Genomic DNA, 144179 nt, shown 5'->3' on the forward strand with positions numbered 1-144179 from the left:
GAGACTATTGGCTTTTGTTTGCTGGTTTATACTGTTGTTTATGATGCGTTTCTCTATTTGCTTGCCACTATTCAGTACACCTAGCAGTGAAGGGTGATTGAGCAGTTGTCAGAACAGAAAATGTGTACTCACTCCTGTGGAACAGGTGTTTTTATAAAACAATATGCCTAGTATCATTTCCACAGAGTGTTGGTACACCAGTCTTTAATCAAACTCCTGTCAAGACGTTATTTGTTTTGACAGCCATCGGTTTGGTCCAACTCTGGTTGTGTATACTTATACTACATTACTCTGGGGCCATATGTATCAAACTACGATCAGCTACACCTGTCCATGTAATCTGATTCATTGTGATCTAAAAAGGCAAAACTGATCCTAAATCAGAGCTCCTACTTCGAGATGCTTGATACATGCAGCCCCTGTCCTGTGCTGCCCCTCAGGGCCGCCTTGTCTAGCAGTCTTGGGTGATGCTGCATTTTTGCAGCCTTTGGCCTTTTCCTGGTGCACTGGATATGGCGGGTATGTAACCCTCTGTCTGAGGCAGCCAGGCCAGCGCTAGCAGGGCCAAAATAGAATGTCTCTTTCTTTACCTTTTCAGGCTTGTTACGGCTGCTTACAATGAAGTCATCTATTAAAGGAACATGTCTGTACCCAATCTATCTGATTGTCTATTTTTAGAGTTTCTTATATAATGACAAGTAGCACAAGTTGTCTCTTGTCTGTCAACCCCTATAGGGGCAGACAAGGGTGTCTGCGCTGGATCCTTAATGTCTTATAACTGGACCCTACTGGAGTGCAGTAACAGGAGCTCAAACTCTGTAACTGTGTTTGATATGCAGCTCGGTTGTGTCGTTGAAGGGACCTTGCCCGTGAGTCTTGGTTGGGTTGTGAATGGAGACAAGTCCTGTTGGTGGAAATTTATGGAGACGTCTCGTCTCGAGCCGCTGGGGAGATTGATGCATTAGAAGAGCGAGCAAAGAGCAGGCATGTTGATGCAGGAGAATGTTGGGAATGCTGATGTGCACCAGCAGCACAAGGCTGTGACAACCCAATGGGGGAGGAGGAGGGTAGGTATATGTGTCTCAACATTCATCCATCCTGTTCTGATACTGAGGGAAGGGGTTGGCCGGAGGGGGAGGGTCTGTCATAGCTACATTTAATGTGTATGTGTGTGTGTATGTGGAGTCATGTTACCCCCGCTGTGCGTTGCTTCACAGTCGTTCTTCACTGGCTAGCTTTATGTCTTCCTCCCCGCCGTAAAGCTGCCAGTTGAAGAGCTGTTGTGGGTAACTATGACTACAGAACTCTGCAGATGGGGATGTTAAGACATGATTCAATCTAATTCAGGGCCCCTGATACCCCTCAGGTCAAGGACAAATCTACAGTTTTATACAGAGCAATCACTGAATGGAATTCTTTACTAACTCACATTTTTCAGGCCAAAAGTAAATCCACCTTCAAGAAAACAATAAAAGTACATCTAATGTGATCGACCGTATTACTGGACAGAGACTAGAGAGCATCTACTGAATGTAAAATGTATTACCTGTCAGGTATTTTAATTGTATGTAATGTCTAATTGTTAAATGTTTATAAAGTCTTAATGACAATTGCAATTGTTTGTAATGTCTTTTTAGGTCTGTGTTGGACCCCAGGAAGATTAGCTGACGTTATGCCGTCAACTAATGGGGATCCCAGAGTCAAATTGAGGGTTGATCGATGAGGACATGTTTTTGCCTGAGGAGTGGGTCAAACAATGTGTACTACTAGCACCTGATCAAAACAGAGGGTTATTGAAGTAGTTTACAAACAATTAATCATAATTGTTACTGCAGGAGTATGCAAAATCATTTAGTTTAACGATTTTGTTTGGACAGTTCTTGCATTCTCGCAGACTAGGGCCACATCCTCGAGTTTCCAAGTATTGACCGCACTGCGGCTTTATGGGTAACAAATAAAACAGACATTGGAGCTGACAGCCTTCAGCGGGACTCCACTTCTTATTTATCACCTACACGTTCTCCAGAAGGGCCACACTTTAGTCCAGAATCCAGTTCTGTATGTATGCACACAGCCAGGCCCAATTCACCCCTTCCTCTTGGACTCTAACCCGCTAATGTTTGCAGATATGTAAGGTGGAAGCAATATGGTGGAAGCTCCACCACTACACTGCTTATACCTATCCATATACTACAGATCTGCTAACGTTAAAGGGTTAGGTCCAAGGGGGAGGGGTAGGGAGCGAATTGGGGCCAGCTGACCCAGTTGGCGTGTGTTGTCAATGTTACGGACTACCTGTCTGCTGAGATCTCCACCCTCAAACAGAAGAAGTTCAACATGGTGATGTTCGCGGACATCCCGGGCCTGTTGAACCGGGACAGGCCTCCCTTTGATGTCAACTGCGCTATCACCTCATTTGGTATGATTCCATGACTCGCCCCCTTCTCTGGTGTGGCCTCACATACAGTAAATGCACGCATGCACACACACACACACACCCTGATCACATCACATAGGTAGGACTACATCACCTTGTGTAATCATTCTGGTCTGTGGGTGGGTGGGGTGGGGTGGGGGGGTAACAAAGAGGATGCCTTTTGGAATAACTCTTCATCTTTTAGAAAATCACTCTACCTTGGGCTGCCTCTTATCTTTCCGTGTCTCTCCAGGGGAGCAGGCAGACCTGGTTTTGTGTTCTTTGACCCCATGGGCCAGGAGCTGTGCAAGCGCACAATCAACATCATGAAGAAACTTAGCGATAAGATTGCGGACAAGCTGCGATTCTACCTCAGCAAGGCAGTCGAAGCCGGGAGGGATCTGGACAGACAGGTCAGTTACTCTTTGATGTTCGTTAAACTTGTATCTATATCTCTAGATCCCTCTGCTGTCCATGCAGTGACTGGATCGATGTCTGTAAAAAAATGTGTTTATGCTACACTGCTCCAAAAAATAAAGGGAACACTTAAACAACACAATGTAACTCCAAGTTACATCACACTTCTGTGAAATCAGACTGTCCACTTAGGAAGCAACACTGATTGACAATAAATTTCACATGCTGTTGTGCAAATGGAATAGACAACAGGTGGAAATTATAGGCAATTAGCAAGACACCCCCAATAAAGGAGTGGTTCTGCAGGTGGTGACCACAGACCACTTCTCAGTTCCTATGCTTCCTGGCTGATGTTTTGGTCACTTTTGAATGCTGGCGGTGCTTTCACTCTAGTGGTAGACGGAGTCTACAACCCACACAAGTGGCTCAGGCAGTGCAGCTCATCCAGGATGCCACATCAATGCGAGCTGTGGCAAGAAGGTTTGCTGTGTCTGTCAGCGTAGTGTCCAGAGCATGGAGGCGCTACCAGGAGACAGGCCAGTACATCAGGAGACGTGGAGGAGGCCGTAGGAGGGCAACAACCCAGCAGCAGGACCGCTACCTCCGCCTTTGTGCAAGGAGGAGCAGGAGGAGCACTGCCAGAGCCCTGTAAAATGACCTCCAGCAGGCCACAAATGTGCATGTGTCTGCTCAAACGGTCAGAAACAGACTCCATGAGGGTGGTATGAGGGCCCGACGTCCGCAGGTGGGAGTTGTGCTTACAGCCCAACACCGTGCAGGACGTTTGACATTTGCCAGAGAACACAAAGATTGGCAAATTCGTCACTGGCGCCCTGTGCTCTTCACAGATGAAAGCAGGTTCACACTGAGCACATGTGACAGACATGACAGAGCCTGGGGACGCCGTGGAGAACGTTCTGCTGCCTGCAACATCCTCCAGCATGACCGGTTTGGCGGTGGGTCAGTCATGGTGTGGGGTGGCATTTCTTTGGGGGGCTGCACAGCCCTCCATGTGCTCGCCAGAGGTAGCCTGACTGCCATTAGGTACCGAGATGAGATCCTCAGACCCCTTGTGAGATAATATGCTGGTGCGGTTGGCCCTGGGTTCCTCCTAATGCAAGACAATGCTAAACCTCATATGGCTGGAGTGTGTCAGCAGTTCCTGCAAGAGGAAGGCATTGATGCTATGGACTGGCCCGCCCGTTCCCCAGACCTGAATCTAATTGAGCACATCTGGGACATCATGTCTCGCTCCATCCACCAACTCCTGGACAGTCTGTGGTGCAACGTGGCGTTGGTGGATGGATGCTTTAGTCCAGGTCTGGGAGGAGATCCCTCAGGAGACCATCCGCCACCTCATCAGGAGCATGCCCAGGCGTTGTAGGGAGGTCATACAGGCACGTGCAGGCCACACACACTACTGAGCCTTGTTTTAAGGACATTACATCAAAGTTGGATCAGCCTGTAGTGTGGTTTTCTACTTTAATTTTGAGTGTGACTCTAAATCCAGACCTCTATGGGTTGATAAATTTGATTTCCATTGATAATTTTTGGGTGATTTTATTTTTATTTTTTTGTCAGCACATTCAACTATGTAAAGAAAAAAGTATTTAATAAGAATATTTCATTCATTCAGATCTAGGATGTGTTATTTTGGTGTTCCCTTTATTTTTTTGAGCAGTGTAGTTGGTTCAGAACTGGGTGGTATTACATTTTAAGATATAATAAATATATTCTCCAAGCCAATATTTGGAGGATATATTTGCACGGGTGTTGTTATTATATTGGCCGGCAAACCATGCCAATATATCCTCCAAACACCTGCTTTGAGGTGTGGTGGAAATGTAATATTCATTACATACTATACTGTTTAATTAGACATACTATGCTCTTTTTACCTAGAGAATTGTCCATTGCTATATGTTTATATTTTTTTATATTTTTATTTCACCAGGTAGGCCAGTTGAGAACAAGTTCTCATTCACAACTGCAACCTGGCCAAGATAAAGCAAAGCAGTGCGACAACAACACAGAGTTACACATGGGATAAACAAACGTACAGTCAATAACACAATAGAAAAATCTGTATACAGTGTGTGCTAATTAAGTAAGGAGGTAAGGCAATAAATAGGCCAATAGTGGCAAAGTCATTACAGGCTTTCTTGTGTGGCTTAGTCATAAGACTGGGCTTACAGCTAAGAGCCATTTGGGTGTGACCGCAGCATGTGACATCCCGTGGGTTTACGATCTACAGGAAGTCACATGTATGGAAACCTGCAGAAAGGAGCACATGATAGTGCTTTCTGTTGTGGATACAGTTAGACGGTTGAGCCCTTTGGCTATCAACCTCATGCTATCTTAAATCTGCACAGACAACTAATTGCCTTTTACACACTATCTGCTGACTGGCACGTATACAAAAAGAGTGTACTTCTCTATAAAAGCTGAGAACCGACACTGTTCGTTGGGCCTTAACTGCCCAACTGTTGAAGTGCATAGTTAACTGCTCAATTTTTACAAATATTAGAATAATGTGTTGTTTGAAAGAATCTGCAACCTCTCTTCCTTTTGGTTAGAATTACCACAACAATTGGCGACGAGGATGGGACACTAACTCCGCTTACTGATCGTTCCTGAGGAGACTGAGGTTAACTGCGCACAGGGGCTACAGAAGATGCGGCTCAGGGTAACCACATTCAGATTAAGCGCAGCAGAAAGGGACCTGCCTCCGACTGGCAGGGAGCGTCAGTGAGTGGATACAGTGGTTCCTCCTTTAAAAGTTGCGAACTTATACCGTGGGACTTAGAGGTACCCATCATCATGGCGTCATTGCTCCAGACCACCACAAGGGGGAGTTACAGCAATCATTATGCATTTGGGTCCCAAGGTTTTTATATGACCAATCATATAGAGTGGTTTCAATGACGAATTTGACGCGAGCTACCCGTCCCTGATGACTTTCTTCAGCAAAGAAGGCTAACATAACATTACGGGGGAAGCAAATTTAAGTAATTGTAACATAATAACGAGTCAAGCAAAAAATGTACAATTGAGAGGAATATTTTAGTTAATGTAGAAACAAACGATTGTGCATATTTTTTTGTCATAAAGTTAATTTACAAAAATCGCTATTTAGAAAGTTAGCTGACTAGCTAATATTAGCCAGCTAGTTAGCTGGTGTTATGACATGAGTATGACATTCTAATTCATGTTGTTTAATGTTTTAGGGACTCCTGAGAAAACCTGCAAACCAGGCTGTCATCATGAGACACAGTGGAAAGAATCCAGCTAGCTAAAGCATTTACTGCAAATTGAATGTACAAATGTGTAAGCTTGCCTTGCCGTGCAATGCAGCGGAAGTAACATAGCTAGCTAACTATTTAACGGTAACTAACTCACTTTTGTACATCGCACTGGTCCGTGCAATTGTCCTTATTTTAGCGCCCAAAAAACGTAATACTTCCAGATCAACTGCAATATCAATACCATTGTAAAGCACAATTTCTCCCCTCTTTAACAAACCAATGATGAGACCATCATAATGCCCATCTCTGCATGATTCAAGAAGGCAATGAGCTCCGTCTGGTCTTTTTAAAAATGGCAGGTGGGGAAGCGAAACCTACTGCGTGATAGTGAAAGGGGAAACATATTTTTTCACCTGTCCAACTTATCACCTTATCACCTCTAAAATGAAAATAAAACACTGTGAAGAGTTTATATAACTTGTTATTCCATACCTATTTGTAGGTTTGTGTCGAATTTGAATTGGGTTTTTAGGGCGGCGCTAAAGTTAACAGCGGCTTTTGAGAGTCATGATGGCTTGCAGTTATGACGCAAAAAATGACTAGGTAATGCTATCCCCCTTACCCTGTCCCTTTCTTATTTTTAAGCGGTGAGATAAGCGCTACACCTGGTGGAGAGAGGCTGTAAGACACCGAATTAGTTGGTTTACGTGTGCTGTACGTCATGACATGACACAATTTAAAGTACAGCGTCGGAGTGGTCAGTTTTTTCAACTTTCACTCCAATACTATTGATCCATTACCATGTCAATCAACGCATGAATAGAAACGTAGTTCACATCCCAGATTTTGATGTCAACACAGTTTCTGCAGTCCCATTAGTTTTCATTGCAGCCTCGTTTGAATGTCGTGGTTGCTCAAATTTGTACGGATGGGGTTAGTCACCATTACTTGCTTATTGTGTAGTGGGGGATAAGAATAACTGTATGCCTATGGATGTGTAGCTAGCTACAGTATGTAGCCGATCTCTGTATGGACCCTAAAATGTTAGGTTCAGAACTAATATTCATACCAATCTATGAACCTCAGCTATCATAGTTGTTGCATCAACTTCAAGTCTGAATGGCATTAATGAAGCCTATGGATAGAGTAGAATATAATAACTTTATTGTGCCAAGGATGCAAGTCCTATATACATGTACTGTAGTTATTACCACGCATGAGATCCCAACATTGTAGCCTGTACATTGAATATATTCACTGATCATGTAGTCTTCCTTGGCAATTAAAGGTGCAGTTCAGGTATGATTATTTTTCAGTCATATCCAATACCAGGTGTATCAAACTCCATTCATTGAATGATGCTGTGTCTGCATGTATGTACTACAATTATACACTTCAACAGTGTTTACCACTCCTGCACCTGGGGCATCAATGATTACCCATTGTAGCTATGCAATAGAGAACAAACGTGATTTAAGTAAAGGCTGATTTGTAATTCATACATACAGAAATACACCTATTCATATCTAACTCCCTTCATCTGCATTAATCTGATGACACAGGATAGGTGTAGTATTGCAATGAGATACTTAATTTCAACCAGTGGAGAATGTGAAACGCTTTATTGAAATTTCATTATCTAGGTGTTATAAATACATAATACATGCATTATAAATATAATAATTGTAATATTCTAAATACAAGTTCAAGCTATACTTCAATGCACATATGGTGTGTATTGTAAAAAAAAAAGGGGAAGAAAGAGGTGGGGAGAGGTGTAGAAGACAGGAAACAAAAGAGGTAAAACAGAGGAGCAGGGAAGACAGCATATGATTAATGAATTACAGTGCTACCCTAATATTCTCTCAGTTCATCACAATTACATAGTGTCTCTTGCGGTGTCTCCTAACCAGCCTTGGGCTCCCAGTCGGCCCGAAGGTTATCTTAAGAGCGGGTGAGGTGGCATTGACAGGACTGGCTTCCTCTCTCACATCAAAACATACCTGCAGACGAGAGACAGATGGATAGAGAGAGAGAGCATGATTAAGCTTTTTTATTCTAACACGGTCAGTCATCATAATCATCAGGAGGTGAAATGCAAAACTGACCTTGGATCATTAACTCTGGGACTACTACATCTCTGTCTGTATTTCAATGTAAAGCATCTGTTTAATAATATAAGTATAATATCCCTTATAACAAATAGTGATAACATTGGATAGATGCATGTGACAATAGCAGGATCATAACAAGGATAGCGTCACAAATTAATATAAAAATATCACTTAAAGGTTGATTATGACTTGATCATTTGAATCCGCTATATACAAAAATGAATCAGCAAAAACAAAACTGTGCTCCCCTTTGAGTCCCCGGGACCAGGACTGAGAACCGCTGCTCTTCATTGGGACCTCTTCATCTGCAGACAGGCTTTCACAGCTTTCTGTATCTGAGGACAGAAAACCTCACAAGAACTAGACTACACAAAAGTACCTGCTTTCTCTAGAATAGCCTAGTCTCTCACTTTGACAGCTGGGCCTGCTATCCTTTCACCCTCCAAAAAATACAAATGTTTGCCATTATCAAGAGTTGCACTGGGGATAAAACAATACCCTACATAGTGTAGGAGGACAGCACCTAAAAAAGATGGAAACTCATTACTAATCGAAGAGCATGCATGTATATGTCCTGACCAAAAGATGTCAGTGGTACTGTAGGGTTCACTTGACGTTGCAGCACAGCAAGATTCTCAGTAGACAGGGGGCATGGGATGTCAGGAACAATGACCCCATTGTCAGTGTTTCCAGATTCCAGAATATCCTCCTGATAAAGCAGGTCCTCTACCTGCTGAATCTGTAATTCTCAAAAGATAAATCTGGCAGCAACAGGGGCTTGATAGTCCAGTGAAAATGGCTGAGTGTTTATGTGGTGTAAATCTTAAAATTAGCAGATGACATATTAAGGGTTTTTAAATTAATGCATGTGAGACAGGTTCCATGTACAACAAGACAGGCAGAGAGGAAGAGAGAAAAAGAACACAGAACAGTTTAATTACCTCTGGTTATGGACACTTTTGCCAGTGAACATACATCTGGCAATATCTACATTTTCGACCCCTTGATCAGCTCGCACTCTGAAAGTAAAGAAAATATATGAAAACAATAACTGAGAAATGACCGTCCAATTTAAAGCAGCAGATGTCATTTTCAGGATACGTCAATACAGCACAGAAAGCGGTAGAGTAGAGAGAGGCGCAGAAATAACCATTGTAGAAGAGGTCAACTATAGCAAAGCCATAGAGTCACTTGAAGAAGCGCAAGAACATTCTACCAATTCGGCTCAAATATGGGGAAAAAATCTAATCATGGATCAAATTGAGCAGTATTTCCCTGTTGACAGAAAATTCCAATTTAATAAAGTATTCAGAGATGCTATTGTGAATTGGTATAATTTATATAAAAGAAAAATCCAAAGCTCAATACACCAGCGTTTTGATGTTAGCATTCTATCAACAAAAAATAAAAAGCAATAAAACCAAGAATAGTATATGTACTCAGTATAACTGCACTATTTGTGAATTCAATTGAGTATGTGTTGTGCTTATTGGTCTTAAGATACAAATTCAATGATTTCATTAATTATGACAGATGTTAAGAAAATGTTGAGCAATGTTTTAAAGGTATAACTTTTAAAATGAGTTACGTTATGTTGGCTGACAATTGGCTAGTTATGCTATCCTTATGAACAGCATAGCATATCATTACAGCAGTATGAACCAGTAATATATGTTCGCTAGCTACCTAACGTTAGTTGGCTACTAATACATCAAACTAGCTAGTATGTTAACTATATGCTATCTAACTACCCAACAGTTATTGACTTGATTGTTCACGTCATTCTTAACTTAGCTAAATGGTATAGTTGTAATTTGGGTGTCTCTAGTCTATTTTACCATTACCTTGTGTGATACAATTATTTCCTTATGGAGTTATGAAAAGTTGTAATTCTAATTAGATTTGTTTTTCTAATTCATTAAATTTTTATTTAACAGGCAGTGATGTTTTAATTACCGGCCTCCTGGGGCCTTTTGGTAAATATGCAAATAGATTTTATTCACACACCTGCCTGAAAAAGGGAAAAAGCTATGTTGGTAATGGTTGACAGTAATTTCAAATGGATTGAAGTTTTTCACATCTCGAGTGATATGTGTATTGTTTTCGCCCACCTCTAGTTTTATATGAAGAAGTGTATTGCTGTTTGTTTGTTGCTGTCTTGCTTCCATAACAAATCTCATCAAATTGGGTCTGCTGTATGGTCAGGATGCCTCCCTAAGGATAGGCCCCCTAACTCCCTGACTCTAACTTTGCAGTGAGATCGCCAAGATGATAGAGAAGTATAAGCCAATTTGGGGGGAAATGGTTTAAACTGTGTATTCTTATTCTCTTTGAGATTTGTTTTAGAAATCTGTATAAATAATATTGGTAGTAGTAATAATTTGTCATACAGTGAATGATTTGTCTGGATTTCCTGAATCAGAAATGCCCTTAACTAAACTGTTGTGCTGGTCTGTACTCTCTCGAGGTTATGGCGAAGGTGACCACAGATGGTATCTAGATTACCTTGACTAACCTGTAGCCCAGCACATTGACTCTGTACCGGTACCCCCTGTATATAGCCTCGTCATTGTGCTACTTTATGATTTTATTTTAATTGTCATTTTTTTTAACTTTAGTTTATTTAGTCAATATTTTATAAGCTCTATTTCTTTAACTGCATTGTTGGTTAAGGGCTTGTAAAATAAGCATTTCACCTGTTGTATTCGGCGCATGTGAAGAATAAAATTTGATTTGATTTGAAATAGGCATTTTAACGTCATAGATTTAGGCGATGGCAACTTGTGGAATAGACACCGGCTGGAATGCGGTTTTAATCCATCAGCATTCAGGATTAGATCCACCCGTTGTATAATTTTTTGATATACAGTGCATTCTGAAAGCATTCAGACCCCTTGACTTTTTCCACATTGTATTACATTAGACTTATTCTAAAAATGTTTTTTTTTAAATTCCTCATCAATCTACACACAATACATCATAACGACAAAGAAAAAACAGGTTTAGAATTTTTTGCAATTTTATACAAATTAAAAAACAGCACTAATGTCACGAACAGGCTCATAGCCCTTAACAAAGAGGGAGACAACCCGGAGATAATGAATAACAAAAATATATTTATTGAATAAAATAAACTATGTGTGTGTAGTCATTAATCAGTAGTGTAAGTAAGTAGTTGCTTTCATACATGGTGATAATTACAGGTGTTGAGAGGTGCCAAAACAAAGAACACAAAGAAACACAAAGAGCCAAAATCCAACGGCGTGTCTGCATTGAGAGAGTCTAGATTGAATGAATGGGGGAAGGTGTATTTATCCCCGGGACACACCTGAACCTAGGTGTGTCCTATTTTTGCTGATGACCCTTCCCGGCTCTGCCCACCAAAATCCTATTAAGGCAAAAAAGAGCAAAGAGAAAGAATTCAGCAGACAGAGTGGGAGGGTCATCTGTAGCATGGCAGAAATTTGACTTACTGACTTGTTGGAAAGGTAGCATCCTATGACGGTGCCACATTGAAAGCCCCTGTGCTCTTCAGTATGGGCCACTCTACTGCCAATGTTTGTCTATAGCAATTGCATGGCTATGTGCTTGAGTTTAAACACCTGCCAGCAACAGGTGTGGCTGAAGTAGCCGAAAGCACTTATTTTTGAAGGGGTGGCCACACCCTTTGTATGTGTAGTGTAATACTCAGGCATGAAATGTGCTACTGTGTACATGTTTAACTGTATACCATTCTCAACCTATTCCTACAGGGGAAACTATACAAGGAGTATCTCGCACTGTGTGCAGCTGAATTTGACTTCTGATATTGGGGGGGACTGCCCTCTTCAATTCAAACCACAATCCAATGGGATTCAAGTCAGAGGACTGAGATTGCCATTCAAATGTAGATTTTGTAGTCAATTATCATTTTTTTGTGGATTTTGATGTGTGCTTGCGGTTATTGTCTCGCTAGAAGATCCACTTGCAGCCAGTGTCAGCCTCCTGGCAGAGGCAACCAGGTAATTTGTTTAATGTATTTATATGAGATCACAGCACCGCCTGAATTTTGATGAATGGCATTGGCACTTGGATTGGAACTGGTGCTATGGTCAGATGACATGAAAATAGAGCTCTTTGGCCACGCACACCAGTGGTGGTTTTGGTGTTGAAAAACAAGCATCTGCAGAAAAGTACATCATACCCACAGTAACTGTTATGCCCTGGCCTTAGTTATCTTTGTTTTCTTTATTATTTTGTTTATTTCAGGGTGTGACATGGGGGATTTATGTGTTTTGTCTGGTCTAGGGGTTTTGTATGATTATGGGGCTGGCCCTTTCTAGGTAGTTTTGTATGTCTATGGTTGCCTAGATTGGTTCTCAATTAGAGGCAGCTGTCTGTCGTTGTCTCTGATTGGGAACCATATTTAGGCAGCCATGTTCTTTGGGTATTTTGTGGGTGATTGTCTTCTGTCTTTGTGTCGTTGCACCAGATAGGACTGTTTCGGTTTTCACTTTTGTTGTTTTGTATTTTGTAGTGTTCTCGTTTATCGTTGATATTAAAGATGTTGAACACTAACCACGCTGCATTTTGGTCCTCCTCTCCTTCAGCGGAATAAAACCGTTACAGAATCACCCACCAAAACAGGACCAAGCAGCGTGGTGACAGGCAGCGGCAGGAGGAGCAGCGCAATCAGGACTATTGGACTTGGGAGGAGATACTGGATGGAGATGGATCCTGGACGCAGCCGGGGGAATATCGCCGCCCCAAGGCAGAGCTGGAGGCAGCCAAAGCGGAGAGGCGGCGGTTTGAAGAGGCAGCACGGAAGCAGGGCTGGAAGCCCGAGAGACAGCCCCAAAAATGTATTGGGGGGAGGCACACAGGGAGTATGGTGAAGCCAGGTAGGAGATCTGCATCAACTTCTTGTGCTTACCGGAGAGCGAGGGGGACCGGGCAGGCACCGTGTTATGCTGTGGAGCGCACGGTGTCTCCAGTGCGGGTGCATAGCCCGGTGCGGTACATTCCAGCTCCTACTATCGGCCGGGCTAGAGTGGGCATCAAGCCAGGTAAAGTTGGGCAGGCTCAGTGCTCCAGTGCACCTGACCGGTCCGGTCTATCCAGTTCCACCTACACGCACCAGCCCTCCGGTGGCAGCCCCCCGCACCAGGCTTCCTGTGCGTGTCCAGAGCCCAGTACTACCTGTTCCTCCTCCCCGCACTCGCCCTGAGGTGCGTGTCCAGAGCCCAGTACTACCTGTTCCTCCTCCCCGCACTCGCCCTGAGGTGCGTGTCCTCGGCCCAGTACCACCAGTGCCGGCACCACGCACCAGGCCTACAGTGCGCCTCGCCTGTCCAGATCCGCCAGAGTCTCCCGCCTGTCCAGATCCGCCAGAGTCTCCCGCCTGTCCAGATCCGCCAGAGTCTCCCGCCTGTCCAGATCCGCCAGAGTCTCCCGCCTGTCCAGATCCGCCAGAGTCTCCCGCCTGTCCAGATCCGCCAGAGTCTCCCGCCTGTCCAGATCCGCCAGAGTCTCCCGCCTGTCCAGATCCGCCAGAGTCTCCCGCCTGTCCAGATCCGCCAGAGTCTCCCGCCTGTCCAGATCCGCCAGAGTCTCCCGCCTGTCCAGATCCGCCAGAGTCTCCCGCCTGTCCAGATCCGCAGAGTCTCCGCCCCGCCTGTCCAGATCCGCCAGAGTCTCCCGCCTGTCCAGATCCGCCAGAGTCTCCCGCCTGTCCAGATCCGCCAGAGTCTCCCGCCTGTCCTGGGCTGCCCCTCAGTCCGGAGGAGTTTGTTTAGTGGAGTGGGGCCCTTTAGTAGGGTTGCCAATCCTAGGTCGGCGGCGAGCGTCGCCGTTCCTAGGAAGAGACTAAAGCGGACAAAGACTATGGTGGAGTGGGGTCCACGTCCCGCGCCAGAGCCGCCACCGTGGACAGACGCCCACCCAGACCCTTCCCTATGGATTTAGGTGTGCGGACAGGAGTCCCCACCTTTGGGGGCGGGGGGGAGGGGTACTGTCACGCCCTGGCCTTAGTTATCTTTGTTTTCTTTATTATTTTGGTTAGGTCAGGGTGTGACATGGGGGATTTATGTGTTTTGTCTGGTCTAGGGGTTTTGTATGTTTATAGGGCTGTTTCCTTTCTAGGTAGTTTTGTATGTCTATGTTTGCCTAGATTGGTTCTCAATTAGAGGCAGCTGCCTGTCGTTGTCTCTGATTGGGAACCATATTTAGGCAGCCATGTTCTTTGGATATTTTGTGGGTGATTGTCTTCTGTCTTTGTGTCGTTGCACCAGATAGGACTGTTTCGGTTTTCACTTTTGTTGTTTTGTATTTTGTAGTGTTCTCGTTTATCGTCAATATTAAAGATGTTGAACACTAACCACGCTGCATTTTGGTCCTCCTCTCCTTCAGCGGAATAAAGCCGTTACAGTAACATATGGTGGTAGATCTTTGCTGTTATGGGGCTATTTTGCTTCAACTGGTCCTGGGGCCTTTGTTAAGGTCAACGGTAGTGATGGGAGAAAAAATTGATACAGTTACATATTATTGTTATTAATTTGACAATTTATTGTATCATATCGTTTTTTAAATATTGCAATATTTTTGCGCTTGTTGGTTGTACCTTTGCCAAAACTCCAGTATTTTTTCATCCATAGCTTGTCCTCCATCTTCTTTTAAATAGGGAGACAATTTGTTTTCAGCACTTTTATTTCTATGAATAATCAAAACTCAGCAGACAGATGGCGAGCAATATGATTGGAACATCGAATCGCAATAAAATCAGAGTATCTAATCGCAATACATATAGAATCATGAGAAGCGCAATACATATGTTATCGGCACCTAAGGAATGTTATAATATCGTATCACGAGGTCTCTGGAAATTCCCAGTTCTACTCAACGGCATCATGAACTACCAAGTACCAGGGCATTTTAGACTAAAACCTGGTTGCTTCTGCCAGGAGGCTGAAACTTGGCCCCAAGTGGATCTTCCAGTAAGACAATGACTCCAAGCACGAATCAAAATCCAGAAATAAATGGTTAATTGACCACAAAATAAACATTTTCCAATGGCTATCTCAGTCTCCAGACTTGAACCCCATTGAAAACCTGTGTTTTGAACAGTCCATAACCGCAGGCAAAGGATATCAAGGATCTGGAAAGATTATGTATGGAGGAAGGGTCTAAGCTCACTCCAAACATGTTCTCCAATCTCATAAAACATTTTAGAAAAAGGCTCAGTCATTATCCTCGCAAGGAGAGGGTGCTAGATTATTAAAAACTGGTGCCAATAATTATGGACCCCACTGCACATGTAGCTTTAATTCCAAAACATGCAGAGTAGTACAGAAAAAAATAGTTGAAGACTTTTATTTCAAAGTTTCTATTATAAAAAATACCATTCTAATCTTCCCTGTATGAAGAATATGTTTTTAAAAATGTCTTTCACCTCTGGGCTTAAATATTTTGGAATCTTCAACATGCCCAAATAGAGATGGAAATGTTTTCTCCCCTACACATCTAAGGGAATTATAAACAAGTTCTGAAAACAAGACCTCTTCAAATACAGAGAACTAACATATGGTAAGAAAATAAAAGAAACAAATGAATGTGTTTGCAATGGGACCAATCCCAATGTGACCAGGCCTCAAACCTCAGTTCCCTGAGTTAGTAACAAAGAGCATTCATAGGTGACAACTACCAAAAATAGCCTTCAGCAACGATGGCATGACCATATCTAAAAGAACAACAGTCATTTACCTTTTAGAAAGCACAGACATGTTATTCTATTGCGCAAGCATGAACATAGATTAAAGTACATTTCAATTTCTCATTTATGGAATCTATGAGCCACCAATAAATAGAGGCACATTGTTATCCTTAAAGGAGTGATTTGTGAGCAACTTGTGAGGATTTTGTGTGTGTGTGTGTGTGTGTCCATGCATTTATGCATCAGGTGGGGAAAGAGACAACTATGGATTATGTGTAGTTCATCTTGTTATGCTACGTTGCATCACACTGGACTCAGGGGTAGACGTAGCATAGTACATGTAAATTCGGGACACTCCAATTAGTATGATATGTTACGTTTCGTATGGTATGTATTAATTTGTGGATGTCAAATGACAATTTGTATGATATGTTATGAATTGCAATTCATGCAATATGGTACGAATTGCAGTTTGTACAATATGCTACAAATTTTTCAAAATGCATGATATGTTACGAATTCCAATTTGTTATTGTTAACATTAGCTAGGTAGCTAATGTTAATGTTAGCTGGGTGTCTAATGTTAGCTAGGGTTAAGGTTAGGGCTAGAGGAAGGGTTAGCTAACATGCAAAGTAGCTAAAAAGTAGTAAGTACTTGTAAAGTTGCTAAAATGCTAAACGCGTTATACTTAACATACATATCATATTAATTTGAATATCCCAGATTTACACGTACTATGTTATGTCTAGTCTATAAGACCAGGCTGTTTGCATGGCTTTGAGGCAAACATTGTGCAGTTAAGGGTCAAAATGCAAAGCTGACAAATCTAAGCATTGTTTTAAGTGGCTTTTATAGGTAACAATGTCTTTGCTTCGATGAGTTGGGGCTGAACAATCTATTAGAAATCCTATTATTTCAACTACCAGATATACTGTACATTGCCTGTTTTAGCCCACATGATCATACTTAACCAGATTAGTTTCATCTCAACCTTAGAAAACTACAGTTTAAAACTGTTTTGTTTACAGTGTATTGAGAATTATAACTATATACAAAGTTGCATGTACAAAAAAATTCAATACCCCTATCTGGCCCCTTATAAAAAAAAGTGTACAGGTAGATAATATAATGCAGAAGCACAGAGACTGCATCCATGTTTGCTTCACTGTGAAGTAGCATTAGGACACAGATCTTCCATTACGGTATTGGAGCATGTTAACACCATATATGGTTCATGCTTTTGGTAAGAATACTGTATGTACAGCCTATCACCGTGGAGGTTCAATGTAGAACCGTCTCAGCCTCGATTCCAGGGGAGCAACTCCAATAGTCCCAGACATGGGTCTTCTGCTGTATGTCTACAGTATGGCACAGCATCTCATCAACACCACAAGTGTCCATAGTTAGTGTCCAACCGACCCCAGATGCACGGAGAGCCTGAGATGTGGAGGCTCGCTCACTACGACCCTTTGTCTATCAACCAAGACATGTCCCCTGTCCTGCAATGCGGAGGAAACGAACCAACAAAAAACATCACTCAGAGTGCATATTATGCAGTTTAGACAATAATTATGTGGATAATGTAGTATAGGCTCTGAACAACAAAACAAAAGTGTAAAACTGGAAATGAACTAAACCGGGTGGTTCGAGACCTGAATGCTGATTGGCTGACAGCCGTAGTATATATTTATTTATTTATATATATATATTTTTTCCCCCCTTTATTTAACCAGGTAAGCTAGTTGAGAACAGGTTCTCATTTACAAAGCAGTGTGACACAAACAACAACACAGAGTTACACATGGAATAAACAAGCGTACAGTATAATTTTTTTTATATACAGTGTGTGCAAATGGCGTGAGGAGGTAAGGCAATAAATAGGCCATAATAGCGAAGTAGTTACAATTTAGAAAATTAACACTGGAGTGATAGATGAGCAGATGGTGATGTGCAAGTAGAAATACTGGTGTGCAAAAGAGCAGAAAAGTAAATAAAAACAATATAGGTATGAGGTAGGTAGATTGGGGGGGCTATTTACAGATGGGCTGTGTACAGCTGCAGTGATCGGTTAGCTGCTCAGATAGCTGATGTTTAAAGTTAGTGAGGGAAATATAAGTCTCCAGATTCAGCGATTTTTGCAATTTGTTCCAGTCATTGGCAGCAGAGAACTGGAAGGAAAGGCGGCCAAAGAACATGTTGGCTTTGGGGATGACCAGTGAGATTTACCTGCTGGAGCGCGTGCTACGGGTGGGTGTTGTTTATTGTGACCAGTGAGCTGAGATAAGGCTGAGCTTTTCCTAGTAAAGACTTATAGATGACCTGGAGCCAGTGGGTCTGGCTCCAGGTCATCTATCAGACTATACCACGGGTATGACAAAACATGTATTTTTACTGCTCTAATTACATTGGTAACCAGTTTATAATAGCAATAAGGCACCTCAGGGGTTTGTGGTATATGTGGTATATGTATATTTGTGGTATATATACCACGGCTAAGGGCTGTATCCAGGCACTCCATGTTGCGTAAGAACAGCCCTTAGCTGTGGTATATTGGCCATATACCATACCCCCTCATGCCTTATTGCTTAATTATAGCATAAGCATGCTGAGGCTGATTATTGTGTGTTCTGACAGAGCGTTTCACACACAGCCGTATCGTATAGCGTTTCATGAAGGGATTTATTTAGATTCATTTGTATATATGTTTTAGGAGCTATATCAGCTTTAATATTGCAGATACAGTATATTGTGGATTCTATCAATGTAATTGTCTGCACATGAAGGGATTGTTAGTTGAGACTGAGATTAAGAAACACATCTTAGTTTTCGTAGTTGCGTTGTCGGGTTAACAGCCTTCAACAGCCTTCATTCATGAATGGACAATTAAAAATGAAGGAACTACATTAGAGAAAGTAAGATATTGTTTACAGCACAGATGTCAAACTCATTCCACGGAGGGACGAGTGTCTACGGGTTTTCGCTCCTTCCTTGTACTTAATTGATGAATTAAGGTCACTAATTAGTAAGGTACTCCCCACACCTGGTTGTCTAGGGCTGCATTGAAAGCAAAAAACTAAAACCTGCAGAGACTAGGCCCTCCATGGAATTAGTTTGACACCCCTGGTTTAGAGTAAAGCATTACAGTACTGTATCTTCAAGGAAAAATCCACAAAAAAACGTATCATATCATCATGATGATGTGGCAAGTGACAATTTGCTTTTTGAAAGTCCTATATTTTGAAAACTTGATCGCTGACATGCGTTGTATCAACAGTGGACTAATGAAATTTAAAACATTTAAATACATATAACTTTCTTTCAAGCAAACTGACAGACACCCACTGGTAAATATGTGAACCCTCTTCTACTTATTAACATTGGAAAAGTGTATCACTGTTATCACTTATTATGGGTTAACATTTATAGAGGTCAGTGTTTGCTCATAGTGAGCCTCGGAAAATGTAAAGAACATAACCTCATTGTCACCCAGACCCAACTGAAGACCAATAGACATGCACTTACTCCACATCTCGCTTTCTAATCATCTTTCCAGACCTTAAGACCTCTGCCACACGGGATACAATGGGGTCATAGTTCATGCTGGCCACGGCAACCACCTCCTCACCCCTATAGGTAGGAGAGATTAACCAAATAACTTTTAGGGAAAACTCTAGGATTACTAGAGTTTAGTCTGTTGTAAGGATAAACACTCCTGGATTATATAAGAACAAACAAAACATGACAAAAACAGAGGATTTACTTTACAAAACAACATGAGCCGATGGCTGAATGCATCTTGGTAGATATCCACAATTGTTATTGGACACATACCTGGTATAAAATGCCACAAACTTCAGCTCATCCACGTCTCCTTGGATGATGACGTCATCAAAGCCATCCCCGTAACCTTGGTAATAGAATAAAAGCACTTTCTTAAGTAGGTCTGTAAAAAGAGTAAACACACCATCACAGCACCACCACAACACCCATTATGATGGCATACTTCTGAATCCTATGATGACTGAAAACCCTCAGTGTCTGACTTCACAGCTAGGTGGCAGTACTGGAAGTACAATCTCAACAGAGACATTTGGAGGAGAGCAATTTTGGTAGTAGTCTTACCAACTCACTATTTTAAGATTACTTCCCAAACAATTCACACAGTACATAAACAAAACTTGTATAACTTGTGTGTGAAAAAGTTTCCAATGTTTCAGTGGGCTAGACTGTGCATGGTGCTGGCAACCCCATGGTGGAGGTTTGGATACATGCACAGGCACATATAATGAATGGATGTGTCACAGTCCATTTTGACAGTTCTGCCATGTGCTTCGGATATAATCTGCTAAATTACCCTACCGGTATTAAATTATATTACTTGTGGAGTGAGGCTTTGTTTACCTGCATAGCGTAGGCTTTTCCCAAACATGGCCGACCAGAAATAGGGCACTGTTTTGATCTCAGTGGGTCTTCCCATCATGCCAAGTGCTGCTGCTCTCCCTGTCAATCCCAAACAAACAGAAAAGGTTCCATAAAAACCAATATACTGCAAATCCAGCCCCAGACATGCAGCTGAGTGTTTGACACCTTAGGGAAAAACCCACACTTTAACACATTACTCTGTAATACTTAGCCCTTAAAAAATGAACCCTTACCATGCACATGGGCCATTTGCCAGTGTGGGATGTTCACCTTCTTATTGCCCCGCCCCGGAAAAGGAAACGTCACAATGTCTCCTCCGGCAAAGACACCATCAACGTTGGTCTGCATTGTCTGAGGGATAGAGGGTCATCAAGAACAATACAGGAGCCAATGTGGAAATCAGGAGGATCTCTTACTTGTAGACAAGCCACCTGACAAATTAGAGGATAACTGCAATTTTCCCTGTCAGGAAAAACTCAGGTCTCTAGCTCTGCAAATAACACAGTAACACTTGTACATTGCAATAGAGTGGCACTGAAATTAATTGTTTCTATGAACTGATTGCATTTGAAATTAAATGAGTACATTCAAAGTATTTGTGTGTTTTTATAATTGTTGTGCATACAGTGCCGTGTGTTGTAGTTTCTACCTTGTTGACGGGGACAAAACCCTTGGAATCCATGTGAACTCCACTCTGTTTCAGGAAGCCAGTGGCTGGGCCTGACCCTGCAGGGGTCCCACATAGATAGAGTCCACCATTAATTCACCACCGGGAAGGAGAGTAACAATGGCTATTGTAAGCCAGAAGAGGACTGGCCACCCCTCAGAGCCTGGTTCCTCTCTAGGTTTCTTCCTGGGTTCCTGCCTTTCTAGAAAGGTTTTCCTAGCCATCGTGCTTCTACATCTGCATTGCTTGCTGTTTGGAGTTTTAGGCTGGGTTTCTGTATAGCACTTTGTGACATTGGCTGATGTAAAATGGGCTTTATAAATACATTTGATTGATTTGATTGACTGAATGTGAGTTGGATCAACTCTACTACACTCCTGCACCACCACTGATAGGAGTGAGTTTGCTAAAGTGGAGGCTATTGCTGAACGAGCATTTGTGTCTCTGAGCTGGCTGCCTCACCTGTGCCAATGACACACACGTCCGCCCTTAGTACTTTCCCACTCTTCAGAACCACCTCTTTCAACTGTGGAACATAAAAACAACATTGACAAAAACAGTGAGGCAACACACATTATATTACCAATAGATTACCCTCAGTTCTACTAGTTCCGTTCCTGACTACAAAGTTCAGATATTTTTTGCAAAACCAGTATTGTCAAGTCTTTTTTACTGAGCCACACTCCAAATGGAGGCTGTAATTGGTAGTAATCTTGGCTGCTTGTCCTTTCTTTTTGTTGGCACACTGTGGTGCATCGGGGTCAGTCACACCCATTCATCAGCATTCAATGGCTGCATCCCCATTCTCCACCCTTCTCCCCAATTGTATCGTTGCACACTTCCCATCATGGATTTGTGTAATCATTCGCAGAGGGAGTTTCCACCATGGTGAAATCAATAACGGAAGTGTGCATGGTAGAGAATCTGGGCGAAGCCTAAAAGTGGGCTTGACTGGCCAGCAGAGAGAAGGAAGGAGAGAGCCATCTGTGCATGTTATGCTGTTTCTCTCACTTTCGGAATACCTGTCCATCATGGCCAAGCATCTCCGATACCTCGTTCAACATGTAGAACTTCACCCTGTTCGTCTCAAACAGCTGAAAAGTCAGTCAGACAAACAGGCAGACAGACAGGCAGACACGGTGAGAGAGAGAGAGAGATAGCACTGGGTTAAGGTTCAAAGGTCAAAACTACTTCTCAAAAAGTTGAGCTTTTTGTTAAGTTTAGCCTAAATTGTGTTCAGCTACAAATATACTTTTTTTTTTTTTAAATCTCCCATATGCCTGTTATTAATGCCGATGGTTAATTGGCAGGTAGGCAGGAACGCTTCTTATGAATACTTTCTTAATAATGGATTATAAACACATTATGCATGACAAGGTATGACTGTATCGACAGTCTCCCTCTGCCTTATCTTAACAGCAGGGAACATGCAGTGTTACCATGCTGAGACCCTATCATGCTGAGACCCTACACACACACACACACACACACACACACACACACACACACACACACACACACACACACACACACACACACACACACACACACACACACACACACACACACACAGTATAATCTCCCTGAAAAAAACAGGACTCGTGGACAATATCTATCTGATTGTCTAAATAAGTCCATGAGCACCGTTAAGAATATACTCCAAATATTCCCTTGTGGCACCTGGTGAATTGAGCCCAATGAACATGATTCACATTTAAATTATACGTTTCTCTGAGTAGAAATGCAGATTAAGCTGTTCTAGAGGTAGTAGGGCTGACACAGAGCCTGATTTCTCAGGGGTGGGTCCCTACCTTCATTATGGCTTTCCCTACTTTCTCCCCCAGAGCTTTCCGGAAAGGGATTGCTTCTATCCCAATGATGGAGACAGAGTGGGCCTTGTCGGTGAGAGCAGCAGCCACCTCCATACCTAATGCAGAGAATACAGAAGATTACACATGCACACATTTACAGATAGATGTGCTACAATTACAGTAGTACTATCAAAACAAAGGTTCCAAACAACTGTTCAACAAAGTACAACTTAATGTAGTCTTCCCAAACCCTTTAAGGCTTATAGATCAACATTCCTTCGAAAAAGGAATATGTGACTGTTTTATCTACTGCATGCCTGTCATTTCTCTCACCAACAAATGATGTTCCCACAATTACAGCATTCTTGTTGTTGGCCAGCCTCGCTACGCTGTTAGCATCTTCAGGGGTTCGGAGGTGAAACACATTCCTAACGTCCTGGCCTTTGTAGTTCATCAGCTTGGGTCTTACAATAGACAAAATATGGGTATATCAGTGTCTACAGAACAATGAGTCACAACTGGTCATATCAACAAGAAGAGAATTGAATTCCATTTAATTGCATTCAACCAAAGACAAGTTACGGTTACTCCTCACTTGCTTCCTGTGGCAATGAAAAGCTTCCTGTATTCCATCCTAGAGTCGTCTTGAAAAGTCACAGCCCTCGTCTTGATGTCCACTGCCACAGCCTATTGACATCCAAACATCCCAGTTAGAAAGAGAACATAGGGCCAGGGTGTCACCAAGGGAATCCATACCACTTCATTGCCGCTCTGAGACCAGTGACGTGTTCAGTAGGGCACACTAACAAATGTTTGCAACGGAAAAAAATAAAATCTTCTTGGAAGAAGTTCGACCAGGTAGCAACTCCCTGTTTCAATCTGTTTGAAAACTGCCCACTGATCACAGCCCAGATGTGGATTCAAACTTAGCCAATATAATCAGTGTTTCAGGTCTTACCTCCTTCTCCGTGAGCAACTCGATGTCGTGGGCTTGGAGGAAGTCTATGGAGCGTAGCCGGAGCTGCTCTGCTGTGCTCTCTAAGGACTGAGGGGGAGATGGTTAGTTACACCGCACCACAGCACAGTACACCACAGGTTGGAGATTATGTGGTGAGGTTTGTTAAGTTGAAATGTTATTGGTGACATTCAGTGAAGAAATGCCACTTTTACGATGCTAATGCAACATACATTTTTTCGGTTTCATTTTTAACATGATCACAATTTGAAACTCAAGGTCAGCAAACCATTTTCTCATAGATATCATGGCCAAATTTCTACATTGGCTGGGACAAATATTATCCCAAGATTACAGACTAAAGATGGGTTCAAGATGGGTTAATAATACTAGCAATAACACAAGTGATGTCATACTTTCCAGGTCCATACCCAAACAGTTCGAACTACTAATTTTGAAAATTACTCTCTCCAGAAATAAGTCTCTCACTGTTGCCGCCTGCTACCGACCCCCCTCAGCTCCCAGCTGTGCCCTGGACACCATTTGTGAATTGATCGCCCCCCATCTAGCTTCAGAGTTTGTTCTGTTAGGTGACCTAAACTGGGATATGCTTAACACCCCGGCAGTCCTACAATCTAAGCTAGATGCCCTCAATCTCACACAAATCATCAAGAAACCCACCAGGTACAACCCTAACTCTGTAAACAAGGGCACCCTCATAGACGTCATCCTGACCAACTGGCCATCCAAATACACCTCCGCTGTCTTCAACCAGGATCTCAGCGATCACTGCCTCATTGCCTGTATCCGCTACGGAGCCGCAGTCAAACGACCACCCCTCATCACTGTCAAACGCTCCCTAAAACACTTCTGTGAGCAGGCCTTTCTAATCGACCTGGCCCGGGTATCCTGGAAGGACATTGACCTCATCCCGTCAGTTGAGGATGCCTGGTCATTCTTTAAAAGTAACTTCCTCACCATTTTAGATAAGCATGCTCAAAAAATGCAGAACTAAGAACAGATATAGCCCTTGGTTCACTCCAGACCTGACTGCCCTCGACCAGCACAAAAATATCCTGTGGCGGACTGCAATAGCATTGAATAGTCCCTGTGATATGCAACTGTTCAGGGAAGTCAGGAACCAATACACGCAGTCAGTCAGGAAAGCTAAGGCCAGCTTCTTCAGGCAGAAGTTTGCATCCTGTAGCTCCAACTCCAAAAAGTTCTGGGACACTGTGAAGTCCATGGAGAACAAGAGCACCGCCTCCCAGCTGCCCACTGCACTGAGGCTAGGTAACACGGTCACCACCGATAAATCCATGATTATCGAAAACTTCAACAAGCATTTCTCAACAGCTGGCCATGCCTTCCGCCTGGCTACTCCAACCTCGGCCAACAGCTCCGCCCCCCGCAGCTACTCGCCCAAGCCTCACCAGGTTCTCCTTTACCCAAATCCAGATAGCAGATGTTCTGAAAGAGCTGCAAAACCTGGACCCGTACAAATCAGCTGGGCTTGACAATCTGGACCCTCTATTTCTGAAACTATCCGCCGCCATTGTCGCAACCCCTATTACCAGCCTGTTCAACCTCTCTTTCATATCGTCTGAGATCCCCAAGGATTGGAAAGCTGCCGCAGTCATCCCCCTCTTCAAAGGGGAGACACCCTGGACACAAACTGTTACAGACCTATATCCATCCTGCCCTGCCTATCTAAGGTCTTCGAAAGCCAAGTCAACAAACAGGTCACTGACCATCTCGAATCCCACCGTACCTTCTCCGCTGTGCAATCTGGTTTCCGAGCCGGTCACGGGTGCACCTCAGCCACGCTCAAGGTACTAAACGATATCATAACCGCCATCGATAAAAGACAGTACTGTGCAGCCGTCTTCATCGACCTTGCCAAGGCTTTCGACTCTGTCAATCACCATATTCTTATCGGCAGACTCGGTAGCCTCGGTTTTTCGGATGACTGCCTTGCCTGGTTCACCAATTACTTTGCAGACAGAGTTCAGTGTGTCAAATCGGGGGGCATGCTGTCCGGTCCTCTGGCAGTCTCTATGGGGGTGCCACAGGGTTCAATCCTCGGGCCGACTCTTTTCTCTGTATATATCAATGATGTTGCTCTTGCTGCGGGCGATTCCCTGATCCACCTCTACGCAGACGACACCATTCTATATATTTCCGGCCCGTCCTTGGACACTGTGCTATCTAACTTCCAAACGAGCTTCAATGCCATACAACACTCCTTCCGTGGCCTCCAACTGCTCTTAAACGCTAGTAAAACCAAATGCATGCTTTTCAACCGTTCGCTGCCTGCACCCGCACGCCTGACCAGCATCACCACCCTGGATGGTTCCGACCTTGAATATGTGGACATCTATAAGTACCTAGGTGTCTGGCTAGACTGTAACTCTCCTTCCAGACTCATATCAAACATCTCCAATCGAAAATCAAATCAAGAGTCGGCTTTCTATTCCGCAACAAAGCCTCCTTCACTCACGCCGCCAAACTTACCCTAGTAAAACTGACTATCCTACCGATCCTCGACTTCGGCGATGTCATCTACAAAATTGCTTCCAACACTCTACTCAGCAAACTGGATGCAGTTTATCACAGTGCCATCCGTTTTGTCACTAAAGCACCTTATACCACCCACCACTGCGACTTGTATGCTCTAGTCGGCTGGCCCTCGCTACATATTCGTCGCCAGACCCACTGGCTCCAGGTCATCTACAAGTCCATGCTAGGTAAAGCTCCGCCTTATCTCAGTTCACTGGTCACGATGGCAACACCCATCCGTAGCACGCGCTCCAGCAGGTGTATCTCACTGATCATCCCTAAAGCCAACACCTCATTTGGCCGCCTTTCGTTCCAGTTCTCTGCTGCCTGTGACTGGAACGAATTGCAAAAATCGCTGAAGTTGGAGACTTTTATCTCCCTCACCAACTTCAAACATCTGCTATCTGAGCAGCTAACCGATCGCTGCAGCTGTACATAGTCTATCGGTAAATAGCCCACCCATTTTTACCTACCTCATCCCCATACTGTTTTTATTTATTTACTTTTCTGCTTTTTTGCACACCAATATCTCTACCTGTACATGACCATCTGATCATTTATCACTCCAGTGTTAATCTGCAAAATTGTAATCATTCGCCTATCTCCTCATGCCTTTTGCACACAATGTATATAGACTCTCTTTTTATTTATTTTTGTATTTTTTTAAATATATATATATATATATATATATTTAAAAAAATACAAAAATAAATAAAAAGAGAGTCTATATACATTGTGTGCAAAAGGCATGAGGAGATAGGCGAATGATTACAATTTCTACTGTGTTATTGACTTGTTAATTGTTTACTCCATGTGTAACTCTGTGTTGTCTGTTCACACTGCTATGCTTTATCTTAGCCAGGTCGCAGTTGCAAATGAGAACTTGTTCTCAACTAGCCTACCTGGTTAAATAAAGGTGAAATAAAAAAATAAAAAATGGAAAGTATTTTGGAGCATGAAATGTCTGGGAAGAATTTTCAATCTGCTACGAAATACAGTAGGGCATAACTGGTAGTCCTTCATCAGCAATTTCAACACTGTTTGTATCCAGAAGAATAGTCAACTTAAAGAACCCTCATGGTCACTAAGTCCTTATGGAGATATTCCTTTTACCATCTCTGTGGTATGCTCTGGATCTCTGTACAAACCTTACTCAGTTTAGGCCTGTCATAGGGTGGGTGTTTGTCCATGGTGCACATGACAATGCGATCAGTGAAGCCTTCCTGTCGCAATGTCTCAGCGCACACCAGCCCTGCTGGACCTGGAGACACAAGACACTTGTTTAATGTCTATATAGGATCTTAGATCCTTGCTATCCAAACTGAATCCAAGCTCCCTTTACCATAACTATTGAGTGAAACAATAGTAGTGAATTGGAGCGTGGATTGAGTTAGGCATACCATACGATGTTAGAGCGTTGTGAACATAAACAAAACACTTTGAGCATGTTACAACTAAGAGCATACAGTTGAAACGTGTACTGTAGTACAAATACACTATGAACTAACATCCGTGTTGCTGCAATAGTTCTTGGGAGCTGCTGTCATCTATCCTTTTTTTGGAATACTCAGGACCTATACTGAACTGAAAATATACTGTATGGTTCATGTCCTAGTCGATAGTTTGAACATAAACAAACAGACTTCTATTTAACAGCAGTGCGTGCAGGAATGGAACTTAAGTATTTTGGGCACTGGCCAGCCGGGCTAGTAGACTGAAATTTTTTACTAGCCGGGTTGAAAATTTGTGTCATGCAATATTTGAAATGGCAAAATGTCAGTTGCCGGCGTGCAAGTTGAATACATTTTCTTCTAGCCCGGTCTGAAAACTACTAACCACGGGCTAGCGGGCTAGCTTAATTTCCATCCCTGAGTGTGTGAGTGTAAGGAGATGCTCAACGGCCAACTCACCTGATCCAACGATAAGGACCTGGCTGAAGCCAGTGCTGGAGTTAACTGCTGAACATCGGGCCATTGCTTTTGACCTCTTCTGTGACTGAAGATCCTGGAAGAAATAAATGTTTGCCAGGTCACAGGTCATCAAAGGGGGATCAGTTGATTTAGCACAATGATCTATTCTAAATAGTCCCAGAGTGTCTTTACCTGTTTGTTAGCACGAATTATCACTTTGTCCTTTTCAACTCGGACCTGAAGCAAACAGACATGAGCGATGTGTACACGGTTTTGACGATGCTTAGAGAGAATGTGAAGGCAGGGAATGTGAATGGCATTGCGAACCGAACGAGGAACGTCACCTGGAAGGTGGGCAGGCTGTCAAGCCCAGGAAATTCCTCAATGTCTCCTGTAACGATGTTGAAACAAGCTCCATGCCAGGGGCAACGCACGTGGCCTTTAGACAAGATACCTGCAACACACAACGATATACAGTACCAGTCAAATGTTTTGACACACCTACTCATTCAAGGATTTTTCTTTATTTTTTACTATTTTCTACATTGTAGAATAATAGTGAAGACATCAACAATATGAAATAACACGTAAGGAATCATGAAATAATTAAAAAAGTGTTAAACAAATCAAAATATATATTATATTTAAGACCCTTTGGTCTTGATGTCAGCTTTGCACACTCTTGCCATTCTCTCAACCAGCTTCATGAGGTAGTCACCTGGAATGCATTTCAATTAACAGGTACCGTGTTAAAAGTTAATTTGTGGAATTTCTTTCTTTCCTTAATGCATTTGAGCCAATCAGTTATGTAGTGACAAGGTAGGGGTGGTATACAGACGATAGCCCTATTTGGTAAAAGACCAAGTCCATATTATGGCAAAAAGATCTCAAATAAGCAAAGAGAAACGACAGTCCATCCGTACTTTAAGACATGAAGGTCAGTCACATTTTCAGTCACCCTGGAAAATGCAAAGAACTTTAAAGGTTTCTTCAAGTGCGGTTGCGAAAACCATCGAGCCAATCATGAAACTGGCTCATGAAGACCGCCACAGGAAAGGAAGACCCAGAGTTACCTCTGCTGCAGAGGATACGTTTCTTCAGAGTTACCAGCCTCATAAATTGCAGCCCAAATAAATGCTTCACAGTGTTCAAGTAACAGACACATTTCAACAACAATTGTTCAGAGGAGACTGAATGAATCAGACCTTCATGGTCGAATTGCTGCAAAGAAACCACCCAAAGGACACCAATAAGAAGAAGAGACTTGCTTGGGCCAAGAAACATGAGCAAAGGACATTAGACCGGTGGAAATCTGTCCTTTGGTCTGATGAGTCCGAATTTGAGATTTTTGGTTCCAAACACTGTGTCTTTGTCAGACGATGAGTAGGTGAGTAGATGAACTCTGCATGTGTGGTTCCCACCGTGACGCATGGAGGAGGAGGTGTGATGGTGTGGGGGTACTTTGCTGGTGACACTGTATGTGATTTAATTAGAATTCAAGGCACATTTAACCAGCATGGCTACCACAGCATTCTGCAGCCATACTCCATCCCATCTTGTTTACGCTTAGTGGAACTATTATTTGTTTTTGAACAGGACAATGACCCAACACACCTCCAGGTTGTGATAAATAAGGGCTATTTGACCATGAAGGAAAGTGATGGAGTGCTGCATCAGATAACCTGACCTTCACAATCACCTGACCTCAACCCAGTTGAGATGGTTTTGGATGAGTTGGACTGCAGAGTGAAGGAAAAGCAGCTAACATGTGCTCAGCATATGTGGGAACTCCTTCAAGACTGTTGGAAAAGCATTCCAGATGAAGCTGGTTGAGAGAATGCCAAGAGTGTGCAAAGCTGTCATCAAGGCAAAGGGAGGCTACTTTGAAGAATCTAAAATCTAAAATATATTTTGATTTGTTTAACACTTTTCTTGGATACTACATGATTCCATATGTGTTATTTCATAGTTTTGATGTCTTCACTATTATGCTACATACAATAGAAAATAGAAAACTATAGAAAAACCCTTGAATGAGTAGGTGTGTCCTGGTACTGTACATCCCACTGTATCACTCACCAATCCATCTCAGAACTTGATAAGACAGCAAAAATATGAATTGTCATACCAATATTCCACAAAAAAAGAAAACAATGCAGAACGGGACTCACCTTTGACCAGTGGTGCCCCATAATGCGGGCACTTGTGCCCCATTGCAGAAAACTCTCCATGTTCTTTAATGAGCAGCGCTCTGCCACTTCCCAAATCAACCTCTCTCATCCTAAACAGGAATAAGTGCACACACAGACGCACACACACACGAATGCACGCACACACACAGGAAGGGACAAAAATTGTGAGGCAAGGGGAAATAATGACAGGTTCCAGCCATACACATTTCAGTATTCAGACCCCTTGACTTTTTCACATTTTGTTACGTTACTGCCTTATTCCAAAATTGATTAAATTGTTTGTTCAAATTAATCCACAATATCCCTTGATGACAAAGCAAAAACAGGTGTTTGAAATTGTTGCAAAGTTATTAAAATAAAAAAATTCTGAAATATCACATTTACATAAGTAAATTCAGACCCTTTACTCAGTACTTTCTTAAAGCTCCTTTGGCAGCGATTACAGCCTTGAGACTTTTTGGGTATGACGCTACAAGCTTAGCACACTTGTATTTGGGGAGTTTCTCGTGTTTTTCTCTACAGATCCTCTCAAGCTCTGTCAGGTTAGATGGGGAGGGTCGCTGCACAGCCATTTTCAGGTCTCTCCAGCTATTGTCAGGTCTCTCTCAGATAACTGAACTAAATGCCTACCGCCCCGTAGCACTCACTTCTGACGTGAAGCCCCCAGGTGGTGAAGGTAGTAAACAACATCTCCACTTTGTTGACCCTCAACACTGGGGCCCCACAAGGGTGCATACTCAGCCCCCTCCTGTACTCCCTGTTCACCCATGACTGCGTGGCCATGCACGCCTCCAACTCAATCATCAAGTTTGCAGATGACACAACAGTAGTGAGCTTGATTACCAACAATGACGAGACAGCCTACAGGGAGGAGGTGAGGGCACTCGGAGTGTGGTGTTAAGAAAACAACCTCTCAATCAACGTCAACAAAACAAAGGAGATGATCGTGGACTTCAGGAAATAGCAGAGGGAGCACCCTCCTATCCATGTCGAAGGGACAGCAGTGGAGAAAGTAGAAAGTTTTAAGTTCCTCAGCGTACACATCACAGACAAACTGAAATGGTCCACCCACACAGACAATGTGGTGAAGAAGGCGCAACAGTGCCTCTTCAACCTCAGGAGGCTGAAAAAATGGGGCTTGTAACCCAAAACTCTGACTAACTTTCACAGATGCACAATCGAGAGCATCCTGTCGAGCTGTATCGCAGCCTGGTACGGCAACTGCAACGCCCTCAACCGCAAGGCACTCCAGAGGGTGGTGCGGTCTGCACAAGGAATCACCCGGGGCAACTAACTGCCCTCCATGACACCTATAGTACCCAATGTTACAGGAAGGCCAAAAAGATCATCAAGGACAACAACCACCCGAGTCACTGCCTGTTCACACCACTACCATCCAGAAGGTGAGCTCAGTGCAGGTGCATCAAAGCTGGTACCAAGAGACTGAGGAACAGCTTCTATCTCAAGGCCATTAGACTGCTAAACAGCAATCACTAACTCAGAGAGGCTGCTGCCTACATGGAGACCCAATCATTGGCCACTTGAATAATAAATGGGTCACTCGTCACTTTAAATAATGGCACTTTAATAATGTTTACATATCTTACATTACTCATATCATATGTATATACTGTATTCTATACCATCTATTGTACCTTGCCTATGCTGCTCGGCCATCGCTCATCCATATATTTATATGTACATATTCTCATTCACCCCTTTTAGATTTGTGTGTATTAGGTAGTTGTTGGGGAATTGTTAGATTACGTGTTAGATATTACTGCACTGTCGGAACTAGAAGCACAAGCATTTCGCTACACTCACATTAACATCTGCTAACCATGTGTATGTGACCAATAAAATTTGATTTGATTTTGATTTGATTTCAGATGTTCGATTCGCCCCAGTTTTAGGTCCTGAGCGCTCTGGAGTAGGTTTTCATCAAGGATCTCTCTGTACTTTCCTCCATTCATCTTTCCCTCAATCCTGACTAGTCTCCCAGTCCCTGCCACTGAAAATCATCCCCACAGCATGATGCTGCCACCACCATGCTTCACCATAGGGATGGTGCCAGGTTTCCTCCAGATGTGACACTTGGCATTCAGGCCAAAGAATTCAATCTTGGTTGCATCAGATCAGAGAATCTTGTTTCTCATGGTCTGAGAGTCTTTAGGTGCCTTTTGGTAAACTCCAAGCAGGCTGTCATGTGCCTTTTAGTGAGGAGTGGCTCCCGTCTGGCCACTCTACCATGAAGGCCTGATTGATGGAGTGCTGCATAGATGGTTATCCTTCTGGAAGGTTCTCCCATCTCCACAGAGGAACTCTGGAGCTCTGTCAGATTGACCATCAAGTTCTTGGTCACCTCCCTGACCAAGGCCCTTCTCTCCCGATTGCTCAGTTTAGCTGGAAGGACAGATCTATGAAGAGTCGTTGTGATCCAAACCTCTTTCATTTAAGAATGATGGAGGCCACTCTGTTTTGGGGACCTTCAACGCTGCAGAAATGTTTTGGAACCCTTCCCCAGGTCTGTGCTTCAACACAATCCTGTCTCGGAGCTCTATGGACAATTCCTTCAACCTCATGGCTTGATTTTTGCTCTGACATGAACTGTCAACTATGGGACCTTACAGTATACAGTGGGGCAAAAAAGTATTTAGTCAGCCACCAATTGTGCAAGTTCTCCCACTTAAAAAGATGAGAGAGGCCTGTAATTTTCATCATAGGTACACTTCAACTATGACAGACAAAATGAAAAAAAAATCCAGAAAATCACATTGTAGGATTTTTAATGAATTTATTAGCAAATTATGGTGGAAAATAAGTATTTGGTCAATAACAAAAGTTTATCTCAATACTTTGTTACATACCCTTTGTTGGCAATGACAGAAGTCAAACGTTTTCTGTAAGTCTTCACAAGGTTTTCACACACTGTTGCTGGTATTTTGGCCCATTCCTCCATGCAGATCTCCTCTAGAGCAGTGATGTTTTGGAGCTGTTGCTGGGCAACACAGACTTTCAACTCCCTCCAAAGATGTTCTATGGGGTTGAGATCTGGAGACTGGCTAGGCCACTCCAGGACCTTGAAATTCTTCTTATGAAGCCAATCCTTTGTTGCCCGGGCAGTGTGTTTGGGATCATTGTCGTGCTGAAAGACCCAGCTACGTTACATCTTCAATGCCATTGTTGATGGAAAGTGGTTTTCAATCAAAATCTTGAAATACATTGCCCCATTCATTATTTCCTTTACACGGATCAGTCGTCCTGGTCCCTTTGCAGAAAAACAGCCCCAAAGCATGATGTTTCTACCCCCATGCTTCACAGTAGGTATTTGGATGCAACTCAGCATTCTTTGTCCTCCAAACACGACAAGTTGAGTTTTTACCAAAAAGTAATATTTTGGTTTCATCTGACCATATGACATTCACAATCTTCTTCTGGATCATCCAAATGCTCTCTAGCAAACTTCAGACGGGCCTGGACATGTACTGGCTTAAGCAGGGGGACACGTCTGGCACTGCAGGATTTGAGTCCCTGGCGGCGTAGTGTGTTACTGATGGTAGGCTTTGTTACTTTGGTCCCAGCTCTCTGCAGGTCATTCACTAGGTCCCCCCGTGTGGTTCTGGGATTTTTGCTCACCGTTCTTGTGATCATTTTGACCCCACGGGGTGAGATCTTGCGTGGAGCCCCAGATCGAGGGAGATTATCAGTGGTCTTGTATGTCTTCCATTTCCTAATAATTGCTCCCACAGTTGATTTCTTCAAACCAAGCTGCTTACCTATTGCAGATTCAGTCTTCCCAGCCTGGTGCAGGTCTACAATTTTGTTTCTGGTGTCCTTTGACAGCTCTTTGGTCTTGGCCATAATGGAGTTTGGAGTGTGACTGTTTGAGGTTGTGGACAGGGGTCTTTTATACTGATAACAAGTTCAAACAGGTGCCATTAATACAGGTAACGAGTGGAGGACAGAGGAGCCTCTTAAAGAAGAAGTTACAGGTCTGTGAGAGCCAGAAATCTTGCTTGTTTGTAGGTGACCAAATACTTATTTTCCACCATAATTTGCAAATAAATTCATAAAAAATCCTACAATGTGATTTTCTGGAATTCTTTTCCTCATTTTGTCTGTCATAGTTGAAGTGGACCTATGTTGAAAATTATAGGCCTTTCTCATCTTTTTAAGTGGGAGAACTTGCACAATTGTTGGCTGACTAAATACTTTTTTGCCCCACTATAGACAGGTGTGCGCCTTTCCAAATCATGTCCAATCAATTGAATTTACCACTGGTGGACTCCAATCATGTTGTAGAAACATCTCAAGGATGATCAATGGAAACTGGATCCACCAAAACTGGATGAGCTCAATTTCGAGTCTCATAGCAAAGGGTCTGAATTCTTATGTAAATAAGGTATTTCTGTTCATTTTTAATACTTTTTTTTTAAAATCTAAAAACCTGTTTTCGCATTTTCATTATGGGGTATTGTTTGTAGATTGATAAGGAAAAACATTTTGATCAATTTTAGAATAAAGCTGTAACGTAACAAAATGTGTAAAAAGTCAACGAGTGTGAATACTTTCCGAATGCACTGTACATTGTCTTTTGTTTGGCCTTACTGTCCATTTTCCAGGTCCTTGACATGACACACGGAGGCCTCCAGGTAATCAGGGGGTTTGTAGAGCCTGAGGGGGGCGGCAGCAGCGGAGTCCTCATCGGAGCAGTGTTCCAGTGCTCCGTTGGGTCTGCAGTCAGAAAAGGGGCTCGCCTTTCCATTGGCGGACTTCACACCTGGATCCTTTTCTTTGCCCAGAAGGGTTAGCTCCACCTTCACTTCAACTGCAGGACACAGACCACAGACCATTAGCAAAACTGCAGGACACAGACCACAGACCATTAGCAAAACTGCAGGACACAGACCACAGACCAGTAGCAATACTGCAGGACACAGACCACAGACCAGTAGCAATACTGCAGAACACAGACCACGGACCATTAGCAAAACTGCAGAATACAGACCACAGACCAGTAACAATACTGCAGAACACAGACCACAGACCATTAGCAAAACTGCAGAATACAGACCACAGACCGCTAGGAAAACACCACCCTTTTCAGGCTGATGTTTGCCCAGTCACTTACATTTAAAAAAAAATGTGTTCCCTTGTTTTTAGTTCACAACTTTTACCCATCATCCTCCTCAATTTTAAGTCACCAGCAGCCACTGATACTCATATAAATGTTTCCTTTGATTGTAGCGCTCAGCGTCAGACTCCCCACGGAGAAGAGTTCTGCATCGAATGGAACTGACATCACCATGAAAATACTTTATGAGATTTAAAAAAAAACATGGGGCAAATTTACTGTGGCACTCTTAAGAGCTTTATAGCATATATTTAGGATCACTACACCATGCATTTGATATTTGCTGAAATAACACACATACACAAGGACAGGCCTAAGTGGATGTTAGGGTTTATTTGTTGTGAGGCGCCCTGAGGCATTTGATGACATCTGATAAGTTGCCTCTGGTGTTTGTATTTCTGCATTTGAAGAGGTGGTTGTGCAACCCGTTTTCACTGCAGCCAGATTTATCTCTTCGGCAGTAGAAATGTGCTGACCCTCCGGTTCCTACACGATAATCTGGCTGGAATTTTGACCTGCTGAGCGAGTCTTAATTAAAATCAATGGAAAATCATGAGAGTGACTGCAATCACAGGAGAGGAAAGGGGGAGAGGCATCCATCCCCAGACTCATATGGGATCTTCAACAAGGACCTTATGTAAGAGAATTCACATTGTGTATTCGATTTGTTATAGGGATATTTTACATTTCGATATTCTCTTTTCTTTTGATTCTCAGATCATAAAATCACATCCACTGACCGGGGCAATTCTGAATCCATAAATTGATAGCTTACTCAACCATGCTGAAGTCAGAATGTTGATTGATGTATAGTGAGCTCCAAGTATTGGGACAGTGACACATTTGTTGTTGTTTTGGCTCTAGTCTCCCTATTTTAGGGGACCAAATACTAAACTTTTGACTACTTTAATACACATATAACTGAATGTGGCCCAATACTTTCGGTCTCCTAAAATGGGGGGACTATGTACAAAAATTGATGTAATTTCAAAACAGTTCACCCAATATGGAAGGAAATACCCTCAAATTAAACCTTACAGCCTGCACTTTAACCTCCTAGCCATTGTATAATCTCAAATTCAAAGTGCTGAAGTACAGAGCCAAAACAACAAAACATGTGTCACTGTCACAATACTTTTGGAGCTCACTGTATATATAAAATGAAGAGAAGCATGATAATTGCACATTAATGAATTAATTCAATAATTTGTTAATTCATTTAATCTAAAGTAAGCAGCACCACCCATTCATGTACATGAGCATTTTTTTAAATCATCATTAAAAAAGCATAAAGTGTATATTTTGGTTCACCTCAACTTCTCCTGGACAGGGTTTATTTGTCAATGACTTGTAAACTATGCGAGATGACTCGGTCCTAAAATCTATCACTTCTTTGTCCACAATGTGTAGTTGCTCTTACTTTTGTACTGTATATTACATGTACAAAGTGTAATTTTACATTCATACACACTGCTAAAAAACAAAGCTGATTTGTGGTTCTATATAGCACCATTTCTTCTAGAAATGCAAGATTCTTTGTTCTTGGATTAGTCCTGCCTAGTTAAGGGATCAATCTCTCCACTGAGATTGTCCAATGCACCAAAGAGCAATACGATTTATTGGCAGCAAAACTGAGTGAATTGTACACCTCAGGAGAAACATACTTGTCAAGTGAGGAAGAGATACTCCTGCTGCATTCTCTCACTTTGCCATATGTTATCACTTCATCCCCTCTCTCACACACTCCTTCCCCGTTTTTTCTCCCTTCTGTTTTTCCATTCAGAGGCATCATGTGCTTAATCCTTTTGAGTGGGCACTGATGGCTTTATAATATTCCTAGTCTTAGAAACTATTTTGGGTTTACTTGACTCTATGTTGCTAAACTATTTTATTGGATCAAATTGAGTAGTCAGCTGCCACTAACACACCTGTAGGGATCATGTCAAATGTATTCGTCAAATTAGGTACCAATCTGCTTTTCACTGACTGCAGAAACTCACCGTGTGCATCAATGTTTTGACTAAACCCACGCTTTTCAGAAATGTTCAGTATCATCTTCATGTAATTGCTTTATGATTTCAATTTTTCTCTGGATTTTCCCTAGCCCTAACCCTAACCCTTAACTTAGCGCTAGGTACAGTTTAAGTAATTACAATACTTTTTATATTGTACTTACAGGAATACTTACACAGTAATGATGGTGTGATATTGTATTCTACATTAAAAACATGTATTTATCTAACATTGTGTAAAAGTTTTTATCTGGTTTAGTTTCTCAACTATACTGGTGCTCATCCCTGCTGTGTCCAAGGTTCCATTCAGGGTCCCACTTGTTTCTTAAAGACTAATTAGACATTTTACAGTGAGGTGCCTCTGTTCCATCACAGCACCCTCTAAAGTCACCCCTATAGAACTGGAGACAAGCTCCCTATCCCCTCCACTTTATTCATACTAGCTGCCAGTGTGGTATTGCAGTGGTTGTTTTTGGGAAAATTATGTTTAATTTGTTTGTTTTTTTAAAACCGCTCTCCATAAGAGCTAAAGCACTATTAAGTCAAAGCTTTAGGAGCAAGCAAAGATATAAAAAACGTAATGTGCTTGATTACAGCACGTACCACAGCCTTCAACAAGCTGACTGCATTGCAACAGTGATATGTTTGCTTTGAAACAGTTATACGTTGTGCCATACGTTTAAAACTCAAATTTGACTATGTAATCCTCTTGAAGGCAATGCCATTGAGAGCATTAAAATTCCTCCTCCACAAATCGCCATGCTACAAAGGCAGTCAGGAGAGGGGTTTGTATGACCTATATACTGTATAGCTGGCGAACAAATGCCAATTATTCCAGGATTTGGAAAGGGGTAGGACAGATGGAAGGAGAACAGGAAGTAGGATGGAGGGAAGGAGAACAGAGGGTAGGACAGAGGGAAGGAGGACGGGGGTAGGATGGAGAGGAAGAGAATGGGGCTAGGACAGAGGGAAGGAGAACAGAGGGTAGGACGAAGGGAAGGAGAACAGAGGGTAGGACGGAGGGAAGGAGAACAGAGGGTAGGACGGAGGGAAGGAGAACAGAGGGTAGGATGGAGTGAAGGAGAATGGGGGTAGGACTGAGGGAAGGAGAATGGGGGTAGGACGGAGGGAAGGAGAACGGGGGTAGGACGGAGGGAAGGAGAACGGAGGTAGGATGGAGGGAAGGAGAACGGGGGGGTAGGACGAAGAGGAGGAGGACGGGGGTAGGATGGAGAGAAGGAGAACAGGGGTAGGACGGAGGGAAGGAGAACAGAGGGTAGGATAGAGGGAAGGAGAACGGGGGTAGAATGGAGAGGATGAGAACGGGGTAGGACGGAGGGAAGGAGAACGGTGGCAGGACGGAGGGAAGGAGAACAGAGGGTAGGACGGAGAGAAGGAGAACAGGGGGTAGGACGGAGGGAAGGAGAACGGGGGTAGGACGGAGGGAAGGAGAACGGAGGGGTAGGACGGAGAGAAGGAGAACAGGGGGTAGGACGGAGGGAAGGAGAACGGGGGTAGGACGGAGGGAAGGAGAACGGAGGGGTAGGACGGAGGGACAGAGAATGGTGGTAGGACGGAGGTAAGGAGAACGGGGGTAGGATGGAGGGAAGGGGAACAGAGGGTAGGACGGAGGGAAGGAGAACAGAGGGTAGGACGGAGGGAAGGAGAACAGAGGGTAGGACGGAGTGAAGGAGAACGGGGGTAGGACGGAGGGAAGGAGAACAGAGGGTAGGACGGAGGGAAGGAGAACAGAGGGTAGGACGGAGAGGTGGAGAACGGGGGTAGGACGGAGAGTAGGAGAACAGGGGGGGTAGGACGGAAAGGAGGAGAACGGGTGAGTAGGACGGAGAGGTGGAGAACAGGGGTAGGACGGAGGGAAGGAGAACAGTGGGTTGGTGGAGATAGTGTTCACCTGGCTTGCTTTTGGAGAGGCATCCTCCCATTATGGGCCCAGGGTAGATCCAGGAGGCCTGGCTGGAGGAAGCCCAGGGGAGGTGAGGAAGAGACAGGGTCAGATCCTGGGGTTGGGCTGCTGGGTTGGGAGGTAACCACGACAGTGTTGAAACGGGGGTATCAGTATGTGCAGGTGCAGATCCAGGTCAGCCATTGTAGACATCAGCTCTCCCACATCACCACCTGGGAGAAGGAAGAGTGAACAAAGCTGAGTGGCTGAAAAGCCCAGTGGAGGCTGGTCCAGGGAGAAATTGGGAGATTACAAAAGCCCAACCATCAAACAACACCACTACACCAACCTGGACTCAGGGGTAGACTTAACATAGTAAATGTAAATTAGTATGATATGTTATGTTTCATAATGTATGCATTAATTTGTGGATGTCCATCTTTCATTTCATATGATATGTTACAAATTGCACTTCATACAATATGTAATAAATTCCAATTCGTACAATATGTTACAAATTTGCCAAACCTATGATATGTTAGGAATTCCAATTTGTTGTCGGTGGCTAGGTGGCTAATGCTAACGTTAGCTAAATTTACCAATAAGCTAAAATGAACACACAACCTTTGGGTTACTAAACGTTCACGTTATAACCTCACCCATCCACCCCGACCAACCACAATACTTTCATTTTTAACTTAAGTAACCTTCTGTCTTATGCAGCCATACCAAACGTGACATGTCATAATAATTTTACGTCTATTCTATGAGACCAGACTGACTACACAGTTCTAAAAGTTTCTCACATGACTACTTATGTTTTTTAGAGTTCCTCTGTATAAAGTGGTGTGTGTGTGGTGTGTTTGCATTTGTGAACCACTACCCATTTTAGTAATTGAAATACGTACAGTTTGTGAGTTTGCCTAAGGATACCAAATAGTTGATATCAACATTAGGAAAACTTTATATTTTCATAATTTTCTGAAGAAATTGAGATAATATCACATGAAGATTAGCCACTTATATCAACCATGGCTTAGAAATGGTACAATGAACTACTATGCATTCATGATGCCAGCCATGATGCTGAGAAACATGGACAAAGTCCTGGAAAGGCCACTGTGGTAGTTAAAGGGCTAGCCTAGCACTCATTAACAACCATTAGCATTCACAGCACCATCCACAGTGCTCTCAATGGCATTTTTCAACTGCCGTTTGAAAAGGAGAGGGTGTGTAATTGTCCGTCAACCTGTAAAGAGGCCCTAACTTGGTTCTCTGAGGTGGTATAGAACTAAGCAGCTTCTAGTACTATTCCTGTGTGCTCTGCCCTCCAGCAACACTTGGCAACAATGTAAGGCTGAGAAAAGGTTGTCCCTTGTTTTCTACACTTGTCTTCAGTGTTGGGGAACCTACTTTGAAAATACATTAAGCTACAGTAGAGCTACCTTTAAGAAATTATTGTTTACTGAACTAAACAATTATCACATCTAAATCAGAAATGTCATAGACTACAATTGCATGACCAGATCACTCTGGAGTCAGATGTTAACATAATGTGTAATTTAGCCTATTAAAAACTAAAATTATGTTTCAAGTGAGAATTATGCAGGTCTAATGCTGAAAAATAAAGTAAATTCTTGCCTACTTCACTCATATTTTATTTTAGCCAAAAAGTAGTGTGTATTTCTAATAGTTAGCTACACCACTACATGGCAAAAAAGTAATTAACTACTGAAAACACTACCTAGATTTGAATTGAGTTAAACTACCTAGATTTGAATTGAGTTACTACATGTTCACTCCTCCCCAACATTTACTGTCTCTCTACTATGAATCTAATGTGTGTGTGTGTGTGTGTGTGTGTGTGTGTGTGTGTGTGTGTGTGTGTGTGTGTGTGTGTGTGTGTGTGTGTGTGTGTGTGTGTGTGTGTGTCCAAATGCCCTTGAAGTGAAGGTAATAGTGTTAATCATGTTAATTAATAACATTTTCGACATACATTGTTACTTAATGTTACATACATACAGTGCCTTCAGAAATTATTCACATCCCTTGACTTCTTCCACATTTTGTTGTTACAGCCTGAATTTAAAATGGATTAAGTTAAGATTTTGTGTCACTGGCCTACACACGATACCCCATAATGTAAAAGTGGAATTATGTTTTTAGACATTTTTACAAATTAATTAATTATGAAAAGCTGAAATGTCTTGAGTCAATAAGTATTCAACCCTTTGTTATTGCAAGCTTAAATAAGTTCAGGAGTAGACATGGGCTTAACAAGTTACATAATAAGTTGCATTGACTCATCCTGTGTGCAATAATAGTGGTTTTTAATGCCTACCTCATCTCTGTAGCCTACATATACAATTATCTGTAAGGTCCCTCAGTCGAGCAGTGAATTTCAAACACGGATACAACCACAAAGACCAGGGAAGTTTTCCAATGCCTCGCAAAGATATACAGTTGAAGTCGGAAGTTTACATACACCTTAGCCAATTAAATTTAAACTCAGTTTGTCACAATTCCTGACATTTAATCCTAGTAAAAATTCCCTGTCTTAGGTCAGTTAGGATCACCACTTTATTTTAAGAATGTGAAATGTTAGAATAATAGTAGAGAGAATGATTAATTTCAGCTTTTATGTCTTTCATCACATTCCCAGTGGGTCAGAAGTTTACATCCACTCAATAAGTAATTGGTAGAATTGCCTTTAAATTGTTTAACTTGGGTCAAACATTTCAGGTAGCCTTCCACAAGCTTCCCACAATAAATTGGGTGAATTTTAGCCCATTCCTCCTGACAGAGCTGGTGTAACTGAATCAGGTTTGTAGGCCTCATTGCTCGCACACGCTTTTTCAGTTCTGCCAACAAATCTTCTATAGGATTGAGGTCAGGGCTTTGTGATGGCCACTCCAATACCTTGACTTTGTTGTCCTTAAGCCATTTTGCCACAACTTTGGAAGTATGCTTGGGGTCATTGTCTATTTGGAAGACCCATTTGCAACCAAGCTTTAACTTCCTGACTGATGTCTTGAGATGTTGCGTCAATATATCCACATATCCACACATTTTCCTTTCTCATGATGCCATCTATTTTGTGAAGTGTACCAGTCCCTCCTACAGCAAAGCACCCCCACAACATGATGCTGTCACCCCCGTGCTTCATGGTTGGGATGGTGTTCTTCGGGTTGCAAGCCTCCCCTTTTACCTCCAAACATAACGATGGTCATTATGGCCAAACAGCTCGATTTTTGTTTAATCTGACCAGAGGATATTTCTCCAAAAGGTACAATCTTTGTCCCCATGTGCAGTTGCAAACCGTAGTCTGGCTTTTTAATGGTGGTTTTGGAGCAGTGGCTTCTTCCTTGCTGAGCGGCCTAGCAGGTTATGTTGACATAGGACTCGTTTTACTGTGGATATAGATACTTTTGTACCTGTTTCCTCCAGCATCTTTGCTGTTGTTCTGGGCAAGTCCTTTGCTGTTGTTCTGGGATTGATTTGCACTTTTCGCACCGAAGTAAGTTCATCTCTAGGAGACAGAACGTGTCTCCTTCCTGATCGGTATGACAGCTGCGTGGTCCCATGGTGTTTATACTTGTGTACTATTGTTTGTACAGATGAATGTGGTACCTTCAGGCATTTGGAAATTGCTCCCAAGGATGAACCAGACTTGTGGAGGTCTCCAATTTTTTTCTGAGGTCTTGGCTGATTTCTTTTCATTTTCCCATGGTGTCAAGCAAAGAGGCACTGAGTTTGAAAGTAGGCCTTGAAATACATCCACAGGTACACCTCCAATTGACTCAAATTATGTCAATTAGCCTGTCAGAAGCTTCTAAAGCCATGACATAATTTTCTGGAATTTTCCAAGCTGTTTAAAGGCACAGTCAACTTAGTGTATGTTAACTTCTGACCCACTGGAATTAAGATGCAATGAATTATAAGTGAAATAATCTGTCTGTAAGCAATTGTTGGAAAAATGACTTGTGTAATGCACAAAGTAGATGTCCTAACCGACTTGCCAAAACTATAGTTTGTTAACAAGAAATTTGTGGCGTGGTTGAAAAACAAGTTGTAATGACTCCAACCTAAGTGTATGTAAACTTCTGTCTTCAACTGTAGATGATAGATGGGTAAAAATAAAAAAGCAGACATATTCCTTTGATCATGGTGAAGTTATTAATTACACTTTGGATGGTGTATCAATACACCAAGTCACTACAAAGATACAGACATCCTTCCTAACAAGTCACTAAAGTAATACTGCAAAAAAATGTGACAAAGGAAATAACAAAATGTGTAATAAGTAAAGAGGTATGAATACTTTCTGAAGGCACTGTAAGTGTTGTTAACCATTAACAGCCTTTGCACCTTTAACGTTCACGTCACTGTGTTTTGAATGTAGGCAGAGGCCCCATGAGTTTCAAAACCACTTTTGTTTTGCTGCCACACATGCCCACACACCCCTGCCAGAGCTTGTGATATTTCAACCCACTGTTGCAATACAGCTGTTGATATGAATATGAGAGCAGTACTACAGAAACAAGCATTCACTGAATGACAGGTATATCACACAACGCAGTGGGATTCGTTAGCAATAGCAAGCCACACTTCGGGGTGCAAGAAAGTACTTGATATTCAGAGCACATCTTAATGTCCTTGAAGTTAAAAAAAGAAGCTTGCACTTTTGAATGGAGAAGTGATTAAAGTTCCAGAGACCAAGTGAGACATGGAAAGATCTCTCTTTTGAATCATGAAACATTTCACACAGTAAGAAATGTCTGTGTCATGTCATTGTTGTCATACTGCTACATCGAAAGTATATGAGTGTATATACTTCACAATAAAATCAATTCAAAAGGATCACAAAAACATTCAAGAAGTTTAAAGTTTTGCAGCATGGAATTATCAAGAGTCACTTTAGTCATCTTTTTAAAGGTAATATAGAACCGGAGCAAGCTAAATAACTGGAATAGCCTAGTTCTTTTGGGCTGAATGTGGGTATCTGTTTTTTCTCTACACGAACTGTGAAAATGTCATGGCAACCACTAATTATTTTCTACACTAATTTTATAGCTTCACCAATCTCAATGACCCAACAACAACAAACACATTTCAAAATGCCATTTTGTCATGAGAAGGATGTTTCCCTATGAAGAAACCAATGAAGGTTTAAACACTTCATGAAGACGGAAGTGCACTCTATCTTCTCATATCAATAATTACAATACAAATTCAAATTGAATGAATGTTTTGTATTTTGTACTAACCCAAAGTCAGGTTAAGCAGATTTGGTCCTCAACATATGACGCAGATTCCATTCGCTCACCGTTGGGCCTGTCCCCAAGCAGTGCTAATAATCCTTCCTGCAAACAAGCTGTCAGTTTCACTCACTTTTCTCCACAAATGTAATAAGTTTTACTGGAATGTAGCAGGGAATTAGCCATTGTGGCACAACCCTTAGGTAGTTTCCCCCCCCCCACACACACCCACCCCAAGAATGGATCTGTGTGAAACCAATGTTAAATTCCGAGGACCAGAATCAATTCCGATAGTGTCACGCCCTGGCCATAGAGATGCTTTTTATTCTCTATTTTGTTTAGGCCAGGGTGTGACTAGGTTGGACATTCTAGTTTCTTTATTTATATTTCTTTGTGTTTGGCCGGGTGTGGTTCTCAATCAGAGGCAGCTGTCTATCGTTAGCCACATCAATCACTCAGAAAAGGGTCTTTACTTTTCTTTGAACAGCCCAGGTAAACACACTGTGTTTCTAAACAGACTACTGATACACTATCAGGTATCAAGGTAAGACCCAGATGCAGACCGTGTCGAAGTAACAATGTTTATTACAGCAACAGAGGCAAAGGTACAGGACAGCAGGCAGGCTCAGGGTCAGGTCAAGCAGAGGTCGGTAACCCAGAGGTGGGGCAAAGGTACAGGACAGCAGGCAGGCTCAGGGTCAGGTCAAGCAGAGGTCGGTAACCCAGAGGTGGGGCAAAGGTACAGGACAGCACGCAGGCTCAGGGTCAGATCAAGCAGAGGTCGGGCACCCAGAGGTGGGGCAAAGGTACAGGATGGCAGGCAGGCTCAGGGTCAGGCAGAGTGGTCAGGCGGGTGGGTACAGGGTCAGGACTGGCAATGGTCAAAACCAGGAGGATGAGAAAAGAGAGACTGGGGAAAAGCAGGAGCTGACACAAAAACACTGGTTGGCTTGACAAACAAGACGAACTGGCAACAGACAAACAGAGAACACAGGTATAAATACAGTGGCTTGCGAAAGTATTCACCCCCTTGGCATTTTTCCTATTTTGTTGCCTTACAATCTGGAATTAAAATAGATTTTGGGGGGGGTTGTATCATTTGATTTGCACAGCATGCCTACCACTTTGAAGATGCAAAATATGTTTTATTGTGAAACAAACAAGAAATAAGACAAAAAAAACGGAAAACTTGAGCGTGCATAACTGTTCACTCCCCCAAAGTCAATACGTTGTAGAGCCACCTTTTGCAGCAATTACAGCTGCAAGTCTCTTGGGGTATTTTAAGCTTGGCACATCTAGCCACTCTGAGTTTTGCCCATTCTTCGAGGCAAAACTGCTCCAGCTCCTTCAAGTTGGATGGGTTCCGCTGGTGTACAGCAATCTTTAAGTCATACCACAGATTCTCAATTGGATTGAGGTCTGGGCTTTTACTAGGCCATTCCAAGACATTCAAAGGTTTCCCCTTAAACCACTTGAGTGTTGCTTTAGCAGTATGCTTAGGGTCATTATCCTGTTGGAAGGTGAACCTCCGACCCAGTCTCAAATCTCTGGAAGACTGAAACAGGTTTCCCTCAAGAATTTCCCTGTATTCAGCACCATCCATCATTCCTTCAATTCTGACCAGTTTCCCAGATATTGCCGATGATAAACATCCCCTCAACATGATGCTGCCACCACCATGCTTCACTGTGGGGATGATGTTCTTGGGGTGATGAGAGGTGTTGGGTATGCACCAAACATAGCGTTTTCTTTGTTGGCCAAAAAGCTAAATTTGAGTCTCATCTGACCACAATACCTTCTTCCATATGTTTGGGGAGTCTCCCACATGCCTTTTGGCAAACACCAAACGTGTTTGCTTATTTTTTTCTTTAAGCAATGGCTTTTTTCTTGTCACTCTTCCGTAAAGCCCAGCTCTATGGAGTGTATGGCTTAAAGTAGTCCTATGGATAGATACTCCAATCTCCACTGTGGAGCTTTGCAGCTCCTTCAGGGGTATCTTTGGTCTCTTTGTGCATCTCTGATTAATGCCCTCCTTGCCTGGTCCGTGAGTTTAGTGGGCTGTCCTCTCTTGGCAGGTTTGTTGTGGTGCCATATTCTTTCCATTAATTTATAATGGATTTAATGGTGCTCCATGGGATATTCAAAGTCTCTGATATTTTTTTATAACCCAACCCTGATCTGTACTTCTCCACAACTTTGTCCCTGACATGTTTGAAGCGCTCCTTGGTCTTCATGGTGCCGTTTGCTTGGTGGTGCCCCTTGGTTAGTGGTTTTGCAAACTCTAGGGCCTTTCAGAACAGATGTTTATATACTGAGATCATGTGACAGATCATGTGACACTGAGATTGCACACAGGTGGACTTTATTTAACTAATTATGTGACTTCTGAAGGTAATTGATTGCCTCAGATCTTATTTAGGGGCTTCATAGCAAAGGGGTGAATACATATGCACGCACTACTTTCCGTTTTTTCCCTTCACCAATTTGGACTACTTTGTGTATGTCCATTACATGAAATCCAAATAAAAATCCATTTAAATTACAGGCTGTAATGCAACAAAAAAGCCAAGGGAAATGAATACTTTTGCAAGGCACTGTGCACAGGGGATAATGGGGCAGATGGGTGACACCTGGAGGGGGGTGGAGACAATCACAAAGACAGGTGAAACAGATCAGGATGTGACAATACACAAACAGAAACTTCAGGCCAGGCAGTAGACGACCCTTATCCCTACAGAGACAACAACGCGCTAACAAACTCCTCACTGCCTCAGGCATTCAGTGATATCATGGGCCAGTAGTTTCAGTAAATATGTATCAGAAATTATTGTGGTTCCTCAAGCATGTGGCTCAAGCAACCATTAGGGTTCCATTTTCACCGTAATCTGGTAAACCTTGAAAGTAGATGCGGTCAGATCTTCACCAGTAATGCTATGCAAGAGTGTATGTTTTCTGTTCTGTAAGCATGTGGTTTCTCTATGCTGTACATGAACCAACATGATAATTTGTCCCTCGAGCATAGGTAACTGGTTATTTACATTTATAAACTGGGTGGTTTGTGCCTTGAATGCTGATTGGCTGTAAGCCGTGGTATAGCAGACCATATACCATGGGTATGACAAAACATGTATTTTTCCTGCTCTAATTACGTTGGTAACCAGTTTATAATAGCAATAAGGCACCTCGGGAGTTTGTGGTATATGGCCAATATACCACGGCTAGGGGCTGTATCGCTAAGGGCTCCGCCGTTTGTCGTGCTTAAGAACAGCCCTTTGCCATGGTATATTGGCCATATAGCACACCCCTCTTGCCTTATTGCTTAACTAACATCTCAGTTGGTTATTTAACATCTCATGCACCTAACACCTGTTCCACAGGTAAATCAGGCCGCTCGATTACATCCACGGCTGATAAGGACCGAGGACAAAGTAACACCCCACAAGACGAAGTAGCACAACACCTATCCCCCATTACTGCAGATTTGTGAATTACAAGATAAACTTGATCGTCCCAAGATTGTGTTAACCACCGCTTGAACAACAACCTTTTCCGTCCGAGACATTTAACAGCTGCATTTAGCATGTTTGTCCTGAGCCTAATCAAGCCTGTGGAGTTAACCTCATTTTGAATGTTCTTGTTATGTTAGAAAACCTGCAATGCTGATCAAATACTTAGCTTGTTGTTCAGCTTTAATTGCTATAAAAACAAGCCCTGGAAAGCTGATGAAATAATAACAATTGTTTGAATTGTTAAGGGGTGTAAATAAGTTTTGTTAACTCATCCTATACTTGTATTTGTGGCCAAAGCACAAATTGGTGGACAAAAAAATGTGGAAAAAAATCCCACCTCAAACTTGCATCTCAAACAGAACATTTAAAAAATGCTTGCTATTTCCTAGTAGAACATGATGTCATGTTGACTCATTGGCTGAGCCGGTCTACTCACTTGAATCTTTTTAATGACCGGTATACACCCACAACAGTCTGTGGTTGGGGTATGCTCACATCATTCCAAGACAGAAAATATGCTTTTTAACATACTTAATTACAATTTCTTTGGAAGGAAAACTATTCATATTGTTGTTAAATATAGGTCCTATTTCATAGAAATCTGGAAACACTGGACAGTTACTTTATATTACTTTTTTGATTATTTCCAGAGGCTACCAGTTTTACACTGTGAATGTATTATAAATTCCCCAATACTAGGCTCTAGAAACATGTGAAACAAGCATCATACATTGTGACTAAGTGCATTCCCCCGTTTGTCTTGTACTTGCTTGCTTGTTTATGTTTGTTTGTCCATAAGGTACATGTAAGGTAAGATCAAAATCTAACATTGTTTTTTAAATGTTGTTTCGCCACTGTAAAATGTATTCATGCATCCTTCACAAAGACAAATTTCAGCCTTGCTGAAGAAACCCCAGATCATCACCGATCCTCCACCAAATCTCACAGTGGGTGCAAGACCTGGGGAAGCCTACAAGCCACAGTGTCTTGCACCCACTGTGAAATTTGGTGGAAGATCGGTGAAGATCTGGGGGTGCTTCAGCAAGGCTGGAATCAGGCAGATTTATTTTTGTGAAGGACGCATGAATCAAGCCACGTACAAGGTTGTCCTGGAAAAAAACTTGCTTCCTTCTGCTCTGACAACGTTCCCCAACTCTGAGGATTGTTTTTTCCAGAAGGACAATGCTCCATGCCACACAGCCAGGCCAATCAAGGTGTGGATGGAGGACCACCAGATCAAGACCCTGCCATGGCCAGCCCAATCTCCAGACCTGAACCCCATTGAAAACCTCTGGAACGTGATCAAGAGGAAGATGGATGGTCACAAGCCATCAAAGAAAGCCGAGCTGCTTGAATCTTTGCACCAGGAGTGGCATAAAGTAACCCAACATCAATGTGAAAGACTGGTGGAGAGCATGCCAAGACGCATGAAAGTTGTGATTGAAAATCAGGGTTATTCCACCAAATATTGATTTCTGAACTCTTCCTACTCTACGTTAAAACATTAGTATTGTGTTGTTTATAAATTAATATGAACTTATTTTCTTTGCATTATTTGAGATTTGACAACACTGCATTTTTTTTGTAATTTTGACCAGTTGTCATTTTCTGCAAATAAATGCTCTAAATGTCAATATTTTTATTTGGAATTTGGGAGAAATATTGTCAGATGTTTATAGAATAAAGCAACATTTTTAAACACATACCTATAAAGAGTAAAACCAGAGAAACTGATAATTTTGCAGTGGTCTCTTCATTTCTTCCAGAGCTGTATATGACCAAGATGAACAAGGTTCCATGTAGCTACTGTGGCTAATAGACAGTGAAGTTTCCATGCAATAGGTGGTGAAAGTCATTAAGTCTGGAATGTAATGTTTGATGCCTGAAATGTTTTTACCATGATCAGGCTGCGGAGGTCAGGTAGGTTATTTTGTATTTGTATTTATTATGGATCCCAGGAAGAGTAACTGTTACCTTGGCAGCAGTTACTCTTCCTGGGGTCCAGACACATTAAAGCACATCACAAAATACACACATTTAAAAAAATAAAACAGTACATCATATAACATCATTACATCACTACAACACAAATGTAGACAGAGTGTTCAAAACATTAGGAACACTGCTCGTTCCATGACATTAACTGACCAGGTGGATCCAGGTTAAAGCTATGATCCCTTATTGATATCACCTGTTAAATCAACTTCAGTAAAGGTAGATGAAGGGGAGGAGACAGGTTAAAGAAGGATTTTTAAGCCTTGAGACAATTGAGATATGGATTGTGTATGTGTTCCATTCAGAGGATGAATGGGCAAGTCAAAAGATTGAAGTGCCTTTGAATCGGGTATGGTAGTAGGTGCCAGGCGCACTGGTTTGAGTGTGTCAAGAACTGCAATGCTGCTGTTTTTTTCACACACAACAGTTTCCTGTGTGTATCAAGAACTTGACACAACTGTGGGAAGCATTGGAGTCAACATGGGCCAGCATCCCTGTGGAACACTTTCGGCAACTTGTAGAGTCCATGCCCCCGTCTGATTAGGGCTGTTCTGAGGGCAAAAAGGGTGCAACTCAATATTATGAAGGTGTTCCTAATGGTTTATAGACTCAGTGTATAATACCGCCATACAACAATATTAAAATGTATGTGTGTGTAGAGTGCATGTGCTAGTGTGTGTGTGTGACTATGCACGTGTGTGTGGGTGCCTGTGTGTGTGTCTCTTCACAGTTAGCGTTGTTCCATATGGTGTAGTTCTATCTGTTTTTAAATCTGATTTTACTGCTTGCATGAGTTACTTGATGTGGAATAGAGTTCCATGAAGTCATGGCTCCGTGTAGTACTGTGTGTTACCATGAGTCTGTTCTGGACTTGGGGACTGTGAACAAACCCCTGGTTGTGAAGAGACCCCTGGTCGTTGAACTTGCTGTGGAATTCAGAGGCTAACCATTCGTACACTTGATGGGATAAGGCAGGGATACCACGTGATACCACACAAGTTCTAGCGACCTACAATTAGTTGTGTTAACCATGTAATGCCACTCCAAACATGAAACATGATCTGAATTCACTGAAATGAAACATAGAGCCTGATTAGGAAATTTGAAGTTTACAGATATATGACAAATAATGGAGAATTAAAGAGATGTTACGCTGAATAGCAGGCATTGGCGCTATCGAGATGTAGTGTCAGGGCGTTTTGGTGCTGCTTTCAGCATTTGCCTCCCAATTAGGCAAAGGGAATTGTGAGGTCATGGAAAACCAGAATAGCCTTTTACAGAGGGGTGTCCACTCGTTAAACGACTACCGCCCCGTAGCACTCACATCCGTCATCATGAAGTGCTTTGAGAGACTAGTCAAGGACCATATCACCTCCACCCTACCTGACACCCTAGACCCACTCCAATTTGCTTACCGCCCAAATATGTCCACAGACGATGCAATCTCAACCACACTGCACACTGCCCTAACCCATATGGACAAGAGGAATACCTATGTGAGAATGCTGTTCATCGACTACAGCTCGGCATTCAACACCATAGTACCCTCCAAGCTCGTCATCAAGCTCAAGACCCTGGGTCTCGACCCCGCCCTGTGCAACTGGGTACTGGACTTCCTGACGGGCCGCCCCCCAGGTGGTGAGGGTAGGCAACAACATCTCCTCCCCGCTGATCCTCAACACTGGGTTCCCACAAGGGTGCGTTCTGAGCCCTCTCCTGTACTCCCTGTTCACCCACGACTGCGTGGCCACGCACGCCTCCAACTCAATCATCAAGTTTGCGGACGACACAACAGTGGTAGGCTTGATTACCAACAACGACGAGACGGCCTACAGGGAGGAGGTGAGGGCCCTCGGAGTGTGGTGTCAGGAAAATAACCTCACACTCAACGTCAACAAAACTAAGGAGATGATTGTGGACTTCAGGAAACAGCAGAGGGAACACCCCCCTATCCACATCGATGGAACAGTAGTGGAGAGGGTAGCAAGTTTTAAGTTCCTCAGCATACACATCACAGACAAACTGAATTGGTCCACTCACACAGACAGCATCGTGAAGAAGGCGCAGCAGCGCCTCTTCAACCTCAGGAGGCTGAAGAAATTCGGCTTGTCACCAAAAGCACTCACAAACTTCTACAGATGCACAATCGAGAGCATCCTGGCGGGCTGTATCACCGCCTGGTACGGCAACTGCTCCGCCCTCAACCGTAAGGCTCTCCAGAGGGTAGTGAGGTCTGCACAACGCATCACCGGGGACAAACTACCTGCCCTCCAGGACACCTACACCACCCGATGTTACAGGAAGGCCATAAAGATCATCAAGGACATCAACCACCCGAGCCACTGCCTGTTCACCCTGCTATCATCCAGAAGGCGAGGTCAGTACAGGTGCATCAAAGCTGGGACCGAGAGACTGAAAACAGCTTCTATCTCAAGGCCATCAGACTGTTAAACAGCCACCACTAACATTGAGTGGATGCTGCCAACACACTGACAATGACACTGACTCAACTCCAGCCACTTTAATAATGGGAATTGATGGGAAATGATGTAAATATATCACTAGCCACTTTAAACAATGCTACCTTATATAATGTTACTTACCCTACATTATTCATCTCATATGCATACGTATATACTGTACTCTATATCATCGACTGCATCCTTATGTAATACATGTATCACTAGCCACTTTAACTATGCCACTTTGTTTACATACTCATCTCATATGTATATACTGTACTCGATATCATCTACTGTATCTTGCCTATGCTGCTCTGTACCATTACTCATTCATATATCCTTATGTACATATTCTTTATCCCCTTACACTGTGTATAAGACAGTAGTTTTGGAATTGTTAGTTAGATTAGTTGTTGGTTATTACTGCATTGTCGGAACTAGAAGCACAAGCATTTCGCTACACTCGCATTAACATCTGCTAACCATGTGTATGTGACAAATAAAATTTGATTTGATTTGATTTGATTTTCCTGCAGGGGACCAATGTTTCCATGGTCAGAAATAACGAATAAAACAACCAATTTCAGAGGAGTGCGCACGCGTGCGTACACACAAACACACACAAAGCTAAACAAATAAATTATATCACAACTCATACACAAATGTATAGGAGCAATCTCCCTTAGTGGACCAGTCATTGTTTTGAGGTCAGAAAATCTCTCAATTACCTCCTCTACCTAATATGGCCGTTTATTTTGAATACTGTAATTTACTGTACATTTGTCACTGTGTAATAATTTGCTTGTTTGTGAAGTGCCTTGTGTCCATTGGTGTACTGTTTGTCAGAGTATTGAGTATATGTCACGTCCTGACCATAGAAAACCTGTATTTTCTATGGTAGAGTAGGTCAGGGCGTGACTAGGGGGTTTTGTTCTAGTTTATATTTTCTATGTGGGGTTCTAGGTTTGATTTTCTATGTTGGTGATTTGTCTGATTCCCAATTAGAGGCAGCTGGTTATCGTTGTCTCTAATTGGGGATCATAGTTAAGTAGCAATTTTTCCACCTGTGGGTTATGGGATATTGTTTTTGTGTGATGCATGTGAGCGCTGCATTTTCTTCACATTTCGTTTTTTTATTGTTTTGTTTTGCTTTGAATTTCACATAGAAATAAAAGATGTGGAACCCAGATGACGCTGTGCTTTGGTCCACTCATCATTACAAACATTGTAACAGAATATCCCATCCCAACAGGACCAAGCAGCGTGCTCGGGAGGAGATGGCATCCTGGTCTTTGAAGGAGATCAAGGAGAGAATAGCCTGGACTTGGGAAGAAATAATGGCAGGAGACAAGAGCCTGCCATGGAAGCAGGCGGAAGCAGCGAAGGAGGGACAGCGACGAAGTCAGGGAGGAAGGCCACAGAAACCCTAAGAACATTTTTGGGGGAGGCACATGGAGCAGTCGGCAGAGCCGAGGAGTGAACCATGGCCAGTCTGTGAAAAGGAGAATTTGGAGGAGAGAGAAATGGGAGAGTTGTTGAGTTGGTGGAGGATGCACGGATTTGGACTAAAGGAACGTGTTGTCAGTTTGGTGCCACCTGAGTTAGCTCCCTGTACTTGTCATGAGAAGAGTGTTAAAGTTCTGGTACGATTGATGCCGGCTATACGCACCAGGTCTCCAGTGCGTGTACCCAGTCCGGTACGTCCTGTTCCTGCTCCTCGCACTCTCCTTCAAGTGCGCTTTCCCAGTCAGGTGCGTCCTGTTCCTGCTCCTCGGGCTCATCCTGAGGTGCGTGTCACCAGCCCGGTACCACCAGTGCCGGCCCCACACACCAAGCTTCCGACGAAGGTTCCCAGTCCAGAGCTTCTGTCGACAGTTCCCAGTCCAGAACCTCCTGAGACGGTCCCCAGTCCGGAACCTCCTGAAACGGTCCACGGCCCGGAACCTCCTGAGACGGTCCACGGTCCGGAACCTCCAGCTCCATGACCGGAGCCTTCCCCTGCGCAGATGCCCAGTCTAAGCACGGCGTTCAGTCCAGCGCCAAGGCCAGAGTCTTCTTCGGCGTTGGTGCCAAGTCCAGGCATAGCATCCAGTCCCGCTCCATGGCGGGAGATTTCCTTTGCACCTAGGTCTAGTCCAGGCACCGTGTTCAGCCTGGGTCCATGGCTGGATCCACAGGATGAGCGGGTACTTCGTTCCACACCAGAGCCGCGGCCGACACTAGACACCCCCCCTAACCCTCCCTTTTTGTTTCAGGTTTTGCGGTAAGAGTCCGCACCTTTGGGGGGGATACTGTCACGTCTTGACCATAGAAAACCTGTATTTTCTATGGTAGAGTAGGTCAGTGCGTGACTAGGGGTTTTTGTCCTAGTTTATATTTTCTATGTGGGGTTCTAGGTTTGATTTTCTATGTTGGTGATTTGTATGATTCCCAATTAGAGGCAGATGGTTATCGTTGTCTCTAATTGGGGATCATACTTAAGTAGAATGTTTTCCATGGGATATTGTTTTTGTGTGGTGCATGTGAGCACTGCATTTTCTTCACATTTCGTTTGTTCATTTATTTTTTTTGTTTTGCTTTGAGTTTCACATAGAAATAAAAGATGTGGAACCCAGATCACTCTGCGCTTTGGTCCACTCATTATTACGAACATCGTGACAGTATATTACTGCACCACATTGCTCCCAGAACCGAGTTACTTCCTTGGCTCTATAATGCTGAATGGCCATAGTGCTGTACCAGATACAGACCACAGAAAGTAGTAAAGTCTAATGATATACTGAGCATCACATTAAGATATCATATCAGCAGAAACAAGCACAATCATAAAATCAGCCCTTGGCCTACTAACTGTAAAAGAGGAAAAGGGTCTTACCCAACAAGCTAGTGTGGAGCAGGTGCACCGCTGAGTGCTTGTCTGTCAAACGCCCCAGTGTTCAGCCTTTCCTGTGGAGCACGTTAGAATACTATCACACCCAGTCTTCCAAGAATCCTGTCCCTCCCCCAGGATCGTCTCTCTCTTCTAGAGTATTCCCACTCCGTATCTACTGTTCAGCTCTCCTACTGTCTCTTCCTCTCCCTCCGACGCAGCAGTAACGGCCAGGGCTCTGGTGGGTGTGTTATCCCTGGGAAAAACCTCTCGAGCAGCACACGGATTGGGGGGATTGTGGAAGCTGCTCTCTCTCACTGACGGAGCCGGCAAATGCAGCACCAGGGGCCTCTGCCTGTTTCTTAGCTGTATGCAGTATTGACAGAGTTGCTGGGTGGATGCTAACACAGCAGGAATTCTCACAGTGCTCGGCTCTCCTCCCTCCATCTCTCTCTCAACTCAACTCCACTCCACTCCACCACTCTCCTCCCCTCTCTACTCCCTCTCTCACTCTTTCTCTCTCTCACACACGTGCGCATACACACACATGCACATGCACACACACACACACACACACACACACACACACACACACACACACACACACACACACACACACACACACACACACACACACACACACACACACACACACACACACACACACACACACACAGTCCCCCTCCTGGTCAGATCCTTTCAGCCTTGCCTTCAGATGCCAAAGGCCTGACTGGCCAGTTAAATCTGATCAAAGATTGGCTGCGAGCCCCCCTGTACTGCCTGGACTGCCGGCTTTCTTTGATTGTCTGCCTGCTTGCCTGCCTGCTTAATGCATGCATGTGTGCTCTACTGTATGCCTGCTTGCCTGTTTGTGTGGAGGATTGTCTGCCTACTGTAAATGTCTATTTTACTGACTACTGGCTGGCTTGACTGCCTAGTGGGCAAAACTAATTGCAATGACGTTCTTAAGTAACATTATGGTCCAGTTGTATATTGGCTGTTAAAGGAAGTGACCAGAAGAACTGGTTGTAATGGTTGAACGGATTGTAACCTGGTTATCTAACCAGTTAATAACCAAAATATGACATCTTTCTAAGATGTTAGGGTAAAATATATCTTTACCTGGTTGTAATCTGTTTTCTGATGTCTCTACCAATAGAAAAACTGTTTACAACCAGAAAATGACAGGATTATGACTTCCCATACTAAATCTAGACAGCTGGGTGTCTATCTACATTGGTCAAATTTCAATATATCCCCTTTGCTTGGTGGATGGAATGGGAACAGGACTGATAAGATGTCCTTGACTTCATTTATTTGGGGGATGGGGCATAGGTGTGCTGGTTGCTCTGGTGTGGATTAAATTATGTATTGACTGTCAAATCCCCTCTGTAACTTCTGACAATGGCCATACAGTACCTCATATCATATTCACTGGAAAGGAATTGATTTTATGGTAATACTGCACCAAGATACAGATGGGTCATTCTTGAATTGCGGTCCCTCAGCTTCACAACCATGAAAAATACATTTAAATGACAAATAGTTACACATCATACATGTTTTTGTTTATATTGAACTGTTTATCACTGATACAACCTAATGCAAGTCCTTTAAACAGCAAAACTTTATCTTTATGCATTGTTTAAAGTACTAGGGGAAAGAAAATCTACCTGTAACGGTTTTCTAGTGGTGATGAAAGAGAGTCGGACCAAACTGCAGCGTGTCGATTGCGATCCATGTTTAATATAACAAAGAACCACGAACTTACAAAAAAACAATAAACGAAACCGAAACAGCCTATCTGGTGCAAACTAACAACGAGTACACATAGGACACTAAGGACAATCACCCACGACACCCTCAAAGAATATGGCTGCCTAAATATGGTTCCCAATCAGAGACAACGATAAGCATCTGCCTCTGATTGAGAACCACTCCAGACAGCCATAGACTTTGCTAGACAACCCACTAAGCTACAATCCCAATACCACCACCAAAACCCCAAGACAAACACACCACAATTACAAAAACCCCATGCCACACCCTGGCCTGACCAAATACATAAAGATGAACACAAAATACTTTGACCAGGGCGTGACAGAACCCCCCCCCTAAGGTGCGGACTCCCGAACGCACCTCAAAACAATAGGGAGGGTCCGGGTGGGCGTCTGTCCATGGTGGCGGCTCGGGCGCGGGACGTGGACCCCACTCATTTAATGTCTTAGTCCCCTCTCCCTTCGTCCCTGGATAGTCCACCCTCGCCGCCGACCATGGCCTAGTAGTCCTCACCCAGAACCCCACTGGACTGAGGAGCAGATCGGGACTGAAGGACAGCTCGGGACTGAGGCAGCTCGGGACTGAGGGGAAGCTCGGGAGTGAGAGAAAGCTCAGGAGTGAGAGGAAGCTCAGGAGTGAGAGGAAGCTCAGGAGTGAGAGGAAGCTCAGGAGTGAGAGGAAGCTCAGGAGTGAGAGGAAGCTCAGGCAGGTTGATGGATCTACCAGATCCTGGCTGGCTGGTGGTTCCGGCAGATCCTGGCTGACTGGCACTTCTGGCGGATCCTGGCTGACTGGTGGGTCCTGGGAGACTGGCGGATCCTGGCTGACTGGCGGATCCTGGCTGACTGGCGGATCCTGGCCGACTGGCAGATCCTGGCCGACTGGCAGATCCTGGCCGACTGGCAGATCCTGGCCGACTGGCGGATCTAACAGATCCTGGCAGACTGGCGGATCCTGGCCGACTGGCAGATCCTGGCCGACTGGCAGATCCTGGCCGACTGGCAGATCCTGGCCGACTGGCAGATCCTGGCCGACTGGCAGATCCTGGCCGACTGGCAGATCCTGGCCGACTGGCAGATCCTGGCCGACTGGCAGTTCTGGCGGATCCTGGCAGACTGGCGGATCCTGGCAGACTGGCGGATCCTGGCAGACTAGCGGATCCTGGCTGACTGGCGGATCCTGGTTGACTGGCACTTCTGGCGGATCCTGAAAGACTGGCGGATCCTGGCTGACTGGCGGATCATGGACTGGCGGATCCTGGCTGACTGGCGGATCCTGGCTGACTGGCGGATCCTGGCTGACTGGCGGATCCTGGCAGACTGGCGGATCCTGGCTGAATGGCGGATCTAACTGATCCTGGCAGACTGGCGGATCCTGGCCGACTGGCAGATCCTGGCCGACTGGCAGATCCTGGCTGACTGGCAGATCCTGGCCGACTGGCAGATCCTGGCCGACTGGCAGTTCTGGCGGATCCTGGCAGACTGGCGGATCCTGGCAGACTGGCAGTTCTGGCGGATCCTGGCAGACTGGCGGATCCTGGCAGACTGGCGGATCCTGGCAGACTAGCGGATCCTGGCTGACTGGCAGATCCTGGCCGACTGGCAGATCCTGGCCGACTGGCAGTTCTGGCGGATCCTGGCAGACTGGCGGATCCTGGCAGACTGGCAGTTCTGGCGGATCCTGGCAGACTGGCGGATCCTGGCAGACTGGCGGATCCTGGCAGACTAGCGGATCCTGGCTGACTGGCGGATCCTGGTTGACTGGCACTTCTGGCGGATCCTGAAAGACTGGCGGATCCTGGCTGACTGGCGGATCATGGACTGGCGGATCCTGGCTGACTGGCGGATCCTGGCTGACTGGCGGATCCTGGCCGACTGGCAGTTCTGGCAGATCCCGGCTGACTGGCGGATCTGGAAGAGTCTGGTTGACTGGCAGATCTGGAAGAGTCTGGTTGACTGGCAGATCTGGAAGAGTCTGGTTGACTGGCAGATCTGGAAGGGTCTGGTTGACTGGCAGATCTGGAAGAGTCTGGTTGACTGGCAGATCTGGAAGAGTCTGGCTGACTGGCAGATCTGGAAGAGACTGGCTGACTGGCAGATCTGGAAGAGTCTGGCTGACTGGCAGATCTGGCGGCGCTGGGCAGCCTGGCGGCGCTGGGCAGACTGGCGACGCTAGGCAGACTGGCAGTGCTGGGCAGCCTGGCGATGCTGGGCAGACTGGCGATGCTGGGCAGACTGGTGGCGCTGGGCAGACTGGCGACGCTGGGCAGACTGGCGATGCTGGGCAGACTGACGGCGCTGGGCAGACTGGTGATGCTGGGCAGACTGGCGGTGCTGGGCAGACTGGCGATGCTGGGCAGACTGGCGGTGCTGGGCAGACTGGCGATGCTGGGCAGACTGGCGATGCTGGGCAGACTGGCGATGCTGGGCAGACTGGCGATGCTGGGCAGACTGATGGCGCTGGGCAGACTGGCGATGCTGGGCAGACGGGGGCACTGGCGGCGCTGGGCAGACTGGCGGCACTAGCTGCTCCATATAGGCTGACAGCTCTGGCGGCTTCTTACAGACTGACCGCTCTGGCGGCTCCGTGCTGACTGGCAGCTCCTTGCAGACTGGCAGCTCCTTGCAGACTGGCAGCTCCTTACAGACTGACAGCTCCGTGCAGACTGACAGCTCCGTGCAGACTGACAGCTCCGTGCAGACTGGCTGCTCCATGCAGACTGGCTGCTCCATGAGACTGACAGCTCTGGCTGCTTCATGCAGACTGACAGCTCTGGCTGCTCCATGTAGACTGGCTGCTTCATGCAGACTGGCAGCTCGGGCTGCTTCATGTAGACTGACAGCTCTGGCTGCTCCATGCGGACTGACAGCTCTGGCTGCTCCATGTAGACTGACTGCTTCATGCAGACTGGCAGCTCGGGCTGCTTCATGTAGACTGACAGCTCTGGCTCCTCCATGCAGACTGACAGCTCTGACTGCTCCATGCAGACTGACAGCTCTGGCTGCTTCATGCAGACTGGCAGCTCTGGCTGCTCTATGTAGACTGGCTGCTTCATGCAGACTGGCAGCTCGGGCTGCTTCATGTAGACTGACAGCTCTGGCTGCTCCATGCGGACTGACAGCTCTGGCTGCTCCATGCAGACTGACAGCTCTGGCTGCTCCATGCGGACTGACAGCTCTGGCTGCTCCATGCGGACTGACAGCTCTGGCTGCTCCATGTAGACTGGCTGCTTCATGCAGACTGGCAGCTCGGGCTGCTTCATGTAGACTGACAGCTCTGACTGCTCCATGCAGACTGACAGCTCTGACTGCTCCATGCAGACTGACAGCTCTGACTGCTCCATGCAGACTGACAGCTCTGGCTGCTTCATGCAGACTGGCAGCTCTGGCTGCGCTGAACAGGCGGGAGACTCCTGCAGCGCTGTGTCGGAGGAAGGCTCTGGCTGCGCTAAACAGGCGGAAGACTCCGGCAGCGCTGTAGAGGAGGAAGGCTCTGGCTGCGCTGAACAGGCGGGAGGCTCCGGCAGCGCTGTAGAGGAGAAAGGCTCTGGCTGCGCTGAACAGGCGGGAGGCTCCGGCAGCGCTGTAGAGGAGGAAAGCTCTGGCTGCGTTAAACAGGCGGAAGACTCCAGCAGCGCAGGAGAGGAGAAAAGCGCTGGCTGCGCTGAACAGGCGAGGCACACTGTAGGCCTGATGCGTGGTGCTGGCACTGGTATGCCGTGCATGCTATGCCAAGCCCACACCTTTCTCTCTACTCTGTCCAATACATCCTCCACACTCTCAGACTCAGCACTCTGCTTCGCCGACAGCTCCAATTCCATCCATGGCTCTGCCCAGGGTCCTTGTCCGTCAAGGATCTCCTCCCAAGTCCATTTATCCAAAGAGTGCAGCCTCTCCCAATGCTGCTGCTGCCTCTGTTGCTTCTCCTGCTGCTGCCTCTGCTCCTGCTGCTGCCTTTGCTGCTGCTGCTGTTGCTCCTGCTGCACCTGTCGCTTCTCCTGCTGCTGCTGTTGCTGCTGCCTCTGTTTACCACGCCGCTTGGTCCTTGGTTGGTGGGTGATTCTGTAACGGTTTTCTAGTGGTGATGAAAGAGAGTCGGACCAAACTGCAGCGTGTCGATTGCGATCCATGTTTAATATAACAAAGAACCACGAACTTACAAAAAAACAATAAACGAAACCGAAACAGCCTATCTGGTGCAAACTAACAACGAGTACACATAGGACACTAAGGACAATCACCCACGACACCCTCAAAGAATATGGCTGCCTAAATATGGTTCCCAATCAGAGACAACGATAAGCATCTGCCTCTGATTGAGAACCACTCCAGACAGCCATAGACTTTGCTAGACAACCCACTAAGCTACAATCCCAATACCACCACCAAAACCCCAAGACAAACACACCACAATTACAAAAACCCCATGCCACACCCTGGCCTGACCAAATACATAAAGATGAACACAAAATACTTTGACCAGGGCGTGACACTACCAGTAGTGATGAGTTGTGGTGACATGTTTTGTGGATTTAGAGATATTTATCTATTCTTTTGAATGCTAGAAAGTTTTTCATATATAGATCAAAAGAAAAAAAGAAGTCTATTAAAATACCTATGTTATAAGAATGCAAAAAAATATTTATAGTAATTAAGCTGTTATATTAGCTGATTTAGAATGGGAAGATACCCAAATAAAATTAAATACATATCTAGAAAATTGTACTTGTTTAATTGCTTAATACCATGCCCAAATGTTAGAGCAATTACACGAACAACCTAGATGTATCTATTTCAGAGTATAGATTGTGTATTTCATGACATGAAAATGTTTTCTGAATAATTTGGAATAAGTGAAGCACAAGAGGCTGGTGGCATCTTATTTGGGGAGAACGGGCTTGTGGTAATGGCTGGAGTGGAATAAATGGAATGGTATCAAATACATCAACCATTATCATGAGCTGTCCTCCCCTCAGCAGCCTCCACTGAGGTGGCATAATATGCAATTTGCCATATTGACATTAGTTCTTACAATTCCTACGGACCCAGAGGAGAAACCTGAACCATAGCATTGCAAATGAAATGTTTTGCTTTGGCTGTAATGCTCAACCAATGCAAAAAAAGCATAATTTGAGGTCGCTTGTCTTGCTGCTCTGCTCACAAGACCCTCTGCCGGTCACACAGTGAAAGAACAGCACCACTGTTTCTGTGTGTGTGTGTGTGTGTGTGTGTGTGTGTGTGTGTGTGTGTGTGTGTGTGTGTGTGTGTGTGTGTGTGTGTGTGTGTGTGTGTGTGTGTGTGTGTGTGAAATGTGTTTGTATACATGTGTGTCTGTGTTATTGTTACTATAAGGGCGGCAAGATTACTTATCGTCTCTCTCCAAGGGCAGGGGGAGGGTCACAACATGACATCACTGATACATCACTCAGTTGAATTTAATTACAGTAGTAGTCCAATCCCCCCATGCCCCAGGGATAGCCAGCCACGCACACGCACTCTGTGTAAATACTAAATATCTGATTTCACTGACATTGGCACAGAGAGTGACTCATTTTACCTTACTCTTATTGGTGATACATGTGATTGTTTGGCTGTCTCCCTTTTACATTTACAGTAGGCTACAGTCTTTCATCAAACAAACGTCTATTTGGGTCTCACTCCTTGTACAACATACAGTAGCGTCCCTCAGCCAAAATGTGCATTAAGATCTCAGGCATTAAGATCTCAGATCTCAGAAGAGGCGGGGCTTTGAAATGCATCTCTCTCTCACCAGTGGAGGCTGCTGAGGGGAGGACGGCTCATAATAATGGCTGGAACGGAGCGAATGGAATGGCACCCAACCATGTGTTGGATGTATTTGATACCATTCCACTAATTCTGCTCAATGTCTGTATTTTTTTTACCCATCTACCTTCTTTGCGAGGCATTGGATCACCTCCCTTGTCTTTGTGATTGAATCTGTATTTGTAGGCCAGCAACCAACAAATCTCAATTTAATTCATTTTAAATTCAGGCTGTGACACAACAAAATGAGGAAAAATTCAAGAGGTGTGAATACTTTCTGAAGGCTTTGTATGTTGATGTTGGGGTGTGGAGATGATGAAGTTGAAATATTTTGAACTTTACCTTTAAAGGGGAATTTACAACACATAACAATAGATTGTCCCTTACCCTGAAAGCAGTCTTTGGGCACAGACAAACTGTAATCCATGGTTTGGTTTACAAATTTCAGCTAAATTTAGACACTGATAGCTAAAATCACTGAGAGTGGTAAAGACATGCGTACCTATTAAAATGTTTGTGGCCAAATCAACTCAAATCAACTAAATGATTTAGCTTGATGTTATTTCAAGGTGATATGGCAACAAAACTCATTACAAAGGTACTGCATGCCCCTACCACTCTCATTGATTTTTAACTAGCAATGGCTAAGTTTACAGTGGCTGTAAAGAAAACCAAACCATGGATTACAGTTTTCCCTGACCCAAAGACTACTTCCAGGATGAGTTACCATCTAACATTAAATTGTAAAAAACAGAACTCATCCTTTAAAATGGCCCCCTGAGCTCCACTAAGGGAAACAACTGCAGAGTTGGCATTACAAAACAAGTAGCTCCACTTATATCATGGCATATTGTGGCAAACTATCCCTTTACGAGCTTTAGTGATTGTGGAAAATCACAGTGATCTTTTCCTTTCTCTTAACATACAATTCATAATTGAAAGGAATTGTATTATCTTCACCAGTAGGAATACCTTCACAGTGCGACAGAGACCACCCATCCAGCTAGATGCATATCAAGAGACAAGACATACTGTGCAGGAACAAAGTAGGCACTCAAATTACAATGAGTCTCATGTAATTAATAAAAGAGAGGCTGCAAACAAGATACAGACAAAAAGGTTTTCATTGCACTTTTATATCAGAAATACAGCACTTTATCCATGTTCAACAATATTGAAATATACAAATATATCTTTCAAACATTTCAAATGTGACCTTTCATATTTCAAAATAAACCCAGGCAGTCCCAGTCTGAATTCAACTTTATCATTCTCCTTCAAACTAGGCATTCTTAGCTACCACCATTCATTAAGTGAAAATGAGACTATAAAACCTCTGTCTTTAAGTAGTACTGACTCCTTGGCTTCTCCTGGGGGGTGTTTGGGAGGCTGGCCACTCGCTGCTGCCTGTCATGATCCGCCATGCACACAGCCACAAAGAAAAGAGAGCCTCCAATGACCAGGAAGAGACCCGCAAACCAGCCGGAGAACATGGCCTCGCCATACTCCCAGCGTGGAACGACGTCAGGCAGGTTCTCGTCCCAGAACTCCACCAGGGTCACGTAGGCCACCAGGGAGACGGGGGCCAGTGTTGTGAGCCCCGACACCCAGGACAGCACCCCACTGACAATGAGGAGGCCCCTCTTTAACCCTTGCTGCCTCCCAGTGCCCAGTTCCACCCCCTCCAGGCCCGGGAAGGCCACCACCACGGCTAGGGCCCCAGTACCCACAGACACCAGCATGAGCACCCGGGAAGCCAGCAAGTCCATGGGCAGGGCCATGAGGGATTCAAAGGCTTTACATTGCATCCCAACTTCCTCGGCAAAGATGCAGATGTGCCACAGGCCTGAGTACCAGTTCTCCACTTCGTTCAGCTCTGAGTTCAAGGTCTTCCACAGGGGAATGAAGGTGGTGACCAGAGTAGTGACCAGACCCCCGAATATCACAAAGAGCGCAGTCCTCTCCATGATTTTGGCAGTCAGGAGCACCATCTTCAGTGTCAGTCGTCGTTGCTTACACTCCTCGCACTCTTTCTGCTCCTTTCTCTGTCCCTCTCTCTGTCCTGGCTGAAGAACAGCTAGTGAGTGACTGGGAAGCCCGTCCCCCTCTCCTGTGGTAGCACTTGGACCGACCCAGCCAGCCTGCCTCATCCAGCTTTATAATAGAATGCATAACTGGGAGATAATCCCAGGTCCTGAGGCATTACAAAAGACATATTGTTTTGTTGTAGTGTTAAATATCATTGTAGGGAACAATGGGCTCTGTTTTGAGATGAAACCAGATATGTAAACCAGATATGTCTAGTGGGATCCTGGGACTGAGTGTGGTAACAGAGAAACATGAGCAAGTTGGTCATGGGGGAACAAACAAAAAGAGGAAGGGCCAAAAACTCTCCCAAGGGTGTCCAGTGGCCTGATTCTATGGACTCTTTGATTGGCCACGGCTAATTATTTCAAGAGAAACCATGTGCTGATGTTACTGATAAGAGTTTATGAGATTAGATCTTTGTGTGAGTGAAGTATTTTTTTTTCTAAAGAAATCTATAGAAAATCAGTTGATTTGTCAAATGTCTCAAGTGTTAAGACTAGGAATAGTGCTCAAAGCAATACTACATACAAAAGACCCCAACATTTGGTGAGGTATTCATTGAGGTCTGGGTTTGTAGCTGGCAGGGAACATTAAATCCTATCTGGCCATTCAGCCCTCGAGTCTTTGATTCGTTCACTTCAGGGAAAGCATCTTCTTTTAAATGTTACATAAAATCAAATGGAATCAGATGAAAGGAGTCAACATTCCACTGCAAAATCAAAGTTTATCAATTGTTTTCAGACGTGAACATTTGAATTTTGTACACATCCCAGGTCATCTGTTTTGTAGACCCAGCTATACGCTGACAATCCAAAATGAATGGTAAGCTTGACTACTGGTAAACAGAAATATCAAAATATCTTTCATTAATCATTCAGTATGTAATAAATATTAAAAAGGAAAAACCTATAAGGTATAATGTCTGATAAACTTGCTTAAATGGAAGGATTTCGCCCCCTCTATTGAAAGGTGCATTGTGCAAGCTCATCTCTCACATATCAGTGGAACCTGAAACTGCTAATTTGTAGAGACAAAGGTCAAGGATTCTCCTTCAGCTTTGATGTCCCCTGGCCACCTGCTGGTACAGCAGCTGACATGTGTTCCCTCAAGTGGTCCACTGATTCAACATCATCTGCTGAATTTGAAAAAGTAAAATACTTTCACGTTTCTAATGCCACCTTGCTGCAGCCCAACGACTGAAGGCAGTGTCGTTTGCACACTACTGGAAGACGGTGTGTCAGAGAGAATGAGATCCATTGTGCTGTAATCAGGTCACTCAGTCTCTTTTCTACTATTATGTTTCAGGTAAGGGACGGGTGGACAAAGCACACAGCAGGAGAAAGAGAGACCTGGTAGTCAATCAAACTGTATCAGGATGTTTTTCTTCTTTAAAAAGTGGTCTACCTTCAGAGTGTTGCTTAATGTGGTTTTGGGAGCCTTTTCTATAAGCAATCACATCTTTGCAATTTGCAAAATGACATCGATAACAATCCCTGTGACAGTTTTCAGCAAAACAACAAAGCCAACCTATATTGGGTGACAGGATGGGGTGTAAGTACATAGACTAAGTGATGAATTTCACATTTGTATTTTATTAATTTAACCTTTATTTAACTAGGCAAGTCAATTAAGAACAAATTCTTATTTACAATGACAGCCTACACACCGACCAAACCCGGACGACGCTGGGCCAATTGTGACCTGCCCTATGGGAATCCCAATCACAGACGGTTGTGATTTAAACTGCTATGCCACTCGGGAGCCCATATGTAATTTATTAAGGCTTTGATGGAGTCAATGTGAGAAACATTTGACTCAGTAGCATGACATCATCGCAAAACACAAAACAGAGTATTTGAGCAGGTTCATATTCCTGCCAACTGTACAGCAGCTGGTTAATCAGAGAATTTTCCAATATAGATCCTGTGTCAAACACCAATATTAAACAAAACCTGGTTCTCCCAAGCTTAAACAAACACCTCTCCAGTACTAGACATGCCATAGCTCATCTGAAACCATTCAGAATTAAATTATACTGATTACATGCTGTGATGTTAAACATTTCCAAATGTTTTCATGTTATAATACATCAGCAGAGAGGAGCAAATACTTTGGTGATACATTTCCCATCCTGTTTGATTTAGATGCTAAGGAAAGAATTATTGATTTAGTTGCTAAGGAATGAATTATTCCCTCAGAATAATGACCACGTCTTCAATTCTTCTTGAAACACATTTTATATTATAAACTGGGTTGTTTGATCCCTGAATTCTGATTGGCTGACAGCCGTGGTATATCAGACTGTATACCAGGGGTATGACAAAACATTTATTTTACTGCTCTAATTACGTTGGTAACCAGTTTATAATAGCAATAAGGCACCTCAGGGGGCTTGTGGTATATGGCCAATATATCAAGGCTAAGGGCTGTATACAGACACTCCGCATTGTGCTGTGCTTAAGAAAAGCCATTAGCCTTTGTATATTGGCCATATACCACACCCCGTTGTGCATTATGGCTTAAATATAGTACAACTATAAAGAGGTCTTCTATGTCACACATATAGAATGCATACAGTATGTCAGGGATCATCAACTAGATTCAACGATGGGCCGATTTGTTCTTGAGAGGATAGTCGGGGGGGCTGGATCATAACTACAAATCATTTGTAGACATTTGTATTCGTGTCTCTCTATTATGCATGGGAAAACTTAGAAACAGATTTCTTCAATTAATTCCTGGTGTTTTTACAGTCTTTTATGTTCAATAATAATAATAATAAAAATAATATATATATATATTTACAAGGTGCATTGAGAAAGTATTCAGACCCATTTACTTTTTCCACATTTTGTTACATTACAGCCTTTACTAAACTTTTTAAAAACTTGTTTTCACTTTGTCATTTTGGGGTATCATGTGTAGATTGATAAGGAAATTCAATTTTAGAATAATTTATTAAAAATAAAACAGAAATGAGTATTACATGAGTATTCAGACCCTTTGCTATGAGACAGGAAATTGAGCTCAGGTGCATCCTGTTTCCATTGATCATCCTTGAGATGTTTCAACAACTTGATTGGAGTCCACCTGTCATAAATTCAATTGATTGGACATGATTTGGAAAGGCACACACCTGTCTATATAAGGTCGCACAGTTGACGGTGCATGTCAGAGCCAAAATCAAACCATGAGGTCGAAGGAATTGTCTGTAGAGCTCAGAGACGGGGTTGTGTCGAGGCACAGACCTGGGGAAGGGTTCCAAAAAATGTCTGCAGAATTGAAGTTCCCCAAGAACACAATAGCCTCCATCATTCTAAAATGGAAAATGTTTGGAACCACCAAGACACTTCCTAGAGCTGGCTGCCCGGCCAAACTGAGCAATCGGGGGAGAAGGGCCTTGGTCAGGGAGGTGACTAAGAACCTGATGGTCACTCTGACAGAGCTCCAGAGTTTCTCTGTGGAGATGAGAGAACCTTCCAGAAGGACAACCATCTCAGGAGCACTCCAACAATCAGGCCTTTATGGTAGAGTGGACTGAAGCCACTCCTCAGTAAAAGGCACATGACAGCCCACTTGGAGTTTCCTAAAAAGGCAAGTAAAGGACTTTCTAACCATGAGAAACTGACACCAACTGACACCAATCCCTACGCTGAAGCAAGGTGGTGGCAGCATCATGCTGTGGGGTGATTTGTCAGCGACGCTCATCCAACCTGACAGAGCTTGAGAGGATCTGCAGAGAATAATGGGAGAAACTCCCCAAATACAGTTGTGCCAAGCTTGTTGCATTATACCCAAGGAGACTCGATGCTGTAATCGCTACCAAAGGTGCTTCAACAAAGTATTGAGTAAAAGATCGGAATACTTATGTAAATGTGATATTTCCGTTTTTTAAACATTTCAAAAATCCTGTTTTTGCTTTGTCATTATGGGGTATTGTGTGTAGATTTATGAGGGGGAAAAAAACAATTTAATACATTTTAGAATAAGGCTGTATTGTAACAAAATGTGGAAAAAGTCAAGGGGCCTGAATACTTTCCGAATGCACTGTATATAACATTTTTGCTCAGAAAACTTGGAGAGGCCAAAGAAAAACAACCATGGGCTGCCAGTTGGGTAACCCTGCAGTATGTAGCTTTACTATGCAGGAGAATCAACATTTAACGATGGTCCAGGGTTTTTTATATACCATTTATGAAATTATAAAATTAATATATGAGGGAATAAATAGATGAAAAGAATACTTATAAACCATGCTAACTGAAATCAGGCTAACTGAACAAGGATGAGGGGGAGGTTATTTCATGCTAGCACAATATCAGCATTCTCAAAACTGGCCCAGACGTACACATTCAGGTGATCATTGTATAATGTTCAGTCAGTATTCTACTCGCAGCTCATTCAAACATGATTCATTTAGAGAGCGGATCCAAAGTAACCCAGCATAGGTAAAAAAGGGACATTTGGGACAAGGTTGAGGAAATGTTATGTAAGGTCCACAGTAAATTATTTTTGCATTTTTAATTTAACCTTTATTTAACTAGGCCAAACCCTCCCCTAAACCATACCACGCTGGGCCAATTGTGTGCCGCCCTATGGGACTCCTGATGACGGCCGGTTGTGATACAGCCCAGTTTCGAACCAGGGTCTGTAGTGACACCTGTAGCACTGAGATGCAGTGCTTTAGACTGCTGTGCCACTCGAGAGCCTTAACCCTAACTTATAAGGCAGTGGTGGCTGGTGGAGAGAACCCATCCTCCACATTTCTCCTTTAACCAACCTTCACTGGTGTAATGGAATGACTAATGAGGAAGGGAGCAGACACGGAGGGCTTCGGTAGAGAGAGTAGGTCAACACCCTGGTCCTAGATGTAGGAGCCCATCTCATAGTATTTTCCTTGGTTTGTTAAGACAAAAGATACTCCCACATGGCACTGTAAGGAGAGTGGACAACAGTGAAGGATAAGTTGCTGTTACTGCTAAATGGCATATATTATTGCATGCTTGGCTGTAAACTGTCTCTTCTCTAACCGCTGTGTAGAGCAGTGGTTCCCAAGCATTTTTGGTTACTATACCACCAAGCTGTACCCTAGAAGTATCCTCTCATGTGCATTTTACCAGTAAGCCTATGGTCTCATGAGTCTTCTCAAGTTCCCCCTGTGGATAGGCCACGTACCTCCTAGTACCCCTGGTTGGGAACTACTGGTGTAGAGGCTTCCCCCATAGAGTTTGCCCTCAGGGGTTTAGCTTAGCTGTGGAGTGGGGGGCAAAACCTCCCCATGGCTCCAGACACCAGTAGCCCACCCACCTTGATGAACTGGCGGATGAGGATGTGCATTCAGTGCTTCTTCATGTCCCAGGTCTGAGTTTTGTCCGCTGCCTCTAGGATCTGAAAGGAAGGATCAAATGAAGGACATGGAACTGAAGGAGGACGAGTGATGCACACATGTTCAATGACACACTAACAGGATATTAACGGTAGGTGTAGAATACCTGGAGGATGTTCTCCACCATCACATTCATCTCCAGGTTCTGCTTGCAGTAGGCCTGTAGTCTGTTGTTCAGGAAACCGTAGCAATATGGTGCTGCGAACAGGTAGCTGTTATCAAGAGTCCCTTGACTCAGATTCATTCATTCATTGCATACAAATGTCAGTTTTGCCAAGTGATAGGAATTCATATTTTTCACTAAATGTATGTTAAAAACAGTGTCCTGTTGTATTGTAAACAAATGGATGATGTGGAAGATACTAGCCACGTATTGGCTGAGCGGGAAGGATACAGAGATTCTTCCGGAGGCATGTTAACATCCCATAGTACATGTAGCAGAGCATGGACTCAAAGGCCTGCATGCTGGGCACCATCTCACCGATGGAGATTTTCACCTGACGGCGAGTGTGTAATGGGCCTATACCATCGGTCCTATTAACCAATGAACAATCATTGGATAATAAAACAGACGAACTACGAGCACATATACAGTGGGGCAAAAAAGGATTTAGTCAGCCACCAATTGTGCAAGTTCTCCCACATAAAAAGATGAGAGAGGCCTGTAATTTTCATCATAGGTACACTTCAACTATGACAGACAAAATGAGAAAAAAAATCCAGAAAATCACATTGAAGGATTTTTAATGAATTTATTTGCAAATTATGGTGGAAAATAATATTTGGTCAATAACAAAAGTTTCTCAATACTTTGTTATATACCCTTTGTTGGCAATGACAGAGGTCAAACGTTTTCTGTGAGTCTTCACAAGGTTTTCACACACTGTTGCTGGTATTTTGGCCCATTCCTCCATGCAGATCTCCTCTAGAGCAGTTATGTTTTGGGGCTGTTGCTGGGCAACACGGACTTTCAACTCCCTCCAAAGATTTTCTATGGGGTTGAGATCTGGAGACTGTATATGCTACCAATGGGACATTAAAAACTGTAACTGTTTCACAGTCGTGGCTGAAAGATGACATGAATAACATACAGCTGGTGGGCTTTATGCTTTTTCGTCAGGATAGAACAGCAGCCTCTGGTAAGACTAATGATGGTGGTCTATGTATTGTTGTAAACAACAGATGGTGCACGAAATCTAAGGAAGTCTCGAGGTTTTGCTCGCCTGGGGTAGAGTATCTCATGATAAGCTGTAGACCACACTAGTTACCGCACCCAATGAGCTGTATAAGGCAATAAGCAAACAGGAAAATGCTGATCCAGAGGTGGCTCTCCTAAGGGCCAGGGACTTAAATCTATTTTACCTAATTTCTACCAGCATGTTAAATGTGCAACCAGAGGGGAAAAAACTCTAGACCACCTTTACTCGTACAAAGCTCTCCCTCGCCCTCCATTTGGCAAGTCTGACCATAATTCCTGATTCCTGCTTACAAGCAAAAACTAAAGCAGGAAGCACCAGTGACTCTGTCATTAAAAAAGTGGTCAGATGAAGCAAATGTAAGCTACAGGACTGTTTTGCTAGCACTGCAACTTTCTTACTTATCATTATTCACGATTCATTCATGATTATCTGTAATCATGGTAGCATCCACATTAAGGCTATATAAACTTTGTCTTCTTAAGGCTATTTAAGCCTTTAATCTTCTTATAGCGATGTAAACCTTCAGTCTCCTTAAGGCTATATATACCTTCAGTCTTCTCAAAGCTATATAAACCTTCAGTCTTCTCTGGCTTACTTGGTATGCTCTGACTTACATGTGTCCCTTGAACCTTAACTGGAAGAGGTTGTTGGTGATCTTGGCACCACTCTGGCCAGAGAACACAAACATCTTGCCCCTGCACAGGGCTACGGGGAGTTGCAGCAGGAGGGAGGGATCTCACCGCTCTGTTCAATCTAAGACACACCTCAACAACAGAAATGACATCAGCATTTGCTTTCCTGTGCATTTGTAGCTATTTTCCCATGTACTCACAGTACTTGCTCAAGGATCCGCCCTGTTTTTTTTTTCAATTTTCGCCTAAAATGACACACCCAAATCTAACTGCCTGTAGCTCAGGACCTGAAGCAAGGATATGCATATTCTTGATACCATTTGAAAGGAAACATTTTGATGTTTGTGGAAATGTGAAATGAATGTAGGAGAATATAACACTTTAGATCTGGTAAAAGATAATACAAAGAACAAACCAATGCTTCTTTTATTTAATTTATTTTGTACCATCATCTTTGAAATGCAAGAGAAAGGACATAATTAATTATTTCAGCCAGGCGCAATTTAGATTTTGGCCACTAGATGGCAACAGTGTATGTGCAAAGTTTTAGACCAATCCAATGAACCATTATATTTCTGTTCAAAATTTTGAATCAAGACATCCCAAATGTGCCTAATTGGTCTATTAATAACTTCTCAAGTTCGTAACTGTGCACTCTCCTCCAACAATAGCATGATATTCTTTCACTGTAATAGATACTGTAAATTGGACAGTGCAGTTAGATTAACTAGAATTTAAGCAACAGTATTGCTTCTGTCCCTCTCCTCGCCCCTAACTGGGATCGAACCAGGGACCCTCTGCACACATAGACAACAATCACCCTCGAAGCATCGTTACCCATTGCTCCACAAAAGCAGCAGCCCTCTGCAAGGGGAACTACTTCTAGGTCTCAGAGCGAGTGACGTCACTAATTGAAATGCTATTAGCGTGCACCCCGCTAACTAGCTAGCCATTTCACACCGGTTACATAAGCTTTCTGCCAATATCAGATATGTCTATGTCCTGGGAAATGTTCTTGTTACTTAAAACCTCATGCTAATCGCATTACCCTACGTTAGCTCAACCATCCTGTGGGGGACCTTCCGATCCTGTAGAAGTTTAAGGGCCGGTTTCTCGGACACAGATTAAGCCTCTAAAATTGCCAGTGTAGAAGTTCCTTTCAATAACCCATGTGTAGCCTACAATATGTATACATTTTTTTTCACACTTAGACAATCAACATTACAGTAACATCTAGATAAATACATTAGCTATATTGTCACAAGTAGGATATTTCATTTATTTTTGTTATAAATTTGGATCACATGTAGGCCAATATAATTTGATTGTAATGATGTAAGGATAAATATGTATTTAAGCTCTAAATAGTCATTCACCCAAAACAGTAAACATGCATTGATAATAGCCAATGATAGGTGGCGACAATGTTCCCTCTATTTTTTTTCAGCACTGAGCGCAAACTTGAATGTTGTTAAAACTTCCAACATACGTTTACTGTGAGCACTGAGGCTGTACCCGCTTTAAGTTACAGTTTTAACAGTGGCCAAGTAGACTACTGTGGCTATTTGGTCATAATGTAGGCCTACCAGAGTGGCCTACCATCAAAAACAATGGAGAAAATGCATCCAATAACATTCTAACATGGAAATAGCTGTTTTATCATTCAGCCTACCATAGCAGCCAATGTGTGGTGTTCAATGTAGGTCTACAGTCCATGAGACTTTTTGAGACATATTTTTATTTCATTTATTTAACTAGGCAAGTGTCATGACGTTGGCCTGGGGGTAGGTTTATGACAGTCATAAATACCTCTTCCCCCCTTTTTCCTCTCTCTACCCTACTGATGTGAAATTTGAAAACCCCTTGGTTAACATAGATATTCTGGGAACATCAGAAGGTGGGGGGAAATTAACTATATTCTGGTAATCTGACCAATTGAACATATGCGGTGGTACTTAATGAATATGATGTCAGTTCGGTTGTCATCTGAGACATTCTCATCAATGATAAGATGACATAAACTCTACAGTGGAAAGTCTGCACATTGTAGTTATTGGATTCACATGGAATTGTTGTCCAATTTAAATGTTTGAACATGAAATTATTGGTGAAGAGATGAAATGTAATTTTAGCTTCCAAATGAGAGATTTGGGTTTTCATAAGTTTAGGGCTCTGCTCAATCAGTGGCCCGGCCCTGTGAAGAGACATGGGCTGTAGACTGTGAAACACGCCCTTCTCCCTCCACTATATAAGCCCTTGACGACAATGTAACCTCCTGTTCCAAGTACGTGAGGTCTGCAGCCTCTGCGTTAAAAGGACAAACATGTCAACTACAGAACTAAGCCAAACTCAGCGTCAGCTTTGGTTGCGAATGGTATGAACTTTGAACTCTTATTCACTACAGAAGTGATACCTCCTGGCCGTTAGCAACAGTAGCTGCAAATGTGGTCTAGGAAAGAACAGACAGAGTATCCTGTCTATCACACAACGACATTACTACAACGTATCCAATTGACCACCAGAGACATTCTTCAAAGGACAAAGGACTCAGTTTGGCAACATGGCCTTCCATCTATCACCAACCTACCGAAGCGCAGCTCAGAGTAAATATTTATTGCATTATCCTTTTCCAAATGGGTGGTAATTTAGAATGCATGAGATACTGTATTTACGATAGCACAGCTTCTTCCTTTGTCCCTCAGTCTTCCCGCTCTTTCACTCAAACCCCGCCCCTTTTCTTTTGTGTAACCAGCTGTCATATCTGTTCCGCCCGCTAGGGACGTTTTCCTTTATGACGTAATTTGTAATCAAGGTATGATTCATTCTTTGTATATATAATTCTGTGTGATTAGTTAGGTATTTACTAAATAAATAATTAAACCCAATTTTGTATTGCTGATTCAACTTGTTAGCCAGGGTGTAACGGATTTCCTCCCCTTTGTCTGAGGAGGAGTAAGGATCAGACCAAAACACAGCGTGGTAAGTGTCCATATTGATTTATTCAAAAACACAACTGAACACTGGAACAAAATAATAAACGTGACTCAACGAAACCGAAACAGTTCTGTAAGGTGACAACACACACTAGACAGAAAATAAACACCCACGAAACCCAGGTGGAAAAAGGCTACCTAAGTATGATTCTCAATCAGAGACAACTAACTGCCTCTGATTGAGAACCATACTAGGCCGAACACAAAAACCAACATAGAAAAACAAACAGACTGCCCATCCCAACTCACGCCCTGACCATACTAAAACAAAGACAAAAACAAAGGAACTTAGGTCAGAACGTGACATAGGGTTCGTGAAGATAACCAAGAATATACAACTTTCAGATGAGACTGAATTAAGGTGAAGATTAATATTGACTGCTATTGATGTAAAATATTACTAGGTCTTTAAGAGTTTATTCGGAAGATAACAGCTCTATAAATATTATTTCGTGGTTCCCCGACTCTCTAGTTAATGACATTTACATGATTAGCTCAATCAGGTAATATTAATTATGGAGAAAGGATTTTATAGAATAGCATGCCATATCACTTAATCCGGCATAGCCAATGACACGACACAAGTCAGAACAAATAAGAACAAATTCTTATTTACAATGATGGCCTACCAAAAGGCCTCCTGCGGGGACGGCCTGGGATTAAAAATACAAATATAGGACAAAACACACATCACGACAAGAGAGACACCACAACACTACATAAAGAGAGACAACAACATAGCATGGAAGCAACATATGATAACACAGCATGGTAGCAACACCACATGACAACAACATGGTAGAAACACAACATGGTAGCAGCACAAAACATGGTACAAACATTATTGGGCACAGACAACAGCTGTATGCAAGAAGGTAGAGACAACAATACATCACGAGAAGCAGCCACAACTGTGAGTAAGAGTGTCCATGATTGAGTCTTTGATTGACGAGATGGAGATAAAACTGTCCAGTTTGAGTGTTTTTTGCAGCTTGTTCCAGTTGCTAGTTACAACAAACTGAAAAGAGGAGCGACCCATATACACTTGTCCTTCAGGCAAGGAGGTGAGTGAAAATGTTGTTGTGTTGTTTGACGCAAGAAACCACTTTACAAACTAACATTTATTATTATTCCCATACCATTATTACAGAGAATCAGACAAATTATGCTAACCTTTGCCTATTGGCTACTTAGCTTATTCAAGCCTGTCTCAAAAAAATACACTGCCCCTTTAAGACAAAAAAAGCTATTTACCTGACTTGCTTTCAAAGATGTCTAGAAATGTACACGTTTTGTGCTCTTGTAGGAAGCAATCACACCCTTATTGCTGACTACAAATGATCTATAACTGGACTAATAACTCACTAACGAGCAAAGGATATGAACAAAATGTGCACACGTGGCTACATGCAGCTCTCGCATTGACCTCAAAACAAGTGCATCTACTCACTACAGCTCATACTGTAGTGTAAAAAACAGTCCAGTTCAACGTAAATGGCACAGATCCATATATGGCAATGGTCTATTTGCATATAGGCCTACTGCATCTCTTATTGGTTATGCCGCACAGGTCTGTGTAGAGTATGGGCTGAGTCATGCGTGTCAATGCTAAAGAATCCTACTCCGGTGCATTCTGCCCACATCAAAATATTCCATAGATTCTTTCAGTACACACCTCTGAGGGGCCCCAGTGTTGAGAATCAGCGTGGCACACGTGTTGTTGCTCACTCTTACCACCTGGGCGTGGCCCGCCAGGAAGTCCAGGATCTAGTTGCAGAGGGAGGTGTTTAGTCCCAGAGTCCTTAGCTTAGTGATGAGCTTTGTGGGCACTATGGTGTTGAACTCTGAGCTGTAGTCAATGAACAGCATTCTCACATGGGTGTTCCTTTTGTCCAGTTGAGAAAGGGCAGTGTGGAGTGCGATTGAGATCGCATCATCTGTGGATCTTTTAGGGAGGTATGCGAATTGGAGTGGGTCTAGGGTGTCCGAGAGGATGCTGTTGATGTGAGCCATGACCAGCCTTTCAAAGCACTTCATGGCTACCGACCTGAGTGCTACGGGGCGGTAATCATTTAGTCAGTTTACCTTTGCTTCCTTGAGCACAAGGACTATGGTGGTCTGCTTGGAACATGTAGGTATTACAGACTCGGTCGGGGAGAGGTACAAAATGTCAGTGAAGACACTTGACAGTTGGCCTGCGCATGCTTTGAGGCCCAGCGGATTTGTGAATGTTGACCCGTTTAATGGTTTTGTTAACAATGGCTACAGAGAGCGTTATCACACAGTCATCCAGATCAGCTGGTGGTCTCGTGCCTGCTTCAGTGTTGCTTGCCTTCGAAGCGAGCATAAAAGGCATTTAGCTCGTCTGGTAGGCTCACATCACTGGGCAGCTCGCTTCTGGGTTTCCCTTTGTATTCCATAATAGTTTTCAAGCCCTGCCACATCCGATGTGTGTCAGAGCTGGTGTAGTAGTATTCAATCTTAATACTGTATTGAAGCTTTGCTTGTTTGATCTTCTGAGGGCATAGCGGGATTTCTTATAAGCGTCCGGATTAGTCTCCTGGTCCTTGAAAGCGGCAGCTCTGGCCTTTAGCTCGATGTGGATGTTGCCTGTCAGGACTTGTGGGGACGACGTCGTCGAAGCACTTATTGATGAAGAAAATGACTGAGGTGTTGTCCTTCTCAATGCCATTGGATGAATCCCGAAACATATTCCAGTCTGTGCTAGCAAAACAGTCCTGTAGTGTAGCATCCCCGTTATCTGACAACTTCCGTATTGAGCGAGTCACGGGTACTTCCTGCTTTAGTTTTTGCTTGTAAGTAGGAATCAGGAGGATAGAATTATGGTCAGATTTGCCAAATGGAGGGCGGGGGAGAGCTTTGTATGCATCTCTGTGTGTGGAGTAAAGGTGGTCTAGGATTTTTTTCCCCCCTGGTTGCACATGTGACATGCTGGTAAAAATTTGGTAAAACTGATTTAAGTTTTCCTGCATTAAAGTCCCCGGGCCACTAGGAGCGCCGCTTCTGGGTGAGCATTTTCTTCTTTGCTTATGGCCTTATAGAGTTGGTTGAGAGCGGTCTTTGTGCAAATTTCGTTCAGTGGTGGTAAATAGACGGCTACAAATAATATAGATGACAACTCTTGGTAGATAGTGTGGTCTACAGCTTATCATAAGGTACTCTACCTCAGGCGAGCAATACCTTGAGACTTCTTTAACATTAGACACTGCGCACCAGCTGTTATTGACAAATAGACACACACCCCCACCCCTCGTTCTACCAGAGGTAGTGTCTCTGTTCTGCCGGTGCATGGAAAATCCTGCTAGCTCTATATTGTCCGTATCGTCATTCAACCATGTCTCGGTGAAACATAAGTTACTACAGTTTTTAATGTCCCGTTGGTAGGATAATCTTAATCGTAGGTCATCAATGTTATTTTCCAATGATTGCATGTTAGCGAGAAGAACGGATGGCAGTGGGAGTTTACACACTCGCCTAGAGGATTCTCAGAAGGCTGGTCCGATTTGCGGCCCCTTTTCCTGCGTCTTTTCTTCAAGCAAAAGGCGGGGATCTGGGCCTGTTCCAGTGAAAGCAGTATATCCTTCTCCTCGAACTCGTTAAAGGAGAAAGTTTCTTCCAGTCCACGGTGAGTAATCGCTGTTCTGATGTCCAGAAGTTCTTTCCTGTCATAAATAAATAAGTCAGCCATGTTCTTTTGCAACATCTTACACTCGAACCGCCGCCCGGTTTGAGCAATAAATCATTGATGTTTTTACGTGAAATGCTTGCGTTCCCCGGGGATCTCTCGGTCAACGGGGCAGCCTTGGAAAGGGGGTGGGCCTTTTCATGGCATGCTTGTAAGTCTTTGATTGTCAGAAATGTTTCCAACAACTTTTCTACTGTTGTCCTTCTTCGTAGTTGTCCGGTATCCGGTGACATGTTGTGTAGTCCTGAACAGAAATACAGAGTTGATTTTCCTTCCATTCGCTCTTGTAGATGCTTTTTTGAACATATGTACATATTCTTCATTCCTTTACACTTGTGGGTATAAGGTAGTTGTTGTGAAACTGTTAGGTTAGGTTACTCGTTGGTTATTACAGCATTTTCGGGACTAGAAGAACACGCATTTCGCTACACTCCCATTAACATCTGCTAACCATGTGTATGTGACAAATAAAATTGGATTTGATTTGAAGATAGGCTAGCCAGCTGTATCGATCGTTTCCCAATGGGGTGATGATGTCACACCCTGACCATAGTTTACTTTGTATATTTCTATGTTTTGGTTGGTCAGGGTGTGAGCTGAGTGGGCATTCTATGTTTCATGTCTAGTTTGTCTATTTCTATGTCTGGCCTGATATGGTTCTCAATCAGAGGCAGGTGTTAGTCATTGTCTCTGATTGGGAACCATATTTAGGTAGCCTGGGTTTCACTGTGTGTTGGTGGGTGATTGTTCCTGTCTCTGTGTTTTCACCAGATAGGGCTGTTTCGGTTTTCGTTACGTTTCCACGTTTGTTGTTTTTTTGTCGTTTTTGTATTGATTCGTGTTTTACGTTTGTTGATTAAACATGGATCGCAATCTACACGCCACATTTTGGTCCAACTCTCGCAAGAATGGAGTGGTTCCGGAAGGCTGGCACTCTCCCTGACCTCACTCTGGGGCGGTGATTACTCACTGTGCAAAGTTATGGGGAAAAATGATATCTTGTAACTTCTCAAATCACATCCCTTTCTTAACAAAAACACTCAGAATTGTCTATATTACATGCACAGCCCATAGTATGGAAACTTCATCCATGTAGTGGGTATACTCTCCAAGTTACAGTGTATCCTTTATAACATTTTGAATGATATCCCAAAATAACAAACAAAATGACAGTGTTCTATAAATCGCCTCTGACCATTCCCCACGTTCTACGTTAGAAATATTGTTCCAGTATTCGCTTTTGAATGTGTTAAGAGTTTCAGCGGCAAAAAGGTATTTTGAGACAATTTGGAGAGCACAGGCCTGGATCTTCTCCCTTGATTTACAACAGGACGTGAGTGTCAATCCCCACTAGTTCTTTTCTCCACCCTCTATGGGTGAAAGGGTGTCTGATTGAAGTTATTCATTGCAAATCTGATCTGACCTATTTGGATTCTCATGGACAGTCATGACAAGCTCATGTTCCAGTATGATAATGCAAGGCCCTTTGTCACAAGGATCTGTACACAATTCCTGGAAGCTGAAAATGTCCCTGTTCTTTCATGGCCTGCATACTCACCAGACATATGTCACCCATTGAGCATGTTTGGGATGCTCTGGATCAATGTGTACGACAGCATGTTCCAGTTCCCACCAATATACAGCAACTTCCCACAGCCATTGAAGAGAAGTGGGACAACGTTGCACAGGCCACAATCAACAGCCTGATCAACTCTATGCGAAGGAGATGTATCACACTGCATTTATTTTTTCACCTTTATTTAACCAGCTAGGCCTGGCCAAGATAAAGCAAAGCAGTGTGACAAAAACAACAACGCAGAGTTACACATGGGATAAACAAACGTACAGTCAATAACACAATAGAAAATCTATATACAGTGTGTGCAAATGAAGCAAGGAGGTAAGGCAATAAATAGACCATAGTGGCAAAATAATTACAATTTAGCAATTGACACTGGAGTTTATAGATGTGCAGATGAGGATGTGCAAGCAAAAATACTGGTGTGCAAAAGAGCAGAAAAAAACAAAAAACAAATTTGGGGATGAGGTAGATAGTTGGTTGGATGGGCTATTTACAGATGGGCTGTGTACAGCTGCAGCGATCGGTAAGCTGCTCCGACAGCCGATGCTTGAAGTTAGTGAGGAAGTCTCCAACTTCAGTAATTTTTGTAATTCGTTCCAGTCATTGGCAGCAGAGAACTGGAAGGAAAGGCAGCCAAAGAGGTGTTGGCTTTGGGGATGACCAGTGAGATATACCTGCTGGAGCGTTTGCTACAGGTGAGTGTTGCTATGGTGACCAGTGATCTGAGATAAGGCGGAGCTTTACCTAGCAAAGACTTATAGATGACCTGGAGCAAGTGGGTACGGCAACGAATATGTAGTGAGGACCAGCCAATGAGAGCATACAGGTCGCAATGGTGGGTAGTATATAGGGTTTTGGTGACTAAACGGATGGCACTGTGATAGGCTGCATCCAATTTGCTGAGTAGAGCGTTGGAGGCTATTTTGTAATCGCCGAAGTCAAAGATCGTCAGGATAGTCCGTTTTACGAGGGTATGTTTGGCAGCATGAGGCTTTGTTGCGAAAAAGGAAGCCAATTCTAGATTTAATTTTGGATTGGAGATGCTTAATATGAGTCTGGGAGGAGAGTTTACAGGCTAGCCAGACACCTAGGCATTGGTAGTTGTCCACATATTCTAAGTCAGAACCGTCCAGAGTAGTGATGCTAGGCGGGCGGGTGGGTGCGGGCAGCAATCGGTTGAAGAGTATGCATTTAGTTTTACTAGTGTTTAAGAGCAGTTGGAGGCCACGTAAGGGGTGTTGTATGGCATTGAATCTCGTTTGGAAGTTTGTTAACACAGTGTCCAAAGAAGGGCCAGATGGATACAGAATGGTGTCGTCTGCATAGAGGTGGATCGAAGAATCACCAGTCGCGACATCATTGATATATACAGAGAAAAGAGTCAGCCCGAGAATTGAACCCTGTGGCATTCCCATAGAGACTGCCAGAGGTCCGGACAACAGGCCCTTCGATTTCACATACTGAACTGTATCTGAGAAGAAGTTAGTGAACCAGGCGAGGCAGTCATTAGAGAAACCAAAGCTGTTGAGTCTGCTGATAAGAATACGGTGATTGACAGAGTCGATAGCCTTGGCCAGGTAGATGAATACAGCTGCACAGTACTGTTTTTTATCGATGGTGGTTATGGTATCGTTTAAGACCTTCAGCGTGGATGAGGTGCACCCGTAACCAGCTCAGAAACCGGATTGCATAGCGGAGAAGGTACAGGGGGATTCAAGATGGTCGGTGATCTGTTTGTTCACTTGGCATTCGAATACTTTAGAAAGGCAGGGCAGAATGGATATAGGTCTGTCACAGTTTGGGTCGAGTGTCTCCCCCTTTGAAGAGGGGGATGACCGAGGCCGCTTTCCAATCTTTAGGAATGTAACGGGTTGCGACAATGGTGGCGGATAATTTTAGGAGAGGGTCCAGATTGTCTAGCCCAGCTGATTTGTAGCGATCCAGATTCTGCAGCTCTTTCAGGACGTCAGCTGTCTGGATTTGGGTGAAGGAGAAGCGGGGGGGGGGGCTTGGGCCAGTTGCAAGGGAGGCAAGGGAGCTAACCAAGGCATGTTGAGTGGGAATAGGGGCACTGCAGTAAAACAAAACAATGAGAGCTACCCTAAATAACAGTATACAGCTGGAAGTAACGATGTCACACCGATATTTATTTATTTTTCGCAAAAAACTAGTGATGAATAAAAATGTTGTGGTTGAAGTGTTAGAGGGAGGCATAAAGCAATCACAGGTGTTGATTGGTAGGGCTAAGACAACAATGGGTAAGCAGCTAAGACAACAACAACGGGTAAATGGCGATGAATGGGCAGAGAGGGTCAGTTAGCTACACACAGGGCCGAATTCGAGGCTGGGGCCGACAGATAAACAAAATGAAGTACCGTGTTAATGAACAGTCCAGTAGGCATCAGCTGTGTAGCAGAGTGATCAATGGATCCAATAAGTAGCAATGGACGAAACAGGCTGGGCGAGCGGGAGACACGGTGCTTAGAGAGTTAGCGGGCCGGGGCTAGTAGCTGGGTCCTCACTGACATCAACAATGCAGAGGCCAGTTGAGAGCACATCGGCCAAAATACATCAGCAGACCAGCCGTGATGGATAGGCGGGGCTCCATGTCGACAAATGGTCCAGGCCAATTGGCAGGAGAGGTATTGTAGTTGGTGTACTTTTGTTTGCTAGCCTGGGGCTAAATGGTGCTTGCTGCTGGACAAGGGTATTAGCCACGATAGCCACTCGGTAGCAACTAGCTAGCTGTGGTGATCCCGTGTAATGGTCCAGAGTTTGCGACAGGAATCAAGTGATGTAGTAGTGGGCGGAAAAAAGCAGTCCGATATGCTCAGGGCTGATATCGCGCTATGCAGACTGGCAGATATTTTCTGGGCTATCCGGGCTAAAGTGGCTAGTGGCTAACAATGTCTAAATAGCTGTAGCGCTAAACAGCAACTATACAAAGACAAGATTCCACAAACTATAGATGGAAAAAAGGCTGCCTAAGTATGATCCCCAATCAGAGACAACGATAGACAGCTGCCTCTGATTGGGAACCATACCAGCAAATAAATAGAAAAACTAGAATGCCCACCCAAATCACACCCGACCTAACCAAATAGAGAAATAAAAAGGCTCTCTAAGGTCAGGGCGTGACAGTGACAATTGCCTGCTAGGGTACGTTTCCATTTAACTGTCTTCTGTCGATGAAAACAGCTTGAAGTAACGACATCACACCAATATTTATTTATTTTTTCGCAAATTACTAGTGATGAATAAAAATGTTGTGGTTGAAGTGTTTCCATTACCCATTTAGGCAAATTGCGCATTAATAAATTGGCAACAGCCTGTATACCCTCCCACCTATCTGTTTCATGTCTCAGGTAATACCCGAAAGGCAACATGGGTAGAATGCAATAACTGACAAATATTTGCCATATCCTAATAATTCTCATCAGTATTGGGTAAAATCACTGGGGAAGCCAAGCCAGAAAAAAGTCATATTACAAACTACAGTATGTGTTGTGATAATTGTGTTGTTTGCTCTATAACCTGTTAGTTCATATACCTTGCCACCATGATATATAGACAAACTGGTAGAATAAAGCAAACCACACCTTTGTTTCATCACAAAACCGGAGCGCAACCTCTGTCCAGTGAAGTCCACAAAGCATATTGCATGTAGCAAACAGTTACTTGGCCTACAGCATGGTCAAGCAAGTTAATGTTTTGGACATTTTTGGACTACGAAACAACTATTAATTTAGAACCACGGAGAGTTACTGCGAGTCGCAAAGAAAACAGGGTCTGCCTCCATTATTCCAGCACCATTTCAACATCATCAAATCATCTATGCTTAGACTCTGTCATACAGTACATGTGTTTAGTTGTTGTTGTCCTAGGCTACCTGGCTAAAATGCTTGCTCGCTAGCCTAACTTACTTTCATGGGCAACAATGCGCCAGACCAGGTAGTTAACATTAGCCTACTACAGCTAGCTACATATTGAACTTCCATCCTTTTATGGTTGGATCATAATCGTCGTTATAATCATTGGATAGTATGGAGAATTAAGTAAATCGACAAATCCAAATCCCTATCTCCAACAATGGCTAATTTAGGAAAGGGACCATTTTAACTAGCTAGCTAGCCACCAGAGGAAAACAACACAACAAGATGCAACAATTCAATTGGCTGATTTGAAATTAAAATGTGTTATTTGCCAGTACTAGAGAGAAAACAAATTTGTTAGCTAATGTTAGCAACTGTAGCTAGCTAGTTTATAAACAAAGCTAGCTAGCATAGCATTCATACTCTTATGAAAAAAAACCTCTTGTCGGAGCTGATGGAGGAATTTAGTAACGTACTGGAGGATACAAAGACAGACAACACGACTGCCTGGGCCATTTTATGCGACAAATGTAATGGATCGACACGGATTAAAGAGAAGAGGGACCCAAATCAGAGGGGGGCCTCTGTCCAAGGGGATCCTATCACCCAAAAGATATGTGAGATGATTCCCCAATAGTTTGCCCCTCTCCATAACCCCTATGATGACGACAGACAACTTGACCCACAAATATTTAGTTAGCATAAATAACTGGTAAATATCAATGACTATAATGCATGTTAAAACTTACATAACATCATACTTCTACCAAGAATGGGCATATCATAAGCCCCAATTCAATTGTTGTACAAAATGGGCACGTAAATAGCCTACTAATAATAAGTTAATTATCATAAAATTCAACAGGATTCAATTTGTCTCTAATTATTCTCTGAGGATGTCACGGATCCCTCCAGAACTTTCATTATGCATACCTGGCTCCTATTCCCAGTTATTAGTAATTGTATAAGTGGGTCCTTGGTTTACCAGTGTCCGGTCGGTTATTGTTACAATGTCCGTTGGTTTGTGTGAGTACCTGTGCTGTGTGTTTTGGCTTTCGTGCCATTGTGGATTGTGCAGATGATTACGGGTTTCATCCCGTGTGTTAATCATTGTGCGCTTGTGTTATTTATTCGAGGTACTCCTCGCTCTTTTGTTTGGGTTTCTACCCTGTGTTTTGTATAGTGTTTGTTTGGTCTTTGTCCCCTTGCCTTTACACGGCATGCTGTAATTTGGGTATAATAAAAAACCCTATTACGCATTCCTGCGCCTGTCTCCCGACCCTTTCTACCGACGTGACAGAGGAACTCGTTTTGGTCTCTCCACAGTAGATATGCTGCCATTTTAAACCATCTCAAGTGGCAGTTTAGAATTAACCTCCAAGCTTAGTTTACATATATTTTTTAATTCATTGAGCAACAGGCATAAAATTAATCTAAGTTTAAAGTGAAAACTAATCTTCGATTAGAGGAAGGATTTCAAATAACTAGGATTAATTTTAAACTAGGTTTAACATTTGGTGCAACAAGATTAACAGATAAACCTTGATTTAACCCAGTTTAAGAGTTAATCCATGTTGGTGCAATCCACCCTTCGTGTCCATTATCTGCTACCTGGACTATTATATCTGCTACCTGGACTAGGTCTACTATTCGCACAAAAAACTGTCCAACACCTTTTTCTAAATTTTCTAACAGAAATGGGGTGTGATTTTTGGTGGTTCATTGATGTGTCATTCTGGTCATGCACGCCGCAACAAACGTAGCTAGCCACTTGTTAGTTTACCCAGTAACTCCTCCAGTATGTGTTGAAGTAATTTCTCAAAATTTGTTTTTGGACCAAAGCAGTAGATATCTGTAAGAAATGGCACGTCTGTAGCCAAATATCTTATTCATCCTTTTTTTGTTTTTAAGCATTAAATTACCTGGTATGATGGTGTATTGATCCATTATACTGTTTAAACACCTTTAAAGACAAAACCTAAAGACAGAAAAAAATGCTAAGTTCCTGGGGGTGACATTCCAGCAAGATATGAAATGGATAATACACATTCAAAACCTCGAAACAGAAAGAAAATTAAGAATAAAACATCTAAAAGCCCTGTGTGGGAGGAGTACCGGAGCAGTTCCAACTACATTACTGAAAGTGTACCGGAGCTACATCAGGCCTGTTTTCGAGTACTCCTCCCCAGCCTGGATAATGTCATCAGCCAAACTTAAAAACAAACAAACTACAAGTCATGCAGAACACCGCAATAAGAGCAGTCTACCACCTCCAAAGCAACTTAACTGTTACCTACCTCCATGATATCTCTGGCATGAAAACCATCACTGAATGCCTGGACCTGTTAGGAAAACAATACATTTCCAAAGCAAAATATAACCTATCACTAAAGAAAACAATTGAAGAAGCATTCATTACAAGGACACTCCTCTCTCCACCCTACTGGACACCTGTCCTAAAAGAAAACTACGCAACTATACCCCTTAGTTACCCTAAATCGAGTCCGTACCCAACCCCCCCGTACCCCTTACCCAAAACAAGGTTCCTATCCAAGCCCCCACCTGACCCCTTCCCGGACCCAGGCTCAGATCTAAACACTCAGCCTTAAACTCAACACATGGAAAGCCAGATGATACCCATCAAGAAGAAAAGAGGTAAAACAATTCACAAAACAAGAAGCAAGACAAATCACACCCAATGGGATAGTAGCCCAAAACCTTTAAATAAATGAAGAAAATAAAGAACAAGGAAAAAACATCCTATATTTCTACTTTTCATCTTATTCTATCTGCATGACTTGTAGTTTATTACCCACACCTACTTCCCTTGCCAACCACACTCCTCCTCCTCCCGGAAGCTGACCAATCAAAGACAGAAGCAATGTATAGAAAAGAGCCTATGCGCTGAGATATCCCATCAAGCTACATACTCCTGTTTGGGAGACAGAGACAGGGTAAGGTCGGCATGCTGCCGGTTCAACTGAATCACATGGGCTGCGTTAACACAGGCAGCCTATTTCGGATCTTTTTTCTACAGATGTTCTACTAATTGGTCTACTACTTTTTTATTCACAGAATAATCACAGAAAAATGTAATATTATTACGTTATCAAGAAAAGGGTATTATGTTATCTGTTAAACAATTACGTTATCTGGCGATTTATAACATAATCCAGAAAGAGTAGTACATTATTAAAAGTTATTACATGACATGGTGTTATTACAATTATCTGTTGTTACAAGCATGACTTCTAAAGTGGGAGTAAAGTAGTACAATATTATAAGTTATTACATGACCTGGTGTTATTACAATTATGTTGTTACAAACATGACGTCTAAAGTGGGTGTAAAATTGAGATGATGTGATTTCTAGATATACGTCTTGAAAAGTAAAGCAAAATGCACATCAAGACATCATTTTTTAACAATTAACTTTGCGAACAACCTTGATAAGTCAAATCAACAGACATCTTTTTAATTTAGTCTTTATTTAAAAAATACTCTAAGATTGGCAGGGCTGAGGGTATAAAGGGTATTCAGTATACTATACCTATAAACACGTACATTTTAAAGAGGGATGCTTATGCTTATCTTCAGATTCTAACGCAAACGTTGCGGTTCTCAAGCACCTATCAGGTACATTACATACTGCAAACATGTACTGTATTTAAGGCAAACAAGTCAATACTGCTGACACAGAGGAAGAGTCCATCATACCATGATTGAGAAGGCTATGCAAAACCAAACCCCTTATGATCTTCTGCAGTCATTCAGGCCTTGGAGGCTATGCAATCCAATAGGGGCTCTCACACAAGCAGGCACACACCCACAGCCGCACTCTCTTGGCCCATGGCTCGTGTCTCTCTAATCACCCTCTAGTCACCAGTTGATCACGTCTCTCACATGACCCCACAGTTTAGTGATCCAAAGGTTGACCCCCAGCTCCGTCAGGTACTGCAGCTCTGGGGTGAGCATCTTAAGGCACAGCTTGCGGTGGGCCTTGTCCACATTATTTTTCAGGTTGTAGCCCATGATTGACTTCTCCCCGATGGGCTGCCAGGGCTGCATGGCTGTCTCCTGGATGCTCCCTGCGTCCACAGCATGGCCTCCCTCGATACAGACTGCCGCCATCACTGCGTTCCTCCTCTGGAGCTCCGCCACATCGTCGGCCATTCGCTGGCGTCCGTATGCATCCACCTTCCTCCAGAAGGTGACGTTAAAGTGTTGGTAAAGCCTCCAGTCCACGGCATTCCACTGCAGGGCCTTGACCCTCAGCTCCGGGGTCAGTTTAGACACGGTGGAGTCCTTCCGGGCATTGAGCTTGAAGAAGAGCAGGTCGTCCATCTCCCAGCAGAGGGCGTCCTTGAGCAGCATGAGGGACTCATCAAAGTGCTCCACCAGCATGACCAGCTGGAAGCGGCCTGCGATGGTCCGGATGCCCTCCTCTACCCGCGGGTCGCCCAGCTCCAGAGTGTTTTCCTGCCCAAAGTCGAAGAACAGCAGATTCTTGAGGTAGAAGGAGTTGAAGCCATTGGGGTCAAAGTAGTGGCGGGGGTCGCGCAGGAACTCCCCCAACTTGTCCTCGCCTGGTATTTTCCAGGTCATGGGCACCAGGCGGCCAAAGTAGTGGAAGGAGGATTCAAAGAGCTCAGCCGGGTCTCTGAGGATGGTGATATAGGAGGTGTCTGTAGGAAGCACCTTGGCCACCTCAGGTGCGTTGAAGCGCATGTGGTTGCAGATGATATTGAAGCACATGCCAGGCCTGTAGTCCTTGACCTGGGAGCGCTGGAATGGGTAGGGGTAGAAGAAGTCATTACGGCTGTTTGGGAAGGCAAACTTGAGCCGGTGCTTCTCTCCGAATCGGAAGAGGATGTTGAGGAGTGTGCTGCTAGCTGTCTTGTGGGTTTTCATGAACATGATGTCCACTTTGGGAGTGCAGATGCCTGTCTGCCCAGGTGAATGGTGTGAGCTGTTTTTGAAAAGTCTGGTGTGGGCTTGAGCAGGTCGATGGGAACAGGAGTAAGGCACTGGACCCCTATGGAGAGCACGCGTACAAATACAACACATGATCAAATTACCAATGTTATAGACTGATTTACCATCATGCAATGTTATAGAAAACTCATTTTGCCTCCCATAGTACAGTAGCGTACTACCATCATTCATATGGCAAATAAAAGTATCTGTATCATCTGTGGGCTATATCATATACATGTATATTGCTACTGAATGTTGTTGATGCAATATATACTTCAAAGGATGCCCAACCATTGCACCAACATCCCCCCCAGTAAGAAGAGTATGGATGAGGCTTACTCAGGCAGGTTGAAGTGGGCCTGTGGAGCAGAAAGGCAGTAGAGCAGGATCATACAGCTAGTGAGTAGGGTACCCAGGACAAGGCCTTTGCACATCGACCTCCATTGCCTCCCCTGCTTGCCAACCATGGTCCCAAATAGAAGTTATCTGAAGCAAAAATTTAAGTTAAGTTGAAGTTATCCAGTGTACCAAAACAATGGACTGGCAGTCCTGAAATCTTCTATGGTTATGGTTCATCGATGACCTCAACTTTTTCATTGACATGGATTCTGCAAATCCCTTGGATCCACTGTCTCCTGTGGCCAATTATTTGGGAACACACACAGCAGCTCACTCAGATGGCTGTTTCCAATTAGGACATTGTGTGCCTCTGGTAATGGAACAACTCTTAGAAATCCACTCTGTTCAATCTGTTGAGGTTATCTCTAGGCATAATTGAAATTTCGGTAACACTTTACTTGACACCCAGCGTCCTAACACATTATGACACGGTCATAACCATGTCACAACAGTTGACATAACTTGCCACAATCTGTCATAATATGGTCATAACACTGTCAAGACCCATATATTTACACCTGTTGTGATAAATATTGTGCTTTTTTATGGTTGGTTATGACACCTACATAAGAGTGTCAAACCCACATTTATTCAAATGTGTTTTTCCCCTGCAAATAAGTTTCCTTTTGTTTGAAAGTTTGTTTCTTAATTCCTTTGTTGTTGTAATGAATTCTTCACAGTCATGTTTTTTTTTTTTTTTTTTTAAACACGTAGAAAATATACTTTATGACTCTGTCAAGAAGCATTAGGACCATCCTGTGTCACTTTACTTGGACTAAGAAAATACACTTTATGACTCTGTCAAGAAGCATTAGGACCATCCTGTGTCACTTTACTTGGACTAAGAAAATACACTTTATGACTCTGTCAAGAAGCATTATGACCATCATAATCATATAAGCCAGATAGGCCTGTCACGTACATGCCCTTATGTCAGTCATCAATCAAAAATAGGGTGTCTAGTCCTGCTCCTGTGTTCATCCCAGTCATCAGCAACAGAGCACTGGGGTAGGTGCATGTATGACATCAATGTGCGCGTAATTACAATGATAATTTAATATCGTCAATTATGGAAAATGTTGTATAACAAACATACTGTTGACAAGAAGGTTATGGTGTAATGGAATGTTTTGCCTTGTGTGGTAGGTTTTGTGGGTTTGGACACTCTTATGTAGGGGTCATTACCGGCCATAAAATAATGCTACATATGTCACAACAGGTCTAAATATATGTGTAATGACAGTGTTATGACCATATTATGGCAGGTTATGACAAATGTTACAGAAATGTCTCATGTTATGTGCTATTATTAGATCACTATCTTTCAATGACGTATACATTTTTGACGCAATATTGTTGTTTTTCCAAAGCATTCACTTAAAGCATACAGTGGGGAGAACAAGTATTTGATAACCTGCAAAATCGGCAGTGTTTCCTACTTACAAAGTCTAATTTTTTATCATAGGTACACTTCAACTGTGAGAGACGGAATCTAAAACAAAAATCCAGAAAATCACATTGTATGATTTTTAAGTAATTAATTTGCATTTTATTGCATGACATAAGTATTTGATCACCTACCAACCAGTAAGAATTCCGGCTCTCCCATACCTGTTAGTTTTTCTTTAAGAATCCCGCCTGTTCTCCACTCATTACCTGTATTAACTGCACCTGTTTGAACTCGTTACCTGTATAAAAGACACCTGTCCACACACTCAATCAAACAGACTCCAACCTCTCCACAATGGCCAAGACCAGAGAGGGTGTAAGGACATCAGGGATAAAATTGTAGACCTGCACAAGGCTGGGATGGGCTACAGGACAATAGGCAAGCAGCTTGGTGAGAAGGCAACAACTGTTGGCGCAATTATTAGAAAATGGAAGAAATTCAAGATGACGGTCAATCACCCTCAGTCTGGGGCTCCATGCAAGATCTCACCTCGTGCGGCATCAATGATCATGAGGAAGGTGAGGGATCAGCCCAGAACTACACGGCAGGACCTGGTCAATGACCTGAAGAGAGCTGGGACCACAGTCTCAAAGAAAACCATTAGTAACACACTACGCCGTCATGGATTAAAATCCTGCAGCGCATGCAAGGTCCCCCCGTATTGAGGGGAGGATGGATGGGGCCATGTATCGCGAGATCTTGGCCAACAACCTCCTTCCCTCAGTAAGAGCATTGAAGATGGGTCATGGCTGGGTCTTCCAGCATGACAACGACCCGAACACACAGCCAGGGCAACTAAGGAGTGGCTCCATAAGAAGCATCTCAAGGTCCTGGAGTGGCCTAGCCAGTCTCCAGACCTGAACCCAATAGAAAATCTTTGGAGAGAGCTGAAAGTCCATATTGCCCAGCGACTGCCCCGAAACCTGAAGGATCTGGAGAAGGTCTGTATAGAGGAGTGGGCCAAAATCCCTGCTGCAGTGTGTGCAAACCTGGTCAAGAACTACAGGAAACGTATGATCTCTGTAATTGCAAACAAAGGTTTCTGTACCAAATATTGTTCTGCTTTTGTGATGTATCAAATACTTATGTCATGCAATAAAATGCAAATGAATTACTTAAAAATCATACAATGTGATTTTCTGGATTTTTGTTTTAGATTCCATCTCTCACAGTTGAAGTGTACCTACAATAACAATTACAGACCTCTACATGCTTTGTAAGTAGGAAAACCTGGAAAATCAGCAGTGTATCAAGTACTTATTCTCCCCACTGTAACTTCACATCAACTACTAGGTTAATGTTGAGCAAATGTAAAAAAGAAAAAGTGCATTCCTTGATCGTTTCAACCCACATACTGTTCACTGGACGTGCTACCTTGTCCCGGACCTGCTGTTTTGTACTCTCTCTTTACCGCACCTGCTGTCTCTAACTCTGAATGATCGGCTATGAAAAGCCAACTGACATTTACTCCTGAGGTGCTGTTGCACCCTCTACAACCACTGTGATTATTATCTGACCCTGCTGGTCATCTATTAACGTTTGAAAATATTGGCAATGTTCTGTTATAATCTCCACTCGGCACAGCCAGAAGAGGACTGGCCACCCCTCAGAGCCTGGTTCCTCTCTAGGTTCTGGGCTTTCTGGGGAGTTGTTCCTAGCCACCGTGCTTCTACATCTGCATTGCTTGCTGTTTGGGGTTTTAGGCTGGGTTTCTATACAGCACTTTGTCACATCGGCTGATGTAAGAAGGGCTTTATAAATATATTTGATTGATTGATACTGCATCCTTTATACAATTCCTAGAAAACTGCCCAATGGCATATTGTCCAAAGAAGGTATATATCCCAGCAGCTAATCATGAAAGTTATATACTCAAGAGTTTATGATCATTTAAGTCTGTTGTACATAGACTTAAAATTGTAAGACAATATGAAGGCTTAAACATTCTTATAACAAGTTATAAGCATTACACCTGCATGCTTTAAGCAAAGTGTTACCACTGTGCCTTTAATCGGAACAGTGCACAGTGAAGCTACACTACAGCAAGGCCGGATATACCCTGTGTTTCTGTGTCATCTATCCTTTAGATTAATAATGCATTGGGCTGGAAAGTGATCCAGTCTGAGTCTGCAGCTATTCACCCTGTAGCCTGGAATCCGATCGGACTGCACACAGGCTGCATTTACACAGGCAGCCCAATTCTGATATTTTTCCCCCCTACTAATTGGTCTTTTGACCAATCACAACAGATCTTTTCACATCAGATCTTTTTGGTCAAAAGACGAATTAGTGAACAAAAATATACAACTTGGGCTAACTGTGTAAACGCAAACACAGTGACCCAGAGGCTAAGTCAGCATTCAGTAGGTAACATGGGTCACCCGGTTTCCACCTGTAGCAGTGTGGAGAAACTATACTAAAGACAAACCAAATCAAGAAACCTCTATCAAAATACTCTTGACTTCACAGAAAGCTTCCAAATCTTTGTTTATGTTTGAGGTTTCTCCTCAAAACAGCTCCTTGAAAAGATCAAAAACTAGTTTCCATAATTTTGAAATCTCTTGGAAACATTTGGGTCTAACATCAGCTAGAATCACTGTTCCAATTTTGCAGACATTTGTGTGATACATTTTTTGTCTGATGGAGAAAAAAAAAGGTTTGTTACTGATAATTGCTGTGATGAAGTAGATAAAGTAGATAGTGTATTTTGCTCCTTTGTCAGGGAGCTTCATGAAGGTGACATTATGGAGGCACATGAGGGGCCATTCTCCCTGCCCTCAAACCAGCCCAGGGATTGGGATATATGGGAGACATTTGAGCACTAGTCCTCCTGAACAGTGGACTTTGCATGGAGCTGTTTAACCTGAAAATGGACCTTGGTATAGATAGATGTGTGCTTCGTTAGGCTGAGTGCTTCCTCTGCCTCTGGGAGGGATGCACCTGGAATTAATCCTGAGGGGCCACCAGGGGCGTGCATTTAACACCTGATGGAAATTTCTGAACCCGAAGGGAGTCATCATTTCAGATAAGGATGGCCGTGATATAGAAATATAGAGTGGGGTCTGAAGATATTGACAACCTTGATAAAGATGAGCAAAAATTACTGTGTAAAATAAATAATTCAAATACTGAGCTATTTTGTATGCTCAAAATTGTTTTGAAATTATATTATTTTATACTATACTGAACACAAATATAAACGCATCATGTAGTGTTGGTTCCATGTTTCATGAGCTGAAATAAAAGATCCCAGGAATTTACCAAATGCACAAAAATGTTTTATTTCAAATGTTGTGCACAAATTTGTTTACTTCCCTTTCAGCTAGCATTTCTCCATTACCAAGAATCCACCCACCTGACAGGTGTATCCCTCGTTTACTCAAGCGTTTCCATTATTTTGGAAGTTACCTGTAGCCCAGTATTTGAATAGTTTATTTTATAGTGTAATTTTTGCTCTTTATCAAGGCTCGCAATAATTTCGGACCCCACTTTATACTGTAATGGCATTGTATTGTTTGTTGGGCAGGTGTCTGTTAATGTGTACCGTTTTATTGCATCTACTGTCTGAGTATGGTCTGATATAAGTAGGTGCTAAGACGTTATGCATACAATACCATTCAAATCGAATCGTAAGGTGAAGGTCAAAGACAAAAGTCACGCTCTCCACAAATTGCATAAGCAGCAATGTATCCATTATCTAATGATGTCATAACCTTCAGACGCACACAATGACATACGATGCATGACGGCATACGGGACAATGAACCCCAAAAAGAGACATTCAGGAAAGCATTCAATATGAGGGCAAAGTTACTATGCACTCCATCTCATTGGCAATGCCCAAAGAACTCGTCTGAATGAAACTAAATGGGCTGCTCTATCGCATGGCAGAAACCATTTTCTTCAGCTCACATTTCAGAGCTCATAAACTTGAGATAAACATATATTATAGTTGCAGTCTGATCATTCTATTAGACCGTTTGTCAAAGAATACGACCAAAAAACAATATACATTTAATTTTCAAATGATCCTCATATCATTCTCTTCGTAAAACATAACACTTACCCTGTTGTGCATAAATCCCGCAACTGCAGTTAGATGAAAAATGCAACTGAAGTTAAAACCTAAGACTGTTGTTTCTCCTTAGAGTGCATAGCAGTGCGTCTCAGAGGAGCTGTCCGGTCCACTGGTTGCTTGTGTCTGCTCGTCGGGTCACACACGGTGTCACAACCCCACCACATGGTAAAATGATTTCCTTTTCATTACATGTTATGCCCAACGCTCCATAGCCAATTCATATGGCAGGTGCGCTCTCTCTCTCTCTGTATATTACGCACACCTGATTCTCCTGCTCCACTTTCGACTCTGAACGAGATTCAGCTGAATACAGCCAACTGTGACATCAGGCTCCTTGTCAGGACTTGCACTTGTTTGTGTTAAAAAGAGAACGAGAGGGGAGGGAGAGACACAAAGGGAAAAAGAAAGAGGGAACGAGAGATGGAGAGGAGGTGGAGAAAGAGATAAAGAGAAAGAGAGGGGGCCAGGGCATGGGCTCTATTCTCTGGCTGCATACAGAAGGCTATTGAGAGCAGACACTAGTCTGAGCTGAAAGCTGATAGGAGGGGTAGCAAATAGTATAAAAAGAACAATTGCAGAGAGCCAAGGCACAAAGAGCTCGATTGTGCCATCTTCTCCAAGCTTGCTGTCTCACTACAGTATTGCTCAAAAGTTGTTTTAGCAAGCTTTGCATATACTGTAGATACTTTTTACAAAAATTGGATGAATAGAATATACAAATATTAAGTTAAGGCATGCGAACACATGGATTATTGTAAATAACACACAACCAAGGGCTGTTATTAGGAATGACAGACAATAGATTATTGTCCAAATAAACTGAAAATAAATGGGCATTGTATTTCATGTAGTCTTTGTTTTGTGGTGAACCCAGTTACAGTACAGAATACATTCTAGAAACAATCCTAAATTAAATTCACTCGGAGGGATGGGCTGGAGAACTGTTACTGTTCTCAAATTAAAGGACCAACAGCCTATTTATATTTTGAAGCTATAGATTGATTATGCTTCTAAAAGCTTTTTTAATTCATTCTGCATTTTGTTTCAAATTGAGGCCCGATTACATGACTCAGACTCAACCTACTCCTGGACTAAAAAACAATTTCAATGGAAATTTGCCTAGCTAGTCTTTTGTACTCGTGAGAATATGGAACACTGTATTTTGTACCACTACCGGCCATTCAACAGCAGTAAGATGTCAATAGAGAACGACCATACGAGCCAGGGATTGAGGAGTCCATTTGGCTCTGGGAGACGGGATGTGACAATATGTGGTCATACAGCACTGACCATTACAGTAAGGGAGGTGGGTACTGTCCTACCCTTTCTGCACACTGTAGCCCTTCAAACCAGAGGGACCATACCGATAGTCCCCCCCCCAGTCTGAACACTCAACCTTTTGTTGAGCGTGGAGCACCCTGGCGGGCACACGCTCCAAGTGCCAGGCTGAGATTCGGACTGGCATGTGTGGAATGTAGTTGAGGCATGCTGGTGAGTGGGAGGGTCAGTCAGTGAATAAGGAGATTGAGTAGCAGGAGGGACTGGCCCCTAACCCACTGAGATCACAGCATCATCAGAGGGCAGTCCCTCGTCATTACCACCCACAGGTCAGGATAGTGGACCAAACTCAGCCCCCACCACATGCCTGATTTACCCAAAGCAGGCCAAGCCAAATGTACTGTGCTTTTACGTCATGGTTTCAGGACTTTTAAAATTGAACCTTAAGTTAAGTTTTTTTTACAATGATGGCCTTCCACGACCAAACCCAGACGACACTGGGCCAATTGTGCGCCACCCTATGGACAGTGGCCTACAGCAATGAAGGGGATGCATAATCAGGCCAGCTCAGCACTGTGGAAAAGGATACTTTGATAACATGGCATCCTCAGCCTCTGTCCCCGCCACAGTCCTCATGATGTGGCATCAGATTCCACCTCTTTGGTATCAGAGTTGGTCCAACGGTGCCACCACCAGCATATATGGAACCCAGAAGGCTGCCTTCTGTCATGCATAGACCGACACAACCGGCACCAATAAATGATTTGGCTCCCAGTGAGTGGTACAGTGAATAGAAGGAATAGTCAGTAATGCATTACAATAGGACACTGACACAGGTATCTTAATCCAAAGGATCAGCACAACTTAAATCTTCATAATGGAGTCTTGAGAAAAGGTTGTAATGTGACAAAAACAGTGAAAAGACATTAAGTTGACATGGGTACAGTTGAAGTCGGAAGTTTACATACACTTAGGTTGGAGACATTAAAACTAGTTTTTCAACCACTCCACAAAATGTCTTGTTAACAAACTATAGTTTTGGCAAGTCGGTTAGGACATTACTTCGTACATGACAAGTGATTTTTCTAACAATTGTTTATTTCACTTATCATTCACGGTATCACAATTCCAGTGGGTCAGAAGTTTACATGCACTAGTTGACTGTGCCTTTAAACAGCTTGGAAAATTCCAGAAAATGTAATGGCTTTATAAGCTTCTGATAGGCTAATTGACATCATTTGAGTCAATTGGAGGTGTACCTGTGTATGTATTTCAAGGCCTACCTTCAAACTCAGTACATCTTTGCTTGACGTCATGGGAAAATCAAAAGAAATCAGCAAAGACCTCAGAACATTTTTTTGTAGACCTCCACAAGTCTGGTTCATCATTGGGAGCAATTTCACATTCATCTGTACAAACAGTAGTACATAAGCATAAACACCATGGGACCACGCAGCCGTCATACCGCTCAGGAAGGAGATGCATTCTGTCTCCTACAGATGAAGGTACTTTGGTGCGAAAAGCGCAAAATCAATCCCAGAACAGCAAAGGACCTTGTGAAGATGCTGGAGGAAACAGGTACAAAAGTATCTATATCCACAGTAAAACACAGTAAAAGTCAGTAAAAGTCAGTAAAAGTCCTATTTCGACATAACCTGAAAGGCCGCTCAGCATGGAAGAAGCGACTGCTCAAAAATCAGCCATAAAAAAGCCAGACTACGGATTGCAACTGCACATGGGGACAAAGATGATACTTTTTGGAGAAATGTCCTCTGGTCTGATGAAACAAAAATAGAAGTGTTTGGCCATAATGACCATTGTTATGTTTGGAGGAAAAAGGGGGAGGCTTGCAAGCCGAAGAACACCATCCCAACCGTGAAGCACGGGGGTGGCAGCATAATTTTGTGGGGTACTTTGCGGCAGGAGAGACTGGAGCACTTCACAAAATAGATGGCTTCATGAGAAAGGAAAATGATTGTGGAAGGCTACCCAAAACATTTGACCCAAGTTAATCCATTTAAAGGCAATGCTACCATATACTATTTGAGTGTATGTGAACTACTGACTCACTGGGAATGTGATGAAAGAAATAAAAGCTGAAATCACTATTATTCTGACGTTTCACATTCTTAAAATAAAGTGGTGATCCTAACTGACCTAAGACAGGGAATTGTTACTTGGATTAATGTCAGGAATTGTGAAACTGAGTTTAAATTGATTTGGCTACGGTGTATGTAAACTTCCGACTTCAACTGTAAGTTAGCGTTACCCTATGCATCGCTCCCTGCCCTCAAGTTCAAAGAAGTGGGTTACTTTAAACAAAAACGATTTATTGTAATTACACATCAAGCAAAAAAAAAAAAGTGTCCTACTTTTTTAAAAGTATACAAAAAGTGTTGTTTTTTTGTTAGGGGAGGTTTCAAGCCAAGTTAATTTCTCTGATGACAGCAGGGCTTGTTGTTTATGTTATTAGTCATTAACAGTAAATGGAGTACACAGAACCCCATTTAATAGATTAAAATGAATCAGTGGTAAAATCTTTCTTTTACAGAGTACTGACCAGAATGTCAGAGTTCACACAAATAAGAACAAAGCAGACACTCACCTCAACGTTTGACGAGGCAGGGTGGATAATATTTTGCAACAATGTGACTGCTCCAGTATTCCTTCCTGCCAACATGCTTGACAAATGACACTAACATTGATGATCTCAATCTCCATGGGACCAACTCACTTTTTTCCCATAATAAACCCATGAGTTTCATGAGACGTTAACCTTGTATGATTGACAACCATACAAATCAAAACCAGTCCTTGATGAATTTCCACTGTTAGGTGGCTACTGTTTCTTGGCCTTTTTCTGCTTCTTCTCTGCCTTGCTGGTGTCTTCGTGAGCCTTTCTCTTGGCAGCCAGTTTGTTTGCCTGCGAAGGGAGATCAGATTGAGTTAATGAACAGTGGAGTGACTGAGGAATTCATGGGTGTGCAACCAAGGTCACATGCTCTTTAACTTCTTGGATATAGGGGGTGCTCTTTTAATTTATGGATTAAAAAACATTCCCGTTTTAAACAAGATATTTTGTCACGAAAAGATGCTCGACTATGCATATAATTGACAGCTTTGGAAAGAAAACACTCTGACGTTTCCAAAACTGCAAAGATATTATCTGTGAGTGCCACAGAACTGATGCTACAGGCAAAATCAAGATGACATTTCAAACAGGAAATGTCCCAGATTTTGAAGGCGCTGTGTTCCAATGTCTCCTTATATGGCTTGTGAATGCGCCAGGAATGAGCCTACACTTTCTGTCATTTCCCCAAGGTGTCTGCAGCATTGTGATGTATTTGTAGGCATATCATTGGAAGATTGACCATAAGAGACTACATTTACCAGGTGCCCGCTTGGTGTCCTCCGTCGAAATTATTGCATAATCTCCAGCTGCGTGCATTTTTCCATTTGGTTCAGAGGAGAAACCAAACTGCCACGAATGATTTATCATCGAATAGATATGTGAAAAACACCTTGAGGATTGATTCTAAACAACGTTTGCCATGTTTCTGTCGATATTATGGAGTTAATTTGGAAAAAAGTTTGGCGTTGAAATTACTGAATTTTCGGGGTTTTTTCTTAGCCAAACGTGATGAACAAAACGGAGCGATTTCTCCTACACAAATAATCTTTTTGGAAAAAATGAACATTTGCTATCTAACAATCTCCTCATTGAAAACATCCAAAGTTCTTCAAAAGGTAAATGATTTTATTTGAATGCTTTTCTTGTTTTTGTGAAAATGTTGCCTGCTGAATGATAGGCTTAATGCTATGCTAGCTATCAATACTCTTACACAAATGCCTGTGTAGCTATGGTTGAAAAGCATATTTTGAAAATCTGAGATGACAGTGTTGCTCCTCTTGCTCCTACTTGAGACGCAGACGTCCCAACTAGAGCTCTGGAAATGCAAATGCGCTACGCTAAACGCTAATAGTATTAGTTAAAACGCAAACGTTCATTAAAATACACATGCTTGGTATTGAATTAAAGCTACACTCGTTGTGAATCCAGGCACCAAGTCAGATTTTTAAAATGCTTTTCGGCGAAAGCATGAGAAGCTATTATCTGATAGCATGTAACACCCCAAAAGACCCGTAGGGGATGTAAACAAAAGAATTAGCATAGTCGGCGCTACACAAACCGCACAATAAAATATAAAACATTCATTACCTTTGACCATCTTCTTTGTTGGCACAACTTGATGTCCCATAATCAATACTGGGTCTTTTTTTCGATTAAATCGGTCCATATATAGCCTAGATATCGATCTATGAAGACTGTGTGATAAACGGAAAAAAATAGCGTTTCATAACGTAAGGTCATTTTTTAAAAGTTAAAAAGTCGACGATAAACTTTCACAAAACACTTCGAAATACTTTTCTAATGCAACTTTAGGTATTAGTTAATAAGCAATAAAAATCATCAGGAGGCGATGTAAATTCGATAGCTGGTCGTCTGGAAAAAATGTCCGGAAAAACACCGGGCCAATACATCAAGTTGGAGGTCGGAGGGAATCGGTTCCCTTTGGTCGGTTCTACCAAGAATCAAATCCGAATCAAATGAGAAGACTCTATACATCCTGTGGAAGCTGTAGGTACTGCAACCTCGGCCTCATTTAATACGGTTCACCTTTAACAATGGGTTGAAGTGGCGCATGGATATTTTTTCCCCATTTTCAGTGATCAGATTTTCCTGCGCTTTTCGATGAAACAGACGTTCTGTTATAGTCACAGCCGTGATTTAACCAGTTTTAGAAACGTTAGAGTGTTTTCTATACACACATACTAATCATATGCATATACTATATTCCTGGCATGAGTAGCAGGACGCCAAAATGTTGCGCGATTTTTAACAGAATGTTCGAAAAAGTAGGGGGTAGGCTTAAGAGTTAACAAAAGGCTAAGCTTGTGAGCCAATATATTTATTTCATTTCATTTGCGATTTTCATGAATAGTTAACGTTGCGTTATGGTAATGAACTTGAGGCTATGATTACGCTCCCGGATACGGGTTTGCTCGACGCAAGAAGTTAAGGGATTTGATAGATTGTAAATTACTGTTTTATAGCATTATATATTTTTTAGTATGAATAGATTGTTTTTATATCCTAAGAGATTAAAAGTACTGTTGGGAAATGTTCCCTCAATTGTTTTGGGGCAAACTTGAACATTGTGAAAACTTCCGCCGCACATTTACTCTGAACAGAGGCAGTACCCACTTCAAGTTACAGTTAAGTGGTCAAGTAGGCTACTGTGGCTATTTGATCATAATGTTGAAACAATGGAGAAAATAACTGTTCTATCATGCAGCCTACAGCAGCAGCCAATGTGTGGTGTTCAATGTAAGGCCTACAGTCCATGAGACTTAAAAAAACAAAAACATGCAGGGCTTGACATTAACCTGTTAACCCAGTTGTTCTTCAGACAAGGTAAAATAAGATGCTGTTGTGTTGTTTGATGCAAAAAAACGTTCCAAAATAAAAATGCATAATTATTCCCATACCATTATTACTGAGAATCAGACAAATTAAGCTAACCCCTGCCTACTTAGAGTATTCAAGCTGGTCTCAAAATACAACACTGACCCTTTGAGGGAAAAAAGCTATTAATTTGACTTACCTGACAAAGACGGCTAGAAACGCACACGTTTTGTGCTCTTGTAGGAAGCAACCACTCCCCCATCGTTGACAACAAATTATCTATAAATGGGCTAATAACTCACTGACTAGCAAAACATATGAACAATGGTGCACACGTGGCTACATGTAGCTCTCACTTTGATCTCAAAACAAACACATCTACTCACGACTGCTCATGCTATAAACACAGTCCAGTTCAATGTAAATGGTACAGATCCATTTATGGCAATTTACATATGGCCCTACTGCAGCTCTGATTGAATATGGCGCACCAGTTTGTGTAGAGTACGGACCGGAGCCATGCCTGTCAATGCAATAGAATCCTACCCTCAATGCGCTCTGCCTACAAGAAAATCTCTCGCACAGTTAGTTTTGCATACTAAGTCATGCAAAGTTAATTTTGTTTCGGTAGATTACATTGAAAGTGGCTAATATTGCATTGATTCTAGCACAATTCCCACAGAACAGTGAAACACTATCAACGTTAACTATCCTTTCTAGAGAATTCTATAAAGTTCAGTGAAGTTCAATCTTGTGCTTCTCTGCACGGGCTGATATTTCTTCTACACGGCCGTCTGAGAGGTTCAAACTCTATGGAGTGCAGGAATGTGTACTCCCAATAACACAAAACCTCTCCTTACTGATCAGGCCTGTGATATGAACAGAGCAGCACAGAGAAATCCTGGTTGATGGAAAAGTACATCTTTGTGGAAGGGGTGAGAGATAAGGGTAAAAGTGGACACTGCACTGTATTGAATGTGTGTATTCAGCTGTTACATCTTCGTTGAGTAAACATTTGAATCGTCACTTGGAGTTTGGCCTCTTTTGCTTGATAAATATGCAACTCGATCGGTTAGCTGTGCTGTGCAGGCTACACAGAAGCAGCACAGCTGGTAGGAGAAACCACTTGAGTCTCACAAATGGAATATGATGCGGATAAAGTTTGTAATTACACAATTTCATGTGTCCAATATCAAAAGACCTGCATCGCTGTACTGAGAGTGAAGCTGTTTCTAAAATGACCGTTTTTTTAAGCCTTTATTCATGTTTTTCCGTAGCCCCCAAACTGCAGAACAAGCAATTATGAAGTCTATTGTGGGTGGGGTAAGTTTCTCAAAACAATGTGAAATCTCTAAACCAGCATGGCTACCACAGCATTCTGCCATCCCACCTGGTTTGCACTTAGTGGGACTATCATTTGTTTTCAACAGGTTAATGACTCAACACACCTCCAGGCTGTGTAAGGGATATTTGACCAAGATGGAGAGAGATGGAGTGCTCAGATCAGATGATCTGGCCTCCACAATTACCCCAATCTCAACCAAATCGAGATGATTTAGGATGAGTTTGACTGCAGAGTGAAGGAAAAGGAGCCAACAAGTGCTCAGCACATGTCGGAACTCCTTCAAGACCTTTGGAAAAGCATTCCAGGTGAAGCTGGTTGAAAGAATGCTAAGAGTGTGCAAAGCTGTCATCAAGGCAAAGGGTAGCCACTTTGAAGAATCTCAAATAAAATATATTTTGATTTGTTTAACACTGTCTACTACATGATTCCAAGTGTTATTTCATAGTTTTGATGTCTTCACTATTATTCTACAATGTAGGAAATAGTCCAAATACTTTTGACTGGTACTCTACATAAAAGAAAGAGGGATTTGGTAAAAAAAAGAAAAAAAAAGAAGAAATTGACCAATTCTATTAGAAGGGGCTATCGTTTTAGTGTGCATGCTTTCCAGGGCACAACTATTCAAACCCTGTTAAACATTCCTACAGCTCAATAGGTGGGTACTAGAGGTCGACCGATTATGATTTTTCAATGCCGATTATTGGAGGACCATAAAAAGCCGATACTGATTAAAACGGCCAATTTATTTATTTTTTATATATATATATATATATATATAAAGACAACTACAACGATACTGAATGAACAATGAACACTTAATATAATAAATAAAATCTATTTAGTCTCATAAATAATGAAACATGCTCAATTTTGTTTAAATAATGCAAAAACACAGTGTTGGAGAATTAAAAGTGCAATATGTGCCATGTAAAAAATCTAACATTTAAGTTCCTTGCTCAGAATATATGAAAGCTGGTGGTTCAATATTCCCAGTTAAGAAGTTTAACGTTGTAGTTATTATAGGAATTATGACGCAACGACTATTTCTCTCTATACCATTTGTATTTCATATACATTTGACTATTGGATGTTCTAATAGGCACTTTAGTATTGCCAGCCTTATCTCAGGAGTTGATAGGCTTGAAGTCATAAACAGCACTGAGTCAAGCATTGCTAAGAGCTGCTGGCAAACACAGTAAAGTTTGAATGAATGCTTACGAGCCGGCTGCTGCCTACCACCGCCCAGTTAGACTGCTCTATGAAATCATAGACTTAATTATAATATAATAAACACAGAAATACGAGCCGTTGGTAATTAATAATGGTCAAATCCGTAAACTATCATTTCGAAAACAAAATGTTTATTCTTTCAGTGAAATACGGAACCATTAGGAATCTTATCGAACGGGCGGCAACCCTAAGTCTAAATATTGCTGTTGCACAACCATCAACGTTATGTCATAATTATGTCAAATTCTGGCAATTTAGTTAGCAATGAGCCAGGCGGCCCAAACTGTTGCATATATCCTGACTCTGCGTGCAATGAATGCAAGAGAAGTGACACAATCTCCCTAGTTAATATTGCATGTTTAAAAAAATATATACTTCTGTGTATTGATTTTAAGAAAGGCATTGATGTTTATGGTTAGGTACAGTCGTGCAACGATTGTGCTTTTTTCTCAAATGCGCTTTTGTTAAATCATCCCCCGTTTGGCAAAGTAGGCTGTGATTCGATGATAAATTAATAGGCACCGCATTAATTATATGCAACACAAGACAAGCTAGTTAACCTAGTAATATAAACCATGTGTAGTTAACTAGTGATTATGTGAAGATTGATTGTTTTTTAGTTTAATACTTGCTAGGAACTTACCTTGGCTCTTTGCTGCACTCACGTAACAGGTGGTCAGCCTGCCATGCAGTTCCCTCGTGGAATGCAATGTAATCAGTGTCCAAAAATGGCAAGTACCAATTGTTATGAAAACTTGAAATCGGCCATGCCGATTAATCGTTCAACCTCTAGTAGGTACTTGGCACAGAGACCAGCCTGCTGGAAAGTACACTGCCAGTTTTCCCAAAATGCCCAATGGGGTCTGATTCTCTACCTCCCAGTTGAGGCTGGCTCATAAGGCTTGGAATGTAGTCAATGGAATGGTATCAACCACATGGAAACCACGTTTGATACCATTCCATTGACCGTTCCAGCTATTACTATGAGCCGTCCTCCCCTCAGCAGCCTCCACTGCCTACTCCATGTATATTAACCTCTCTAGGGTATGTGGGACGCTAGCGTCCCATCTGGCCAACATCCAGTGAGGTTGCAGAGCGCCAAATTCAATTAGACATGCTCATTATAAAAATTCAGAAAACAAAACATATTTGACATAGGTTTAAAGATGAACTTCTTGTTAAACCAACCACAGTGTCAAATTTATAAAATGCTTTTCGGCGAAAGCATACCTAGCCCAGAACATACCTAGCCCAGTTGACAAATTATTACAAACAGTAACCAGCCAAGCAGAAGCGTTACAAAACTCAGAAATAGAGATAACATTAATCCCTTACCTTTGATGATCTTTATATGGTGGCAATCAGAAGACATTCATTTACTCAATAAATGTTCCTTTCGTTCGATGAAGTGTCTTTATAGCCAAAAAAACGTTTTCTTCAGTAATCCATAGGCTCAAACTCAGACAAAAAAAATCCAAATTGTATCCGTAAAGTTCATAGAAACATGTCAAACGATGTTTATATTCAATTCTCAGGTTGTTTTTTTAGCCTAAATGACCTATAATAATTCAACCGGACAATAACGTCATCAATATAAAAAAGGTAAACAAGAAATGCACATGCGCCTGAAAAAAACTCTGCGTCACGTTAGGGTCCACTCGTTCAGACTGGTCTTACTCCCTCATTTATAAGAATACAAGCCTGAAACGATTTCTAAAGACTTGACATCTAGAGGAAGGCATAGGAACTGCAAATGGAGTCCTAAGTCGATACTGTCATGGCATTGAATAGAAAACTACAAAACCAACAACAACAAAAAACTACTTCCTGAATGGATTTTTCTCAGGTGTTCGCCTGCTAAATCAGTTTTGTTATACTCACAGACACTATTCTAACAATTTTGGAAACTTTAGAGTGTTTTCTATCCAAATCTACCAGTTATGATATGCATATATCTTCTGGGCCCGAGTAGCAGGCCGTTTAATTTGGGCATGCTTTTCATCCAAAATTCCGAATGCTGCCCCCTACCCTAGAGAGGTTAATATGGCTGTGAGACTGGCTGTTCCCAAGGCGAGAGTACTGATGGGTCCGACAGTTACATGTCGTGTCTATCTATTCATCTACACCCACGTACAGACTGGAGATGGAACGCAGCGAGGGAGGCTTGTGAGTTGCAATGTCAGTTAGGCAGGTGTGGAGTGGAGGGAACTCACCTCTCGTGTCGTCCTCTTCTTGCCAAACATGATCTTGTCGTACAGGTACTTCTCCTTTTTCTTCATCATCATGATTGCCAGACGCTTCTCCTCTGCCTTCTCCTCCTTCTCCAGTCGAACCTTGTTCCCCACGGAACCAGTTTCCCAGGGTTTCACTTTGCCGGGAGTCACCTTCACCGCCAGAGTCTGCTGGGACAGGACAGGAGAGATACATCTTAGAGTGTCCCCAAAATGGCACCCTATTCCCTATAGTGCACTATGCCTAATGATAACGATGTTCTTTTATGTTGGATGAAACAGGCCATTCAGATGGTCAATTGTGTAGATACTGCTAGGATTCTCTCACCTTGCCCTGGGATCGCTGGTCCTCCATCTTTTTCAGATTCTTCTCTTCAGTCAAATCTTCATCGTCCACCTCATCGTTGTACTCTTCATCATCATCATCATCATCATCATCCTCCTCCTCCTCTTGTACTGATTGTAACAAAAACAAAGGTTGAATATTTGAGTTATACACAACATTCATCATGCAGGCCCAACAGAAACATGTGAACTAGAGGTTGACCGATTAAATCGGAATGGCCGATTAATTAGGGCCGCTTTCAAGTTTTCATAACAATCGGAAATCATTATTTTAACACCTTTATTTAACTAGGCAAGTCAGTTAAGAACAAATTCTTATTTACAATGACGGCCTAGGAACGGTGGGTTAACTGCCTTGTCCAGGGGCAGAACAACAGATCTTTACCTTGTCAGCTCGGGGATTCAACCTTCAACCTTACGGTTAACTAGTCCAAAGCTCTAACCACCTGATTACATTGCACTCCACGAGGAGTCTGCCTGTTACGCGAATGCAGTAAGAAGCCAAGGTAAGTTGCTAGCTAGCATTAAACTTCTTATAAAAAACAATCAATCATAATCACTAGTTAACTACACATGGTTGATGATATTACTAGTTTCTCGCGTGTCCTGCGTTGCTTATAATCGATGCGGTGGCATTCGCGAAAAAGGACTGTCGTTGCTCCAAAGATATTTTTAAACCTGCATATTTAGTTAATATTGCCTACTAACATGAATTTCTTTTAACTAGGGAAATTATGTCACTTCTCTTGCGTTCTGTGCAACAGAGTCAGGGTATATGCAGCAGCTTGGGCCGCCTGGCTCATTGCAAACTGTGTGAAGACTATTTACTCCTAACAAAGACAGCCAACTGGGGGATGATTTAACAAAAGCGCATTTGTGAAAAAAGCACAATCGCTGCACGACTGTACCTAACCATAAACATCAATGCCTTTCTGAAAATCAATACACAGAAGTATATATTTTTAAACCTGCATATTTAGCTAAAAGAAATACGGTTCCGTATTTCACTGAAAGAATAAATGTTTTGTTTGAGATGAAAGTTTCCAGATTTGACCATATTAATGAATCAAGGCTCGTATTTCTGTGTGTTATGTTATACTTAAGTATATGATTTGGCGCAGTGGTTAAGGGAGCTGTACTGCAGCACCAGCTGTGCCATCAGAGACTCTGGGTTCGCGCCCAGGCTCTGTCGTAACCGGGAGGTCCGTGGGGCAACGCACAATTGGCCTAGCGTTGTCCGAGTTAGGGAGGGCTTGGCCAGTAGGGATGTCTTTGTCTCATCGCGCACCAGCAACTCCTGTGGCGGGCTGGGTGCAGTGCGCGCTAACCAAGGTTGCCAGGTGCACAGTGTTTCCTCCGAGACATTGGTGCGGCTGGCTTCTGGGTTGGATGCGCGCTGTGTTAAGAAGCAGTGTGGCTCGGTTGGGTTGTGTATCGGAGGACGCATGACTTTCAACCTTTGTCTCTCCCAAGCCCGTACGGGAGTTGTAGCGATGAAACAAAACAATTGGATACCACGAAATTGGGGAGAAAAAGGGGTAAACATTTATTTTTTAAGTATATGATTTGATAGAGCAATCTAACTGAGCGACAGTAGGCACCAGCAGGCTCGTAAGAATTCATTCAAACAGCAATTTTGTGCGTTTTGCCAGAAGCTCTTCACAATGCTTCAAGCATTGTGCTGTTTATGACTTCAAGCCTATCAACTCCCGAGAATAGGCTGGTGTAACCGATGTGAAATGGCTAGCTAGTTAGCGGGGTGCGCGCTAATAGTGTTTCAAACGTCACTCGCTCTGAGACTTGGAGTAGTTGTTCCCCTTGCTCTGCATGGGTAATGTTGCTTCGAGTGTGGCTTTTGTTGATGTGTTCCTGGTTCGAGCACAGGTAGGAGCGAGGAGAAGAACGGAAGCTACAGTGGGACAAAAAACTATTTAGTCAGCCACCAATTGTGCAAGTTCTCCCACTTAAGATGAGAGAGGCCTGTAATTTTCATCATAGGTACACTTCAACTATGACAGACAAAATGAGAAAAAATAAATAAATAATCAAGAAAATCACATTGTAGGATTTTTAATGAATTTATTTGCAAATTATGGTGGAAAATAAGTATTTGGTCACCTACAAACAAGCAACATTTCTGGCTCTCACAGACCTGTAACTTCTTTAAGAGGCTCCTCTGTCCTCCACTCGTTACCTGTATTAATGGCACCTGTTTGAACTTGTTATCAGTATAAAAAAGACACCCGTCCACAACCTCAAACAGTCACACTCCAAACTCCACTATGGCCAAGACCAAAGAGCTGTCAAAGGACACCAGAAACAGAATTGTAGACCTGCACCAGGCTGGGAAGACTGAATCTGCAATAGGTAAGCTGCTTGGTTTGAAGAAATCAACTGTGGGAGCAATTATTAGGAAATGGAAGACAAACAAGACCACTGATAATCTCCCTCGATCTGGGGCTCCACGCAAGATCTCACCCCGTGGGGTCAAAATGATCACAAGAACGGTGAGCAAAAATCCCAGAACCACACGGGGGGGACCTAGTGAATGACCTGCAGAGAGCTGGGACCAAAGTATCAAAGCCTACCATCACCAAGGGCATTGAGGATGAAACGTGGCTGGGTCTTTCAGCATGACAATGATCCCAAACACACCGCCCGGGCAACAAATGAGTGGCTTCGTAAGAAGCATTTCAAGGTCCTGGAGTGGCCTAGCCAGTGTCCAGATCTCAACCCCATAGAAAATCTTTGGAGGGAGTTGAACATCCAATAGTCAAAGGTATATGAAATATAAATCGTATCGATAGAAATAGTCCTATAATTCCTATAACTACAACCTAAAACTTCTTACCTGGGAATATTGAAGACTCATGTTAACCTGCCTGCGCACGGAACCCGCTAGCGGGCTGAAATTCCACAACATACGGTGATCGCTACAAGTGTCTCACATATATCAAAAGCCTAGAATCTTGCTAATCCAACTGCGTTGTCAGATTTTTAAAAAGGATTTACTGCGAAAGAATACGATTATCTGAGCATAGAGCCCCATAAAAAAAAAGTTAACCAGCACAGGCGTAACATAATCACAAACTGCATTAAAATAAATCGTTTTACCTTTGACGATCTTCATCTGTTTACAATTCCAATGCTCATTGTTACACAATGAATGATCTTTTGTTTGATAAAAATCCATTTTTATAGCCTAACACGAAACATTTTGTGAACCGCTTGTGTCGTGAATTCTGTCTCATTCCATTTGACGACACATTCCAGGTAAATAACCCACACAGAACGTGACTTCTCCAGTCATGTTTGGTTTCACTGCAATCAACTGGTTTGTTTGTAACACAATCAAACCTGATGGGCCATTTCGCGGGACATATTGACTGAAAGAAACCGATTTGAAGACAACAAGTCATGACATCATTGTGCACCAATGATTTGCCCGCTGTTTCGTTGATTGACTGTCTTTTAACCCAATGACCACTGATCGTCTTGAAATCTAGCTGGGTAGATAGCCAATGAGCTGAGCTAAACGGCAATACGCCATGTCTATGTGTTGCAAGAACAACCCATGTAGTAAGCTCCAGCGTAAAGTGAGTCATTAGCTATTGAAGTTTCATACCGGAAGGAGAAACAAATATTACGCACTGCATTGTTTGGTGAATGCGCAGATTCAGCTGTTTATATATCAATCATTATGGCGACTAAGTCAGGGAAAGCTAAATCTAAGTCTAGATATACAGATGTACACACAATTTTAGAATAAATTGATTGGGAAGGTGAGACAGAGATTGTTGTTGGACGATTCATTTAGCGATTGTGGAGGAATATTTTTTGAACGGGAGAGGACATTGTTTTGGACTGGTAAGTTCTTATGCTAATGCCCTTGTTTGAAATGAATAATATAAAATATTATTTGTGATTTTTTATTTATTTTAGAAGCAACATATAAACATGTAATGTCATGAAATGTGAGATGCGTGCGTCTGCCGCCCCACCCCAACCCACATGAAATAGCCTATTTGAGGCTGTTGAGGAGAGGGCAGGACCACATCAATGGCCAAAGTGAAATGGAGACAGTAGATACAGCTGGTCTGTTGTAATATAATAAAGACAGTAGATCTAGCTGGTCTGTCATAATATAATAGAGACAGTAGATCTAGCTGGTCTGTCATAATATAATAGAGACAGTAGATCTAGCTGAAACGTCATAATATAAAAGAGACAGATCTAGCAGGTAATAATAATATATTCAACCTTCAACTCTCTATATATATCTGTTTATTATACCTGTTGATACAGGGCTCATATGTGAAACTATTCTAACTGAACATTTTCTTTCACAGTGACACTGACTCCGAATGGGAGTCTTATCCGGTGTCCTGTGTGAATTTAAGTATGCTCTCTCTAATTCTCTCTTTCTCTCGGAGGACCTGAGCCCTAGGACCATGCGTCAGGACTACCTGGCATGATGACTCCTTGCTGTCCCCAGTCCACCTGGCCTTGCCGCTGTTCCAGTTTCAACTGCTCTGCCTGCGGCTATGGAACCCTAAACTGTTCATTTTTACTCTTGGGGTGCTGTCCTGTTGCACCCTCTACAACCACTGTGATCTCCACCCGGCACAGCCAGAAGAGGACTGGCCACCCCTCATAGCCTGGTTCCTCTCTAGGTTTCTTCCCAGGTTTTTGCCTTTCTAGGGAGTTTTTCCTAGCCACCGTGCTTCTACACCTGCATTGCTTGCTGTTTGGGGTTTTAGGCTGGGGCTATATAAATAGATTTGATAGAGGACTGAGGGTCTTCCAAATATTGAAAGTGTGTAAATAGTTAGCCATGTTATTTTGTAAATGTATATATTATTTTTTCATACACTGCTCAAAAAAATAAAGGGAACACTTAAACAACGCAATGTAACTCCAAGTCAATCACACTTCTGTGATATCAAACTGTCCACTTAGGAAGCAACACTGATTGACAACAAATTTCACATTCTGTTGTGCAAATGGAATAGACAACAGGTGGAAATTATAGGCAATTAGCAAGACACCCCCAATAAAGGAGTGGTTCTGCAGGTGGGGACCACAGACCACTTCTCAGTTCCTATGCTTCCTGGCTGATGTTTTGGTCACTTTTGAATGCTGGCGGTGCTTTCACTCTAGTGGTAGCATGAGACAGAGTCTACAACCCACACAAGTGGCTCAGGTAGTGCAGCTTATCCAGGATGGCACATCAATGCGAGCTGTGGCAAGAAGGTTTGCTGTGTCTGTCAGCGTAGCTTCCAGAGCATGGAGGCGCTACTAGGAGACAGGCCAGTACATCAGGAGACGTGGAGGAGGCCGTAGGAGGGCAACAACCCAGCAGCAGGACAGCTACCTCCGCCTTTGTGCAAGGAGGAGCACTGCCAGAGCCCTGCAAAATGACCTCCAGCAGGCCACAAATGTGCATGTGTCTGCTCAAACTGTCAGACTCCATGAGGGTGGTATGAGGGCCCGATGTCCACACGTGGGGGTTGTGCTTACAGCCCAACACCGTGCAGGACGTTTGGCATTTGCCAGAGAACACCAAGATTGGCAAATTCGCCACTGGCGCCCTGTGCTCTTCACAGATGAAAGCAAGTTCACACCGAGCACGTGTGACAGAGTCTCGAGACGCCGTGGAGAACGTTCTGCTGCCTGCAACATCCTCCAGCATGACCGGTTTGGTGGTGGGTCAGTCATGGTTTTGGGTGGCATTTCTTTGGGGGGCCGCACAGCCCTCCATGTGCTCGCCAGAGGTAGGCTGACTGCCATTAGGTATCGAGATGAGATCCTCAGACCCCTTGTGAGACCATATGCTGGTGCGGTTGGCCCTGGGTTCCTCCTAATGCAAGACAATGCTAGACCTCATGTGGCTGGAGTGTGTCAGCAGTTACTGCGAGAGGAAGGTATTGATGCTATGGACTGGCCTGCCCTGACCTGAATCCAATTGAGCACATCTGGGACATCATGTCTCGCTCCATCCACCAACGCCACGTTGCACCAGACTGTCCAGGAGTTGGCGGATGCATTAGTCCAGGTCTGGGAGGAGATCCCTCAGGAGACCATCCGCCACCTCATCAGGAGCATGCCCAGGCGTTGTAGGGAGGTCATACAGGCACGTGGAGGCAAAACACACTACTGAGCCTAATTTTGACTTGTTTTAAGGACATTACATCAAAGTTGGATCAGCCTGTAGTCTGGTTTTCCACTTTAATTTTGAGTGTGACTCCAAATCCAGACCTCCATGGGTTGATAAATTTGATTTCCATTGATAATTTGTGTGATTTTGTTGTCAGCACATTGAACTATGTAAAGAAAAAAGCATTTAATAAGAATATTTCATTCATTCAGATCTAGGATGTGTTATTTTAGTGTTCCCTTTATTTCTTTGAGCAGTGCATATTTTTTAATCAATGATTATTTTTTCCCTCAATTCTTTTTGGGGTGGGTGTTAGAATACCACTTTGGTATTTTGTGTATAGTTATTTGTTTCAAAATGTATACCTTCACCAATTTGGCCATTTGGGTTACTTATGTGGGACACCTGGGTGACTTCATGATAAATGTCATGTAGCACACTCATTTTGGAAGTTATCATTCTGAAACGTTGCACAAGTACTGTTGCCCTCTTATATTTTTCACTGAAATTGTCCCCATCATCCTATCTGAATGTTTGTTATATCTTGTTCTTGTATTTTAAAGATACAAAAATAAAAAAACGTATATTCTCCTACATTCAATTCACATGTACACAAACTTCAGAGTGTTTTCTTTCAAATGGTACCAAGAATATGCATATCCTTGGTTCTGTGCCTGAGCTAAAGGCTGTTAGATTTGGGTATGTCTTCAGGCGGAAATTGCACAAAGTAGGGGGAACTGTAAAAGGTTAAAAGGAACCACCAGCTTTCATATGTTCTCATGTTCTGATCAAGGAACTTAAATGTTAGCTTTCTTACATGGCACATGTTTTATTTTTACTTTCTTCTCCAACACTTTGTTTTTACATTATTTAAATCAAATTGAACATGTTTCATTATTTATTTGAGGCTAAATTGATTTTATTGATGTATTATATTAAGTTAAAATAGGTGTTCATTCAGTATTGTTGTAATTGTCATTATTACAAATGCATAAAAAAATATAGAAATTTGTAAATTTTTTTTTAAACCGGCAGATTAATCGGTATCGGCTTTTTTTGGTCCTCCAATAATCGGTATCGGTGTTGAAAAATCATAATCGGTCGACCTCTAATGTGAACATTCATCATGCAGGCCCAACATAAACATGTGAAGCTATGGAGAGGCTCAGCTCTTACCGTGCTTCTCGCCACGCTGCAGGGCCATGAGCTTCAGCTTCTCCGGGGGCACATAGTCACCGTCCTTCTCCTCCACAAAGGGTGACAAGTGGGGCGGCAGCGTCACCCCCAGGAAGTAGTCCTCCACGGGCAGGCGCATCTTGGCGTTGACCGAGTCAAACACCCACTGGGGCTGGATGTAGTACCTGGAACAGAACACGACCACCAGTTAGTTACACACCAGCCGGTCTCCTTTACGGACAAGGTTTCTACATAGACATATCAAACTTGGTTCAAATAATAGTTGTCTTCTTTCAGATACTTTTCTGGAGTACCAGATGGGTGTGGTTTGCACCTTTGGGATATTTATGCCCAGTCAGTCGAGTCAACCCACCTTTGAATGTAACATTTCAAAGTTCCATGAAGATTGGAGACCATTTACACATTACCAAGTAGTGGATGTGTTGTATGTACATCACACTACAGTCAAATGTAATCACAACAGCCAAATGAATGAATGTGGGCAGGAGTTAGCAGGCCCATAATAGAGGCATTATGTACCCTATGTACAGCTAAGCTCTATGAAGCGACATAAAGGAAGAGGACATGGTCTGTCACGCGTGACTCTGAACCACCCCCCCCCCCCTTGATAACAGGGGTCTTTTGAGTGACCAGAGCAGGAAGAGCCCTCTCAAAGGGGCCATTGTGGGGATGAGCTGAGCCCATCTCTGTGGGGGGGGCTGAAAGAGAATGCAAACAGAAAGCCTCTGGTCCCTTGGGTCTGTAAGTAGCTTGGCTGAAAATACATTTGTTGATTTGAAAGAGGGGTTGGGTTGTATCAGGGCCGACATTATGGGCAGCCCTTAGGGAGCCCACCCTACCGTCGCTCCTTGACCGTCCAAATAAAATATTGGCCAAGACATGTGCCGACAGACACATTAATCTCAGTTAAAGCATCCGAGCGAGCGAAATCAAGATATTTTCTACCGTTTGAATTTGTCGGCTTTAGGCCTATGTATTTTACCTAGTTGACGATGGAAGATAGGCCTACTGCTGCATCTGAGTTCTACACTCATTTCTGGATCAGTGTATCAATGTCCATATGGCAGAGGTTAGTGCTCTCGCCATAGTTGAATTTTAACCTTAATATGTTTATCATTTTACTTCAGATATTTATGATTAACCACGTGCAGATTATTTTGAGAAATGAAAACATTATTGAAATTAAACTGTTCCATGAAATATGCATAAAAAATGTATCACGCAGATCGGTAGAAATTGTAGGAAAAATTGTAAACTCCCCCAAACTTGAAACACACAAGCTGCCTATGTTCTCCACTATTACATTCATTAAAAAAAAAAGTAAAATGCACAAACGCGTGCACACATAAAAATGTCCCTTGAAAAAAAACACGCCCCCGAAAGAAAATGCCCGTCCAACTGATTTGTTCTGGCGCTGGATCTGGGTTGTATCCAGTTTTGTTTCTTCCTAAAGATCATTCCAAGATTTTTTATGAATTGCAAGACATTTGCAACGGCTGTAACGACTACAAATATTGGTAGATCCAGCGGGCCTGTTCACCTGTTGATGTACTGCTTGTCTATGTCGGGCCTGTCCACAATCTGATGGGTAATGGTCTCATCAGTCACGTTGTAGGTACCACCGATGCAGAGGGACTTGTCCCATGACACCTCGGCACCAAAACACCTGTCAGACAGAGAGAGAGATCAATAAAAATAAACGATGGATCACTTCACTCTGCATCAAAGCTCTTCTTTGAGGTGCGATGTAGCATGGAACCAGTCCCTAAAACCTTCAGCTTGCGTTTGGCCTGCTTTTACTTCACAAGGTGCAATAACATTATTGAGCAGCCCAGACTGGCTGGGGTGTGTGCAATGATTTATAGATACACACTAGATGACTGATAGGGGGCACTGTGTTGAAGTCACTGTGCCTTCATCTTGGCACTCCCCCCATCATTGTAAACTATTTATTTTAAGCTATAGAAATGCATTTATTAATGTCTACATTCAAATTTGCAACATTTATTCTATTAGACATCTTAATGCATACTTTTACATTATAGTATGTGAGCTAAACATTAAAATATATAACATTCTCCTTAAAGCATACTTTTTTGAGATTAACAATGTTACTGTCCCACGACAACAACAAAAAATAAATAATTGAAGTATTGTAGAATTCCACTCATTCCTCTGGAGGACTGCTCCTACTGGGGAGTGCCAATACAGCCTACCGGTGGCTTCAAAGCCTCTCAATGGCCAATACATAACATCACCAATCCAGAGTTTATAGACATCATTGGGTGTGTTTGGTGGTGGGCTGGTTCTCACCTCAGGATAAAAGCCAGTGACTCTCTGGGAACTTCCCTGTTCAGAAAGAACTTGAGCCCCTCAAAAAGCCTATTCTGGGCCTCCTGCTCTTTCTGCTCCTTCTCTCTGGCCTCCATGTTCTCAAGGTCCTCCTGAAGAGACAGGGGGGGGGGTGAAAGGAGATGGGGAAAGCAGTTGGTGGGATGGGATTGGTTTCTTCATGTTGTTTACAAACCTCATCCCTTGAAAACATAGGTGTGCTCCCCAGTCTTAAGCCTTCCGTGTGCTTCAGTTTGCGCCTAGCCGAACTCAGCTAGGTGAACTGAACAAGTGTGCTTGCATACTCCCTTAATATCTTTGCTTGAAAAATGAGAAAATAAGCAGCAATTGTACCATTTGTCCATCTTGAGACATTAAAATAGTCAAGAAATCAGTAATTAAATGATGTGGATGAAAAGGATTCGTCTCTCGTTGAATGACAAACACTTTACTGAAGAATCCCTACTGTTTGCCAATCACAGATAAAGGGGTGTAGATTTCAGCTTCTGAACTTCGGCTTGCCTCAAGGAAAAATGTGTGCACGAACACCTGAAAAAACCCTTGCCGAAGAATATATGCAAACTGTTCCGAACTGTTTTGGATGGTGACCGAAATCAGCTTGCAGGCACACGGCCCGCCACAAGGAGTCGTTAGAGCTTAAAATGGGACAAGAAAATCTCAGCCGGCCAAACCCTCCCCTAACCTGGACGACACTTGGCCAATTGTGCGCCGTCTCATGGGTCTCCCGGTCACGGCCCGCTGTAACAGTCTGGTATCGAACCTGGGGCTGTAGTGACAACTCAAGCACTGCAATGTAGTGCCTTAGACCACTGCACCACTTGGGAGGCCCTGACAGCTCTTTTCATTCTTTTGTCTACAACATATCTTTATTAGCCTGTAATTAGCCTATGTAATTGTAAAATATGGACCTTGTGGCTGTCTTAAGGCCATGAAATGAGATGATTGTGGACTACAGGAAAAAGAGGACCGAGCACACCCCCACTCTCATCGACAGGGCTGCAGTGGAGCAGGTTGAGAGCTTCAAGTTCCTTGGTGTCCACATCAACAAACTAACATGGTCCAAGCACACCAAGACAGTCGTGAAGAGGGCACAACAAAAACCTATTCCCCCTCAGGAGACTGAAAAGGTTTGGCATGGGTCCTCAGATCCTCAAAAGGTTTTACAGCTGCACCATCCTGACTGGTTGCATCACTACCTGGTATGACAACTGCTAGGCCTCCAACTGCATGGCGCTACAGAGGGTAGTGCGAACGGCTCAGTACATCACTGGGGACAAGCTTCCTGCCATCCAGGACCTCTATATCAAGCAATGTCAGAAGGCCCAAAAAATTGTCAGACTCCAGCCACCCTAGTCATAGACTGTTCTCTCTGCTACCACACGGCAAGCAGTACCACAAGCCCCAAGTCTAGGTCCAAGAGGCTTCTAAATAGCTCTTACCCCCAAGCCATAAGACTCCTGAACACCTAATCAAATGGCAACCCAGACTTTGCATTGCCCACCCCTTTTATGCCACTGCTACTCTTATCATCTATGCAGTCACTTTAATAAGTCTACCTTCACGTACATATTACCTCAACTGGTGCCCCTTCACATTGTGCCGGTACCCCTCTGTATATACTCTCGCTATTGTTATTTTACTGCTGCTCTTTAATTACTTGTTACTTTTATTTCTTATCCACATTTTTTAAACTGCGTTGTTGGTTAGGGACTCATAAGTAAGCATTTCACTCTAAAGGTCTACACCGGTTGTATTCGACGCATGTGACAAATAAAATTAGATTTTTGATTTGAAATCAGCTAAAGGCAAAGCAGGTTGATGATCCAAATGGTGCAAGCACCATATCATACAAAATACACACGGACAATAGCCCAAAATAAATAGCCTCTATCAGGTTTAACCTGTCCTATCTGAACGGACTCTGGTAGCAGGCAAGGCTGTACACCAGGGCTGGGCGAAAAGGCAAATATATTGTGATAATTATCATTATCAAATGAAAAAATGTAAATTATCACGATTTTAATCAAATAATGTTTAAAAAGGTGCATATCTGCTTTACACTCAAGAATGCCTGAACAAGCCAAAGGCTTTGTTTCTTATTTATTGTCATAAGTAGAACTCAAATAACATTTTAACTCCACTTTTTTTTTTTTTTTTTTTTTAAAGCTGTAATAAACCCTTACAAGTCATGAACAAGCAATACAAATAAATAGTGTAAGTCAATATGCATTAGAACTGTTAGCCTAATGGCACATCAGTTTATGTTGGGGTAGTTGTCTTACAAGTTAAAAGCAAGAAAGACAAGTCTGTCTACGATCTCTGGCTTTAAAGCTGCCCTATGGCAGGTCACCATGTTTCCACCTGTGCTAAAAACACGCTCTGAGGGGGAGCTGGTCGCAGGAATGCACAGGTAGCGCTTTGCCAGGTGGCTAACTCTGGGCAAGTTTTTTGGGGTTGGATCTTCCGCCAGTGCAGTGGATTGGTTTCACTGTCAGCATCAGGAGACTGAAGGTAGCAACTGAGTTCTTTTTCTACCAGCTGGATTTCATTAAGACCTGTGGTGGAGGAGCATGGCTTTAAAAAAAAACTGCCCAGTAACTTTCTCTTTTCAGCTGCCAGTTGTGGTGAAGCAGTAGCAACATCTCTCTGTGCTGGGCTTGGGTTTTTATGTACCTCATTGACCATCTCTGAGACAGCTCTTGCTTTTATGTGGCCCAACTTCTCTTTGATGTAATGTGTTTTAAACCGAGGGTCGACCAACGAGGCAATGTCCAGGTCATCTGTAGCTACGTCATATTTCTCATTCAGATAGTCCATAACCATCTTTTTGATGGTTTGGGTGAGCCGTTTCACTATCATCAGGTTTCATGACCTCTATTGAACAGGTGTAGTACTGGCTGCAAGTAAGACACACTGACATAAGACTCACCAGACAGAGCATCTGTGAATTCTAGGAGTGGGGTCAATGCCTGGTTGATGGACTCAAGCACGTCTATATCTGTATAGGTGGGAGCTAAGTGCAGTGTCTTCTTGTCAATGGACAAGACCTGTGAAATGTCTTTCTCATGCTCCAGTACTCTTTGCACCATCTTTTGATATGATCACCACCTGGTAGGTGACTGTCACCAACTTGTGCTGGGGTAGGCTGTGTTCTTTTTGAGCAACTGCCAGGTTCCTTCTTTTTCCACAAATAGGAAAAGGCACCTAACACTTTCTTACACACTCCAATTGCTCTATCCACCCGTTTGTCTCTACCCACGAGAGAAATCAAGAGATTTTAATAAAATGTTAAAATCACAATAATCCCTTTAGTTATGTACAAATGTAATATTAAACTAAATGTGATTTTTTTCCCCCCTTCATCTAACCAATCACTTCAATATACACAATTGACAAGGTTACTTACTAACGGCCAAGTACAGACGATGTCCAAAACACTGCAGTCGGGTCCATTTGTTGATTTGAGCAGCCTTCACGCCACTATCCATTGTAATGCAGACTTGTCGGTCTTGACTGAGTCCCCAGGAGGCAAGAGCGTCAATGAGCCCCACTGCTATAGCGTCACCCGTGTGATCGTCGGGAAAGTATGATGTTTGGAGGCATCTATTTAGAAGATTCCACTCTATCAATATAGTGGATAGTGAGGCTAATATAAGGCTGACGTGCGACTAGACCACAGATCAGTAGTAGTAGCAAAATACGTCAAATCTGTCTTGCGCTGTTCCTCAACTTTTTCCCAACACCCGGTGTAATGTTTAGGCAGTGCGGTGTGAGAAATGTTTGCGGCCAGGGAGCGCGTACCTGGGGGTTAATAGTTGATAAGCCTCTTGAAACCTTCCTTTTCAACTGTACTAATTGGTAGCATGTCCTTAGCAATGCATAATAGCATTTGTGAGTGTCTGTCTTCTCAATGTTTGCTCGTAGGGAATAAAAGGGGTCGGTGTTTACTGCTTCGGGCGAACATGCCTAGATTGGCATTTATCAATACCGTGGCGCACACTCAAACTTCCAAAGGGTGATTTTGCTTCAGATGGTGAAAAAGTTGCCGTATTACCAGATTTGATAGCCACCTGTCTACGGCACAATTTGCACCGGATATTGCTCTGCTCTTTGTCCAACATCAAAAAGTCAAACCACTACCAAATAAGTGAACCCTTTTTATCAATAATTTCTTCATTGGAAGCTTCTCCTTCTCCATGGCTATCACTGCCACTGTTTTCACCTACATCACTCATTTTGTGGTTAAGTGGCTACTCTCTCACTCGAGGTGCTAAGTGGTTTTTAGTGGGCATATACCTCTCCACGTGCGTATTGTCACTTCTCCGCATGTTCCTGCTACGTCAGAGATGAAATTGACATCATCTAAAATGAATCTAAATATGTTTTATATCGTTATTGAGGGAAGTAATTCTTGATAATTATTGATATTGATTTATCGCCCAGCCCTACTGTACACCCTCATCTTGAGAAACCAAATCAAATCTGTCTAACAGGAGCTCAAACAGGTAGACATACATAATACAAGCATTTGGCCCCCAGTACCATACAATTATCCAATTACAAAACTGGTTCTTCAACACAATTTCCACATTGGGGAGCATAGGTGATGAGCAGCGCTTATGGTGGGTCTTCGCCACAGTAATAATTAATTTTAACAACCAATTCCAAATGCAAGCTTCATTAGTAAGTTATCAATGTCAAGCAATTGTTACATACCAAAAGACCAATAGGCCTATGCTAGTAATTGTTGCCCCATTGCTTGTGAGCTAGCAAAGTAACAGTTAAGGTTGGTGATCGACATTTTTTGGACACACACACACCATGGTAAGCCTCTCTCCCTACAATTTGACATTTGCGCTGCACCCAATCCTATAGCTGTACAGCAAATCAATCTGTTCGCTAGCACACCCGACCTGTGTTGATTGACAAGTTTGCTGGTCCAGAGTGCCAATTGTGTGTTTCACAAGCCAATCTGTTGCAGCTGTTTTTTGTTGTTGTTTTTTTTGCAAAGGCGATGCTGCAGCTACTGTCTCTTGCCGAGTGTAGCGTAATCCACGAAGACCCAGAAAACGAGTGACAAAAGATTACAAACCCTGGCCAGATCATTTTAAGTCATCAGACATTAAGTCAATTCTCAAGTTGAAGTTGTGACTCAAGTCAGACTTGAGTCCACATCTCGATCTCCCCACAACTGCCCCAGAGTCGGTTTGGAATAGGCTATTTCTTTCTCGAGAAGCTGACCAACGTAATAGGTCAACTTTTCAACAATGGGGGAGAGTTGATTGACATAGGCTATTGATTTTGCTGTTCATTACTCACCTTGTTGCCTAAAGAAAATTAAGTTTTAACATGTTCAAAGTGCACATCAGAAGTTAAGGCATCCTCAACTTGCATGTTCTGTAAATATGAATTACCATAATCTAAATGAGATTGTCATTCTGAGCACCGTGGGTGGACACCCTAATCAGGTTACTCATCCCCAATGCACACGGGTCCGGCAGACTTCTCAAATGTCCGGGAAATTAAAAATGTTGCCGGTCAAATGTCCGGTGACAAATTTCGAACAGAAACCCTGGTTCACAGCCATTGTTATGTAAATTAAACTGAAAAGTACCCAGGCCCTTGTCTTGGCTCCAGGTTAGAGCAGGTCCGCAGGAGCCATGGCCCAGAGAGACACACGTGACAGTCCGTGTAGATGGAAACTGAAAAACACTAAGCTAAATCTTCAAAGAAAATGCACCATAATAAGGTGAATCCTTGGTGGAGCTTTTCCAATCAGCTCTTGAGCATCATTTAAATGCCTAGTATACAATACATTGGCAGGAATGAGCCCTTCTCTGTAGACCGAACATTTGACCGGCAACATTTTTAAGGACATCAACATCAAATAGAGGATGACTTTTGTATAACTATCCATTCAAGGTGAGTGGAGGCTACAAATAGTTCCTCCACCTACATCCTGAAGATTTTGCAAAGAGTGATTTCTAAATGGAAACAATGAAATGTGACCGTGGGACGCATTGGTTCTAACACACCCCTGACCACCTGGTAGCCAGTTTACTCAGTGTGTCACCTTACCCCGTCAGCAGGGAACTGGTCGAGCTGGTTCTCCTCCTCCTCCTCCGCGGTGGCAACCACACGCGCCAAGCTGGCACTCAGGGCAGACAGTTTCTGTAGAGAGCATGAAACCCACCGGTTCAGTTTCTCACACACCGCTTCAAAACTACACATCTCTACTGACAGAGTAGCATCAAGGTAGGGCAGGTAGCCCACAACAAAGAAGAGAGGGCTGGCTGTCCCTCATCAAGCAATTATAACTTCTATCCATTTATTTGTATCAATACATAAGTGATGAAAGGCCCACCTCCAAGTAGCTCTCAGAGTCCATGGCGTAGTCCTCCTCGTGTTCAGCCTTCAGCTCCGACTCAGCTTTGCTGTCCAGCTGGAGGGAGGGTTGTGGTTAGCAACAGCTCCGAAACACAACAATTAGCAGGCCAATGATCTCTGTATATTACTAGACTATATACAGTTGAAGTCGGAGGTTTACATACACCTTAGACAAATGCATTTGAACTCAGTTTGTCACAATTCCTGACATTAATCCTAGTAAAAATGCCAGTCTTAGGTCAGTTAGGATCAACACTTTATTTAAAGAATGTGAAATGTCAGAATAATAGTATTTAATATTTAATATTATAGTATATATTTAATATTTAGTATTTAAAAATAGAGTATTTTTTTCATCACATTCCCTGTGGGTCAGAAGTTTATATACACTCAATTAGTATTTGGTAGCATTGCCTTTAAATGGTTTAACTTGGGTCAAACGTTTCAGGTAGCCTTCTACAAGCTTCCCAAAATAATTTGGGCGAATTTTGGCCCATTCCTCCTGACCGAGCTGGTGTAACTGAGTCAGGTTTACAGGCCTTGCTCGCACATGCTTTTTCAGGCCTTGCTCGCACATGCTTTTTCAGTTCTGCCCACAAATGTTCTATAGGATTAAGGTCAGGGATTTTTGATGGCCTCTCCAGTACCTTGACTTTGTGGCCTTAAGCCATTTTGCCACAACATTGGAAGTAAGCTTGGGGTCATTGTCCATGTGCAGTTGCAAACCGTAATCTGGCTTTTTCATGGCGGTTTTGGAGCAGTGGCTTCTTTCTTGCCGAGCGGCCTTTCAGGTTATGTCGATATAGGACTCGTTTTACTGTGGATAGATATAGATACTTTTGTGCCTGTTTCCTCCAGCATCTTCACATGGTCCTTTGCTGTTGTTCTGGAATTGATTTGCACTTTTCACACCAAAGTACGTTCATCTCTAGGAGACAGAGCGCGTCGCTCTACCTGAGCGGTATGATGGCTGCGTGGTCCCATGGTGTTTATACTTGGGTACTATTGTTGGTACAGATGAACACCCTTACCTTCAGGCGTTTGGAAATTGCTCCCAAGGATGAACCAGACTTGTGGAGGTCTACAAAAAAAATTCTTGGCTGATTTCTTTTGATTTTCCCATGATGTCAAGCAAAGAGGCACTGAGTTTGAAGGTAGGCCTTGAAATACATCCACAGGCACACCTCCAATTGACTCAAATTTTGTCAATTAGCCTATCAGAAGCTTATAAAGCCATGACATCATTTTCTGGAATTTTCCAAGCTGTTGAAAGGCACAGTCAACTTAGTGCATGTAAACTTCTGACTCACTGGAATTGTAATACAGTGAATTATACGTGAAATAATCTGTCTGTAAACAATTGTTGGAAAAATTACTTGTATCATGCACAAAGTAGATGTCCAAACAGACTTGCCAAAACTATAGTTTGTTAACAAGAAATTTGTGGAGTGGTAGAAAAACGAGTTAATGACCCCAACCTAAGTATGTCAACTTCCGACTTCAACTGTACGTTCATCAACAGAAGGAACATCGTGATAAAAAAAGCACTGCTTATGATGTGCGATGGCTGAAGTGGTTCTCCGGGATTGTATTTATTAGTGCACACTGTAGCAAAACGTTTTGCAACAGGATAACAAAAACAAGCATTTGTCATTGGACAGGTTAAGGTAGTCACTCCTTGTTTCAGTCTGTTTTCTTCCCTTGGTGCCTAATGAACACAACCCAGGTTTAGGCCTCGTGCTGGGTTACCTTGGGTGGGTAGACCAGGTTAAGTGTCTGGTAGAGGCGGAAGTTGATGAAGCCAAAGAGGGTGGTGTACATCTCCGTGAAGGTAGCCATTACTCTATAGTCCACATCTGTTGGGTGCTGGGGGACATAGGACAGACAGATTATTATTAGTCTGAACACTTGTATTGTAAAGTCAATGTTGAGGCCCCATCAACCACATGTCAAGCTACTTTAATTTAAAGACAATTAACAGCATCAACGTAAATTATTTAACCCCCCATGGTCGATGTCTGCGCCCCGTGGAAATAGAACTAGCATAACTTTAAAAATTCCCCATAAAAATCTCAGTTTAAGCTAGAAATATTTTTTATCACAAAATTGTATGTAACGTCCAAACGATTTGGCCTATAAACTATTTTGACTCCTCTAAGGAAGAGGACTCGTACGAACACAATGGTGTTCTCCGTTTTGTGGTGATCTCCCAGAAGCAACTTGTGACTCGTCTGAAGTCGGTACAGCTGATCTGCAAACGTTGGTGTATTGCACAATACTTCCCCAACTCCAGAGCTCATGCTTTCTGAGGATGTAACAGTGATGTCTATTCTATCAAGCACTTTGAGAGCATATTGTACACACACACACTGAATGGTTTTTAATGTTGTACAGTAAGCTTGGGCCCTGCTAGTCAAGCAGGACGTTGAGAGGAAGTATCATAGCACTGCTGTACAGTTCTGCTACCTTTGTAATCAAACTATATCATATGGATCAGAAATGATCTAGGTTGAATTTGGTTATGAGTTACTTTCTTCAGCTTTTTGAAAGAGGTTGGAATCAAAGTATGATGCCATGGTACTTAAAATCAGATACCACCGTTCTATCATGTATTAGCATATTTATGTTAGGGAACGCCAACTCTATGAAGTGCGCGTGTGCAATAACAAAATTTGCTCCTGCACTCAAACAAAATGTCTTGAAACTTTGGCAAAAGGTAGTCTACAAAACTTAAGTCCACGCTGTAACAGATTCTAGTTTTTGGAACAGAAAAGTGTATTGAAATCAAATGTTTCATCGATGAGAAAATTCCCAGAATGTTGGCCAACATCCATCTGGCTCCATCTTCTCCCACTGGGCTTCCTCTCATCACCACATTTGGTGGTGAGTGGAAATGCCAAAGGGATGCTTCAGATTTATACATCCAGTGAAACATCTGGCTCACAATGCTGTAAATTGGTTAATAAACCAATAACAAAGAGTGTTCTAAACCCCTATGTCAATAACAGCTAGTTTTGCCCTCACTCACAGTCCTAGCAAAATTGTTGCTTGTGAAATAGTATTTTGCTAAAAATACATTTTGCCCAATTAAAAGGAAATCTATAACAGTAAAGTATTTAAATTGTTACCCAGAAATGATCTAACATAAAAACAGCTGCATTCTGGATCCTGTACTTTTTACCTTAACAATATCGACCTCTGTAAAAAAACGAACCTGCACTTGTAAGAAGATACTGTTGTGTATAATATTGCCACCAGTTGACCAGGCTCTCTGAACTACAGTCTGCCTTCATTGTATTACAGAAAAACTTTGACCTGAAATAAGTATTGAATGCAGGTAAAACTAAGTACATGTTGTTCTCTAGAGCACATAAAAATAAACTTGATTTAAAAGATATGCACTTTGGATGATGTCCACATTGATTGTGTCCCTGCTTACAAATATCTGGGCATATGGATAGATGAAAAGCTATCTTTCAAAAAGCATTTTGATGAGTTAGATAAGCAGAGAATAAAAATGGGCTTCTATAGAAATAGATCTTGCCTCTCACTAAACAGTAGAAAACAGATTCAGCCACGTTCCTATCGGTCCGAGACTATGGCAACATCTATATGAATGCAACTGCCACTTCATTAAAGCCTTTAGATGCAGATTATCATAGCGCACTGCGCTTAATTATGGTGAAAATTTCAGTACTCATCACTGCATTCTCTACCAGAAAGTTGATTGGCGATCTGATGTAATGTAGGTTGATTTATTGATATATTTTCATTTATAAAGCCCCTTTACACAAAAAATCCCACTGTACCTAACATCATGACTAAACTTTAGACATGAGTTCACACCCGGTCTCGGGGATGGTTAACTCTGGAAATTCCTTTGGTCTCTATGGAGTTTGGTAAATCAGGTTTTAGTTCTTCCATCTTATTTGTTGAACAATCTTCAAAATGTTCTTAAAATGTGATGTTCTGATGCCTCGAGGGCAATTCAGAAAGCTGATTGAGGGTCTTGTGAATGTGTGTTGAAGGACCATGTTGTTTCTGCTTGCATTTTGTATTTATATTGACGTGTGTATTTTCTGTAATTCAGGGATCATCTACGAAAGAGACATTGGTCTCAGTATGACTCCCTGATAAAATAATGTAGAAATAAAAAAGAGGCTTTTAACAGAGTGACTGAATACATTTGAAATGGCTCTTTGAGCTGCTGTGAGGTCACTCAGCTCTTACATCATGGGCAAACTGGTAGGGCACGAGCCAGGTTATGAGCTGTCCAAGAACCTCTGCCTGATAGTAAATCCCCTTGATGGAGATGAAAACCTGCCAGGGAAAGCAAAACCAGGTCAAGGGTGCTGCGGACTACCAGTTATTCTCTTGCCAAATAGCATACATCTCATTCAGACATATCCAATGTGGACTAGTAACCACAACAACAAAAATCAGTACAGTACCAGTCAAAAGTTTAGACACACCAACTCATTGAAAGGTTTTACTTTATAATTACTATTTTCTATATTGTAAAATAATAGTGAAGACATCAAAACTATGAAATAAACACATGGAATCACCAAAAAAAGTGTTAAAGCTGTCATCAAGGGAAAGGGTGGCAACATTGAAAATTCTGAAATATACTGTTTTGGTTACTACATTATTTCATAGTTTTGATGTCTTCACTATTATTCTACAATGTAGACAATTGTAAAAATCAATAAAAACCCTGGAATGAATAGGTGTGTCCAAACTTTTGACTGGTACTGTACGTGTATATGAAGTTAAAATGACAATTCAATTTCAGATGCTATTTTACCTGTAACAGTCCGTATCATTACTTAATAAATCATGCCTGCACTTTGTCTATCCACAACATGGATATTTTCATTGAGGACCAACTCTTTATGTTAGTGAGGACACGTCTGTACTATTGTCCTTCCTACCTTCCGGAGAGAGCGAGATGTGACTACGTAGTTCATCCACTCCACGGTGAGACGTCGGCATAGCGTGATGGTCTGGACGTGGCACTTTCCCGTGCGGGCAAAGGTGGAGAACAGGAAGCACATGGAGAGGGCGTCATCTATGTCACGGAGGGCATCGATGAATGTGGGGTACCTGGCACACAAATAGAGCCAACACAACGCTCAGATAAACACATGTAGGACATCCTTTACAAATGTTATACTGATATGAACCATAAACAGTGCACAACACGAGATCCTATTAGATTATTTTCTACACGTCATTTATATGCTCAATACTGCCATCTGCTGTTTGCAGTTGCCGCTGCAGTGGATTGAGACCTCACCTCTCTTTGATGATGTGGTCCAGTTTGTAGCCAGGCTTGTTATCTCGCAGTCTCTCCACCGCTGTCCATTCTGCCTTTCCATAGGCCTTCCTCAGTTTACGCACAAACACCTACCAGAGTTGGAACAAGTGCTTGACTGAAAAATGTAAGTAAAAAACACAAAATGGAACAATATCTGTATCTCAGTCAAAACAATAGTCTAAAACATTACCTTGTACTCTCTAAATTTCCTAACGATGGGCTCGTGCAGGAGGAACCGGATGTCTTTAAGCAGATAGAATGTGCGGGGAGCTGTGGAACCTTTGTTCACCTTCTTCTTGTGCTTGGGTTCATGAGGGTAGATGCCCTTCAGAATGCACAGGCGTCTGTGTGGAACAGTGGATGAACATGCAGACAGTGAATTTGGCATTGCAGAAACTGACACCAGAGGCAACCATGCTATTATATCCACAGCTAGAACACAGGGCCTTATTCAACAGACACCATAGGGAAGAAAACGGACTGAAACTGGGAGCAACAACACTAATAAATACAACCCAGGTTGTGGTGGGTCAGTAGTACTTAGTACCTGGTGGGTCAGTAGTACTTAGTACCTGAAATCTGCCAGGCTCAGCTGCAGCTTCTTGCGGGCTTTGTTCCTTGTGATATAGTTGGTGGCAGAGCCCCTCTCATACTGAAACAAGACACATAGGTTTACAGTTACTCACAAAACATTTAGACAGACATATGTGTGAGGTATTGGAGGAACGTATTACTAGAACACGTGTAACGAGACTTAAGAGTAAAAAGCTTGATGCTGGCAATGTTCTGCAAAACAATTGACTATTTAGTACTCTTTACTGCTTTTTTATGCACTAGACAGGTGAATATGTAACAGCTAGGCTAACGTTTCAACCCGTAGCTGGGTTGAAAAAAACACGCATCAACTGCACAAGATTCCAAGACTAGACGGAAATTGAAATACAATAGGTGAGTAAGTTATCTAGCTAACGTTACATAAAAGTGTCTCACACTAGCTAGCGATATGTTATTGCTAGCTAGCTAAACTATTTCGGCCTGAACTCATAATTCCGTGCTCAGAGAAAAAGCCTGACCCAGCTTGCTAACTTCAGTACGTAGCTAACCATAATGGTTGGATAATTAATATAACAAACAGTGACATCCTTACCTTCTTTTTCTGTAGACCCCCCATTTACAAAATATCTGTTCGTGTTATTCTGTAAATTACTTAGATTTGTAGGTATACTTCTGTAGACAATCATGTAAACACAAGCACCAACAAAAAACACAGCGGGCTGTTTGTTGCACGTGTTGTGTGACAAGTATATCTTCTGACATGCGCGGAATGAGCTCCCAGGACCCCGACACATCAAGTCATTTTTAGGCCTGAATATTATTATTATTTTGAATGTAAACCAGTCAATATTTAAACACTGTATATTTATTCATGGGCAGCTAGTTTAATTTCTGAAGGATTAATTCATAATTCATTCAAACACACACGCACAGCACTCAAGCACACACACATTGTTTTGCATTGTTTGTATAAAGGGAAATTGTGTTCTTTTGTATCAATTTTATGTGCCTTGTTTTTTTTACTGATTGATGTGCTCTTTTGATTTATATTTATTTTTGTTCATTGATTAGCTTTGATATTCTACATTATTATATGCACAATTGAGTTTTAGACCTGCAATAAAAATGTGCATATAACAAATAAACTTGATTTGATTTATTTTTATTTTTATTTGACACACAGACAGAGAGAGAGACAGACAGACAGACAGACAGAGATAATTGTTGATTTGAGAGACATTTCCTATCTGCTACCAGCATAAATAAAATGTGTATTTTCTGTGTAGGTCTGAATAAAGAAAACAAACACTATATTTTCTCCTTACCATGATCAATCCACCAAATTAGTGAATCACATTTTATGTTGAATTTATCGATGCAATTCGTTTTTGAGAACAGCATAACAGGGGATGAGGCAGGGGTGTTAAAGCAAGAGAGAGAGAGAGAGAGAGAGACACTGACTCATGACACAAGCTTGGAAATATCTGCGAACAAGTCACTCAGGACCTCACATCTGAACAGACAGCTGATAAACTCAGAAATCACAATGGGACTGCTTCAGTTTATAAAGGACTATTTTATTGGATTCTTGGACTATGAGACCCCCAAGGTAATGGTGGTTAAAAACAAAAAACTTGGAGTCATATATAGAGGGGTTCAGTTTCTTGTGATCACCTATTTCATCTGGTAAGTACTGGCCTCCTGTTTATGCATGCATTTAAAAATAGATAGAAAAAGGATGTGATTTGAATTAGTATTGTCTTTGTGTGTAACTATCCTGACTTTTTCTGTGATCGAGTATTTCTGTTGCATTATCTGTGACCTGCCTTAAATAATGCAGATATTTTGCCAATCAAGGCAACGTTAAGTCTGGTATTGGAAAGCATAGGAAGAAAATAATGGTAAAAAATAAAAATGGTTGGCTTGTAAGCTCAGATGGAATGTTCTGTCAGTGTACCCATATTATTGCTTTCAAAAGCTATACAAGCCACTGTGATGTGAAATTAGTAATTTGCTGAGAATAGCCACTTTGTGGTGAGGAAATGCCTTTCACTCGCAATTAAATACATTGATGGTAACCACATACAGGTTGCTGTCATTAAGCGGGACTGCTGTATTCTGATTGGCCATTACTGACCACCGTCATTGTGTAATGTGATCCAAATAGGCCAATTTTCATACATTTCATTTTATGGTCCTTTAGAGGAAGATGTCTCTCTGTCTACTGTACTGATAAACATCATATTTCAGCATTCGATTTTCAAATAAAGTTGATCATATTTAAGTATCTCTCAAAATCAATATATCATAACCACTAAGAGATCTGAATTGATATTGAATTTGTCCTCAGAACAGAAGTTAATCTGCATCTGTCATGTTGCCCTACTACAGGTATGTCTTTATCAGTCAGAAAGCCTATCAGGACAGTGAGACGAGGCCAGAGAACTCAGTCTACACTAAGATGAAAGGCACAGCACTGCAGGGGGACCACGTTCTGGACATGGTAGAATACGTCCGACCCTCAGAGGTGAGCCAACTTGAGGACATCAATTTTGCTCAGTCCCATAATCACTGACAGAGCAACTTGACTGATCTATAAATAATAGTAGATACAGTGGGGCAAAAAAGTATTTAGTCAGCCACCAATTGTGCAAGTTCTCCCACTTAAAAAGATGAGAGAGACCTGTAATTTTCATCATAGATACACTTCAACTATGACAGACAAAATGAGGAAAAAAAAATCCAGAAAATCACATTGTAGGATTTTTAATGAATTGATTTGCAAATTATGGTGGAAAACAAGTATTTGGTCAATAACAAAGGTTTATCTCAATACTTTGTTATTTACCCTTTGTTGGCAATGACAGAGGTCAAACGTTTTCTGTAAGTCTTCACAAGGTTTTCACACACTGTTGCTGGTATTTTGGCCCATTCCTCCATGCAGATCTCCTCTAGAGCAGTAATGTTTTGGGGCTGTTGCTGGGCAACACGGACTTTCAACTCCCTCCAAAGATTTTCTATGGGGTTGAGATTTGGAGACTGGCTAGGCCACTCCAGGACCTTGAAATGCTTCTTACGAAGCCACTCATTCGTTGCCCGGGCGGTGTGTTTGGGATCATTGTCATGCTGAAAGACCCAGCCACGTTTCATCTTCAATGCCCTTGCTGATGGAAGGAGGTTTTCACTCAAAATCTCACGATACATGGCCTCATACATTCTTTCCTTTACACGGATCAGTCGTCCTGGTCCCTTTGCAGAAAAACAGCCCCAAAGCATGATGTTTCCACCCCCATACTTCACAGTAGGTATGGTGTTCTTTGGATGCAACTCAGCATTCTTTGTCCTCCAAACACGACGAGTATCTGACCATAAGACATTCTCCCAATCTTCTTCTGGATCATCCAAATGCTCTCTAGCAAACTTCAGACGGGCCTGGACATGTACTGGCTTAAGCAGGGGGACACGTCTGGCACTGTAGGATTTGAGTCCCTGGCGGCGTAGTGTGTTACTGATGGTAGGCTTTGTTACTTTGGTCCCAGCTCTCTGCAGGTCATTCACTAGGGCCCCCCGTGTGGTTCTGGGATTTTTGCTCACTTTTTTGCTTGTGATCATTTTGACCCCACGGGGTGAGATCTTGCGTGGGAGATTATCAGTGGTCTTGTATGTCTTCAATTTCCTAATAATTGCTCCCACAGTTGATTTCTTCAAACCAAGCTGCTTACCTATTGCAGATGCTTACCTATTGCAGATTCAGTCTTCCCAGCCTGGTGCAGGTCTACAATTGTGTTTCTGGTGTCCTTTGACAGCTCTTTGGTCTTGGCCATAGTGGAGTTTGGAGTGTGAATGTTTGAGGTTGTGGACAGGTGTCTTTTATACTGATAACAAGTTCAAACAGGTGCCATTAATACAGGTAACGAGTTTAGGACAGAGGAGCCTCTTAAAGAAGAAGTTACAGGTCTGTGAGAGACAGAAATCTTGCTTGTTTGTAGGTGACCAAATACTTATTTTCCACCATAATTTGCAAATAAATTCATTAAAAATCCTACAATGTGATTTTCTGGATTTTTTCCCCTCATTTTGTCTGTCATAGTTGAAGTGTACCTATGATGAAAATTACAGGCCTCTCTCATCTTTTTAAGTGGGAGAACGTGCACAATTGGTGGATGACTAAATACTTTTTTTTGCCCCACTGTATTTAGGATACAAGGTGATTTGTAGATCAGTCAGTCTGCAGTCAAGCCTGAACATGCAGTTTGGCTCTGAGTTCATAAAGCAAGGATTATGGGTCAAATATATCAAATCAAATCCAAGCAAATTGAATACAACAGGTAGACCTTACAGTGAAATACTTACTTACAAGGCCTTAACACTTATATTTCTTAAAACTGCATTGTTGGTTAAGTATTTAATCAAATAAAATGAAGTAAAAAATTGGAAGATAAATCTAATTAAAATAATGAAGAAAATAGAAAAAAACTAATAATTTAGGAGCAACTTGAAAATAAGTATTGAGGCTACATACAGGGGGTACCGGTACAGAGTCAATGTAGCGGGCACAGGTTAGGTAATATGTACATGTAGGTAGAGGTAAAGTGACTATGCATAGATAATAAACAGAGGGTAGCAGCAGTATAAAAATGGGGGGGGGGACAAAGCAAATAGTCCAGGTAGCCATTTGCTGTTGGGGAGTTTTAATACTTGGGGGTAGAAATTGTTAAGAAGCCTTTTGGACCTAGACTTGGCGCTCCGGTACACCTTGCCATGCGGTAGCAGAGAGAACAGTCTATGACTAGGGTGGCTGGAGTCTTTGGCAATTTTTAGGGCCTTCCTCTGACACCGCCTGGTATAGAGGTCCTGGATGACAGGAAGCTTGGCCCCAGTGATGTACTGGGCCGTACGCACTACCCCCTGTAGTGCCTTGTGGTCGGAGGCCGAGCAGTTACCATACCAGGCGGTGATGCAACCAGTCAGGATGCTCTCGGCGGTGCAGCTGTAGAACCTTTTGAGGATCTGAGGACCCATGCCAAATATTTTGAGTCTCCTGAGGGGGAAAAGGTGTTGTCGTGCCCTCTTCACAACTGTCTTGGTGTGTTTGGACATGATAGTTTCTTGGTGATGTGGACACCAAGGAACTTGAAGCACTCAACCTGCTCCACTTCAGCCCCGTGGATGAGAACGGGGGCGTGCTCGGTCCTCTTTTTCCTGTAGTCTACAATCAGCTCCTTTGTCTTGATCACGTTGAGGGAGAGGTTGTTGTCCTGGCACCACACTGCCAGGTCTCTGACCTCCTCCCTATGGGCGGTCTCATCGTTGTAGGTGATCAGGCCTACCACTGTTGTGTCATCAGCAAACTTAATGGTGGTGTTGGAGTCGTGCTTGGCCATGCAGTCATGGGTGAACAGGGAGTACAGGAGGGGACTGAGCACGCACCCCTGAGTGGCTCCCGTGTTGAGGATCAGCATGGCAGATGTGTTGTTGCCTACCCTTACCACCTGGGTCAGGCCCATCAGGAAGTCCGGGATCCAGTTGCAGAGGGAAGTCTTTAGTCCCAGGGTCCTTAGCTTAGTGATGAGCTTTGAGGGCACTATGGTGTTGAATGCTGAGCTGTAGTCGATGAATTGTATTCTCACGTTGGTGTTCCTTTTGTTCAGGTGGGAAAGGGCAGTGTGGATTGCATAATCTGTGGATCTGTTGGGGCGGTATGCAAAGTGGAGTGGGTCTAGGGTTTCTGGGATAATGGTGTTGATGTGAGCCATGGCCAGCCTTTAGAAGCCCTTGATGGCTACAGACGTGAGGGCTACGGGTCGGTATTCATTTAGGCAGGTTACCTTGGTGTTCTTGGGCACAGGAACTATGGTGGTCTGCTTGAAACATGTTGGTATACAGACTTGGTCAGGGACAGGTTGAAAATGCAGTAAAGACACTTGCCAGTTGGTCAGCGCTTGCTTGGAGCACACATCCTGGCAATCTGTCTGGCCCTGCGGCCTTGTGAATGTTGACCTGTTTAAAGGTCTTACATCGGCTGCGGAGAGCGTGATCACACAGTCATCCAGAACAGCTGATGCTCTCATGCATGTTTCAGTGTTGCTTGCCTCGAAGTGAGTATAGAAGTTATTTAGCTCGTCTGATAGGCTCCTGTCACTGGACAGCTCGCGGCTGTGCTTCCCATAGAAGATGCAATGTGTAGCTAGTTACTGTATGTTTTTAACATATAGCCTATGTAATTACCAACATATACTGTACATTCTTCTGTATGGCATTGAACCTGCAGGGCGGTGACGTGATCAGCACAATACTGAGACGAGTGGTCACACACAACCAGAGGCAAGGCACGTGTGCTGAGGTGAGAGGTCACAACCATTCTCCACACTCGTGTTCTCCTGAAACCAATATGAGCTAAATAAAACTGCAGTCGTTTTCCCATAATCAATACTAGGGCTTCATGTTGAGTTGTGTGCTTTGCTCCATACTATAATATTGCAACTAGCACTGTCTCCTGGAAAAGCTCTGTAAGATAATGTGATAAAGATCTATCAGTATCATTACCAGTCTACCACCACAGAGAAGGAAAGCCAGTTAATGCTGCCATCTGAACTATTACGTTTTATTTTTTTCTTAGCATTTTACCGTTCCCAATGCCAACTGCTCAAAGGACTCGGACTGCATCTCAGGAAAAGTGGACTTTGATGGCAATGGTACGCACTATAAAGGAGGGGATGAAGTGAAAAGTCTCACTAAGCCAGACATTCTATGAGTCTGTCCGTCAGTAGATGGTTAGTCCTAATGCATTTAGACTGATGTGTTTCCTGTAGGACAGAGAACTGGGCGCTGTGTTCCTTACTATAACCAGACCTTCAAGACCTGTGAGATTCAGACTTGGTGTCCTATTGAGGACTATGCGGCAATACGGTAAGGGTGAATATCAATTTGACATTTTAAATAGGAAGTAGTCAAACACAGAACTACTGTCTCCCTAGTCTGGAATAAATCACTTGTAATATCATTGTGGCACAAGGGTCTAAACTGTTATTGTCTCCTCCAGGGAGCCGGCATTAGCAGAGGCCATCAATTTCACTGTTTACATCAAGAATGCCATCCATTTCCCCAAATTTAAAGTGTTTAGGTATAGTATGAACCTCAACAACACACACACATGCATGCACACACAGTCACACACACATCAACCTCAACAACACACAGAATGCGCTCGCAGACTGCAAAACCCATGCACACACACACACACGTACATCAGGCTGCAATACATGGTCAATACACTGACAAGGAGCCATACGTAGGTGATATAAAGAACTGTATAATATAGGAAACCGTATCCCCGTCAAATATGCAGTCTCAACTGTTTCTGCAAGCAATCTTCTCTTATCTCTTTGGCAGAGGAAACATCAAACCAAACAAACGAAATGGGCAGAAATATCTGAATAAGTGTCATTACAATGAGGAGAAACACCCCTACTGCCCCATCTTCCGGCTGGGTTACATCGCAGAACAGGCCAGGGAGAAGTTCAGCGAGCTTTGCAGGACTGTATGTTTACACCTGCAATATACATACATACAATCAAAATGTATATCCCATTTGACCAATCATATTAACTGTAGAGAACTCTTACATTGCAGTGCTCACAGGACACACAAAGACACAATCTTCCATCTAGGTCTAATGTCTCTAACAATATGTGTGTTTCTAATATTTCTGAATCTGACAGTGATTACTGATAACATAATTAATAGATCATGGAAATAAAAAATAAGAGACAATCAACAATAGTGAGGAATGTGAAGATGAGCTGGACAGAGCGCTGCAATGGTTTAGTTAGCGAGCTCATGGATTGTATCATGTCAGGGGGGAGTGATTGGAGTCTTCATTAACTGGAAGTGTGATCTTGACCTGGACCCCTCGGAGTGTAAACCCACATACTCATTCCGTCGCCTGGACCTTCGGAAGAACCTGCCCAGCTCTGGTTACAACTTCAGGTTAGCCTCTTCATAGCATCTTGTGAATGCTTGGGTCATATTCAATAGTGCACACTGTAGCAAGTGTTTTTCAACAGAAACCGGAAACAAGTGTTTCTTATTGGACACGTTTAGGTGGTTCCTCATCGTTTTAGTCCGCTTTCCTCCGTTTGGTGCTTAGTGAATATGATCATGTATTTACTCTTGCCATCTCATTGACATGACCTATTGTAACATTTTAGACTATCTCTGCTGTATCTTGGTAAGGCATAGAGGACTCTTTCCCCCTTTTTCTGCAGTTGTTTGACCTAGAAAATTATGTTTAGATTTGCCAAGTATTACAGCAAAGATGGAGAAGAGTTCCGGACACTTATCAAGGCCTTTGGGATTCGTCTTGATGTAATAGTTCACGGAAATGTAAGAATTTCCTACTTTAACCGCCTTCATCAGTACTCAATTCATCAATAACCAGTTGATCAGAACAATTAGTTAGTGACATATGGTTATAGACTTAGTCAAAGTCATACTCTTAAATAATTCCTCTCCAGGCTGGACAATTCAGCATAATCCCAACTATCATCAACACAGTGACAGCCATGACATCAGTTGGAATAGTGAGTTTGATTCAGCACTCTTGTGGTATGAGTTGATGTCTGTTTCTACCAGCTTCCAGTAATGGTTGTACCAACTCCTATCCATTCATTGACATGATACTTTTATCCATTCCAGTGTTCCATTATCTGTGACTGGATCATGCTCACTTTCATTGACAAGAACGCTATCTACAGTGGCAGAAAGTTTGATGATGTAAGAAAAAAACTACTTGATTCCACACATATTCATGATCATATTTTTTTCTTCTGTTAACCATTTTCTGCTATATCATAGCCCTTATCATTGATTAAACACCCAGTTAGGTAATGTAACTCCCAAAGAATATAGGAGTTTAATGTGTAAAAGTATTAATATAATGTAATACTTCTGTCTTAGCCCCTATCTGTGAGTTAGCATGGTTCCAAAAACGTTTTTTTTTTCTGACGGTATATTTCTACAGGACAGTAAAGTTCCCAAACCCAGCCAGACCTTCACACTTCCCACAGAATTCACCATCATCAGCTATGGCTCCACCCACTCAGACCTGTCGGAGGGAGTGGCCCTGTGACATCCCATCCCCACAGTGCCCTCTGGCCACATCAGTCTTTGGCCACATGCATGGATGATGTTCTTCCTCAGACACCTGACTGCTGATCAGATGGATGGGACAGACAGACGACCTTTCCCCCCAAGCAGTTTCAGATGTCCTCAGAGAGACCTCCTTGATGGGTCAACTTCTGTCCCTGCGGGATTTAACTGAAAGACAGCTAAGACCACTAAAACATCTTGCTTAGTTAGAGTGCCACCAGTTCTTTCACTAAAAGCAATTTCCTATGATGGGTTAGTGTAAATCTTTTATGAAAATTCCTGTTGATTCAGGAATTGAATTAAACTCCAATGGAGAAATTCCATGTCCAGTTCAACTGACAGGGACTGAAATGGTACTGACCCCAACTGAATCTCAAATAATTGCAAATGATCTGAATTTAATCCAACCAATGAAAAATAAACTAAATAAGTTATCGCAATCAGCTAAACATGTTGGAGTACATTATGCTGAGAACCCTCTTTTCCTGTCTACCCTGAACCAGGTCAATAACTGTATAAGCTATACATGCAAACACAACAATAAATGTCTAGCATCATCAAATTATAACTTGTGATCTCTGCCAGTCAATCATATACTGTACATAGATCAGATTGGAAGAAATAAATACAAAATATTTTGGCAGATCATTTTTCTGGTTTGAAAACACACATTTCAAACAATGGGAGAATCAAAAAGATGATGGTGGGCAATTTCAGTATATTATGTTCAGGGATAACAGTCTCTGGGACTATATTCCCTCCAATGTTCATGTAGAATACTGATGCTGAGCGAGATGCCTAAGAGGAGAGCTACTCTCAGAGAGAGTAATCAAATAATGATGACATTTCCCACAAAATGGTTTCTATAACAAGATTGTGGGGAAGTGTGAATCCATCTGGACTCGTAGTGAATAATAGAAACATCGATATCGAAAAGGACTCATCTCTGAGGTCTACTGGATCAGTGACTGCCTTGTGCAGAGGAGGCTGGTGGGAGGAGCTCAGGAAGGACAGGCTCATTGTAATGGCTGGAATAGAATAAATGGAATGGAGTCAAACATGTCCCACTGGGCAAAGACATCAATTCAATGTCGGTTCAACGTCATTTCCTTGAAATGACGTGGAAACAATATTGATTCAACCAGTGTGTGTTCAGTTGGTTGGTTTCCATATGTTTGATGTTTTTGATACCATTCCATTAACTCCATTCCAGCTATTAAAATTAGCATGTCCTCCTATAGTTCCTCCCACCAGCCTCCTCTTGTATTATGCAATAGATGGACCGCTGTTGTCTGTTGACAACCACAATGACACTTTGGAACTAAGTGATATGAACAGACCAAGTCAGATATCATGCCTGTAACTAGAAAAACCTAGGCAATGCTATAAATGCTGTTTTAATGCAGAGTTCTATATTTATTTAATTTTGGAAGACATGATAAAATTGCAATACATTTTCCCCTCTGTAACATGATGTCATAATAAAATATAGCATTAAAAGGGATATGGTAAGTATATTGGGCTCTGTACAGTAAGTACTTCACTCAATCATTTGAGACAAGCTATCAGTCATCAGGGAACCCAATGCAACCAATCTAATTGTAAGACTCAGCTCCAGCGTAGATGTGAAATCAGATTATTGGTCTGAGAGAGAAATGCCCATTAGTACACAAAGTGAGTTCTCTGGGACAATGAGGTTATCGTGATGGAGGTTGGTGGGTTAAGATCACTTTGATCTAGACTGGGGGATGCCATAACCAGTGGCTGTTTTTTTGTGTGGTTTTTTGTGTTTTTTTTTACAGACGATCACAACAAAGGGAGCTAGGGATGAATGTGCACTCTTCCTCATCATTATCACTCCAGATAGACTAAATCAACAAGTTTAAAGCCAAGCAACACTGCACTAAACTGTCATTTAAATTCCGGGAAACCCATGCTCAACATCAGCAGTATAGTAATGATAAAACGCTGGTCTTGGAGCAGCAGGCTCTGATAGAACATACTGTTGAAAGCTGATTCCACAGAAACTCAAATGCATCCTTAAAGCCAGGTGTACAGTCGTGGCCAAATGTTTTGAGAATGACACAAATATTAATTTTCGAAAAGTCTGCTGCCTCAGTTTGTGTGATGTGAATTTGCATATACTCCAGAATGTTATGAAGAGTGATCAGATGAATTGCAATTAATTTGAAAAGTCCCTATTTGCCATGCAAATTAACTGAATCCCAATAAAACATTTCCACTGTATTTCAGTCCAGCAACAAAAGGACCAGCTGACATCATGTCAGTGATTCTCTCGCTAACACAGGTGTGAGTGTTGACGAGGACAAGGCTGGAGATCACTCTGTCATGCTGATTGAGTTTGAATAACAGACTGGAAGCTTCAAAAGGAGGGCGGTGCTTGGAATCATTGTTCTTCCTCTGTCAACCATGGTTACCTGCAAGGAAACACGTGCCGTCATCATTGCTTTGCACAAAAAGGGCTTCACAGGCAAAGATATTTGTCACGTTCTGACCTTTATTTCCTTTGTTTTGTATTTAGTTAGTATGGTCAGGGCGTGAGTTGGGTGGGCAGTCTATGTTTGTTTTTCTATGATTTGGGTATTTCTATGTTTCGGCCTAGTATGGTTCTCAATCAGAGGCAGGTGTCATTAGTTGTCTCTGATTGAGAATCATACTTAGGTAGCCTGGGTTTCACTGTGTGTTTGTGGGTGATTGTTCCTGTCTTTGTGTTTTGCACCAGATAGGACTGTTTAGGTTTTCACATGTTTCTTGTTTTTGTAATCAGTTGTTCATGTGTACGTTTACGTATTAAAAGAACCATGGACACTTACCACGCCGCATATTGGTCCTCTGATCCTTTTCGCCTCTCCTCTTCGGAAGAAGAGGAGGAAATCCCTGACAATATTGCTGGCAGTAAGATTGCACCTAAATCAACCATTTATCGGATCATCAAGAACTTCAAGGTCCAGCACGCGCCAGTCCAGCACGCGCCAGGACCATCTCCCAAAGTTGATTCAGCTGCGGGATCGGGGCACCACCAGTACAGAGCTTGCTCAGGAATGGCAGCAAGCAGGTGTGAGTGCATCTGCACGCACAGTGAGGTGAAGACTTTGGAGGATGGCTTGGTGTCAAGAAGGGCAGCAAAGAAGCCACTTCTCTCCAGGAAAAACATCAGGGACAGACTGATATTCTGCAAAAGGTACAGCGATTGGACTGCTGAGGACTGGGGTAAAGTCATTTTCTCTGATTAATCCACTTTCCGATTGTTTGGGACATCCGGAAAAAAGAAGTCCGGAGAAGACAAGGTGAGCGCTACCATCAGTCCAGTGTCATGCCAACGGTAAAGTATCCTGAGACCATTCATGTTTGGGGTTGCTTCTCAGCCAAGGGAGTGGGCTCACTCACAATTTTGCCTAAGAACACAGCCATGAATAAGGAATGGTACCAAAACATCCTCTGAGAGGAACTTCTCCCAACCATCCAAGAACAGTTTGGTGATGAACAATGCATTTTCCAGCATGATGGAGCACCTTGCCATAAGCCAAAAGTGATAACTAAGTGGCTCGGGGAACAAAACATTTATATTTTGGGTCAATGGCCAGGAAACTCCCCAGATCTTAATCCCACTGAGAACTTGTTGTCAATCCTCAAGAGGTGGGTGGGACAAACAAAAACCCACAAATTCTGACAAACTTCAAGCATTGATTATGCAAGAATGGGCTGCCATCAGTCAGGATGTGGCCCAGAAGTTAATTAACAGCATGCCAGAGCGGATTGCAGAGGTCTTGAAAAAGAAGGGTCAACACTGCAAATATTGACTCTTTGCATCAACCTCATGTAATTGCCAATAAAAGCTTTTGACACTTATGAAAGGATTGTAATTATACTTCAGTATTGCATAGTAACATCTGACAAAAATATCTAAAGACACTGAAGCAGCAAACTTTGTGGAAACTAATATTTGTGTCATTCTCAAAACTTTTGGCCATAACTGTACACTACATGACTTTCAAAATCCTAACATGGCTGAGACTCTCACATTAAACAAGGGTATTTTCTGTAATTTTTTTGTCTTGCCAATGAAGTGGTGCACACACTAAACGAAATGTCACAGACAGGGTGTCACACACTATAATATTCTTCACTTGGTCGTGAGGATTGTCAATACCACGCTGTCTTGCGAAAACAATGATGCCATTAGATTTAACATAGATACAACAAGCTGTGGCTCAAAGCAGCAGTGGTGGAAAAAGTACCCAATATTCATACTTTTTTCATACTAAAAGTAAAGATATCTTAAAAGAAAATGACTCCAGTTAAAGCAAAAGTCACCCAGTAAAACACTACTTGAGTAAGTCTAAAAGTATTTGGTTTTAAATGTACTTAAGTATTAAAAGTATAAATAAGTTAAAATGTCTTATATTTAGCAAACCAAACAACACGATTTTCTTCTTATTTATTTTTATTTACGGATAGCCAGGGTCGCAGTTGAACACTCAGACAGTACAAATGAAGCATTTGTGTTTAGTGAGTCTGCCAGATCAAAGGCAGTTGGGATGACCAGGGATTTTCTCTTGATAAGTGCCCGAATTAGACAATTTTCCTGTCCTGCTAAGCATTCAAAATGTACTTTTGGCTGTCAGGGAAAATGTAAGGAGTAAAAAGTACATTATTTTCTTTAGGAATGTAGTGGAGTAAAAGTAAAAGTATTCAAAAATATAAATAGTAAAGTACAGATACCCCAAAAACGACTTAAGTACTACTTAAAAGTATTTTTACTTAAGTACTTTACACCACTGCAAAGCTGCCTCATAAACGTTTTCAGTCAGATACTCACACTTGCCATAGAGAGTTGAAGTGTCTAGCTAAAATTTAGAATTCAGTTGAATAAAATTGAATTGAAAACCGCTGTGAAATATATAACACAAATATGGTCATTTCTGCTGTTTGAAACTGATGTACAAACCCAAACGTAATAGTATGCATAGAAATAGCACACATAGAAACGTTTAAGAAGCGGTAGATCAGTTCTATGTGAATTTGGTCTGTTCGCCCAAAAAGTTACATATGGCCTCTTTAAAGATAAGTACAGGTACATAATAGTAGTCATCGATACTGCTCTAGAGTCTACACATTCTGGATGACGCGAAACAATGTCATCTCACTGGCTTCCTCTCTGACGCGCTCTCCTTTGCTAAACGTGATCATTGTTCTCAAAACTAGTCATTGCACATCTTACACTACAAGAACATTGCAGATTTCGTGCCGGTAAAATAAAACATGTTTGAAAATATCGGGACGTCTGGTACTGCTCAAGGACGAGATCGGTAGCCCTCAGATTGCATCTCTGACCAGCTAACCTTAATTAAACGAGCGTCAGTGACGGCCGGGCGCACTGAGAAGGCAACAACATTGGGATTTTGGCTGCTCTCAAAAGCTTGTCTGGGACAGCTAAATTGCGGCCCAAAACGTGTAGTGTACACCTGGTTTAAGAGTCTATTTGACGCACCTATGCGTCAATCTTGTAGCATCATAAAATAATCCCCATAAACATCTGTCAATTTAAAAGAGAGATATCTGCGGTGGAAGGTGGTTGAGCTACAGCGGACCACGAGACATTCCGAAAATTGGTATTCTCAAGAAAACTTCTGTAGCAACCGAACAAACTACTTTTGCTCCATGTCTGAGGTCTGTAACGCC

The 144179-nt window shown here is 42.7% G+C and overlaps 5 protein-coding genes and 1 long non-coding RNA gene across 8 annotated transcripts; 2 read left to right on the forward strand and 4 right to left on the reverse strand.

Moving 5' to 3' along the window:
• Positions 1-1166: 1166 nt before the first annotated feature.
• Positions 1167-7656, forward strand: LOC112249660. Its single transcript, XR_002953377.2, has 4 exons — positions 1167-2419; positions 2670-2829; positions 5410-5519; positions 6061-7656. It is a non-coding gene; the product is annotated as an uncharacterized LOC112249660 (long non-coding RNA).
• An 8833-nt stretch (positions 7657-16489) lies between these two features.
• Positions 16490-56006, reverse strand: LOC112248233 (apoptosis-inducing factor 3-like). Its single transcript, XM_024417090.2, has 20 exons — positions 55545-56006; positions 39455-39678; positions 35005-35224; positions 30376-30485; positions 28549-28658; positions 28397-28441; positions 28205-28298; positions 27443-27555; positions 23739-23825; positions 23376-23467; positions 23114-23244; positions 22781-22896; positions 21992-22063; positions 21432-21495; positions 20952-21028; positions 20536-20653; positions 20282-20380; positions 19712-19787; positions 19403-19507; positions 16490-17379 (listed from the first exon to the last, which is right to left on the reverse strand). Exons 2-20 carry the CDS (start codon positions 39483-39485, stop codon positions 17340-17342), a joined length of 1800 nt encoding a protein of 599 aa, XP_024272858.1. The 5' UTR covers positions 39486-39678; positions 55545-56006; the 3' UTR covers positions 16490-17339.
• Positions 56007-64216: 8210 nt separating this feature from the next.
• Positions 64217-65772, reverse strand: LOC112249661 (putative claudin-24). The gene has a single exon (XM_024419445.2). It carries the CDS (start codon positions 65248-65250, stop codon positions 64426-64428), a length of 825 nt encoding a protein of 274 aa, XP_024275213.1. The 5' UTR covers positions 65251-65772; the 3' UTR covers positions 64217-64425.
• A 21462-nt stretch (positions 65773-87234) lies between these two features.
• Positions 87235-97752, reverse strand: LOC112248234 (galactosylceramide sulfotransferase-like). Of its 2 annotated transcripts, none has more exons than XM_024417092.2 (3): positions 97330-97752; positions 89875-90021; positions 87235-89593 (listed from the first exon to the last, which is right to left on the reverse strand). In XM_024417092.2, the coding sequence occupies exons 2-3, from the start codon at positions 90000-90002 to the stop codon at positions 88438-88440; spliced, it is 1284 nt and encodes a 427-aa protein (XP_024272860.1). In that variant the 5' UTR covers positions 90003-90021; positions 97330-97752; the 3' UTR covers positions 87235-88437. The 2 variants fall into 2 exon arrangements, with proteins under 2 accessions (XP_024272860.1, XP_024272859.1); XM_024417091.2 differs by lacking the exon at positions 97330-97752 and adding an exon at positions 95451-96824 and having other exon boundaries at positions 87241-89593.
• Positions 97753-99053: 1301 nt separating this feature from the next.
• LOC112248235 (pescadillo homolog) lies at positions 99054-130091 on the reverse strand. 2 transcript variants are annotated; one of them, XM_042320386.1, is made up of 15 exons: positions 129919-130091; positions 129344-129423; positions 128962-129115; positions 128751-128860; positions 128386-128557; positions 127682-127771; positions 125201-125317; positions 123429-123506; positions 123143-123235; positions 117026-117156; positions 116253-116378; positions 114692-114876; positions 107342-107469; positions 106996-107184; positions 99054-99663 (listed from the first exon to the last, which is right to left on the reverse strand). In XM_042320386.1, exons 1-15 carry the CDS (start codon positions 129940-129942, stop codon positions 99580-99582), a joined length of 1761 nt encoding a protein of 586 aa, XP_042176320.1. In that variant the 5' UTR covers positions 129943-130091; the 3' UTR covers positions 99054-99579. The 2 variants fall into 2 exon arrangements, with proteins under 2 accessions (XP_042176320.1, XP_042176321.1); XM_042320387.1 differs by having other exon boundaries at positions 106996-107181; positions 129919-130089.
• A 781-nt stretch (positions 130092-130872) lies between these two features.
• On the forward strand, positions 130873-138640 carry LOC112249662 (P2X purinoceptor 2-like). The gene is made up of 12 exons (XM_024419446.2): positions 130873-131012; positions 131718-131853; positions 135598-135669; positions 135946-136021; positions 136139-136235; positions 136369-136449; positions 136719-136866; positions 137185-137315; positions 137621-137711; positions 137843-137908; positions 138024-138101; positions 138349-138640. Exons 1-12 carry the CDS (start codon positions 130873-130875, stop codon positions 138454-138456), a joined length of 1224 nt encoding a protein of 407 aa, XP_024275214.1. The 3' UTR covers positions 138457-138640.
• Positions 138641-144179: the final 5539 nt, after the last annotated feature.

This window comes from Oncorhynchus tshawytscha, linkage group LG04 (genome assembly GCF_018296145.1).
Source record: "Oncorhynchus tshawytscha isolate Ot180627B linkage group LG04, Otsh_v2.0, whole genome shotgun sequence".
In the NCBI taxonomy this organism is placed as follows: Eukaryota; Metazoa; Chordata; class Actinopteri; order Salmoniformes; family Salmonidae; genus Oncorhynchus; species Oncorhynchus tshawytscha.

What these genes read in the sequence shown, in the direction of transcription:
- LOC112249661 (XM_024419445.2), bottom strand. Translation starts at nt 65,250, where the DNA reads ATGAGGCAGGCTGGCTGGGTCGGTCCAAGTGCTACCACAGGAGAGGGG.
- LOC112249662 (XM_024419446.2), top strand. Translation starts at nt 130,873, where the DNA reads ATGGGACTGCTTCAGTTTATAAAGGACTATTTTATTGGATTCTTGGAC. An exon ending in AGTGGACTTTGATGGCAATG is followed by an intron (nt 136,022 to 136,138) that starts GTACGCACTATA and finishes TGTTTCCTGTAG; the next exon opens with GACAGAGAACTGGGCGCTGT. An exon ending in CCATGACATCAGTTGGAATA is followed by an intron (nt 137,909 to 138,023) that starts GTGAGTTTGATT and finishes TATCCATTCCAG; the next exon opens with TGTTCCATTATCTGTGACTG.
- LOC112248235 (XM_042320386.1), bottom strand. Translation starts at nt 129,942, where the DNA reads ATGGGGGGTCTACAGAAAAAGAAG. An exon ending in CCTACCAGTTTGCCCATGAT is followed by an intron (nt 125,318 to 127,681) that starts GTAAGAGCTGAG and finishes TATGTCCCCCAG; the next exon opens with CACCCAACAGATGTGGACTA. An exon ending in GCAGCGTGGCGAGAAGCACG is followed by an intron (nt 107,470 to 114,691) that starts GTAAGAGCTGAG and finishes TGTTACAATCAG; the next exon opens with TACAAGAGGAGGAGGAGGAT.
- LOC112248234 (XM_024417092.2), bottom strand. Translation starts at nt 90,002, where the DNA reads ATGGTTGGCAAGCAGGGGAGGCAATGGAGGTCGATGTGCAAAGGCCTT. An exon ending in GCCCACTTCAACCTGCCTGA is followed by an intron (nt 89,594 to 89,874) that starts GTAAGCCTCATC and finishes TGCTCTCCATAG; the next exon opens with GGGTCCAGTGCCTTACTCCT.
- LOC112248233 (XM_024417090.2), bottom strand. Translation starts at nt 39,485, where the DNA reads ATGGGAGGATGCCTCTCCAAAAGCAAGCCAG. An exon ending in CCTCTCCAAAAGCAAGCCAG is followed by an intron (nt 35,225 to 39,454) that starts GTGAACACTATC and finishes TGTGTCCTGCAG; the next exon opens with TTGAAGTGAAGGTGGAGCTA. An exon ending in ATTAGAAAGCGAGATGTGGA is followed by an intron (nt 17,380 to 19,402) that starts GTAAGTGCATGT and finishes TCCGCATTGCAG; the next exon opens with GACAGGGGACATGTCTTGGT.